The sequence below is a fragment of the Oncorhynchus kisutch genome, linkage group LG29 (genome assembly GCF_002021735.2).
Source record: "Oncorhynchus kisutch isolate 150728-3 linkage group LG29, Okis_V2, whole genome shotgun sequence".
Taxonomy (NCBI): Eukaryota; Metazoa; Chordata; class Actinopteri; order Salmoniformes; family Salmonidae; genus Oncorhynchus; species Oncorhynchus kisutch.
Window position 1 is genome coordinate 13,176,864 of NC_034202.2, and position 144,179 is coordinate 13,321,042.

At 42.1% G+C, this 144,179-nt stretch overlaps 5 protein-coding genes across 13 annotated transcripts; 3 read left to right on the forward strand and 2 right to left on the reverse strand.

Annotated features, from left to right (window-relative positions):
* Positions 1 to 17,815: 17,815 nt before the first annotated feature.
* tor1 (torsin family 1) lies at positions 17,816 to 63,250 on the forward strand. 6 transcript variants are annotated; one of them, XM_031809050.1, is made up of 5 exons: positions 17,816 to 18,168; positions 20,717 to 20,982; positions 21,363 to 21,538; positions 22,242 to 22,369; positions 22,715 to 23,341. In XM_031809050.1, the coding sequence occupies exons 1-5, from the start codon at positions 17,979 to 17,981 to the stop codon at positions 22,957 to 22,959; spliced, it is 1,005 nt and encodes a 334-aa protein (XP_031664910.1). In that variant the 5' UTR covers positions 17,816 to 17,978; the 3' UTR covers positions 22,960 to 23,341. The 6 variants fall into 6 exon arrangements, with proteins under 6 accessions (XP_031664910.1, XP_031664909.1, XP_020321263.1 ...); XM_031809049.1 differs by lacking the exons at positions 20,717 to 20,982; positions 21,363 to 21,538; positions 22,242 to 22,369; positions 22,715 to 23,341 and adding exons at positions 58,828 to 59,093; positions 59,509 to 59,684; positions 60,153 to 60,280; positions 61,551 to 63,250 and having other exon boundaries at positions 17,818 to 18,168; XM_020465674.2 differs by lacking the exons at positions 17,816 to 18,168; positions 20,717 to 20,982; positions 21,363 to 21,538; positions 22,242 to 22,369; positions 22,715 to 23,341 and adding exons at positions 35,342 to 36,297; positions 40,437 to 40,702; positions 42,613 to 42,788; positions 43,459 to 43,586; positions 44,953 to 46,480.
* Positions 63,251 to 69,988: 6,738 nt separating this feature from the next.
* LOC109873777 (NSA2 ribosome biogenesis factor) lies at positions 69,989 to 74,623 on the reverse strand. The gene is made up of 6 exons (XM_020465483.2): positions 74,442 to 74,623; positions 73,721 to 73,908; positions 73,257 to 73,407; positions 71,914 to 72,093; positions 71,413 to 71,605; positions 69,989 to 70,460 (listed from the first exon to the last, which is right to left on the reverse strand). The coding sequence occupies exons 1-6, from the start codon at positions 74,442 to 74,444 to the stop codon at positions 70,393 to 70,395; spliced, it is 783 nt and encodes a 260-aa protein (XP_020321072.1). The 5' UTR covers positions 74,445 to 74,623; the 3' UTR covers positions 69,989 to 70,392.
* A 195-nt stretch (positions 74,624 to 74,818) lies between these two features.
* On the forward strand, positions 74,819 to 82,358 carry gfm2 (GTP dependent ribosome recycling factor mitochondrial 2). Its single transcript, XM_031809051.1, has 20 exons — positions 74,819 to 75,178; positions 75,297 to 75,375; positions 75,474 to 75,519; positions 75,632 to 75,729; positions 75,889 to 76,014; positions 76,147 to 76,235; positions 76,447 to 76,535; positions 76,664 to 76,724; positions 76,847 to 77,032; positions 77,185 to 77,265; positions 77,363 to 77,511; positions 77,835 to 77,975; positions 78,235 to 78,334; positions 78,941 to 79,130; positions 79,288 to 79,364; positions 79,520 to 79,658; positions 79,760 to 79,951; positions 80,077 to 80,192; positions 81,536 to 81,718; positions 81,999 to 82,358. The coding sequence occupies exons 1-20, from the start codon at positions 75,119 to 75,121 to the stop codon at positions 82,125 to 82,127; spliced, it is 2,331 nt and encodes a 776-aa protein (XP_031664911.1). The 5' UTR covers positions 74,819 to 75,118; the 3' UTR covers positions 82,128 to 82,358.
* Positions 82,359 to 84,671: 2,313 nt separating this feature from the next.
* On the reverse strand, positions 84,672 to 94,898 carry hexb (hexosaminidase B (beta polypeptide)). Of its 4 annotated transcripts, none has more exons than XM_020465536.2 (14): positions 94,546 to 94,898; positions 94,134 to 94,279; positions 93,430 to 93,495; positions 92,933 to 92,979; positions 92,532 to 92,642; positions 92,292 to 92,393; positions 91,850 to 91,982; positions 91,471 to 91,651; positions 91,033 to 91,119; positions 90,791 to 90,863; positions 88,702 to 88,876; positions 86,830 to 86,920; positions 86,611 to 86,715; positions 84,672 to 84,980 (listed from the first exon to the last, which is right to left on the reverse strand). In XM_020465536.2, exons 1-14 carry the CDS (start codon positions 94,797 to 94,799, stop codon positions 84,917 to 84,919), a joined length of 1,635 nt encoding a protein of 544 aa, XP_020321125.1. In that variant the 5' UTR covers positions 94,800 to 94,898; the 3' UTR covers positions 84,672 to 84,916. The 4 variants fall into 4 exon arrangements, with proteins under 4 accessions (XP_020321125.1, XP_020321124.1, XP_031664912.1 ...); XM_020465535.2 differs by lacking the exon at positions 88,702 to 88,876 and adding an exon at positions 87,433 to 87,613 and having other exon boundaries at positions 94,546 to 94,855; XM_031809052.1 differs by having other exon boundaries at positions 86,611 to 86,920; positions 94,546 to 94,855.
* Positions 94,899 to 99,858: 4,960 nt separating this feature from the next.
* Positions 99,859 to 117,286, forward strand: enc1 (ectodermal-neural cortex 1). Its single transcript, XM_020466301.2, has 4 exons — positions 99,859 to 100,435; positions 107,147 to 107,374; positions 107,528 to 109,137; positions 112,816 to 117,286. Exons 2-3 carry the CDS (start codon positions 107,153 to 107,155, stop codon positions 109,079 to 109,081), a joined length of 1,776 nt encoding a protein of 591 aa, XP_020321890.1. The 5' UTR covers positions 99,859 to 100,435; positions 107,147 to 107,152; the 3' UTR covers positions 109,082 to 109,137; positions 112,816 to 117,286.
* Positions 117,287 to 144,179: the final 26,893 nt, after the last annotated feature.

The following is a 144,179-nucleotide window of genomic DNA, read 5'->3' on the forward strand; positions in this document are numbered from 1 at the left end:
AGTCTGGGCGTTCAAACACTTCACCAGTTATGTCGGCGGACAAAATGTGATAATTGAAACTTTTCTGAAAAGCCAGCGAATCCGTGAGGGAACTCGACACAACAGCAGGATAGCGGCTTGGCTCATGACACTGCAGGGCCATGAAGTGGTAGTTACCTTCTTTGGGCTCATTGGGACGCTAGCGTCCCACCTCGACAACATCCAGTGAAATTGCAGAGCGCCAAATTCAAATGACAAAAATAGTAATAATAAACATTCATGAAAATACAAGTGTTATACATCGGTTAAAAGATTAACTTCTTGTTAATCCAGCCGGTTTGTCAGATTTCAAAAAGGCTTTATGGTGAAAGCATACCATGCGATTATCTGAGAACAGCACCATGCATACAAAAGCATACAAACAGTTTCCAACCAATCAAAGGCATCACGAAAGTCAGAAATAGCGATAAAATAAATCACTTACCTTTGAAGATCTTTCTCTGTTGGCAATCTGAAGTGTCCCAGCTACACAATATATTGTCATTTTGTTCGATAAAGTCCCTCTTTATATCCCAAAAACTCAGTTTTGTTGGCACATTTTGTTCAGTAATCCACTGGCTCAAAGGCAGTCAAAACATGCAGACGAATACATCCTTATAGTACCGGTAAAGTTTGTCGAAACGTGTCAAATTATGTTTACAATTAATCCTCAGGTTGTCAATTATCTAAATAATCGATACAATTTAAACCGGACAATAGCGTATTCAATAGAAAGGAAAAAGAACGAAGAGCGCGCACACAGTCACGCACGCAAACCAGTACTGTATTTAATTTTAATTTATTTATTTATTTTGCTCCTTTGCACCCCATTATTTTTTATTTCTACTTTGCACATTCTTCCATTGCAAAACTACCATTCCAGTATTTTACTTGCTATATTGTATTTACTTTGCCATCATGGCCTTTTTTGCCTTTACCTCCCTTCTCACCTCACATTGTATATAGACTTGTTTATACTGCATTATTGACTGTATGTTTGTTTTTACTCCATGTGTAACTCTGTGTCGTTTTATCTGTCGAACTGCTTTGCTTTATCTTGGCCAGGTCGCAATTGTAAATGAGAACTTGTTCTCAACTTGCCTACCTGGTTAAATAAAGGTAAAATAAATAAATAAATAAAAAAATTCCATACACCACTTACCAAAAGGTCTTATTCTTTGTCGTTTTTCAGAAAACAAGCCTGAAACCATATCTAAAGACTGTTGACATCTAGTGGAATCCATAGGAACTGCAATCTGGGCCGTAAAACCCTTATAGAGTCAATAGTCTTTCAATGGAAACATTTTAAAAATCCCATTTCCTGGATGGATTTTCCTCTGGTTTTCGTCTGCCATATCAGTTCTGTTATACTCACAGACAATGTTTTAACAGTTTTAGAACCGTTTTGAGAGTGCTTTCCAATCAATGCTTCCAATTATATGCATATCCTAGCTTCTGGGCCTGAGTAACAGGCAGTTTACTTTAGGCACATCAGTCATCCGAAATTCTGAATACTGCCCCCTAGCCCAAAAAGGTTAACTACTCAAACACGAAAAACCTGCCTTTCGGTGGCGCTTTGGCGGTGTGTCAACGCTGTGGTGAGGACGACACTGACTGTGCACCACCCCCATCTGCCATGGCTTCGCAGATTGCCTTCGAACCATCACTACTTTGAGGAGAACGTGTGTCTTAGCATCCTGCAGTATTTGTGATTATACCCTGATGAAGATAGCTTGGCTGTCAAAACATTGGTAATTACATTTTTACATTTTGCATCTGAGCTCCTAGAGTGTGCGGCTCTCCTTTATTATCAAGTTTTCTACTCCGCTAGCCAGCACCTCGCCTAAATAGGTGTGCGTTTCTTTTTCTTCTAGATTGTTCTGTTACCTAGTAAACAGCACCCTACCGACCACAAAAAGCTCTAAAACGATGCCGAATTATAATTATTTTCCTGACACTGGTCATAGATCCATACAAGATTACTTTGAGTATAGCCAAAGGGAGCATGATAAGACCATTGTTTCGCAGTCCCTTTTTGACATGCCAGAAGGTAATTCTGACCTCTTGAAAGAACTGTTACATTTATCTAAGCGCCAGACGAGAACGCATCTACATATAGTCACTCTTAGTGATTATGTGCCTCAAGGCATTATTCCACAGGGACTCAGGTGGCAAAAATAACCATCATAGGGACAGCGCACAGATGATTTCTGGGAGCGCTGGTGTGCCATCCTGAACAAATGCTCTATTGATTTAATGACATTAATTGTTGACCAGTTGAAAAAGGATTTTATTGAAATGGATAACACGATTAAAGACAAACGCACAGCTCTACAAATAGCTGTTAATGATGATGGCATATTCAATGAACTGATGAAAACTAATCAACTGCTCCAGGACAAGTTGTCTACAGAAATAAAGGAACTTAAAATCAAGAAATTCAACCAAGACATAAAAGACAAGGCCGAGGATAAAGTCTACTTCTGGAGAAACCCTGACAAAGGAGGTCCTGCTCCTCCTCTCCATGGCAGACGCAGGAGGGATGCCGCTTACTTTGATCCACCCCCGTCTGACCAACACTCTACAACCAGCACCTCATCGGCTTCCAGTGGCAGTTTTTGATTCAACGAGAGACTGGGCCAATGGAAAGGCGGAGGTGGCCGCAGGCACGCGCATCGACGAGATGCCGCACCCGACGGGTAAGAAAATACGACTATCGGAGCAGAGGGGACCGCTCACACGGTCCCAGAACCCACGGGACTGAGTGTATTTAATTTACCAAGCAAGATATTGATCCCTGCCCATGTCTCCTTGCTTAATAAAGGGTTATCTTTTGTGCATACAACCCAGTGCAATGATTTTGATGTTAAGGTAGACATGTTTAAGTTTTTTAGAAACATCCGTTTAAGGGAATACTTTAGCTCCCCTAATCCTGATATTTCTATTGAACCAGTAGGTTACTCACCTGCACATACTCCGACTCCTTTTAGAAGCAAGAGTTATTTCATACCTCCAGCCAATCGCAATCACTCTATCGAGATATATTGCAGGCTTGTTGAAACAGATGTTGCTCATCTTCTTAAGAACAAACAGGAGTCCAAATCTTTCCATAATTTACCTAAGGATGAATAACAAGCTTTGCTTGATTTACAATCTGATATGTCAGTCATTACTCGCCCTGCTGATAAGTGTGGGTCGGTTGTACTCATGGATAGGACAGCTTTTGTAAATGAGTGTCATAGACAACACCTTTTACAAGAAACTCAGAAGTGACCCCACTTCCCAATTTCAGAATACTATCTTTAATGTCCTAGATGGGTATTTAAGTTCTGGTCAGATAACTGAAAAAGAACAGAACTCTCAGAGACAAATTGGGTACACTCTGATTTACCACTTTAAGATATCCTTGCACAATGTCTATTTGCGCCCCTACTGGATGGAAATTACAAGTGTAATGGTTGTGCTCAATGCAATGACACTTGTAGATCCTTCAAACACCCACAAACAGGGAAATTGATCCCTATCAAAGGTGTTATTACGTGCTCTAATTATGCGTTTTTGAAGGATGGAGTTCCTTTGGCTGATCCTGATACTTTGCACTCTGGTCAAAACCAACCCAGCTGATGTAATCACGAGCGGACCCCTGACGAGAATCGTTCTCTGTGATGATCCAGAACTCCTTATAACCAACTGCAGAGTACACACCCAGGGGGTGTATATCCGCCTAGATGCAGAGAACGTCTACCGCCAACACATTCCACCAGCGGCACATTTGAGTTGGGCCGGGGCTGACTGGACCACCCAGGCAGTTAAGTACGCTCAGCTAGACACTGCTCATATGTTGGCCCAACTCCAAAAGTTCAGTCACCCAGGCATAATTATCAGAGGCCAAGCGAGAAAAACGATTCGTCGGGGCGCTACTCTTGATAGGTGCAGCCGTACGGTCCCTATTTGCTCTAGGTACCACTGCTGTCAATGTAGTCAGTCTAGCCACAGTCAAGAGAAATGTTAGGGAGATTACTGAAGAGATGCCACTAATCCAGCAACAGATGAAAGCACAGGCACTCAGGTTGCAGCATGTGGGAAAGTCTCTCCGGGATACTATTCTGCTGGTAAACACACGCTACTCTCTTGAACAAAACCCTCCTGTCTGTAGGAAAGCTAGTAGAGGTCATGAACCATGACTATTGGTTCGATTGTTATTGGATAATTGTCTCCGTGAAGTTAGCTCTTCTATGGACCTCTTGGCTATGAATAGTATCTCCTCATATCTAGTGCCCCTTTCAGTGGTGCACGACATACTGACCTCAGCTACCACAACCACGATAAGGCCATTACAGTCACATTTGGCCTATAGTCTGGGTTCGGAAATCCCCATACACATTGATGTTGATTGTAATGAAGTGAGATTTTTACTGACGCTGCCGGTTGTTGAACTGGAGAATATCTGTAGATTGAAAACGTTTCTAAATGTAGGATTTTGGCGCGACAGTACCCATGTAAAAATTGCCACACCCCCAGTCATAGCTTATCAGGATCACAATCCAGATTTCTATCTCACCCCTAACCTGTTATTGTGTACTCTAACCAAAGACGTCCACTAGCTCTGTCCTAGCAAACCATTCGTCAGGGATAACACTGAGCACCTTTGTGGTCTCAAGCCTATCACCAGCGAAGAACGCTGTAGAGCCAAACTAACAGCAAGGGATGGGGTCACCACCACACAAGTTGAGGTGGTAGGGAATCGATGGCTGGTAAACACCCCGTTCACGTCCGCCACTATGACTTACAAACGCCATGACTCAACCACCCAACTGAACCTCCCCAACCAGACTGTTTTTGTTAAGGTCCCACAGGGGGCGATTATCCACATAGACGACCTAGCTTTATACCAACTTCCTGACGACAGGATAGACACAGATAATGAAATGCCTGATGCTTTCGCTAATCGTTCCCTTGAATTACCAATAACCATTCAAAACCAAATTCAGTACGAGGGACCGATGAGTGTAGATCTTAGCGTACTGGATGAGGCACTTTTATGGATGAGGCACCCAACTGAATATAAACCAAAATACTGGTCGGTTACCCGCTCTTGGACGGTGCCGGACAGTATCCTGATGGTGACCATGATCCTTGGTCTTTTTGTCATTGGTCTTTTTGTCACAGGCACACACGTGCAATGGAAGGCCTAATGAGGTCTTATACTAAGATCACCAGTGGGACGGAAGCGATCACGATTTTTGGAAAGTTGGCAATAGATCCTGAAACCCCATCAGGGGGTCCATCCACAGCATCCCCAGCCTCCTGTCCCGAATTCACTAGGTCAACACCGTAGGTCCCCAATATAAACTTTGTCAGTCAGGGTGCCATTTTTCCAAGTGCCTTTATTAACCCACCTTCAAGTAGGATCGTCTAAGACATGACGTTAGAGACAATGGCATGATAGAGTCATTTATTATATAGAACATAGTCCAAATTAGATGATAAAGGTGTGGTAGCTATCTTTTGTTTGTTTTTTATTTTTGTTTCATTTTCTTTGACACTTAGGAAGTGATAGAGCCATAAACAAGTTCCCCATACAACCACCAGTTAGTGCCACAACACCGCTCATTTGGGGAAGAAATGTAATGATATATTGCCAGCGTTATTAACGTCTGCCTAAGTTACTGCCTAGATCCACTAGCCAGGACAACTGGACGACGGTGTCACGCCCTGGTCTAAGTATTTTGTGTTTTTCTTCATGTATTGGGTCAGGCCAGGGTGTGGCATGGAGTTTTTGTATTGTGGTGTGTTTTGTCTTGGGGTTTTGGTGTGTATGTATTTGGGATTGTAGCTAGTGGGGTTATCTAGCAAAGTCTATGGCTGTCTGGAGTGGTTCTCAATCAGAGGCAGGAGCTTATCGTTGTCTCTGATTGGGAACCATATTTAGGCAGCCATATTCTTTGAGTTTGTCGTGGGTGATTGTCCTTAGTGTTGTTGTTCCTATTTCTTTATTTATTTACACAAGTATAGGCTGTTTCGGTTTTCGTTACGTTCTTTGTTTTGTAGTGTATTGTATTGATTCGTGTTACGTTTGTTTGATTAAACATGGATCGCAATCTACACGCTGCGTTTTGGTCCGACTCTCCTTCACCACACCTAGAAAACCGTTACAGAATCCCCCACCACCAACGGACCAAGCAGCGTGTTAACAGGCAGGAGCCACAGGAGAGGCAACAGAGGCAGCAGCAGCAGCAGGAGCAGCAGCAGCTGCAGTGGGAGAGGCTGCACCAACTGGAGAAATGGACATGGGAGGAAGAACTGGACGGTAAATGACCCTGGGCTCAGCCTGGAGAATATCGCCGCCCCAAGGAAGAACTGGAGGCGGCGAAAGCTGAGAGGCGCAGATATGAGGAGGCAGCACGGCGTAGCGGATGGAAGCCTGAGAATCAGCCCCAAAAATGTCTTGGGGGGGGGGGGGGGGGGGGGCTCAGGGAGAGTGTGGCAGAGTCAGGAGTCAACTCTCCCTGTTTATCGTGAGGAGCCAAGGAGGAGACCAGAACCAGAGCCGGTGTTGGAGGTGAGCGAAACAGAGACTGTGAAGGAGTTAATGGGGAAATTGGAGGAGAGAGAAATGAGGGAGTTGCTGTGTTGGTGCTTTTTGCATGGAATTCGCCCGACGGAACGTGTTGGGGATTTGATGGCACCTGGGTTAGCGCTCCATACTCGTCCTGAGGTGCGTGTTAGTCGGCTGGTGAAGTTGGTGCCAGCCTCACGCACCAGGCCTCCTGTGCACATCCCTAGCCTTGCACGTCCTGTGCCAACACTGCTCTCAAGATCTCCAGTACGCCTTCACGGTCTAGCCCATCCTGTGCCACCTCCACACTCCAGTCCTCCGGTAGCAGCTCCCCGCACCAGGCTTCCTGTGCGTGTCCTCGATCCAGTACCACCAGTTCCAGCACCACGCACCAGGCCTTCAGTGCGCCTCGCCTGTTCAGCGCAGCCAGCGCTTTTCTCCTCTCCTGCGCTGCTGGAGTCTCCCGCCTGTTTAGCGCAGCCAGAGCCTTTCTCCTCTACAGCGCTGCCGGAGCCTCCCGCCTGTTCAGCGCAGCCAGAGCCTTTCTCCTCTACAGCGCTGCCGGAGCCACCCGCCTGTTCAGCGTAGCCAGAGCCTTCCTTCTCTACAGCGCTGCCGGAGCCACCCGCCTGTTTAGCGCAGCCAGAGCCTTTCTCCTCTCCTGCGCTGCCGGAGTCTCCCGCCTGTTCAGCGCAGCCAGAGCTGCCAGCCTGCATGGAGAAGCCAGAGCTGCCAGCCTGCATGGAGCAGCCAGAGCTGTCAGTCCGCATGGAGCAGCCAGAGCTGTCAGTCCGCATGGAGCAGCCAGAGCTGTCAGTCCGCATGGAGCAGCCAGAGCTGTCAGTCTGCATGGAGCAGCCAGAGCTGTCAGTCTACATGGAGCAGCCAGAGCTGCCAGTCTGCATGAAGCAGCCAGAGATGTCAGTCTGCATGGAGCAGCCAGAGCTGTCAGTCTGCATGGAGCAGCCAGAGCTGTCAGTCTGCATGGAGCAGCCAGAGCTGTCAGTCTGCATGGAGCAGCCAGAGATGTCAGTCTGCATGGAGCAGCCAGAGCTGTCAGTCTACATGGAGCAGCCAGAGCTGCCAGTCTGCATGAAGCAGCCAGAGCTGTCAGTCTGCATGGAGCTGCCAGAGATGCCAGTATGCAAGGAGCTGCCAGTCTGCATGGAGCTGCCAGTCTGCAAGGAGCAGCCAGAGCTGTCAGTCTACATGAAGCAGCCAGAGATGTCAGTCTGCAAGGAGCTGCCAGTCTGCAAGGAGCTGTCAGTCTGCAAGGAGCTGTCAGTCTGCAAGGAGCTGCCAGTCTGCAAGGAGATGTCAGTCTGCAAGGAGCTGTCAGTCTGCAAGGAGCCGCCAGTCTGCCCAGCGCCGCCAGTGCCGCCAGTCTGCCCAGCGCCGCCAGTGCCCCCAGTCTGCCCAGCGTCGCCAGTCTGCCCAGCGCCGCCAGTCTGCCCAGCATCGCCTGTGCCGCCAGTCTGCCCAGCGCCGCCAGTGCCGCCAGTCTGCCCAGCGCCGCCAGTGCCCCCAGTCTGCCCAGCGTCGCCAGTCTGCCCAGCGCCGCCAGTCTGCCCAGCATCGCCAGTCTGCCCAGCACCACCAGTCTGCCCAGCGTCGCCAGTCTGCCCAGCGCCGCCAGTCTGCCCAGCGTCGCCAGTCTGTCAGGATCAGTTAGATCCACCAGTCAGCCAGGATCCACCAGTCTGCCAGGATCCGCCAGAAGTGCCAGTCAGCCAGGATCCGCCAGAAGTGCCAGTCTGCCAGGATCTGCCAGTAGTGCCAGGATCTGCCAGTCGGACAGGATCTGCCAGTCGGCCAGGATCCGCCAGTCAGCCAGGATCTGCCAGTCAGCCAGGATTCGCCAGTCAGCCAGGATTCGCCAGTCAGCCAGGATCCGCCAGTCAGCCAGGATCCACCAGTCTTCCAGGATCCGCCAGAAGTGCCAGTCGGACAGGATCTGCCAGTAGTGCCAGTCGGCCAGGATCTGCCAATCGGCCAGGATCTGCCAGTCGGCCAGGATCCGCCAGTCAGCCAGGATCTGCCAGTCAGCCAGGATTCGCCAGTCAGCCAGGATCTGCCAGATCTGCTAGTCAGCCAGGATCCGCCAGTCAGCCAGGATCTGCCAGAACCACCAGCCAGCCAGGATCTGGTAGATCCATCAACCTGCCTGAGCTTCTTCTCACTCCTGAGCTTTCTCTCACTCCTGAGCTTCTTCTCACCCCTGAGCTTTCTCTCACTCCTGAGCTTCTTCTCACTCCCGAGCTTTCTCTCACTCCCAAGCTTTCTCTCACTCCCGAGCTTTCTCTCACTCCCGAGCTTCCCCTCAGTCCCGAGCTGCCTCAGTCCCGAGCTGTCCTTCAGTCCCGATCTGCTCCTCAGTCCAGTGGGGTTCTGGGTGAGGACTACTAGGCCATGGTCGGCAGCGAGGGTGGTCTATCCAGGGACGCGAGGAGAGGGGACTAAGACATTGACTGAGTGGGTTCCACGTCCCGCGCCGGAGCCGCCACCATGGACAGACGCCCACCCGGACCCTCCCTATTGTTTTGAGGTGCGTTCGGGAGTCCGCACCTTAGGGGGGGGGTTCTGTCACGCCCTGGTCTAAGTATTTTGTGTTTTTCTTCATGTATTGGGTCAGGCCAGGGTGTGGCATGGAGTTTTTGTATTGTGGTGTGTTTTGTCTTGGGGTTTTGGTGTGTATGTATTTGGGATTGTAGCTAGTGGGGTTATCTAGCAAAGTCTATGGCTGTCTGGAGTGGTTCTCAATCAGAGGCAGGTGCTTATCGTTGTCTCTGATTGGGAACCATATTTAGGCAGCCATATTCTTTGAGTTTGTCGTGGGTGATTGTCCTTAGTGTTGTTGTTCCCATTTCTTTATTTATTTACACAAGTATAGGCTGTTTCGGTTTTCGTTACGTTCTTTGTTTTGTAGTGTATTGTATTGATTCGTGTTACGTTTGTTTGATTAAACATGGATCACAATCTACACGCTGCGTTTTGGTCCGACTCTCCTTCACCACACCTAGAAAACCGTTACAGACTGGATGGAACACAGAAACCACAGCCGGTCCTCCCCTGTCAATTCTGGTGGTGGTCTGCAGCTTGCTGCAGAAATCCTACCACGTTAAACCACCAAGGGGGAACTTCTACGATGATCCACAAACGAGGACACAGCAAAATGCAGGATCCTTCTGTAACGGGTGTCGTCGTCGGATGAGGAAGAATCGGACCAAAGCGCAGCTTGGAGAGTGTTCATGACTTTTATTGAACTGAACACTTAAACAAAAATAACAGCATGAATACACAGAACAGTCCTGTCAAGTGAAGAACACTAAACAGTAAACAACTACCCACAAAACATCGGAGGGAAAACGCTACCTAAGTATGGTTCCCAATCAGAGACAACGGAAGTCAGCTGTCCCTGATTGAGAACCATACCCGGTCAAAACAAAGAAATAGAAAAAATAGAAAAAGGAACATAGAATGCCCACCCAAATCACACCCTGACCAAACCAAAATAGAGACATAAAAAGCTCTCTAAGGTCAGGGCGTGACACCTTCCAAGTTGAACCCACCAGAGGGGACTGTCATGACTGGCCTGTGAGGATCAACTCTATATTGATATCTCTCACTCCTGCAGAGGGGAAGAGGTATGGAGGTGGGGAGGGTTTATGACCCCTCACGCCCATTGTAAATTATAAGGCAGCAGACCAACTCCGTTCTAGTATATAATGTGAGATATCGGAATGTCTTTGTCCCTTATGGAGTATCTACCTCAGACCTGTCACATGCAATAAATTGACTTTGGGACATTATATTTCATCAACCAAAATGTGGAAAATGAGGGCAGTTGGCCTATGAAAATTAATGTAAATTTTGTTATGTAATTAAAAGTTAAATGAGGACGTTATGACAAACATTGTAAATTTGTGTCTCGACACAATCCTGTCTCAGAGCTCTACTGACAAGTGACATGCACTGTCAACTGTGGGACTTTGTATAGTGGTGTGGGGGCTGTGCTTTGGCAAAGTGGGTGGGGTTATATCCTTCCTGTTTGGCCCTGTCCGGGGGTGTCCTCGGATGGGGCCACAGTGTCTCCTGACCCCTCCTGTCTCAGCCTCCAGTATTTATGCTGCAGTAGTTTATGTGTCGGGGGGCTGGGGTCAGTTTGTTATATCTGGAGTACTTCTCCTGTCCTATTCGGTGTCCTGTGTGAATCTAAGTGTGCGTTCTCTAATTCTCTCCTTCTCTCTTTCTTTCTCTCTCTCGGAGGACCTGAGCCCTAGGACCATGCCCCAGGACTACCTGACATGATGACTCCTTGCTGTCCCCAGTCCACCTGGCCATGCTGCTGTTCCAGTTTCAACTGACCTGAGCCCTAGGACCATGCCCCAGGACTACCTGACATGATGACTCCTTGCTGTCCCCAGTCCACCTGGCCATGCTGCTGCTCCAGTTACAACTTCCACCTGACTGTGCTGCTGCTCCAGTTTCAACTGTTCTGCCTTATTATTATTCGACCATGCTGGTCATTTATGAACATTTGAACATCTTGGCCATGTTCTGTTATAATCTCCACCCGGCACAGCCAGAAGAGGACTGGCCACCCCACATAGCCTGGTTCCTCTCTAGGTTTCTTCCTAGGTATTGGCCTTTCTAGGGAGTTTTTCCTAGCCACCGTGCTTCTACACCTGCATTGCTTGCTGTTTGGGGTTTTAGGCTGGGTTTCTGTACAGCACTTTGAGATATCAGCTGATGTACGAAGGGCTATATAAATAAATTTGATTTGATTTGATTCGTATAGACAGGTGTGTGTCTTTCCAAATCATGTCCAATCAATTTAATTTACCACAGGTGGACTCCAATCAAGTTGTAGAAACATCTCAAGGATGATCAATGGAAACATGATGCACCTGAGCTCAACTTCGAGTCTCATAGCAAAGGGTCTGAATACTTATGTAAATAAGGTCATTTTATTTTTTATAAATTTACAAACATTTCTTACAACCGGTTTTCGCTTTGTCATTATGGGGTATTGTGTGTAGATTTCTGTGGATTTTTTTATTTAATCAATTTTAGAATAAGGCTGGAACGTAGCAAAATGTAGAAAAAGTCAAGGCGTCTGAGTACTTTCCAAAGGCACTGTATGGTGAATGTAAAGAGTGTAGTATAGGTGATTTGTAGACTTTAAAAAGGTGGCTGTTATGTAGTAGTATAATTCCACTGAGAAGGTAGATTTATATCAAGGTAAGGCAAGCTATTTACTCTCTACAATACAATGATGCCCTCTTCTGGTAGGTCTATGGAAATAAAAGTGTTAGTTTTTTATTCAAATTATTTCTAAAGACTTAAATAGTTCTCTCTTTTTGTGTTTTGTTCATCAAACAAACATGAAGTAAAACAACCATAGTAGGCTATACTAGAAAATAGCCTAATATTATGGATAGGAGTGGTACATTTGTTTGTGATCAAACATTCAAACATATTGGTCCCTTTAAACCTAGATAACTGAGTTTACTGTTTTTACATTTACAAAATCAACATTGTGGAACCTTGTTGAAAAAGAACTTTCACCATCTCTTAGGTTTATATTGCACTAATCTTCAACTCAACCTTAATTTGTACTAGCTGACCAATGTTAACAAATGTTGTCCATAATATATCTATGCAGGGCCGCAATTTTGGTTTTAGAAGTGGGGGGAAATAATAATAATTATATATCATTTTTATTCGAGTCAGATAAACACTCCAAACAGCCTACCCGATGACTCGGAGTCGTCCGCATGGTCCTAAAGCACATGGTTGACTCTTTTGTATCACATTCCAGTGCTAAAACTGTTTCAGAATGTGTGTGGGCAGGGCATGTCTCCAGTGAAATTTTCACCCCTGTATCTATGTAAACAATTTAATGTTTATTTTAGGCTATTAAGAATTAGGCCTACATTTGAGACATTTTCCAACATTGTCCTTTAGACCATTTCGATATTTCAACCCTGCATGCATCTTTAGCTCAGACTACAGAGGTGTAACATGCCGACTAGACGGGGCGCTAGTAAGTCTGCATGCGCCATCGCGCGCATGTGGATTTTGTCCATCGACACCAGACACAATCAGGACACACAGGTTGAAATATCGAAACAAACTCTGAACCAAACTATATTGATTTGTGGACACGTCAAAAAGCATTTCACTTTCATGGCAATTTAACTAGCTAGCTTGCTGTTGCTAGATACTTTTTCCTGGGATATAAACATTGGGTTGTTATTTTACCTGAAATGCACAAGGTCCTCTACTCCGACAACTAATCTATTGATAAAAGGGTAAACCGAGTTAGTTTCTAGTAATCTCTCTTCCTTCAGTCTTTGGACTTTATATGGCGGTTGGCAACCATCTTTAAGGTGCATTACCACCACCAACTGGACTGGAGTGTGGACCTGTGTGGACCTCGCACGTAACGCGAGTTGTGTGGTCAGCATGTAAGCTTGGACGTGAGAGGTTCGACTTCAGACAAGGAATTGAAATAGAATCCATCGTTCTGTATTGTGGTAGGTGGTTTTAGCAACAGCTGTGCTTGACTGTGGTCGACATGGATGACAGTTCTGATGGTATGGGTGGGAATGATGAAAGTCATGGGCAGTCTGTGGTGAAAAGGAAAGGAAAAAGAATGCCCTGCTATAAGCGCTGCTGACATCAGTGGCACTTCTAGTGTTGAGAACGTGAAGAGGGTGAAGGTAGTGAAAAAAAGTAATGTGTCGGAGTGGAAAGTTGTAATCGTGTTTGATGCGACCACGGGGTCTCATCTATACACTATTCAAATAACCAATGCCATTAAGAAAGAGATAGGGGAAGTCACATTAGCCCAGTTCATTGGTAATGGTAGACTACTAATATTTTGTGCTGACCATGTTCAGCAAGGGAAGATTATGAAAATGAAACCTCTCAATGGGAAGAAAATCATAAGTCATGTCCCTGGAGCTTCAGCTAGGCTGAGGGGATCATTTCTGGGGTTTCTGGGGTTCCACTGTCTATGATATAAAATAAAGGGGGGCATAGTGGTTGAAGCCAAAAGGCTTTTCAGTAAGAAAGAGGGGCAGAGAAGTTAAACTCTGTCAGTATTATTAATGTTTGAGAAGGTTGTACCTAAGAAAGCACAGATGGGCTTCCTGGCTTTCACTGTTAGAGAGTTTGTCCAACCTCCATTAAGGTGTCTTAAATGTCAAATCAAACTTTAGGTGTTCACCTTTACAGTGAAAAACTTACTTACAAGCCCTTAACCAACAATGCCGTTTAAAGAAAAATACCTAAAAAAAAGAAAAGTAACAAATAATTAAAGAGCAGTAGTAAAATAACAATAGCGAGGCTATATACAGGGGGAACCGGTACAGAGTCAATGTGTGGGGTCACCGGTTAGTTGAGGTAAATTGAGGTAATATGTACATGTAGGTAGAGTTATTAAAGTGACTATGCATAGATAATAAACAGAGAGTAGCAGCGGAGTAAAAAGGGGGGGAGGCAATGCAAATAGTCTGGGTCGCCATTTGATTAGGTGTTCAGCAGTCTTATGGCTTGGGGGTAGAAGCTGTTAAGAAGCCGTTTGGAGCTAGACTTGGCGCTCTGGTATAGCTTTCCCTGCGGTAGCAGAGAAAACAGTCTATGAGTAGGTTGGCTGGAGTCTTTGACAATTTTTAGGGCCTTCCTCTGATATTGCCTGGTATAGAGGTCCTGGATGGCAGGAAGCTTGGCCCCAGTGATGTACTGGGCCATACGCACTACCCTCTGTAGTGCCTCGATGGTGCTGCTGTAGAGCTTTTTGAGGTTCTGAGGACCCATGCCAAGTCTTTTCAGTCTCCTGAGAGGGAATAGGTTTTGTTGTGCCCTCTTCAAGACTGTCTTGGTGTGTTTGGACCATGATAGTTTGTTAGTGATGTGGACACCAAGGAACTTGAACCTCTCAACCTGCTCCAATACAGCCCCATCGATGAGAATGGGGGCATGCTCTGTCCTCCTTTTCCTGTAGTCCACAATCATCTCCTTTGTCTTGATCATGTTGAGGGAGATGTTGTTGTCCTGGCACCACATGGCCAGGTCTTTAACTTCATTCCTATAGGCTGTCACTGTTGTGTCATTGGCAAACTTAATGATGGTTTTGGAGATTACATAATCTGTGGACCTGTTGGTGCGGTATGCAAATTGAAGTGGGTCTAAAGATTCTGGGATAATGGTGCAGATGTGAGTCATGACCAGCCTTTTAAAGCACTTCATGGCTACAGACGTGAGTGCTACAGGTCTGTTGTCATTTAGGCAGGTTACCTTAGTGTTCTTGGGCACAGGGACTATGGTGGTCTGCCTGTTGGTACTACAGACTCAGACACGGAGAGGTTGAAAATGTCAGTGAAGACACTTGCCAGTTGGTCAGCGCATGCTCGGAGTACACGTCCTGGTAATCCGTCTGGCCCTACAGCCTTGTGAATGTTGACCTGTTTAAAGGTTTTACTCACACCGGCTACGGAGAGTGTGGTCACATAGTCGTCCGGAACAGCTGATGCTCTCATGCATGTTTCAGTGTTATTTTCCTCAAAGCGAGCATATAAGTAATTTAGCTCATCTAGTAGGCTTGTGTCACTGGGCAGCTTTCCGAAGTCTTCCCGTTGTAGTCTGTAGTAGTTTGCAGGCCTTTTCCAAAAACAAGCTCTAAATCATGTTTGATGCACTCTGGATGTTTGTTTTTTTTGGGCTGTACTGTTTATTAAGGATGATATGAACACTGTGGACAATTTTCAGCTAATTTCAACATTGAAATACAGAAATAACCACTTATCCAAAAACAAGCTCTAAATCATGTTTGATGCACTTTGGATGTAAAAAAAAATAAATAAAAGTTTTTTCTTTAATTAAGGATGTGCATTTAAATGAATATCTGTATGTGCCTTAATAGTGGAGGCTGGTGAGATGCCTTTGGATATACAGGGTACAAAATTGTCATTGGCTTATTAGGGTTAAGTTGAAAGGCTGTGAGGTTGGGCATCCCACTGCTACTGTTTTAGATGACTGTTGGGAATTCTAGTGGACAAGGTAGTGGTTTTGGTTGGCAAGCTTGCTCATGAGTGGTTTGAGGGAGTTGGAGGTTGGCCCTTCTGTGGTGATGGGGGTTGTTACTCCCAGATCCTGTTGATCTAACCTTGGTAGAGAAAAGGTTCACAATTACATTGGTAGAAGTTTATACTTGTTTACCGCTTTTCACAGATGGATCCAAGGACCCAGATAGTGGGCATGTTTGAATTCCTTAATTTGATGTGCAGATATGTAGAAGACTAACAGATTAACTTTCAGTATACTCATTTGAACTGCTTCCAATAATAGTTGCCCTTCAGTGGGTGGAGGATGTACAACCTGTTAGAATTATAGTATGCTTAGATTCTGTGTTGAATAGTTTATCATCAGGTAAATCTAATAGGAGTGACCTATAGGAGGTATTAATGTTATTATGGAGAATTGAGAGAATGGGTGTATTAGTGAGATTCTGCTGGGTCCCAGCACATTCGGGTTTGGAAGGGAATAAAATTGAAGACCAATTAGCCAAAAAAGCTTTGAAACCAGATATAATTGACAGTTCCACTGGGTAGAGGTGAGGCCAAATGTAAAATCGGAGCCATTTTGATAGATGTGTGGCAGAAGAGAGAACTCTGAGCCCAAGGGTCGGCCTTTAAATACCCTCCAAAGAGAGACTAGGAAGGAAGAGGTGGTGTTTGCTTGATTGCGCTTAGGACATTGAACTTATTACATCTGCTTGGCAAGCATGTGAATGGTTTGTGTCTATGTATGGTTGATGAAACAGTGGATCATGTGTTATATTGTAAGTATGTTGAAGTGAGGGAAAGCTTGAAGTGTAGGGTCAATTGAGGTTGGACAGGGCTGGGGGGGCGATTTTGGAGATTGGGGAGGGACTATTAGAAGTTAGTAGGGCTCTTTTGTATATTCTCAGAAGTACTGAGTTAGGAAGGGCGATTAAGAAAGTGTGTGGTCAATCACGGTTTACAACCTAAAGCACAGTAAGTGGCGGCATGCACCTTTAATGTTGGTTTGCGGACAGCCGTTATGTCATAGAAGAAGCTCAGACCACAGAGTAGTGATTGGCATTCCGGCTCTTCTCGGTGAGCCTGCGCGTTCTGCTCAGCTCACCAAAAAAAACAGTCTCTTTTGGCTCCCAAACGGCTTAAATGAAATCATACTCTACTCTTAACCACAATGTATTTAAAAATGCATTGGTTTGTTATGAAAAATAATGCTTTTAAACGTTTAATGTATATGAACAAAGTGGATATGATTGTAACAATTAAAAACGAATAGAATATGGCACCATACCAAAGAAATAAATAACGATGTGCAAAACTGCAGCATCCCACTTAAAACATTAAGCTCTCTTCTCCTTTATTGTTATAACCAGCAGCACACATCAATGCTGACCATATTTTGCTTTTGTGAGATTTGCATTCAGAAATGCAAGCTGCCTCACTTTCGCGGGCTGATGCGGGGTCTTCTCTCAGTAATTATGTGTCCCTCTCAGAGGGAACGGATGTGGCCATTAATTTGCACCTTTAATTTTGGTTTGCGGACAGCCACTATGTCATGGAGGTAGAAGAAGCTCAGACCAGAGTTGTGGCTCGCTCATGCGGTGTTTTGGCTATACTATTGGGGGGCATTTCCAATTAACGGTGTTGCAACTTAATAATAAACCATTTAAAAACATTCTCATGTGTAGTACGTAAATACATTGTGGTCCTTCCTTGGCTACTTACAGTTCTCAGGCTCACTCAGAACACCTCTGTCCCTTAACATTTTAGGCTTTTTGAATATAATTAGCAGTTTTACCGTTCAAATTCTGAAATGCAGAATGACATTCATGTGAAAAATCATGGCCGAACGTAGCCGATTGTGAATTTGATCCCATTTGTGGCTGTGGTAACGAGTGACAACCAGCAAAGTCAAAATGGGCTATATCATAAAAATTAATGAACATAAAATGTAGCTTTTTGGTCTTCATTTCAGGTTAGTTGTGTAGTTAGGGTTGTTTAAAATCCGGGTGTAAGAACATAAATTTTATAAATATGCGGGGTTTAGCCATTTATTATGCCGCGTTCATCTGCTATTCGGAACTAAGAAACTCGGAAATGCCCGATTTGTTGGTTCGTTGAACACTGCACATGTATAACTAATACCAGTTAGCAAATCGGAAATATCCACGTTTCATAGTTGCGGATAGGATATACCTGGTGACGACCCTTTTGCTACAGATTTGCTTTTGCTCTCGCATAATGATTACGTATGAGGAAATAGTTCACTTGGACTTTTTACGCCTTTTAGTTCCTAAATTATAAACTAGGTAGCTAAATGTTTATTTGAAGTTAAAATGCAAGCAACATACGCAACCTATTTCGTATATTATGTGTTGATATCGAGTGGTTTTGTGAATGCGTTCGAACCAATCTCAACCACATTTGTGGTCGGTTCGGGAGTAGGCCTAGCAGCAGTGGGCCGGACAATTTACAATTATGTACATGACGGTTGCGATTCAAAATTGATTGCTTTTAATTCAAAAGGTATGTTTACAACTACATATTAAATGGTTGTGTTAACGTGGTTTACATAGGCTATTTGATCATGTAGACATAGTCAGTCCTTTTGCGTTTTAATCTTGAAATTGATTATCGATCTCCACCAGTATACCGTTGGCCTACTTTAGAAAACGAGTGTTGACATTAGGGTCGTTACATATTGTGTGGGTGTGCGAATGGGAACGGGCAGAAAAATTGATCGACGGACAAATGTGTTTGATCTGTGCATGTATCCGCACTGTTAGCGCAAGCCTACTAGTTTGGCACGAGTGAAGTGTGTGTGTATATGTGTGTTTTCCTTTTTAACTAGGCAAGTCAGTTAAGAACATGCTTACTTACAATGATGGCCTACACCGGACAATGCTGAGCCAATTGTGCGCCGCCCTATGGGACTCCCGATCACGGCCGGCTGTGTAACTGCCTGGACAGTTATCTATGCTTCTTAGAACTAGTTCACATCAGGGGCGCAGAAGTGAGGGTGAAATAAACTGGCGGGGGGTCCTCCATTTTTTTGGGGTGGATCTAAAGCTCATACTAGGGCTGTCCTTGACCCCCAACAATCTTGGTCAACCAAGAGTAGCCCCCCCCCTGACATGGGCTCGTTACAAACAAGACGATTAATAAATTGACAAAACGTGTAAATGTAATGAAATAAACCAAACTTGTTTCTCACAAGTGTAACATAGGTTGTGAGTTCTGCAAAACACATGTCCACTCTGACAATAAGAACTAATGGTAAATGACTAATACAAATATATTGAATGCGTTAACAGAAATTACCATAACCAAACATTGCAGATTAGAACATTTGGGAATCAATGGTAAATGTAAGTTACATCACCAGTAGTATGTAATGGGGAATTGATAGACAATTCACACAATGAATACCCACGAAATGGCGGAAGAGATGTGCTTCTGAGCTACAATCCCCATATTCTTGGGCTGTGGCATCCCACGGCCTCTTCAATGGATTAGTCCACTGAGACGGGCACAAATCACGTGTCTCTTGTGCCATGAAATAATAATAATATATTTGTGACTGCTCGACTAAATAAAAAAATTCAATAGACCCCTTTTGTCATACAGTAGACTAAACCAAAAATGCACCTGTCCCAAGTGTTTCACATTCAAACATATGTCCAAACTCAATCCAATATTCTTCCAAAAAATAACATGGTAGAATATTTATTTTGACAATTTTCTGTATGAGTGTGCTATCAGGTAGCCCAATTTCAGATGCCGATTATTAGGGAAATTGTTCTTCTTGCAAAGCATTTAAACTTTTCAATCAAACTATTATATTAACATTAACTATCCACAGTCACATTGTATGTATGTAACCGTGCAATTGTCTGAGTTTAATTCAATAAGAGAAAAGCTGCGAAATAATAAGGGAGGGCCTGAAGTGTAATGTTTGAGAAAGATTTGGGGAATTGGTAAAAAAAAAAAAAGGATGATTGTTATGTGTAATTGTGAGGCACTATACACATTTGACAGACTTCAAATAGGCCTATGCACGTCAAGGGAACTGTAGCCTAGGCTACTGTTCAGATGGGTAGAATGGAAACTGAAATCTGGACACTAAGTATATAACCTCTCACATAGCCTTTATAGTAACTCCTACAGAATTAAGCTTTTCTTGCAGTAAAATGATACACCAAATGTGGGCACAATTTTGACTCGGGAACAGGAGTGGAGATGTATGATTTCTTTCATTCAGCATCTTGAGAGAATGCGCAGTTAGCACCTTCACAGACAGTATCTATCTTTATCAGCATCAGAAAAGCTAAAATTATTTCAACCACAAAATATGCATCCAAGCCGAACTGAAATCTTATCAGAAACATGTTGGGTCGTTTTCACAGCTTTCTATTTCCTTACAACGGTCAAACTGAAATTTGAAACATAGTCGTACACGTTTTATTTTTTTTGTTATTGCATTTTCTCCCCGGTCCCTAAACATATTTGCTCCAAGAAAGAGAACTTTACTGATGTCAACTAAATTAAAGGGTTCGTCCTATCAATTTATGACATTATTATGGTGAGCAAGGGTTTGTTTAGTCTTTCAGGACAACATATAATGACAGAGGAGAAGCTGCATGGATCTAATTATAGGCCTAGAAGTTGACGAACAAATCACCTACCAAAAGGCTGTTTCTGCTTATGATTTCCAACATATCTAAATCAGGCAAAAGAATATCCTGCAACCCCTGACAAAAAAATCATTCCACCATCTCACTGTAGCCTACAGCACATTTTCTGTATTAGCAGGTTAGGGTCGAGTGCGGACCTCAGATTTTCAATTTATCACATATAGTCGGGTGGTTGTGGAAGGGTTATTAGCAATTGAGGCCGGGTACGAGTGAACGAGCAGCTGACCCGTGCACCACTAGCCTACTTAGCAGCTGTGTCCTACATGTGTAACTAATCATGTTATTAAGATAACCACCTATAATTTGTATAGAAATGATGGTGTATTCTTAGCACATCCCATTCATTGACACTTAATAATCAACTCCTGCCCTGTCATCAGGTTTGGAAGTAGCCCTAGATCGGAAGCTGTTTGGTCAACATGTTGCCTCCAGAGTCATCCAGAAAGCTGTAACGGGTTTCATGAACAATAAAAATCCTAAAAAGCCCCTGGTTCTCTCTCTACATGGCTGGACTGGCACAGGGAAGAACTTCGTCAGCCAGTTGATAGCTGAAAACCTCTACAAGGAGGGCATGGCCAGCAGTTTCGTCCATAAATTTGTTTCCACAGCTCACTTCCCTCATCTGAGTCAGATTGAGGACTACAAGGTAAAACAAGTATTTTGTTATATTATATTCCCCAGTAACTGGCAGGGAAATTATTGGAGAATTAGGCTGTAAAAAAAAACACAAACACTCTTATTCATGTTCATTATCATTGATATTCAAATGTTACCCTATGAGGTCCGGAATACTACTGGTTTTCTGTTCTACCTGAGAATTAATTACACCCACCTGGTGTCCCAGGTCTAAATCGATCCCAGGTTGGATGGGAAGAATGAAGAACAAAAAAGCAGTGGAACTGGCTTCCAGGTCAAAGATTTGAATTTGAGGGTTAATTTTTTTCAAATGTATTTTGTGCCTATGCTGTAATCTATCTTCACTGCTGTAGATAAGTCTGTGTTTTTACTGCTGTGACCATCCCTCAGTCTCAGCTGCAGCAGTGGATCAAAGGCAACGTCACCAACTGCCCACGTTCCATGTTCATCTTTGACGGGGTGGACAAGATGTATCCTGGCCTGATCGACTGCTTAAAGCCCTACCTGGGTTACTACGAAAATCTGGACGGGGTCTCGTACCGCCAAGCCATCTTCATCTTCCTCAGGTAGGCCAGACAGACCAGCAGTATGTGATAAGAATGTATGTTTTTGGATACTTAATTTTTTTTTTTTACAGTCAAATGTATTAGACATCCATCATCCTATCTTTCCCACAACTTAAGGACTATTTGTAGTGACCATGGTTTTACTTACCTTAACGTCAGCTTTCAATCAGATACGGCCCCCCCAAAACTAAAGTTCAGTTACTTCAGATTTTCTTTATTTTGAAAATAAAATCACCACACATGAACCTAATGCATTTATAAACTACCCCATGTCCGGACCAGTGAGGAAGAAAAATAACGTTGGACCCAGCTTAAAGTGGCAATATGCTATTTTTATGGGCGACCTGACCAAATTCACATAGAAATGTGAGTTATAGGTCTATCATTCTACTTGAAAGCAAGTCTAAGAAGCAAGTAGATCTGTTATGTGCTCAATTTCTATGCTTCCCATTCTTAAGTTTTGTTTTGTGTCTATTACTTTTGGTTTTGTACACCAGCTTTGAACAGCTGAAACAACAATATTATTAATTGTAGAAAATATATTTTACAGCAGTTTAGATGGAACAATGATTCTCTACACTATATTACCTTATTTTGTTACAAACTGAATTTAGGCAAACTATTAGTTTTAGCAACCAGGAAATGGACATTTCTGCATAGTGCAACTTTAATATCTACTAGTTTGTTTTGCTCATCTCCATAGCAACGCTGGAGGAGAGAAAATCACACAGGTGGCCCTGGACTTCTGGAAAGTAGGGCGAGACAGAGAGGAGATCAAATTGCATGACTTAGAACCAGCTCTCTCCCTGTCCGTGTTCAACAACAAGAAGAGTAAGTCAATTCTTTGCTGTCCTTCTTTAGGGCTGAAGCCTAACTTATGCACTTTGGTAACTCTTTTTCATATTTAACAAATCATCCACATGTTTCTCTAAGGTCAGGATTCTCTCATTTTATGTTACTAAGACTGGGGATGTTATGGAGACTTTTCAGACCTTCAATACAAAGATTACCTGTATCTATATTCTGTCCATCTGCCTTTCTTGCCTCTGCCCATTTTATGACTATCCTTACCCTCTAGGCACTTGTGTACATCTGAGAGGACTGGGTAAGCAATTGGTGGTAGCTTCTTCTTGGCCATCTTATGACTGTGTCCCCCCTCCCTCCCTTTCTGTGTAGGTGGGTTGTGGCACACCAGTCTGATAGACAAGAACCTAGTTGACTTCTTCATCCCTTTCCTGCCTCTGGAGTACAGACATGTGCTGCTGTGTGGCTTGGCAGAGATGTCCGCCAAGGGCCTGGAGCCCAACCAGGATGTGGTCGACCAGATGGCCAGAGACATGGTCTATTTCCCCAAGAGCGAGAATATCTTTTCCATCAAGGGCTGCAAGACCATCAGTGTCAGGCTAGATTACTACACGTAGTGTCTTTTTGAGATTGACTACGGCAGTTGCAGACTGACCAATCTAATCATAATAAGTATTAATTTAGGATGAAAGGTGGTTTGTAGGTCTGATCAGTCGGTCTGCAGTTGCTGACAGCAGAGTATACCATCTCAGAGGGAACAGAAACTGTTTCCATCAACCACCTAGTCTACTGTGTGCAATTTCTTAATGAGAACATCTCTTCCAGTCAGAGTGAGGAAGTCAGTGACTGAACTCAAAGGGAATGATGACCCGCCCATCAGGTCTCCCAACATCAGCTGTGCCTTAGTTGGCATACTGTTCCCGGTTTAAACAATGCACAAAATAATTACAGGAAGGAAGGTTCATAATTTTTCATTAAAATGTTTTTACATGGGAAAAATCTGTTTCGTTTGACTTTTGTTTGAGTACATGAAATATCAATAATTTTTGAAGGTAATGTAAGAACTCCTACGTTTAAGTCAGGACCTCAAAGGACGCATGTTTGTACATTTAAAACATTTTTTTTCAAGCCAAAGCATTTAAAGTTCAGAACAATTACAATACATTTCAAAGCATTCTAGCTTGCTCATTTATGCATTTTTTTGGATGTGTTACATTCACACGAGACCATAACACATCTAGCTGGGATTTTAGTCAATGGACAGCTTGTAGGCTTGTCTGATCGAGTCAAGAAATTGTATTTTCTCTTTCTCATATCTTCTCTTTCCTCACCTACTGCAGGGAGGTCAGCTCCACACTCTTCACCCTTTCTGGTGGTCTTGAAAACAGAGGGCTGTCATGGTGTTGGTCATCACTAACATCAGCAGCACTACGACCAGTCTGACGGTGAAAGCTGTCAAATCAAATGTATTTATATAGCCCTTTGTACATCAGCTGATATCTCAAAGTGCTGTACAGAAACCCAGCCTAAAACCCCAAACAGCAAGCAATGCAGGTGTAGAAGCACGGTGGCTAGGAAAAACTCCCTAGAAAGGCCAAAACCTAGGAAGAAACCTAGAGAGGAACCAGGCTATGTGGGGTGGCCAGTCCTCTTCTGGCTGTGCCGGGTGGAGATTATAACAGAACATGGCCAAGATGTTCAAATGTTCATAAATTACCAGCATGGTCCAATAATAATAAGGCAGAACAGTTGAAACTGGAGCAGCGGCACGGCCAGGTGGACTGGGGACAGCAAGGAGTCATCATGTCAGGTAGTCCTGAGGCATGGTCCTAGGGCTCAGGTCCTCCGAGAGAGAGAAAGAAAGAGAATTAGAGAGAGCACACTTAAATTCACACAGGACACCGAATAGGACAGGAGAAGTACTCCAGATATAACAAACTGACCCTAGCCCCCCGACACATAAACTACTGCAGCATAAATACTGGAGGCTGAGACAGGATTGGCTTCATTAGAAACACATAAAATGAGGGGATTGATCATCAGGAAAACTAACTTTTTTGACTATGTTGAATAAAATTACATGGACAGTGGGGACCATAATCTTGTATTAGCAGTCTCCTACTCTTAGACACTATGAAAATGGGCCAAGATCTAAGTATCTGGAAATCTAAATATTGACAAAGTCAAAAGTTCCATGTTCAATTTACCTGTGACAATGAGGGAGTGGAACTCAGAAGTTATGACAGAAGAGGTCATTCTTATGAACACAAGTGTAGTTCACTTGGTGGAAGTCATCAGTGATTTACAGCTGGCTGAGTAGGTTCTGTTGAAGCTGGTGAACGTGAGAAGGAAGGAGCTTCCTGGGTGATGGTGAAGATGTAGCCCCATAACAGCTCTGTCTCCTAGAGACCCCTCCCATTGGGCCAGTCAGAGAGATATTAGGCTGGAGCAGGAGATCTGAGCAGATCACCTCAACATAGGATGGTATTGAACCAAAATCAAATACGGCAAATAAAGCATCCTTTCTATGGGAAAAAATTGTCAATTGCAGATTCAGAGCCATCACATTTAAACTGTATCATCAGTATCTCTTCTGGAACAGAGTGGTTTAGCATGGAAACAGGAAAGCCACAGCCCAGTTGTCTACATACTACTTCTGCAACACCCATTTCTTGAAAGATGCCGCTCTAGCCTTTAACTCAGAGCGGATGTTGCCTGTAATGCATGGCTTATGGTTGGAATATGCATGTACGGTCACAATACTGAAGTGGTCTGATGAAGCGAATGCTAAGCTACAGGACTGTTTCGCAAGCATAGACTGGAATAAGTTCCAGGACCCATCCAATGTCATTGAGGAGTTTACCACATCAGTCACCGGCTTCAATAATAAGTGCATCGACGACGACCTCCCCATAGTGACAAACCAGAAGCCGTGGATTACAGGCAACATCCCCACTGAGCTAAAGGCTAGAGCTGCCCCTTTTCAAGGAATGGGACACTAACCGGGACGCTTATAATAAATCTTGCTACTCCCTCCAAGAAACTATCAAACAGGCAATACAAAAATTCAGAATTAAGATCGAATCCGCTCGTCGGATTTGGCAGGGCTTGCAAACTAATCTGTGATAAAGGGAAACCCAGCTGCAAGCTGCCCAGTGACACGACTGAGCCTACCAGATGAGCTATATGCCTTTATATTCGCTTTGAGGCAAGCAACACTAAACCATGCTTGAGAGTACCAGCTGTTCTGGATGACTGTATGATCACACTCTCCTTAGCCAATGTAATAATTTTAAACAGGTTAACATTTACAAGGCCACAGGGCCAGACAGATTACCAGGACGTATAATCAGAGCATGCGCTGACCCGCTGGTAAGTGTCTCCACTGATGTTTTCAATCCCTGATCCAGATTGTAATGGTTGGAACTGGTTCAGGGAAGAGAACCGAAACAAAAACCAGAAAATAAAAATGTTTGAGGAACAGAACGAGACTTGAGAACAAAATTGATCTTATTTTAAAAGCATGGGATCCAGTTAATAACGTTACTTTATATTCCAGGCATTTTTTTCCAGACCCACAAAAAATGCAACAAAGTGCCTATGCAAAGCCTTCACTGTCACTCAAACGAATTCCTGTGTCTGCCTGCTTGCCAGCTGAACATCTTTGTCAGTGTGTGTGTGTGTGTGTGTGTGTGTGTGTGTGTGTGTGTGTGTGTGTGTGTGTGTGTGTGTGTGTGTGTGTGTGTGTGTGTGTGTGTGTGTGTGTGTGTGTGTGTGTGTGTGTGTGTGTGTGTGTGTGTGTGTGTGTGTGTGTGTGTTTAGGCTATGGAACATTTTCTTCTGCAACATGACCTTGATGAACTACCTTCCAGTGCATGCATTACAACATTGGCTGAAATGCTACTCACACACAACTACTTAATGTTTCTAAATATTTCTTTATTCAGACGAAGGCTACTGCTATGGGATCCCGCATGGCTACTAACTATATTACATTTGTATGTGGGTTACATGGAGAAACAGTCCATTTTCAATCCTCTCAAAAATGTTTTCTTGCCAAACATTATGTTGATGATATTTTTGTTCTATGGAGGGGTGATGTTCTGAGCATCTGAGATTTACTATGCAATCTGACACACGTCAAATCAGTTTCCTTGATCTTATGATCTTTCTTTTTTTAAATGTACTTTATTTATCCTTTATTTAACCACGAAGCTCTTATTGAGATTTGAAATCTCTTTTTCAACCGTGTCCAGACCAAGATAGGCAGCACCAAGTCATTACACAATTACAGACAGACATGAAAAACTACAAGTAATCTAGTAAAAACCACAAGAGTATAACAAAATCATAAAACAGCATATTAAAACATTGACCGGTCAGGGAATCAGCCTCAAAATCCTTCATTAGTGATTTAAAAACACCAATCGGGACAAGTTATTCCAGTTTAAAAAAAATTTTAGGGTGTTCCAAGCCGGTGGCGCAGAGTACATAAACACCATTTTACCCAATTCAGTTCGGACATTTGGAACAGTTAGCAGGATAAAGTCCTGTGAATGAAGAGAGTACCCACCACATTTATGAACAATAAAATGCCCAAATAAAATGGTAGTAAACCCAAAATGGCTATGTAAATAAAAGTATACCTGTGGGGCGGCAGGTAGCCTAGTGGTTAGCACATTGGATTTATTGACTATAAAAAAATATGTGTTTTTATTTTCATTATGGTGCCGCTCTGCACGCACAAGCTTGTTAGCTAGCTCTGGTCTAGCTCTCAAACTCTAGGAGGCATTTTGTGTAATATAATGGATCTGAGAGTCACGATCAAGGGCTAGCTCTAGTCCAGTGTTAGTTAAGACAACTCTCTGAAGTTTAAAGACATTTAAAGTTCCTTCATAGAAGCCACTCCTCCGTAGGTATAATTATGTGGGCCTAATTCAGATAATGCATATCATAACAACTAGATGCCCAGCACTTCATGCCCAGTGCTCTCCTCATCTGCAAAATTTCAGTCGCATCCTACATTACACTTGTCTGTCCAATGCATATACATAGCTTGCCCACTCCATAGCAAACTGCTCTATCCGTTGGTGATTTATTTAATGTTGAGCTAAATAAAAAGTAGATTTTAGAGGTTTAAAAAGGGAGAGAAAGCAACAATATAAACCATTACTTATTTTATGTTCAAACCAGTAGAGAACTTTATTTTGCTGGTCTCCCGCCTGCCAGGAGCTGCCAGAGTCGCCAGTCTGCCAGGAGCCTCCAGAGCCGCCAGTCTGCCAGGGTTCTGTTCAGAATGAAACGATTTGAAAATAGTTTCAGTTCCAAACCCTTGGTCTGTAATACCTACATGTTTCAAGCAGACCCTTATAGTCCCTGCGCCCAAGAATGCCAAGGTAACCTGTCTAAATAACTATCGCCCTGTAGCTCTCTGATAAAATAATTTATATGTTTAGAGATAATGATTAAATAATTCTACCCTGAAACTTAACCATTAGGGATTATAGTCAATGTAGCATGTATACGGAATAATTTAAGTATTAAACATAAGTCCAACTAGGTTGGACTAGGAGGGAGAGAAATGTGTGTGTATGTGTGTGCCTAAGAGAATACCAAGAACAATTCAACTGTGTTTGAACCGACCTGGCTAGAACTCTGAGAAACTTATGATAGGACAAGGAGTACTTCTCAAGGTTTCCCTAATCTTGGGGGAATGGAACTGTCGGCTGGGTAGTGATACACAGTGGTGAGAACTATGGAGAAGGATACGACTCACCTACTGTTTGTGTGTATGTATTTGCATAGGATATCTACTGTTTGTGTGAAAGTATGTGTGTAAGTAAGGAGCAAGTATAAAATGGATGTCTTTGTATAATGGACTTCAGAACGTTCTTGTGAATAAACATTTTGATTATTGTAAGCTGGGACTCTTGTCTGTTTCATTCAACCAGAATCTTACAAACTCTGGGTTGCAGACTGAGTACATTAATTGAAGTTTATGAACATTGATAACAAAATTATCATAAAACTCTCACAAAAAAAGAGAAATGCCATGGCGGCTGTGGTGCAATTTAGAAGTAGCCCTCCCCCCCAAAAAACAGTGACCAATACATTTTTTTCAAAGTATCCCAATTTGGCAAGTATAGATAACTGTATACTTGAAGTGTGTCTGAAAGTGGGCGTTTCAAAAGAAGTGGGTGGATCAACAGGGTGTAACATCAACAATGGACTCATCGTGCACCCCAAAGAGCCACGCAAAACGGTCTTGAGTGGCAGAAAATCTGCCCAATTAGCTGATTCGCTTTCCATACACCCATTTCTGTTGATCCTCCCACTTCTATTGACACTCCCACTTTCAGAGACACTCCATGTATGCAGTTACCTCACAGAGTTTCTAAACCCAGAGGCACAACATCGCAAATCTTCCAGGAACACTTGTGATACACAGTTCGGTGCGAGACAACCGTTAGACCCGATGACGTATTTCTATGCATGAGCTTAGCTAGCCAACATCACCAAGACTTTGCCTACAAGTGTGATCTGAGATTTCTATTGGAGAAGCAGTTTTAACGTATCTTCATACTGTACTGTCAATGGTTACCCATTGCTCAAATTTGCTAGAAAACTGCAGATATGGCAACCCTGCGTGAAATTGACTTCTGCAGGAATGGGTGGGGGGGGGGGGGGGGGTAACCATTGGAACCTGTCAGGTGATTGGTTGAGCATTTTGAGTGCGAGCCACAAAGATGCTTTACAAAACCGCTAGCTCTTCTTTGTGTGGCTTTCCGGTAGACTAGACCCTGTGTTGCACATTGCTGCCTTTCGCAGGTCGGAGTGTGGATTGCACATTTTGGTCATTCCCCACTTCCTGGGAAATGGGGAATGAGAAAAACTTACATTTCAGCACCATCTAACCCTGCAGCAGAGGAGGCTGGTGGGAGGAGCTATAGAAGGACGGGCTCATTGTAATTGCTGGAATGGCATATCCCCCCAGTAGTTATTGGGGTCAAATTTGTCTCCACTTTTGAGTAAGCTGATCAGTCCTTGATTCCAAATATTGGGGAAGATCCCAGAGCTGAGGATGATGTTAAAGAGTTTCATTATAGCCAATTGTAATTTGTAGTCGGTATATTTTATCATTTCATTTAGGATATCCTCAACCCCACAGGCCTCTTTGGGTTGGAGGGTTTGTATTTTGTCCTGTAGTATATTCAATGTAATTAGAGAATCCAGTGGGTTCTGGTAGACTTTAATAGTTGATTCTAAGATTTGTATTTGATCATGTACATGTTTTTGCTGTTTTTTCGTTGTTATAGAGCCCAAACAATCTCAGTATTGGATAGATTACTCTTCGCGTTGTTGTTGTTTAGAGTTCTCTAATTTCCCCAGAAGTGGTTAGATTCAATGGATAATTCAATTACATTGAGCTGATTTCTGGCTGTAATTTATTTTTCCGTTGTGTATTTCTATATTGTTTTAGTGATTCACCATAGTGAAAGTTTGCTCAGGTTTTCTAGGTCTATGTTATTGGTTGGATTGGGTTCTCAACTTCTTTCTTAGGTTAGCATTTCTTAATATTATTCAGTTCCTTTGGCTTTGATGCCTCATGATTGTTCAAGTAGAGTGAGATTTTGCTGTGATCTGATAGGGGTGTCAATGGACTGACTGTGAACGCTCTAAGAGACTCTGGGTTGAGGTCTGTGATAAAGTAGTCTACAGTACTACTGCCAAGAGATTAGCTATAGGTGTAGCTACCATAGGAGTCCCCTCGAAGCCTACCATTGACATACCATGCGTCCGACAGAGCTGCAGGAGTTGTGACCCGTTTTTGTTGGTTATGTTGTCATAGTTGTGTCTAGGGGGACATATGGGGAGGGAATGCTGTCACCTCCAGGTAGGTATTTGTCCCCCTGTGTGCTGAGGGAGTCAGCTTCTTGTCCAATTCTGGAATTTAGGTCGCCACAGACTAGTACATATCTCTGAGCCTGGAAATGGTTGATCTCCCCGTCTAGGATGGAGAAGTTGTCATCATTAAAGTATGGTGATTCTATTGGGGGGGGGATATAGGTAGCACACATTAAGACATTTTTCTCTCTTGAGATAATTTCTTTATTAACTTCTTGCCAGATGTTAAAAATTCCTGTTTTGACAAATTTAATAGAGTGGGTTAGGTCTGCTCTATACCAAATTAGCATACCCCCTGAGTCTTTTCCCTATTTCACACCTGGTAGTTTAGTGGATGGGACTACCAGCTCTCTGTAACCTAGAGGGTAACCAGTGGGTCCGTCTGTAACAGTTTTCTTCCGTCGAAGGAGAGAAGGACCAAAATGCAGCGTGGTTAGAGTTCATGGTTTTTAATATGAGAAACTCAACATGAACACAATTACAAAACAACAAACGTGGCAAAACCCAAAACAGTCCTATCTGGTGCCGAGAACACAAAGACAGGAAACAACCACCCATAAAGTACCCACAGAATATGGCTGCCTAAATATGCTTCCCAATCAGAGACAACGATAGACAGCTGCCTCTAATTGAGAACCAATCTAGGCAACCATAGACCTACAAACTACATAGAAAGGAAACAGCCCCATAAACATACAAAAAACCCTAGACCAGACAAAACACTTAAGTCCCCCATGTCACACCCTGACCTAACCAAAATAATAAAGAAAACAAAGATAACTAAGGCCAGGGCGTGACACCTCTCTCCTTTATACAATGTTTCTTGTAGGATGACAATGTCTGTATTTCCAATTTAGTTGATGAAGTCTGGGTTCTTGCTCGTTAGGCCAAAGGCAGATGACCTCAGACCTTGTATATTCCAGGATGAGATAGTAAAAGCTCTGTGTTCCATAGTGTCTAGTTTTGTTTTTGTGTGGTTTAGGCCTGGACCATCACAGTAGGTGTGAACAGAGCATGTTGAGCATCTGATACATACCTCTTACGTCCAGGAGGGGGCTTGGGTGGGTGTAATAGTGGGGGTTGGGCCTGTTTCTCTGCTCACGGCACAGGTCCTGCTGTCATGTTGAGGTCCTTGCCGCAGGGGCGGGGGTTATGGAGTGAGCAGAAGGGGCATAGGTCTGATATGGGGGTGGGCTTATATAGGGTGTGGCCAGAGTTTGCTTGGGTGGTCTTAGCTGGTTGGTGTGTGGCTGGTGATGCTGTGGGCTGGGTGTCGGTCCTCTTGGCGTGGGTTCTCTTGGTGCAGGTCCTTCGGGAGGGGATCTATTTACTCCTGAGGTGCTGACCTGTTGCACCTTCTACAACCACTGTTATTATTATTATCTGACCCTGCTGGTCATCTATGAACTTTTTAACATCTTTGCCATATTCTGTTATAATCTCCACAGCCAGAAGAAGACTGGCCACTCCTCAGAGCCTATTTCCTCTCTGGGTTTCTTCCTAGGTTCTGGCTTTTCTAGGGAGTTTTTCCTAGCCACCGTGCTTCTACACCTGCATTGCTTGCTGTTTGGGGTTTTAGGCTGGGTTTCTGTACAGCACTTTGTGACATCGGCTGATGTGAAAAGGGCTTTATAAATGCATTGTATTGACGGATTGATTGTGCCTTTTTAAGTTCTCTCACCTCAGTCCGTAGAGCAGCCAGCTCTCTCAGACAGCTGTCCCATCTGCACCTCCTGCCCTCCAGGTCTTGTTGGGTGGGGGGGGGGGGGGGGGGGGGTTGTTGTGCTGGTCTGTTTTGTGGGCTTGTTCTGTCTGGATTGTGTGGACTAGCTCTCTGAGCTCCACCATGTCTCTCTCCAGCTCTGTGAATGTATCCCGCAATGATGGAGGAGCAGTGCAGTTGTGGGACCTGGGTGTGTTCAGTGCTGGGGGGGGGGGACTATCCTCGTCTACAGGACAGTTTGAAGAGGTGTGATCAGACTCACTCAGGATGGGAGAGTCGTCACAGAGAGAGATGTTTTCCTGCTGTGCTCTCACTTTGATCCCGTAAAAGTCCTGCTGGAACTACATGATTACTGTTCATTACTGTTCCAGACTTGTAAATGTTGACAGAGGTTGTTTCAATTTCCTCAATGCCTATTATTCTGAGTTTCCACCCTGGGCTAATACCATCTCTCTTGACATAGGGGCAGTGTTCTCTTATTGCACTGTGCAATGCCATGGGATGGTCTGTGTGGAAAATGAAGTTGCTTACCTTCCTCTCTTTGTAGCAGTCAGCAAGTAGTGTTTCTAGATTGTCCTTGAGTTTTTTTTAAACTTATTCCTTGCAGGGTTATTTTTAATATTCATGTGGTACTGTATTGTAATGACCTCTGTACAGGGATAAGCCATTGGGGCTTCAAAGGCCTCTGCATTTGTTAAGAGTTTTCACACATCGGACTTCACACTTCAGTGCTAATTGAAGGTTCCGTCAGGTCTGTTCTGTCCGAGCAGCTTGGTAGCTTAGTATACTTATTTACTTAGCTTTATATAACAAAATTACCTAGAGATGATTTTATTTAACATTTTGGCTTCAGAAGTAGCTTCAGACTGAAAATGTTGAATATTCTGTGGTGGATGGTATTTCCAGGTTCTGCTGTGTTTATTCTGCAGGTTTTAGTTTGTTAGAAGTTTTTACTTAAAAGACCTTGGTAGTAATAGTCCATTCAGGTACTTTTGTCCAAAATCACAGTTTTAGGTATGGAATTTAAGTCCTTGTGAAAAAAATATACTTTATCTACATTTATCCAACTCTAATTCTATATTTTTTGCAGAATAACTCAGCTCTCTCCCTCTCGCTCTCTCTCGCTCTCCCCCTCCCTCCCTCTCAACTCAATTTAAGGGGCTTTATTGGCATGGGAAACACATGTTTACATTGCCAAAGCAAGTGAAATAGAAAATTAACAAAAGTTAAATAAAATATACAGTAAACATTGCACTCACAAAAGTTCCAAAAGAATAAAGACATTTAAAATGTCATATTATGTCTATAATACAGTGTTGTAATGATGTGCAAATAGTGAAAGTACAAAAGGGAAAATAAATAAATGACGCGAAGGATATACTGCTTTGTCAAGACCCAAATCCCTGTTATCAGTGTGAAGAAAAATTGTAGAAAAATTTTGAGGAGGGCATGGTGCCCTGTAAGAATTTTCCAGACGAGTAGGTAAACCACCACTATCCTCCGTATTGTTGGCCAACTTGTAATCATTGGAAAATGAACTGGACGATCTATGATTAAGACTATCCTAACAACGGGACATTAAAAACTGTAATTTCTTATGTTTCACCAAGATGTGGCTGAACGACGACACAGATAATATAGAGCTGGCTGGCTTCTCCATGCATCGGCAGGACAGATCAGCTATGTCTGGTAAGACGAGGGGCGGGGTGCATGTAGATTTGTCAATAACTGCTGGTGCGAGTTTAATATTAAAGAAGTCTCGCTGTATTGCCCGCCTGAGGTAGAATACCTCATGATAAGCTGTAGACCACACTATTTACCAAGAGAGTTATCATCTATATTATTTGTAGCCATCTATTTACCACCACAAACCGATGCCATAAGCAAACAAGAAAAGGCCCATCCAGAAGCAGCGCTCCTAGTGGCCAGGGACTTTAATGCAAGCACACTTAAATCCATTTTACCTCATTTGTACAAGCACGCCACATGTGCAACTAGAGGGGAAAAACATCTAGACAAACTTTTTTTATGTTGTGATCATGAGATAAATAATGTCAACATACGAAGGGAATTAATTAATTAATATGTCCTCTTTGGACTTCCATAGCAGTGCCCTCTTGTGGGCACCTTTAAATTCTGAAAACCGAGGCACATAAGGGCAAACCAAATGTTGTATTTATTTTCTATTTCACCTTTACTTAACCAGGTAGGCAAGTTGAGAACAAGTTCTCATTTACAATTGCGACCTGGCCAAGATAAAGCAAAGCAGTTAGACACATAGAACGACACAGAGTTACACATGGATTAAAACAAACATACAGTCAATAATACAGTTTAAACAAGTCTATATACGATGTGAGCAAATGAGGTGAGATAAGGGAGGTAAAGGCAAAAATGGCCATAGTGGCAAAGTAAATAAAATATAGCAAGTAAAACACTGGAATGGTAGATTTGCAGTGGAAGAATGTGCAAAGTAGAAATAAAAATAAAAGAAGTAATGGCTGTCTTTTTTTCTTTTTTTTACATTGAAAAGGCTTATGACACTATGTGGAGAGAAGGCATACTAAATCAAATCAAATTTTATTCGTCACATACACATGGTTAGCAGATGTTAATGCGAGTGTAGCGAAATGCTTGTAAAGATGGGTCCTTGGAAAGATGATTAAGATGGAAAGACTTGGTATTGCTGGGAGATTATATAACTGGGTTACGGCCTTCTTATTTAATCACTCTTTTCGAGTTAATTGGATCCATTTTATTTGATGCCTATGGAGTTGTCAATGAGCGACTGTTGTTCAATGAGCGATTTAAATGGAAAGATCATGTCATAAACAAAGTGTAAGAAGGTGGTGAATCTTATGCGCTCGGTCTCTGGTTATGGGGGTTCTGACAAACAATTGTTGATGGATATTTATAGAGCTCTGATCAGGACGACTAGTGATTACAGGTGTATAGTTTATGGAATAGCGCCGAAGATTTGACTTCAGGAGTTGGACAGAATCCAGTATATAGCTTTAAGGATATGTATTGGTGCATTTAAATCAACACCTGTATGTGCCTTACTAGTGGAAGCAGGTGAGATACCTTTGGATATATGGCGTACAAAATTGTCATTAGCTTATTGGGTTAAGTGAGGTTGAGCATCCCACTGCTACTGTTTTAGATGATTGTTGGGAATATACTAGTAGACAAGGTAGTGGTTTTGGTTGGAAAGCTTGCTCATGAGTGGTTTGAGGGAGTTGGAGGTTGGCCCTTCTGTGGTGATAGGGGATGTTCCTCCATGGTTACTCCCAGATCCTGTTGTTGATCTAACCATGGTAGAGAAAAGGAAAGATTGGTCAGAAGTCAGTGATACAGGGAAACTGGTTGACAATTACGTTGGCAGAAGTTCTTGTGCTTTTTTTTACCGCTTTTCACAGATGGATCCAAGGACCCAGATAGTGGGCAGGCATTTTACATTCCTGAATTTGATGTGCAGATACGTAGAAGACTAACAGATTAACTTTCAGTGTACTCATTTGAACTGTAGCCAATAATAGTTGCCCTCCAGTGGGTGGAGAACGTAGTATGCTTAGATTCTGTCTGTGTTGAATAGTTTATCATCAGGTAAATCTAATAGGATTTGGAGATATTAATATTATTCTGGAGAATTGAGAGAATGGGTGTATTAGTGAGATTCTGCTGGGTCCCAGTACATTTGGGTTTGGAAGGGAATAAAATTGAAGACCAATTAGCCAGTAGAGCTTTGAAACAAGATGTAATTGATATTAATTTTCCACTGGGTAGAGGTGAGGCCAAATGTAAAATCAGAGCCATTTTGACAGATGTGTGGCAGAAGAGATGGAACTCTGAGCCCAAGGGCTGTCATTTATATGCTGAGTTAGAAAGGGGGATTTAGAACTGTTGTAAACCGTGATTGACCACACACTAAAGCACAGTAGGTGGCAGCATGCACCTTTAATGTTGGGTTGCGGACCGCCATTCTGTAATAGAAGAGGAAGAAGCTCAACTCAGATTTGAGGCTCGCGCAGGCTATAATCTATAATACTATTTTGTATCTCATGTTATTTAACAGTCTGCAATCAAGTTTGTTTAGGTAAATATACACCGCTAGCTAGCTAGTAAACACTGTCAAAGATGCGACCGTTTTTTCTGTTGGGGTTTCTGTTGTCGAACATCACTGCGACGGCGGCGATTGAGCCTATCAGTACCAGCATAGCGGTTGGTATGGCTGCGGCTCTCACCGGCTTCCTCGCAACCTACCAAAACGTGTTTTACTATTTTCACGAATGTTGTAGACCAGAGTGGATCTCCTTCAACAGAACAGGTACGTTGAACATTTAGTACCGGCGTGTTAACACTTATTTTGGGGGGCTTTTCCAATTAATGGCGTTGCAACTAGGTTTTTTGAACATACCCTCATTTGTAGTAAGTAAAGGTATTATGGTCCTAACTTGGCTACTTGCATTTCTTTGGCTCACTCAGAACACCTCTGTCCCTTAACATTGTAGGCTTTCTGAATATAATTTGCAGTTTTAACTTTAAAATTCTGAAATGCTTGAATGACATCCCTGTGGCAAACCATGGCCGAACGTAGCCGATGTTGAATGCGATCCCTTTTGTGGCTGTGGTAACGAGTGACAACCAGCAAAGTCAAAATGGGCTATATTGTACAAATTAATGAACATAAAACGTAGCTTTTGTCTTTATTTTAAGTTAGGTTTGTGTTTAATATCCGATTGTAAGAACATAAATTGTATAAATATGCGGGGTTTAGTCATTTATTATGCTGCGTTAATTTGCTAGTCGGAACTAGGAAACTCGGAAATGCCCGATTTGTTGGTTCTTTGAACACTGCTCGTGAAAACGAATAGCAGTAAGTAAATCGGAAATATCCGAATTTCATAGTTGCGACTAGTATTCCTGGTGACGACCATTTTGTTTCTGTTGTGTTGGTGTCGCATAATGATTACGTAGGAGGAAATGGCTGACTTGGACTCAACGTCTTTTCGTTCCTAAATTATAAACTTGGTAGCTAAACGTTTATTTGAAGTTAAAATGAAAGCAACATACAAAGCCTATTTCGTATATTATGTATTGATATCGAGTGTTTTTGTCAATGCGTTCGAACCAATCTCAACCACATTTGTGGTCGGTTTGGGAGTTGCAGCAGTGGGGCGGAAAATGTACAATTATGTATATGAAAGTTGCGATTCAAAATGGATTGCTTTTAATTCAACAGGTATGTGTACAGCTAAATATTAAATGGTTGGTGTGTTGACGCTGTTTACTTAGGCCATTTGATCATGTAGACACAGCCAGTCCTTTTGCGTTTTAATCTTGCAATTGCTTATCGATCTCCACCAGTATACTTTTGGCCTACTTTAGAAAACGAGGGTTGATTTAAGGGTCGTTAAATATTGGGTGGATGAAGTGCTGGTGGCTTGAGAAAACGATACCTTAAATCCATGAATATAGCAGTCTTGTACTGTTTATATTTACAGGCTACATAGAAGTTTGTCATTTTTTTGAGCCTATTTGGCGTTGGTGCATAAACCTAAGCGTTAAGGCCTAATTGTACCCGCGCCAAATTGCCTACATCCTAATCGCCAAATGGGAACGGGCAAAAAAATGGATCGACGTAGCCAATAAGAACTAGTAGGCTAGTTAGTAATCCGGTTATGCAATAGTCATGTAAACACCTTACTCTGCTGTCTTAAGTCGTAAAATCGAAATAAACACCTAGTTTTCTGAGCAATCTTTAGAATTATAAGGACATCTAAACGCCTTAATTGGCGTTCCAAATGTGTTTGATCTGCGCATGTATCCGCACCGTTAGCACAAGCATACCAGTTTGGCACGAGTGAAGTGAGTAATTGTATATATATGTTTTCCTTTATTTAACTAGGCAAGTCAGTTAAGAACGAATTCTTATTTACAATGACGGCCTACACCGGCCAATCCCGGACACCGCTGGGCCAATTGTGCGCCGCCCTATGGGACTCCCGATCGCGGCAGGCTTGTGTAACAACCTGGCCAGTTATCTATATGCCTCTTAGAAGTAGTTCACATCAGGGGCGCAGAAGTGAGGGGAACATAAACCTGGCAGGGGGTCCTCCCTTATTTTTTGGGGGGGTCATCTAAAGGTAATTCTACTATGGCTATACCCTGATCAAGAGTTGTCTTTTTTTCCCCCGACCAATCGATTAATTGACATTTCTCCACCTTTTCCATGATCAACTATATTTTCTGAACTAGTCAGATGCTTTAAGCATGCTATTTGATTAAAAAAACACACAAATGACTCAAAGGGAGCCGGAGATCAATGTGCCAATTTCTTACCATTTCTACCAATTTGCGTGCCAGTTGTGATTTCCATATGCACATTTTTGTGGAACATTTGCATGTATAATAGTCTTTGTCTGAATCATTGTCTGTGGTTAATCTACATTCGATCTAATAAAAATTATACAAATCTAAAAGTTACTTTTATTGCCATTTGCCAACTATGTAATAATAACCTACATAAAGCCAACAACATTTCAGCCTTGCAGGTAGAAAATAAAAATAAATATCATATAAATTACATTGGCTAGGCATGGCCTGTCTGCAACGATCTTGAGACATTGTATCAACTATCAACTGGGTCGCTCCAAAACTCCTGCTAGCAAATTTGAGACATTGTATAAAATATTCTGGGCCCTCAGTTTCCAGTGCCAGTGATCTCGGGACAGACACAGCTGTAGGCTTCTTGTGCAAGGGATAAGAAGTAATCAGGTGTTTTATAACGTTTCCACCGGATCAGAGCATTTACATTTTTTGTTTTGGTTATCGAAAGGGAGAGTTGGAAATATTGTAAAAATTCTTTGAGGGCCTATTGTCATTCACAATTGATATTCAAACTTCTTTGTTTACATGCTGTTTTAGGTGAAGAAAAATTACTTTGAGAAGCTCCGCAGCTCATTAGTGGGGCTGAGTTAAGACAATCAGAGATACTATCAGATATCCCCAAATGGGCACGTTACAAACAAATGGGCGCGTTACAAACAGACGGGCCCGTTACAAACAAAAGACGATTAATAAATTGACAAAATTGATTTCTGATTTTTCTGTATTTATCATGTACCCCAATTTCAGATGTCCATGTAAACAGGATTATTAGGGAAATCCTTCTTGCAAATCATGTAAACTTTTCAATCAAACTATTATATTAATCTAACTATCCACAATAATCACATTATTGTATGTATGTAACCATACAATTGTCTGAGTTTAATTCAATAAGAGAAAAGTTGTTAAATAATAAGGGAGGGTCTGAAAAGTAGTGTTTGCTAAATATTTTAATTGGTAAAATGATGATAAAATAGCAATCTATGTGTTATGATTGTGAGGCACTATACACATTTGACAGTCACAAGACAGGGACTTCAAATAGGCCTATGCACGTCAAGGGAACTGTAGTCTAGGCTACTGTTCAGATGGGTAGAATGGAAACTGAAATCTGGACACTTAAATGTGTAACCTCTCACATAGCCTTAAAAGTAACTCCTGCAGAATTTAAGCATTTATTGCAGTAAAATGATACACCAAATGTAAGCACAATTTTGACTCGGGAACAGGAGTGGAAAAATATGATTTCTTTCATTCAGCATCTTGAGAGAATGCGCAGTTAGCACCTTCACAGACGGTATCTATATTTATCAGCATCAGAAAGCTAAAAGTATTTCAACCACATAAAAGACGCATCCAAGCCAAACTGAAATCTTATCAGAAACATGTTGGGTCGTTTTCACAGCTTTCTATTTCCTTATAACCGGTCAAACTGAAATTTTAAACATAGTCGTACACGTTGAATTTTTTTGTTATTGCATTTTCTTCCCGATCCCTAAACATATTTGCTCCAAGAAAGAAGCAGAGATGACCGAGAACTTTACTGCTGTCAACTAAATTTATGCATTAATTCTGTCGCTTTATGACCTCACTGGTGAGCAAGGGTTTGTTTAGTCTTTCAGGGCAACATATAATGACAGAAGAGAAGAAGCTGCAAGTATCTAATTATAGGCCCAGAAGTTGACTAACAAATCACCTACCAAAATGTTGGAAATCATAAGCAGAAACAGCCTATCTAAATCAGGCAAAAAAATATCCTTCAACCCCTGACAAAAACCGTTCCACCATCTGACTAGCCTATTTTCTATATTAGCAGGTTAGGGTCAAGTGCGGGCCTCAGATTTTCAATTTATCACATATAGGGGTGGTGGTGGAAGGGTAATTTGCAATTGCGTGTAGGTGCGAGTGGACAAGCAGCTGACCCTTGCACCACTAGCCTACTTAGCAGCTGTGTCTTACATGCGTAACTAATCACGTTAAGATAACCACCTATGATTAGTATAGAAATAATGGTGGTGTATTCGTAGCACATCATATTCATTGACACTTAATAATCAACTCCTGCCCTGTCATCAGGTTTGGAAGTGGCCCTAGATCGGAAGCTGTTTGGTCAACATGTTGCCTCCAGAGTCATCCAGAAAGCTGTAACGGGATTCATGAACAATAAAAATCCTAAAAAGCCCCTGGTGCTCTCTCTCCATGGCTGGACTGGCACAGGGAAGAACTTCGTCAGCCAGTTGATAGCTGAAAACCTCTACAAGGAGGGCATGGCCAGCAGTTTCATCCATCAGTTTGTTTCTACAGCTCACTTCCCTCATCTGAGTCAGATTGAGAACTATAAGGTAAAGCAAGTATTTTGTTATATTGAAATGTAATCCCCAGTAACCGTGGCAGGGAAATTCTCAATGGAGAATTAGGCTGTAAAAAAAAAAACACTCTTATGCATATTCTATATCAGTGGTATTCAAATCTTACCCTACGAGGTCTGGAATACTTACTACTGGTTTTCTGTTCTACCTGATAATGAATTGCACCCACCTGGTGTCCCAGGTCTAAATCGGACCCTGGTTAGATGGGAAGAATGAAGGAGGGTTCTTAGATGGGAAGAATGGAGGAGGGTTCTATATGATACAGGATGTACAGTATTCAAAAGTTTGGCTACCTACTCATTCAAGGGTTTACTTTATTTTTTACTATTTTCTACGTGGTAAAATAATAGTGAAGACATAACTATGAAATAACACATGGAATCATTTAGTAACCAAGAAAGTGTTAAGAAAATCCAAATATATTTTAGGTTCTTCAAAGTAGCCACCATTTGCATTTGACAGCTTTTGCACACTTGGCATTCTCTCAACCAGCTTCACCTGAAATTATTTTCCAATAGTCTTGAAGGAGTTCCCACACATCCTGAGCACTTGTTAGCTGTTTTTTTCTTCACTCTGCGGTCCAACTCATCCCAAACCATCTCATTTGGGTTGAGGTCGGATTATTGTGGAGGCCAGGTCATCTAATGCATAATTTCATCACTCTCCTTGGTCAAATAGCCCTCACTGACAGTGTCACCAGAAAAGCACCACCACTCCATGCTTCACGGTGGGATACGCACATGCGGAGATCATCCGTTCACCTACTGTGTCTCACAAAGACACGGCGTTTGGACTCAGCAGAGCAAAGGACAGATTTCCACCGGCCTAATGTCTATTGCTCGTGTTTCTTGGACCAAGCAAGTCTCTTCTTATTATTGGTGTTCTTTAGTAGTGGTTTCTTTGCAGCAAATCGACCATGAAGGCCTGATTCACGCAGTCTCCTCTGAACATTTATTTGGGCTGCAATTTCTGAGGCTGTTAACTATAATGAAATTATCCTCTGCAGCAGAGGTAACTCTGGGTTTTCCTGTCCTGTGGCGGTCTTAATGAGAGCCAGTTTCATCATAGCGCTTGATGGTTTTTGCAACCGCACTTGAATAAACTTTCAAAGTTCTTGATGTTTTCCGGAGTTACTGACCTTCATGTCTTAAAGTAATGATTGACTGTTTCTCTTTTCTTATTTGACCTGTTCTTGCCATAATATGGACTTAGCCCAATTTGGTAAAATACCATCTTCTGTATGCCACCCCTACCATGTCACAACACAACTGATTGGGTCAAACATATTAAGAAGGAAAGACATTTACTTGTAACAAGGCACACCTGTTAATTGAAATGCATTCCAGGTGACTGCTGGGGCGGCAGGGTAGCCTAGTGGTTAGAGCTAGTAACCGAAAGGTTGCAAGTTCAAATCCCCGAGCTGACAAGGTACAAATCTGTTCTGCCCCTGAGAACAAGGCAGTTAACCCACTGTTCCTAGGCCGTCATTGAAAATAAGAATTTGTTCTTAACTGACTTGCCTAGTTAAATAAAGGTAAAATAAAAATAAATTTAAAAAGGCTGGTTGTGAGAATTCCAAGCGTGTGCAAAGCTGTCATCAAGGCTACTTTGAAGAATCTCAAATATATTTAGATATTTAGACACTTTTTGGTTACTGCATGATTCCATATGTGTTCATTCATAGTTTTGATATCTTCACTATTATTCTACAATGTAGGAAATAGTAAAAATAAAGAAGAGCCTTGAATGAGTAGGTGTGAACCAACTTTTGACTGGTACTGCATATCTGCGTTTAAAAAAAGAATATCTTACAGCATATCCACAAAATATATCTTCACTGCTGTAGATAAGTCTGTGTTTAAACTGTTGTGACCATCCCTCAGTCTCAGCTGCAGCAGTGGGTCAAAGGAAACGTCACCAACTGCCCACGTTCCATGTTCATCTTTGACGAGATGGACAAGATGCACCCTGGCCTGATCGACTGTATAAAGCCCTACTTGGATTACTACGAAAATCTGGACGGGGTCTCCTACCGGCAAGCCATCTTCATCTTCCTCAGGTAGGGCAGACAGAATAGCAGTGTGTGATTTAAAAAAAAAATACTTTGATACTTTTGTATTTTTTTAAAACTGGATTTACAGTCCAAATATATTAGACATCCATGATCCTATCTTTCCCACAACTTAACGACTCGTTGTAGCAACCATGTTTTTACTTACCTAAGCTGTGAATCAGATACGGCTCCCAAAACTAAGTCAGTTACTTCAGCTTTTTCTATTTAGCAAATAAAATCACCACACATGAACCTAATGCATTTATAAACTACCCCATGTCCGGACCAGTGAGGAAGAAAAAGATCGTTGGATCCAGCTTAAAGTGGCAATATGCAACTTTTATGGGCGAACTGACCAAATTCACATAGAAATGTGAGTTATAGACCTATAATTCTACTTGAAAGCATGTCTAAGAAGCGGTAGATCTGTTATGTGATTACTTTCTATGCTTCCAATTCACAAGTTTTGTTTTTGTTTCTTACTTTCACTTTTCTTACTTTCACTTTTGTACACCAGTTGTAGAAAATATATTTCACAGTGGTTTAGATGGTACAATGATTGTGACAATATAAGCTAGTATAGTGTAGACCAACTGAAATTAGGCAAACTATTAGTTTTAGCAACCAGGAAATGGTAACTTTAATATCTACTAGTTTGTTTTGCTCATCTCCATAGCAACGCTGGAGGAGAGCACATCACGCAGGTGGCCCTGAACTTCTGGAAAGAAGGTCGAGACCGAGAGGAGATACAATTGCAAGACTTAGAACCAGCTCTCTCCCTGTCCGTGTTCAACAACAAGAAGAGTAAGCCACCTCTTTGATGTCCTTCTTTAGGGCTGAAGCCTAACTTATGCACTTTGGTAACTCTATTCATAGTGTTTTTTTACATTGAAAGCAGAGACACAGAGCTACAAAATTGTATATCATACATGGAATTTGATGAACAATGGGAAAGTAACTCTGCTTTGAAATTTGATAAACTTGTAACCTCACTTTTGAGAAAATGGCCTTGGAATGTTTTGGTACATACTGGAGAGTTCTTTGTCTACAACCATTCAGCATTGTTCACACCCTCTTAAGCTTTAGCTTCACCAATCTCCTTAAGGTTTGATCTGAGTATTCTGTCCTAACAGCGGTCAAACATCCAAGCTAACTGGCTAACAGTTGTGGCAGTGACATTTTATTAAAATGGGCACATGCATAGTGGAGTATTTTGTTTGGACAGCTAGCTAGCTAAACAATGAACTATAATCCCAACTCATGACGTTACTACCCTGAATGAATCTGCAGGCAGCTAACCAACCAGGTTCAATGTTAGCTAGCTAACATTGGGCAATAACTAACCAAGCAAATGGCTCTGAAATACAAAATAATAAGATCATACATGTTAGCTAGCGAGCCAGCCAGCTAGCTAACAGTACACTTTGACTTGAAATGAAAACGACTTTGTCAAAATTAGAAACGTGCAATGTCTGAAAATGTAGCTAGCTGGACTATCTTACCTTTATACATCATGGTTGGACACTTCTCCATGTCACGGATGCCATGGTTGCCCTTAGTTCGAAGATGTAATCTGGAGACCGGTGTTTTCTGCATCTCCTTAGCTATCATAATCTAATTCCACTGATTTCAAAACTCTGTCCTCCAGAGTGGAGAGCAACACAATCGTGGCTAGCGGGAAGGTTGCTGCTTTTTCTGTGGCTAAACCATCTAGACTCGTAATTTAACAATTGTATTCATATTTACAGATGGCATAACATTTTTATTAAGGCACATGAAAGTTCACATGTTCCAGAAGGCATTTCTGCCTAAAAAAAAATATATATATATATATTACTTTCAAATGGCTCTCATGTGAAGTAGTGACCCGCGACATACGCCTAGTTTCCTGAAACAGATCACATGTTTCTCGAAGGTCAGGTCTACTTTTGTTACTACAGCTGGGGTTTGAAGACTGGGGATGTTATTGGAGACTTTTCATACCTTCAATACAAAGATTACCTGTGATGTCTATTCTGTCCATCTGCCTTTCTTGCCTCTGCCCATTTTGACTTTCCTTGCCCCCTAGGCACTTGTGTACGTCTGAGAGGATTGGGTAAGCAATTGGTGGTAGCTTCTTCTTGCCCATCTTATGACTGTGTCCCCCCCCTCCCTCCCTTTCCCTGTGTAGGTGGGTTGTGGCACACCAGTCTGATAGACAAGAACCTAGTTGACTTCTTTGTCCCCTTCCTGCCTCTGGAGTACAGACACGTGCTGCTGTGTGGCATGGCAGAGATGTCCGCCAAGGGCCTGGAGCCTGACCAGGACGTGGTTGACCAGATGGCCAGAGACTTGGTCTATTTCCCCAAGAGTGAGAAGATCTTCTCCGGCAAGGGCTGCAAGACCATCGGTGGCAAGCTAGATTACTACACGTAGTGCGTGTTTGAGATCGACTACGTTGCTGCCGGCGGCTGCGGACTGACTGATCTAATCATAATGAGTAGTAATTAGGATGGTTTGTAGGTCTGATCAGTTTGTCTGCAGTTGTTGACCGCAATGTAGACGATCTCAGAGGGAACAGCTACTTCGTCTGTCTCCCATCTACTCTACTGTGTGCACTTTCTTAATGAGAACATCTCCGCCAGTGAGGTGTGAGGAAGTCAGTGACTGAACTCGGAGGATGATGACCTGCCCATCAGGTCTCCCAACTTCAACACAACCATGTGGAGGACATAATTGGTCTCTTTCTGATGTCATTTCTCCCTGAAGATGGACTACTGAGAGAGAGGAGGGCACATTTTAAAAGGAGAGAGAAAAAACACTGAGTGGAAACGCAATTTTTAACCAATCAAGGTGCTTGATCCTGACATATTCTGTGAATGAATATCTCCAAATAATGATTTCCTTTTTCATGGAATTCTGCTGCACATGAACTATGGCAAGTGAAAATGAGTTGTGTATTAGAAACAAATGTGGTTTAAAGTTACAATCTCTAAATCCATTTTTTCAGCCAAATGGCATCCCTGACACATGGTTTGTTTTCAATCTGAGGGGTGCTGGGGCCGGACAAATGTCACTACTCTCCAAACGACAGATTGATTCAAGTCTGAGATCAACGTGATGATTATATTCTTCAAGAAACAATGGGTACATATTGTTACTCTAAATAAGAATTGGACGGCTGTAACTATTTCCGCTTGCCCCTTTAATTGTCATTGAAAATGTAGCAACTGAAATATTGTGTATTTGTGGTTCACTGGATACCCATTAATTGTTTATTTTATTTCTGTTGTAGTACCCAGTTTACCAATAGCTAAACAGAAAAATCTGCCTTAAAACTTGCAGAAATTTTGCCTACTCATTCACCAGAAGCATTGTGTACATTTCAAAATCTGCTGTAAGTTTATCTTTGTGGGTATACAAGTATTTCGTTCAGTTCACCAATTTTATGACACATTTTTCAAGGTTGATCCAGATTTGTCCTAAATCATTTAATTGAGTAGTCCAACATTCCATCTTGATTAAATGTCTGCAATGAAGTAAATCCAATTGTAATTTGTTTTAATTTAACTTAACCACAATGAAACAATTGTAGATTTGATGTATAACTGTATACCATGCCTTAGTTGGCATACTGTTCCCGGTCTAAACAATGCACAAAATAATTACAGGAAAGAATGTTCACAATTTTTCATTAAAATGTTTTTACATGGGAAAAATCGGTTTCGTTTGAGTAAATGAAATATCAAACCGTTTTGAAGGTAATGTAAGAACTACTACGTTTAAGTCAGGACATCAAAGGAGGCATATTTGTACATTTTACACTCAAAGCATTCTAGCTTGCTCATGTAAGCCTTTTTGGGTGTTATATTCATGCGAGACCATAACTTAGCTGGGATTTTAGTCAATAGACAGGTTGTAGGCTTATCTGATCTTGTCCAGAAGTGAAATATCTTTCATCTCTTCTCACCTCCCCGGATCCTGGCCTGCAGGGAGGTCAGCTCCACACTCTTTACCCCTTCTCTCGTCTCTCCTGGTGGTATTGAACAGATTGAGGGCCTTCACGACGTTGGTCATCACAAACAGCAGTAGCACTACGACCAGTCTGATGGTGAAAGCTGTCAAGGTTGGTGCAATAGAAACACAAAATGGGGGGATTGATCATCAGCAAATATGATCTAGGATCAGTTTAGCTTTTTTGACCATGTTGAATAAGATGACATGGACAGTGGGGATCTAATCTTAGATTAGCAGTCTCCTACTCTTAGACACTAAGAAAACAGCCCCAAATCTAAGCATCTGTGGAAATCTGTCAATATTGACAAAGTCCAAAAGTTAGTTCCATGTTCAGCTTACCTGTGACAATGAGGGAGTGGAACTCAGAAGTTATGACAGAAAAATTGATTTTTATGAACACAGGTGTAGTTCCTTTGGTGGAAGTAATCTAGCAGGGAAGAGGAAGGCAGAAGAGTGATTGACAGCTGGCTGAGTCTAGGGTCTTGTGGAGCCAGTGAAAGTGAGAAGGAAGGAGCCTCCTGGGTACTGTGGTGGAGTGGAGCAGGTGAAGCTGTCGCCCCATAACGCCACTGTCTCCTGGAGACCCCTCCCATTGGGGCAGTCAGAGATATTAGGCTGGAGAAGGAGATCTGAGCAGATCACCTCAACAGGATGGTATTGAACCAAAATCAATTCAAATAAACTCCTTTCTATTGAGAAAATACATTGAGCGATCACATTTAAAAGGTATCATCAGTATCTCTTCTGGAACAGAGTGGTTTAGCATTGAAACAGGAAAGCCACAGCCCAGTTGTCTACATACTACTTCTGCAACACCCATTTCTTGAAAGAAGCCGCTCTAGCCTTTAGCTCAGAGCGGATGTTGCCTGTAATGCATGATTTATGGTTGGGATATGCACTTTGCATTCGGAAAGTATTCAGACCCCTTTTTCAACATTGTTACATTACAGCCTTATTCTAAAATTGATTAAATTAAAGATTGTACTCATCAATCTACACAATACCCCACAATGACAAAGCACAAACAGGTTTTTAGAAATTTGAACAAATCTATTAATATTAAAAACAGATACCTTATTTACCGAAGTATTCAGACCCTTTGCTGTGAGACACGCAATTGAACTCGGGTGCATTCTGTTTCCATTGCTCATCCTTGAGATGTTTCTGTAACTTGATTAGAGTCCACCTGATGTAAATTCAATTGACTGGACATGATTTGGAAAGGTACACATCTGTCTGTATAAGGTCCCACAGTTGACAATGCATGTCAGAGCAAAAACCAAGCCATGAGGTCGAAGGAATTGTCCGTAGAGCTCCAAGACAGGATTGTGTCGGGCACAGATCTGGGGAAGGGTACCAGAAAATGTCTGCAGCATTAAAGGTCCCCAAGAACAGTGGCCATCGTCATTCTTAAATGGAAGACATTTGGAACCACTCTTCCTAGAGCTGGCAGTCTGGTAAAACTGAGCAATTGGGGGAGAAGGGCCTTGGTCAGGGAAGTGACCAAGAACCCAATGAGCTCCTGAGTTCATCTGAGGAGATGGGAGAACCTTCCAGAAGGACAACCATCTCTGCAGCACTCCACCAATCAGGCATTTATGGTAGAGTGGCCAGACGGAAGCCACTCCTCAGTAAAAGGCACAAGAAAGCCTGTTTGGAATTTAACAAAAGGCACCTAAAGGACTCAGACCATGAGAAACAATTTTCTCTGATCTGATGAAACCAAGATTGAATTTTCTTGGACCTGAATACCAAGCGTCACGTCTGGAAGAAACCTGGCACCAATACGGTTAAGCATTGTGGTGGCAGCATCATGCTGTGGGAATGTTTTTCAGCAGCAGGGACTAGGAGACTAGTCAGGATTGAGGGAAAGAGGAACGGAGCAAATTACTGAGAGATCTTGGATGAAAACCTGCTTCAGAACACTCAGGACCTCGGACTGTGGGTCCGAGGGACAACATACAGGACAACGACCATAAGCACACAGCCAAGACAACACAGGAGTGGCTTCGGGACAAGTCTCTGTATGTCATTGAGTGGCCCAGCCAGAACCCAGACTTGAATCTGATCGAACATCTCTGGAGAGACCTGAAAATAGCTGTGCTGCGATGCTCCCCATCCAACCTGACAGAGCTTGAGAGGATCTGCAGAGAAGAATGGGAGAAACTCCCCAAGTACAGGTGTGCCAAGCTTGTAGACTCGAGGCTGCAATTGCCGCCAAAGGTGCTTCAACAAAGTACTGAGTAAAGGGTCTGAGTACTTATGTAAATGACATATTTCAGTTTTAATTTAATATTTGCAAAAATGTCAACACAACTTGTTTTTGTTTTGTCATTATGGTGTATTGTGTGTAGATTGATGAGAAAAAAATAATTCAATACATTTTATATTAAGACTAATCTAACAAAATGTGGAAAAGGTCAAGGGGTCTGAATACTTTCCGAATGGACTGTATGTACGGTCACAATAAAGAAGTGGTCAGATGAGGTGGGTGCTAACCTACAGGACTGTTTTGCTAGCACATACTGGAATATGTTCAGAGTCACCGGCTTCATCAATAAGTGCATCGACGACGTCGTCCCCACAGTGACCAACCAGAAGCCATGGATTACAGGCAACATCTGCACTGAGCTAAAGGTTAGAGCTGCCTCTTTCAAAGAGTGAGACACTTACCGGGACACTTACAACAAATCCAACTACGCCCTCCAACAAACCATCAAATAGGCAAAGTGGTAGACTATCACAGATTACAAAGTTACACGACAGAGTTTACCAGATGAGCGAAATTACTTCTATGCTCGCTTTGAGGCAAGCAACACTAAACCATGCTTGAGAGCAGCAGCTGTTGATCACGCTCTCTGTAGCCGATGTAAAGACCTTTAAACAGATAATGCATGTCATTACAACAAGATGCCCAGTGCTTCATGCCCACTCTCTCCTCACCCGCATCCTACACCACACTTGTCTGTCCAATGCATGTATGTAGCTTACCCGCTCCATCGCAAACTGCTCTATCCATTGTTAATTTAATGTTGAGCTAAATAAAAACAATTTTAAAGTAGATTTAAAAAGGAACAATATAAACCATTACTTATTTTGGGTTCAAACCAGTACAGAACTTTATTTTGCTGGTCAAACAGCGGAACGGAATGAAAAAAAGGGCAGGTACAGGTAACTGCATACTTGGAGTGTATCTGAAAGTGTGCGTTGCAAAAGAACTGGGTGGATCAACAGGGATGGGTGAAACATCAGTGCTTCATTATTAAACAGCCATAGCCGGGTGCACCGCGGTCAGCTTAATGTTTACATAGCAGGTTAAGAGAACTAACCTAGGAGAGAATTAACTTGGCAGGTTAAGAGAACTAACGTAGCAGGAGATTAGGAGAATGAGTTTAATATTAGGAAAGGGGTTATGGGTTAGGTTTAGCTAAAATGCTATGGTTGTCAACAATGGCCTTATCGTGCAGCCCAATCATCCACGCAAAACGATCATGAGTGGAAAAAAATCAGCCCAATTAGCTGATTTTCTTTACATACACCCACTTCTGTTGACACAACCACTTTCAGACACACTCCATGTATGCAGTTAGCTCAGAGTTTCTAAACCCAGAGGCGCAACATGGCAAATATTCCCAGGAATGCTTGCGAAACAGACCAAACAGACTAAGCTAGGGTTTGAGAGGTCATTGAGAGAAGTGAAGAATTCTTCCTTAGTTCATTTTCTCGAAATCTGAAGGCACAACCTAGATTCGAGCCAATGTCTTCAGTAGTTCAACATGTAATTACTCCAACCTTGTGAAAGTGACAAGCTAACATGTTTTACTTTTTGTCAAAAACAACTTTATAACGAAGAGGTGCCTTTGATTTGATGGCCTGCAAATGTGCAGTTCAGTGCAAGACAACCGTTAGACCCGATTATGTGTTTATATACATGAGCTTAGCTAGCCAATGTCTCCATTACATCGCCTACAAGTGTGATCTGGGATTTCTATTGGAGAAGCATTCTTTTTATTAAAAAAAACTTTTTACCCCTTTTTCTCCACCATTTCGTGATATCCAATTGGTATACTGACTCGGGAGAGGCGAAGGTTGAGAGCCATGTGTCCTCCGAAACACGACCCTGCTTGGCAGAGTGATGAATCACACTTCACGATCTGGCGGTCCAACAGATGAATCTGAGGTTAACAGAAATGGTTTGTCGAGATCGGTGTGGAAAAAGTTGACTTGCCTACACAGAGCCTTGACCTCAACCCCATCGAGCACCTTTGGGATGAAATGGAACGCCGACTGTGAGCCAGGCCTTAATCGCTCAACATCAGTGCCGACCTCACTAATGCTCTTGTGGCTGAGGGGAAGCAAGTCCCAGAAGAGTGGAGGCTGTTATAGCAGCAAAGGGGGGGACCAACTCCATTTTAATGCCCATGATTTTGGAATTAAATGTTCGATGAGCAGGTGTCCACATACCTTTGGTCATGTAATGTAGTTTGTGCCTTTAGATTTCGAGAGAATGAACAATTAAGGAAGAATTTTTCACTTCTTTCATTGACTTCTCAAACCCCGGCCTGGTCTGTTTGGTCTCTTTGGCAAGTGTTCCTTAAAATCTCGTGATGTTGCGCCTTTGGGTTTAGAAACTCTGTGGTTTTAGCCTAGTCTTGCTAACACCAGCCTCTCTAGTTTGCTGTGTAGTCACATGGGTCACGAGTCAGCCATGCTAGTTTTAGCCCATCTTGTGGTGCTTTCAAGACAACAGGGAACTCTGGGAAAGGAGAAAATGGCAGTAGAAGATGTGAAGTTTGAATCAGATGGCGTGTCAAGTGGAGATGAGAGTGTGAAGAATTGGAATACATTGGCGAATACAAAAGGAAATAAGAGAAGTAAAGTGGTAGTGGAATGTAGTTAATTCAAACCTAGTTCTGATTATTTTTTGGTCAGAGTAAGGGTTTTGGATAGATGTTAACTGGGAGATCCGATTGAAGTCTCTGTAAAAATTGAGGATTAGGTGGCGATGAAAATAACGACAAATGGGCTTATTTTGTTGTGTATCTGTGGAACGGAAAGAGCGTGCTATGTACCAAAATAATATATCGGAATGGAATGTGTTGTGTGTGGATCTTCGAAGCAGGGCACCTATCAAGGGTGTTATCTTTTGGGGTGTCGCTAGAAGTTAAAGCAAATGATTATTTTGATTATTTTAACAAATGCTCAGATTAAACATATTGTGCTATTTATCACAGACTACTTTCTCCTCTATTGCATCTTCACTGTCAGTTTCCTGGCCTCTCTCGAACTCCACACCAGTGTCATAATCAAAGGTATGATCAAGAGCCTCACATACACTATATAGTTTGGTCATTGTGCTGCCACAGAATGAAAAGGCCTCAAAAAAGAGCTGTGAGAAAAGTTCTATATTTTTTTGAAACAACATTGTGATTGTTTGTGAGAATGCCAACAGGTGTGGTTCCTGTGGGGGAAAGATTCTATAGGGTTCTAAGGTTCCCGTGGGGTTTGCCATGGAAGCCAAGATGGGGAGTGAGGTGTGTGTGTGTGCGCACACTCAAACACACATGCATGTGGGGGTCTGGGAGAGGAAGTGTTCCATCTGATGAATGTGCATGTGCCTGAACTCAATGTTATACACTAATTGTAGTCTCACCCATTCATTTATTTTGACTGGGAACACCACAGTTGTACAAAAGGTAAATATAACACCCAAAATGTAAAGAAAATCATCAAAATGTATTTTGTGTGTTCAGATGCCCTGTGTGGACAAAGTTATGGAACCTTATGACAATCAGATTAAATGAACTACATTTTTCAGAGAGAGAACTTGTAAATCAGTCCAATTCGACCAGAACACAGCAGGAGTGTTAAAATGTACTTAAGTAGTGGTGGAAAAAGCCTTCGTGCAGTGTGATAAATGCTAAATATTTGGTCATATGTCAAGTGTATGACGGGAGGGGTATATATGCCAGCTGAGCCTAAATTCTGCAATTGTGGTGCACCCAAACTTCTGAAGTGTCCTGTTTGGGCGAAGGAGACTGACGTAGTAAGAATAAGGGCTGTCCAGCACGTCTCCTATGCAGAGGCATTGAGAAGAGTGGAATAAAGGAGTGAAGTTGAAGAAATAATGGTAGTAGGAATAGAGACACATAGAGAAACCAGATAATATTCCTTGTCAACAGAGGGATCCTGACATGTTGCATGTCAAGAAGGTGAACTTTGTAGCGTTTATTGCATTGGTCATCAACTGCACTGCGCAAACAGAGGAGAACTCAGAGAAAATAGGCATCATTGTGAGTGCGGCTGAGCGTTATTTGAGACTCAAGGATTTGAGTGCCCTGTCCTTACAGGCACCTGAGCCTGTTTAGGGATCGCACAATGGAACATTCTCACAATGAAATATTTTTTGTTTCAATGCCCCATGCAGTAGGTGGCGTCAATACACCAATAGCTGTAGTTTGCCATAAAACTTTAAAGAAGAAGAAGGGGGGGAAACCAAGTCAAATCATGACGTCATTGAACTTCAGGTCGGGAAATCGGTGCTCCAGAAAGGTGCTTGTTCAAAACAACTGGGAACTAGGGAAAATACGAGGTCAAATCATGACGGCATTGATCTTCAGGTCGCAGCTCAAGAAAGAGTCCCGAATTCCGGAGTTGGAATTCCAAGTTGGAAGACCGTCCTCGACTAACCTGTACCCCCTGTATATAGCCTCGTTATTGTTATTTCATTGTGTTGCTTTTTATTTAGTTTTTTTCTACTTTAATTAATTTAGTAAATGTTTTCTTAACTCTATTTTTTGAACTGAATTGTTGGTTAAGTGCTTGTAAGTAAGCATTTCACGGTTAAGTCTACACCTGTTGTATTCGGCGCATGTGACAAATATAATTTGATTTGATTCAAATAGATTTTTCTCAGCCTGAGTTTTTTTTTTCACGAGTTCCCAGTTATCTTGAACGTAATGAAGTCTCAAGTCTGAGATGTTCGAGTGTTTCGCATGTTACTGTTTAATAAAAAAGAATCATCAAAAAAGGAAGTTGTTTGAACGCGACATTTGCTTTTACTGTCGCATAATGATTACGTAGGAGGAAGCATCGTAGCTGATTTGCACTCCGTCTTTCCACTCCTAAATGATAAGCTATTTAGCTACATTTTCATTTTAAGAGAAAATGAGAGTAACATACATATTGTATGTTTTGATATCGAGTGTACTTGTGAATGCGTTCGAACCAATCTCAACCACAATTGTCGGTGCGGGAGTAACATTAGGCCTAGCAGCAGTGGGGAAGAAAATGTACAATCATTTACATGAAAGTTGCGAGTCAAAATGGGTTACTTTTAATTCAACAGGTATGTGTACAGCTAAACTATTAGATGGTTGAAGTGTTTGTTTACGTGGTTTACTTAGGCTATTTGATAATGTAGACACAGTCAATCCCTTTGCGTTTTAGTCATCCAATTGCATATTGATCTCCACCAATATACCATTGGCCTACTTTAGTGGGTCATGACATATTGTGTGGTTGACGGGCAGCTTAAAAAAAGAGAAAACAATGCCTAAAATCTATAAATGTATAATTCTTGTGAAATGTACAGTACCAGTCAAAGGTTTGGACACCTACTGATTCAAGGGTTTTTCTTTATTTTACTATTTTCTCAATTGTAGAATATAGTGAAGACGTCAAAACTATGAAATAACGCATATGGAATCATGTAGTAACCGAAAAAAGTGTTAAACAAATAAAAATGTATTTTATATTTGAGATTCTTCAAAGTAGCCACCCTTTGCCTTGATGACAGCTTTGCACCCTCTTGGCATTTTCTCAACCAGCTTCTTGAGGTAATCACCTAGAATGCATTTCAATTAACAGATATGACTTGTTAAAAGTTCATTTGTAGAATTTCTTTCCTTGTGTTGTGTTGCGACAAGGTAGTGGTGGTATACAGAAGATGGCCCTATTTGGTAAAAGACCAAGTCCATATTATGGCAAGAACAGCTCAAATAAGCAAAGAGAAACAACAGTCCATTACTTTGACATTAAGTTCAGTCAATCCTTAAAATTTCAGTGCAGTCTAAAAAACCATCACTCACTATGATGAAACTGTCTCTCATAAGGACCGCCACAGGAAAGGGAGACCTAGTGTTACCTCTGCTGCAGAGGATAAGTTCATTAGAGTTACCAGCCTCAGCAATTGCAGGCCAAATAAATGCATCACAGAGTTCAAGTAACAAAGACATCTGAACAACTGTTCAGAGGGGACTGTGAATCTTTGCGGAAAGAATGTTGCTTCCAATGTAATTGTCTGCATCATTTCCAATCCCACATATTTTTGGGGTAAATATATATGTCCATACACGCATGCATATATATACATACACATACCTATATAGACATGCATACTTTTTAAAAGAATATACCTTTATTATTATTCCCCGCAAACCCTACCACCGATCCCCCAATTGAAGTAAACTAATAAACACTTCTGCTTCTACCTTCAATCCATACACCTTATACAAATTCTACAGACACAGTCTACTTTACAATAGTTGTCTCTTGTTTGTTCTTAGTCCTTCCTCTATTTCTGATGTCCATCCAGTTTGATTGCTATTTGTAACTATGCTATTTCAAAAGTTCCGAACCTATATACATTTTACAGATACCGTATGCTTTACATTGTTTATCTTGTTATTAGTCCCACCCTTCAGCTCCATTCAACCCCTCCCATCTGTGTCTCAACATCATCCATTTTGGATTTCTACTTGCCATATATTTTTCAACTGTGCTGTGATGCTTCACAAAATAATTGAACCTTCCTATTCTCATAGCTTCTATAGATTGTAAATTAAAAATATATATTTTTGCTAAAATAATTATTATATAATTGATCGATTGACTATGGCTTTTCAAATCACCCAGTATTGCTATCTGTAGTGTTAGTTCTAGGCAAATGTTGCAATTCTTCAGCCATTCCTGGACCTGTGACCAAAAATGAGCTACATATGGACAATACCAAAATAAATGATCTAATTACTCTGCCTCCTCACAGCAGAATCTGCAGAGCTGGGAAGATTGTATGTATAACATTCTATTAGTTACAAGAATTTTGTATAGCAATTTATATTGAAAAATGTGAAGTTTTGAATCCGGCGTTGTTTTGCGTATCAATTCATAAACCATGTGCCACGGAATGGGTACATCCAAAATCTCTTCCCAACTATTTTGCAATTTATATGGCACAGCTGTCAGTTTTTTGGTCCTTAAATGAAATTGGTATATATTTTTATTTATCACACTTTTCTTTAACCATTTATGTTCTTTAATACAGGGCCGATATACAAGTTCCTTACTTTTTTCCCCTTCTACTGGCCTCTTCCATTTTTGTGTTAATGCTGCACTTAATTGGTTGTAATTTTGGGTAGAGCAGACATTTCCATATGTCTATGTTAGCTGCATGTGTGACATAACTCCACCAGTCCTATTTCTGATATCATTCACAAAAATTATACCTTTTTTAAACATTTCTTTGATAAATACAGTTTTTCTTAATCAATTATTATATTTGAATTTAACCACAATATTTGTTGTACTATTTGTTCCGTCCTTTCAGGTGGATTAAACTGAAATTGCAACCAACTTTCTAATGTTTGTTTAAAAAATAAAGATATTTTGGAGATTATTTCCTTTTCAAACAACCGAAAGTGAGCAGGTGTAATCTGAATAAAGGAAAAGGCCCTTCCTGAATATAGGATGAGACATTCGTACCAATTGACTAGAGAACCAGTTTGGATTTAAGTATAACTTTTGTATGACTGATGCCTTTAGTCTAATGCTTTAATATTTAATAATTTCTGCCCACCGAATTCATATTCGTTATATAAATAGGCCCTTTTAATTTGATCTGGTTTGCCGTTCCAAATCAAATTTGGATGTTATATGCCAGTTGGCAACTACAGTGGTAGCGGTAATGCACCTTAAAGTTGGTTGCCAACTGCCATATAAAGAACAAAGAAGAGGCCTGAAGGAGGAGAGATTACTAGAAACAAATTTCTACCCTTTTATCTGTGGATTAATTGTCGGGGTAGAGGACCTTGTGCATTTCTGGTAAAATAACAACCCAATGTTTATATCCCAGGACAAATGACCTAGCAGCCGCTAGCTAAATTGCCATTTAATGTTTTAATGCTTGGCAAAATCAACATGCGCATGAGCGGTCTGGTCAGCATGTAACTGTACACGCGCCAAATAAGAGCCCCAAAGTGGAGGTGTCATAAAACCCATAAAACCCAGTGGTCAAACAGGGAAATGGTTCCAATCATTTTTCTACCATTTCTTCCCCGTAAGGTATTTTAGAAATCTGAAAATAAGGACTGTGTTTCGTGTAGGCTTACCCTGGCGTGACGTTTTGATAACCATGTAAATCTTTCGGACAAGGTGACTTTTATCAATATATTTGGCTCTATTTACTCATAGATGAAAAAATGCTAATTAGCATCAAAGTACACAGGCAAAAAAATCCCTGCAAGCACTTGCACATTATCTCTAGCTGACACCTTTGCTATCAGGTGTTGTGTCAATTTCAAACCCACACAAGACAGTTAACAGAATTGTCTATTTAAAGAAATGTTGCCAATTTATTCATTACTACATTTAGCTAACATTAGATTGTTAATCCAGGGATTCTTACTTTGGCCTCGATTTGGCAGACTTGGCCATATCATCATGGCATTTGTAGTTCTTTATGATATCCACATTAGCAGCAAATTAGCATTTCATTTGGGAGGGGGGTAATACAGGTGAATATATTGATAAAAGTCACCTTGTCCTAGAGAGATTTACATGGTTATCAAAATGTCACACCAGGGTAAGCCTTCACTGAAACACAGCCCTTATTTTACACCCTTATTCTACTATAGCCTACACGCCAATCGCCAAATGGGAACAGGCAGAAAAATCGATCCACTGAGGTAGGACAAAGTCGAAGTTTAATTCACTTTGAGAAAAACTGTGAAATGGGAAGGGAGGGCCTGATAAGTAATATTTGGGAAATATTTGGTGAAGTGGTAGTGTTGTTATCACCGGCTATGTTATGTGTGATGATTGTGAGGCGCTATACAAATTTGACAGTTACAAGAAAGGGACTTCAAATAGGCCTATGCACGTGAAGGGAACTGTAACCTAGGCTACTGTTCAGATGGGTTGAATGGAAACTGAAATCTGGACACAGTCTAGTCTATAACCACTGACATAGCCTTAATAGTAACTCCTGCCGATTTAAGCATTGCTTGCAGTAAAATTATACACCAAATGTAGGCACAATTTTGACTCGGGAACAGGAGTGGAGAAAAATAATTTATTTCAGCATCTTGAGAGAATGCGAATGCATAGTTAGCACCTCTACAGCCGGTATCTATCTTTATCAGCATTATAAGCTATTTAAACCACATAAAAGATGCATCCAAGCCCAACTGAAGTCGCATCAGGAACATTTTGGGTCATTTTCACAGCTAAACGTCTTTCCTTCGCGAAAGAGGCAGAGATGACAGAGAGAACTTTACTGATGTCAACTAGATTGAAGCATTAATTCTGGTGAGCAAGAGTTTATTCCTCCAGTGCAACATATGACAGAAGAGAAGCTGCATGTATCTAATTGTAGGAGTTTACCAACAAATCGCCTACCAAAATGTCTGAAATTATAAGCAGAAACAAAGCCTAAATCAGTCCAAAAAAAAGATCCTTCCACCATCTCTGACAGTAGCCTACAGCGGATCTTCTATATTAGCAGGTTAGGGTCGAGTGCTGGCCACAGACTTTCACTTTATCACATATAGTCTGACGGTTGCTGATCGGTTATTAGCAATTGCGAGCGGGTGGGGGTGAACAAACAGCTGACCCGCGCACCACTAGCCTACTCAGCAGCTGGGTCCTACATGCTTAACTAATCACATGTTCTGAATATAACCACCTGTTATTTGTATAGAAATAATGGTGGTGTATTCGTAGCACGTCCCATTCATTAACACTTAATAATCAACTTCTTCCCTGTCATCAGGTTTGGAAGTGGCCCTAGATCAGAAGCTGTTTGGTCAACATGTTGCCTCCAGAGTCATCCAGAAAGCTGTAACGGGTTTCATGAACAATAAAAACCCTAAAAAGTCCCTGGTGCTCTCTCTACATGGCTGGACTGGCACAGGGAAGAACTTAGTCAGCCAGTTGATAGCTGAAAACATCTACAAGGAGGGCATGGCCAGCAGTTTCGTCCATCAGTTTGTGTCTACAGCTCACTTCCCTCATCTGAGTCAGATTGAGAACTACAAGGTAAAACAAGTATTTTGTAATATTGAAATACAATATACTACCTTGCAACCGTGGCAGGGAAATTCTCAATGGAGAATTAGGCTGTAAAAAAAATGAAATCACTATTATGCATATTCTATATCGGGGTATTCAAATCTTACCCTACAAGTTCCAGAGTACTGATGGTTTTCTGTTCTACCTGATTATTAATTGCACCCACCTGGTGTCCCAGGTCTAAATCAGTCCCTGGTTAAATGGGAAGAATGGAAAAAAGACATTTGAACTGGCTTCAAGGTCCAGATTTGAATTTGATGGTTCTATATGATACAGAATGTATAGCTGAAAATACATTTTAAATGTATTTTGCGGCTATGCTGTAAACTTTCTTCACTGCTGTAGATAAGTCTGTGTTTAAACTGTTGTGACCATCCCTCAGTCTCAGCTGCAGCAGTGGATCAAAGGCAACGTCACCAACTGCCCACGTTCCATGTTCATCTTTGACGAGATGGACAAAATGCACCCTGGCCTGATCGACTGTATAAAGCCCTACTTGGATTACTACGAATATCTGGACGGGGTCTCCTACCGCCAAGCCATCTTCATCTTCCTCAGGTAGGCAGACCAGCAGTGTGTGATAAGAATTCATGTGTTGTTTTTGGAGACTTTAGAATTGTTTAAACTGGACTTACATTCAAATACAGTATAGTAGTCATCCATCATCCTATCTTTCCCACAACTTAACGACTCGTTGTAGTGACCATATTTTTACTTCGCTGAAAATCAGCTGTGAATCAGATACGGAACCACAAAATTAAAGTTGAGTTACTTCAAATTTTGCTAATAAAATCACCACGCCTATTGGGGAACCCTGACCTAGGCCCGACATTACCCTAATGCATTTATAAACTACCCAATAGGCGGTCCGCGTGGTGAGGCCCTCCCTTCCCACTACCCAATGAAAATTCTGTTCTCGCTAGTAGATTTTTGGCCAACAGGTCCGACCGGGCCAGTGAGAAGAACAAAAAAAACCACTTTGGACCACTTTTAATATCTACTAGTTTGTTTTGCTCATCTCCATAGCAACGCGGGAGGAGAGCACATCACGCAGGTGGCTCTGGAATTCTGGAAAGCAGGTCGAGACCGAGAGAAGATCAAGCTGCAACACTTAGAACCAGCTCTCACCCTGTCCGTGTTCAACAGCAAGCAGAGTAAGCCACCTCTTTGCCGTCCTTTAGGGCTGAAGCCGAACTTATGCATTTTGGTAAACCTTTTCCATATTTAACAAATCATATACTCTATGTTCAAAAGTTTGTAGACACCCCTTCAAATTAGTGGATTTGGACATTTCAGCCACACCCGTTGCTGACCGGTGTATACAATCGAGCACACAGCCATGCATTCTCCATAGACAAACATTGACAGGAAAATGGCCTTAATGAAGAGCTCAGTGACTTTCAACCTGGCACCGTCATAGGATGCCACCTTTTCAACAAGTCAGTTTGTCAAATTTCTGCCCTGCAAGAGATGCCCTGTTCAACTGTAAGTGCTCTTATTGTGAAGTGGAAATGCTTAGGCGCAAGAACGGCTCAGCCGCGAAGTGGTAGGCCACACAGGCTCACAGAACGGGACCGCTGAAGTGCGTAGCCCGTAAAAATAGTTTGTTCTCGGTTGCAACACTCACTACCGAGTTCCAAACTGCCTCTGGAGCAACGTCAGCACAAGAACACTTCGTCGGAAGCTTCATGAAATGGGTTTCCATGGCCGAGCAGCCGCACACAAGCCTAAGATCACCATGCGCAATGCCAAGTGTCGGCTGGAGTGGTGTAAAGCTCACCGCCATTGGACACTGGAGCAGTGGAAACACGTTCTCTGGAGTGATGAATCACGCTTCAACATCTGGCAGTGCGAAGGACGAATCTGGGTTTGGCGGATGCCAGGAGAAAGCTACCTGGCCGAATGCATAGTGGCAACTGTAAAGTTTTGTGGAGGAGGAATAATTGTCTGGGGCTGTTTTTCATGGTTCTGGCTGGGCCCCTTAGTTCCACTAAAGGGAAATCTTAACGTTACAGCATGCAATGACATTCTAGATGATTCTGTGCTTCCAACTTTGTGGGAACAGTTTGGGGAAGGTCCTTTCCTGTTTCAGCATGACAATGTCCCTGTGCACAAAGCGATGTCCATACAGAAATGATTTGTCGAGATTGGTGTGGAAGAACTTGACTGGGCTGCACAGAGCCCTGACCTCAACTCCATCAAACACATTTGGGATGAATTGGAGGTTATTGGATACTTTTCAGTCCTTCAGTACAAAGATGACCTGTGTTGTATCTCTATTCTGTCCATCTGCCTTTCTTGCCCCTGCCTATCTTATGACTATCCTTACCCCCGAGGCACTTGTGTACATCTGAGAGGAATTGGTGGTAGCGTCTTCTTGCCCATCTTATGACTGTGTCCCCCCCTCCCTCCCTTTCTGTGTAGGTGGGTTGTGGCACACCAGTCTGATAGACAAGAACCTAGTTGACTTCTTCATCCCTTTCCTGCCTCTGGAGTACAGACATGTGCTGCTGTGTGGCATGGCAGAGATGTCCGCCAAGGGCCTGAAGCCTGACCAGGACGTGGTTGACCAGATGGCCAGAGAATTGGTCTATTTCCCCAAGAGCGATAAGATCTTCTCCGTCAATGGCTGCAAGACCATCGGTGGCAAGCTAGATTACTACACATAGTGCGTGCTTGAGATCGACTACGTTGCTGCTGGCGGCTGCAGACTGACCAATCTAATCATAATGAGTAGTAATTTAGGATGAATGGTGGTTTGTCGGTCTGATCAGTCTGTCTGCAGTTGCTGACTGTAATGTAGACGATCTCAGAGGGAACAGCTACTGTATCTATCTACCTCCTACTCTACTGTGAGCTCTTTCTTAATGAGAACATCTCCGCCAGTCGGGGTGAGGAAGTCAGTGACTGAACCCAGAAAGGGAATGATGACCTGCCCCTCAGGTCTCCCAATGTCAACACAACCATGTGGAGGACATCAACGGTCTCTCTCTGATGGCACTCCCTGAAGATGAACCAATGGACTACTGAGAAAGAGGAGATTGAATTGAAGGAGATAAAAATAAATCACACAGGGAAGTGTTTAATAAAGTTATCATTTTTATCCAATCAATGTGCTTGATCCTAATTTATATATTCTGTAAATGAGAATCTCCAAAAACTATATATTTTTTTCAGGGAATTCTGCTGCACATGAACTCAGTGGCAATTGAAAACTAGTTGTATATTAGAAACAAATGTGGTTTAAAGCTACAATCTGTAATAATTTGTGAAATCAAATGGCAGCCCTGCCACTTGGTTTGCTGTTAATCTTAGGGATGCCAGGGCCAGAGAAGTATAACCACTCTCTCCAAATGAGAGGGTGCTATGGATGCAAGAGCTCACACAGTCCATGAGATCAACGTGATAGTTAAATTCTTCAAGAATCAATGTGTAAATATTGTTAATTGAAATAACAATTGAACAGCTGTAACTTGCAGATTGCACCTTTTTTTAATTGTCATTAATAATGAAATATTGTGCATTTGTGGTGCACGGGATACCCATAAATTGTGTATTTTATATCTGTCGTCAATACAGACATGGAAATATCCACCTTAAAACGTACATCTATTTTGCCTTTGTTTTTTATCCTTACTCATTCACCAGAAGCATTGTGTACATTTCAACATCTGTTGTCAGTTTAGCTTTGTGGGTATACAAGTATTTAGTGTGCAGTCCACACATCTTTTCATTTTTCACTTATTTCAATATTGATCCAGATTTGTCCTAAATCATTTAATTGAGTAGCCCAACAGCCCTGTGTCTGTAAATGTAATGTATTTAAAATATAAATATAAATGTGTGTATATATATATAGCTTAATTACAATGAAACAATTGTTTTTTTGTACAATTGTGCCTTATACTGTGCCTTACAGTTGGCATGCAGTTACTGTTCTCGATATAAACAATGCACAAGAAAGTATTACAGGAAGGAAGGTTCACTATTTTTCAGTCACATGTTATGTAGTGAAAATGTGTTTTTGTTTTACTTTTGTTTGAGTACATGCAGTGGTGTAAAGTACTTAAGTAAAAATACTTCAGAGTACTACCTAAGAAGTTTTCTTTGGTATCTGTTCTTTACTATTTGAATTTTTGTCATTTTTTACTTCACTACATTCCTAATGAAAATTATGTCTGAGTATTGGAGTCTGCCCCTGGCTATCAGTACATTTCTCAAACAAGAAAATGATGCCATCTGCTTTGCTTAATATAAGGAATTTGAAATGATTTTGACTCTTGATACTTACGTATATTTAGAACCAAATAATTTCAGACTTTTACTCAAGTAGTATTTTACTGGATGACTTTCACTTTTACTTGAGTAACTTTCTATTAAGGTATCTATACTTTTACTCAAGTATAAAAAAGTGGTAAAAATAAATTACCACCGATTACATGACATATCAAAAAGGTTAAAGGAAATGTAAGAACTCCTACTCTCTTCTTCCACCTGGTGGTCTTTAAGAACGGGACCGTAGCACTACTACCAGTCTGATGGTAAAAGATGTCAGAGGATTGGTTGCAATAGAAACACAAAATGAGGGGATTGATCATCAGCAAAACTGATCCTAGGTCAGCACTCATTACCAGCAAAACATCCTATTTCAGAATTAAAGCGTCTCTGATTAGGAGTGCATATTGAATAAGATTACATGGGTCGTGGGGGACCTAATCTTAGATAAGTCTCCTACTCTTAGACTATGAAAATGGGCCCAGATCTAAGCGTCTGTGGAAATCTGGCAATGTTGACAAAGTCAAAAGTTCGTTCCATGTTCAGTTTACCTGTGACAATGAGGGAGTGGAGCTCACTGTCAGAGAAGTTATGACAGAAAACGTCATTCTTATTAACACAGGTGTAGTGCCCTTGGTGGAAGTAATCTGCAGCAGGGAAGAGGAAGGCAGCAGAGTGATTGACAGCTAGCTGGGTCTGGGTTCTGTTGTCGTTGGGGAGCATGAGGAGGAAAGCGACTCCTGGGTAATGAGGAGGAAGGCGACTCCTGGGTAATGTGGAGCAGGTGATGTTGAAGCTGTGGCCCCATAACACCTTTGGCCCCTGGAGCCCCCTCCCACTGGGGCAGTCAGGGCGTTATTAGGCTGTAGCAGTAGATCTGAGCAGATCACCTCAGCATAGGATGCTACTGAACCAAAATCAATTACCTGGCATCCTTTCTACATATGTGGACAATACTCTATTGCCAATTTAGAGGGTGCTGAGGAATATTTTTTGCTCTGCTCAGCCTAGGAGTTATTTTCTCCACTCATACAGAAGTAATAACGGCATAGTTCACATGAGAGAGAGATTTATCGGGGTTCTGCAACACCCTCAGCACCCCGAATTCCAGAGGCTATGTGCCAGCAAATTTTCAAGCTGTTTAAAGGCAGTCAACTTATTGTATGTACACTTCTGACCCACTGAATTATAAGCGAAATAGTCTGTCTGTAAACAATTGTTGGAAAAATGTAAAGTGTAAAGTATAAAACAATTAAAAAACTAGTTTTGTCACATACACATTATAGGTACAGTAAAATGTGTTGTTTTACAGGGTCAGCCATAGAAGTACAGCGTCCCTAGAGCAAATTAGGGTTAAGTGCCTTGCCCAAAGGCACATTGACAGATTTTTCACCTTGTCAGCTCGGGTATTTGAACCAGCAACCTTTAGTTTACTGTCAGAACACTCACCCCTGGCCCAACGCTCCTTTAACTGTTAGCTCCGAGGGTATTGTCTGTAATAATCATATACACATAGAATTTAAATCCATTGTTTGCACTGAAACTGTCTGCCTTAGAAAGAAGCCCACTGTGGGCAGCCCACTCAGTACCATTGACTCATGTAAAAGGTTATAGAATATATACATAAAATCAAACTTTATTTGTCACATGAGCCGAATACAACCGTGAAATGCTTACTTAGGAAAGATTTAAATGCAAATGGGGGAGTTGTTGCCATGTATGTCCAGAGTCATATTGCTGTTAGGCTGAGAGAGGATCTCATGTCAGATGATGTAATATGGATACAGGTTCATCTTCCTCACCTAAAGCCTATTCTCGTATGAAGTTGCTATACACCACCAAGTGCTAAAAGTCAGTATTTGGACTATATGTGTGAAATGTTGGATATTATACAACAGGTGGGTCTAATGCGGCAGGGTAGCCTAGTAACTGGAAGGTTGCAAGTTCAACCCCCCCAAGCTGACAAGGTACAAATCTGTCGTTCTGCCCCTGAACAGGCAGTTAACCCACTGTTCCTAGGCCGTCATTGAAAATAAGAATTTGTTCTTAACTGACTTGCCTAGTAAAATAAAGGTTTAAAAAAAAAGCTCCTGAGTGCTGGTTGGTTAAAAGCGCCTTCCAGCCGGTGTCTATTGCACAAGTTACCTCCACAAGTTACCACCGGCTAAATCTATGACGGTATAATGCCTATTCACTCTGTTCCATCTGACTGTGCAATCCACTGTCAACCCAGCCAGGAAAGTTATAAACTTGATCTCCACTATAAAAAGCGTCTAGACATTCTCACATTTCTTTTAGACTAACATTTAGTTTTCAACAGCAGAGATTTGTATAAACCTCAATCTCCAACTGTCCCATAGTAGTGAACGTGTAGGGGTCGGGACGAGAGACAGGTAGAAAGCGTTTCTTAGCCAGTCGAAATCATGAATCAGCTGGCATAATTTTTTATGGATACAGTGCCTTGCAAAAGTATTCATCCCCCTTGGTGTTTTTCCTATTTGGTTGCATTACAACCTGTAATTTAAATGGATTTTTATTCAAATTTCATGTAATGGACATAAACAAAATAGTCCAAATTGGTGAAGTGAAAAAAATAACTTGTATAAAAAAGAAATCTCAAAAATAAAAAACTGAAAAGTGGTGTGTGAATATGATTTCACCCCCTTTGCTATGAAGCCCCAAAATAAAATGAGGTGCAACCAATTACCTTCAGAAGCCACATAATTAGTTAAATAAAGTCCACCTGTGTGCAATCTAAGTGTCACATGATCTGTCACATGATCTCAGTATATATACACCTGTTCTGAAAGTTCCCAAAGTCTGCAACACCACCAAGCAAGGGGCACCATGAAGACCAAGGAGCTCTCCAAACAGGTCAGGGACAAAGTTGTGGAGAAGTACAGATCAGGGTTGGGTTATAAAAAAATATCAGAAACTTTGAACATCCCACGGAGCACCATTAAATCCATTATTAAAACGTTTAAAGAATATGGCACCACAACAAACCTACCAAGAGAGGGCTGCCCACCAAAACTCACGGACCAGGCAAGGAGGGCATTGATCAGAGAGGCAACAAAGAGACCAAAGATAACCCTGAAGGAGCTGCAAAGCTCCACAGCGGAGATTGGAGTATCTGTCCATAGGACCATTTTAAGCCGTAGAGCTGGGCTTTACGGAAGAGTGGCCTGAAAGAGCCATTGCTTAAAGAAAAAGAAAACAAGTTTGGTGTTCGCCAAAAGGCATGTGGGAGAATCCCCAAACATATGGAAGAAAGTACTCTGGTCATATGAGACTAAAATCGAGCTTTTTGGCCATTAAGGAGAACACGGTGGTGGCAGCATCGTGCTGTGGGGATGTTTTTCCATCGGCAGGGCATGGGAAACGGGTCAGAATTGAAGGTATGATGGATGGCGCGAAATACAGGGAAATTCTTGAGGGAAACCTGTTTCAGTCTTCCAGAGGTTTGAGACTGGGACGGAGGTTCACCTTCCAACAGGACAATGACCCTAAGCATACTGCTAAAGCAACACTCAAGTGGTTTAAGGGGAAACATTTTAATGTCTTGGAATGGCCTAGTCAAAGCCCAGACCTCAATCCAATTGAGAATCTGTGGTATGACTTAACAGCAGAACCCATCCAACTTGAAGGAGCTGGAGTAGTTTTGCCTTGAAGAATGGGCAGATATCCCAGTGGCTAGATGTGCCAAGCTTATAGAGACATACCCCAAGAGACTTGCAGCTGTAATTGCTGCAAAAGGTGGCTCTACAAAGTATTGACTTTGTGGGGGGTGAATAGTTATGCATGTGCAAGTTTTCTGTTTTTTTTTGTCTTATTTCTTGTTTGTTTCACAAGAAAAAATATTTTGCATCTTCAAAGTGGCAGGCATGTTGTGTAAATCAAATGATACAAACCCCCCAAAAATCCATTTTAATTCCAGGTTGTAAAGACACAAAAATAGGAAAAATGCCAAGGGGGATGAATACTTTCATAAGCCACTGTAGGCCACTCAGGAACATTCAATGTCGTCTTGGTAAGCAACTCCAGTGTATATGTGGCCTTGTGTTTTCAGTTATTGATCTGCTGAAAGATGAATTTGTCTCCCAGTGTCTGTTGAAGTCTAAACCATGTTTTCCTCTAGGATTTTGCCTGTGCTTAGCTCTATTCTATTTCCCTAGTCCTTGCCGATGACTAGCATACACATAACGTGATGTAGCCAGCACCATGCTTGAAAATATGAAAAGTGGTACTTGGTGATGTGTTTTATTGGATTTGCCCCAAACATAACACCTTGTATTCAGGACATAAAGTTAATTTCTTTGCCACATTCAGTTTTACTTTAGTGCCTTATTGCAAACAGGATGCATGTTTTGTCATATTTTAATTCTGTACGGGATTTCTTTTCACTGTTATTTAGGTTAGTATTGTGGAGTAACTACAATGTTGTTTCATCATCAGTTTTCTATCACAGCCATTAAACTAATTGTTTTAAACTCACCATAGGCCTCATGGTTAAATCCTTGAGCTGTTTCCTTCCTCTCCAACAACTGAGTTAAGAAAGGCTGCATCTTTGTAGTGACTGGGTGTACACCATCCATGTGTAATTTCACCATGGGATATTCAATGTCTGCTTTTTTATTTTTTACCCAACTACCAATAGGTGTGCTTCTTGGCAAGGCATTGGAAAACCTCCCTGGTCTTTGTGGTTGAATCAGTATTTGAAATTCACTGCTTGACTGAGGGACCTTACAGATAATTTTATTTGTGGGGTACAGCGATGAGGTAGTCATTCTAAAAATCATGTCAAAGACTATTATTGCACACATATACAGAGTCCATGAAACTTGTGACTTGAGCACATTTTTACTCCTGAACTAATTTAGGCTTGCCGTAACAAAGGGTTTGAAAACTTGACTCACGACATTTCAGCTTTTCATTAATTTATTTAAAAAAATCTAAAAACATAATTACACTTTGACGTTATGTGGTTTTGTGTGTAGGCCTGTGACTTCTCAATTTAATCCATTTTAAATTCAGGCTGTAACAAAATGTGGAAAAAGAGTATCTGGGTAAGGGTACAAAACCATTTCTAGTGTGCAGTGTCCAAGAGCACAGTTGTCTCCTTCATTGGGATATTGAAAAAGCATGGAACTACCCACTCTGCTTACAGCTGGCCGTCCGACCCAACTGAGAAACTGGGCAAGAAGGACCTTGGTCAGGGAGGTGGCAAAAAACCCAGTAGTCTCTACAGCACTTCACCAATCTGGGCTTTATGGGAAAGTGGCCAGATGGAAGCCACTCCTGAGAAACATGACAGCAAACCTGAAATTTGCAAAAAAGCATGTGAAAGATGGAGAAAAAAGCAAAAGATTCTGTTGTCTAATGAGACAAAAATTGAACTCTTTGGCCTGAATGCAAATCACTATGGTGGTGACAGCATCATGCTATAGCGGTGCTTTTCAGCCACAGGGACTGATAGACTGGCAAGGATAGAGGGAACAATGAAGAACCAAATACAGGCAAATCCTTGATGAGAACCAGCTTCAGAATGCAAACGACGGACTAGGGCGAAAATGTACGTTCCAACAGGATAATGACCACAAGCATACAGCCAAAGCAACGCTTGAATGGCTTCAGAACAAGAATGTGAACGTATTGAGTGGCCCAGCCAAAACCCAGACTTGAATCCCATTGAAAATCTGTGGAAAGACTTGTAGATTGCTGTTGACCACCGCTCCCCATCTAATTTAACAGAGTTTAAGAAAATATACAAGGAAGAAAATACTCAAATCCTTAAGTGCAAAGCTGATACAGACATACCAAAGACAACAAAGCTGTAATCGCCGCCAAAGGTGCTTCTACAAAGTATTGACAGCATGCCTGTGAATACTTATGTAAATTAGATATTTCTGTATATCATTTTCAATAAATTTGCGAAAATATTTATGGGCTAGTGTGTGTAGATGGGCCTGGGGGGAAAAAATAATTTAGGCTGCAAGAAAATGTGGAATAAGTCAAGGGGTATGAATACTTTCTGAAGGCACCAACACAGCCCTACAAGCAGTAACACAGTTGTATATCAGTTTAACACTGTACAATTTCAGCACAAACACATGCGTATATAAGTGTAAGAGAGCCCTACATGCACTAAAAACAGCTGTATTACATTTAAGTAATTTAGCAGACGCTCTTATGGTAAAGTGCCTTGCTCAACAGCAGATACCTAGTTGGCTAGGGGATTTGAACCAGCAACCTCTTGGTAACTGGCCCAACGCTCTTAACCGCTCTGCTTACCTGCCGCCCTGTATATTAGTGTAGCACAGCCCTACATACAATACAGGTGTATCACTAGAAGACTCCTACCTGTACTCCAGTAGATGAGCACCAGTATCACTGCAGGTATGACATCCGTCTAAAACTGTGGCTCCACTGTGTTGGCCTGCTCTGAGATGTGGAGGGGACTAGTATATCTTGTTACATTATCCCTTTCTCACGTTAATAGCACCATCCTTTTTCAAGTTTACTGCTCTTTCAAGTAATCTGATAGGTTTTGACCCCCCCCCCCCCAAAAAAAACACTGGAAACTACTAGAGCAGTCAAAAACAATTTATATAACAAATTTAGGACAAAAGCACAACCCCTTATATTTAGTCACACATACCTTTGAGCATGTTTTAGTATTTAGTTACAAGACACCTTGTAGCAAAATACTGCATCTGATCTTTTCTGTGTTTTCTTGATTTTCTCCACGGCTGAACACACATGGTTTATTCCCAGATGTTTCAGTGTTCCTGGTCTGGTCTGTTATTCCATGCCAGCCATAGCTCTGGCTGTATGTTACAGGCACAGTCTCTATTGATGGGGTCGTTTCCCAGACACAGATTAAGTCTAGTCCTGGACTATAAAAAAACACTGGAAAATCTCCATTCAATTATTTTTAGTCCAGGACTTGGCTTAATCTGTGTCCAGGGGACCGTCCCATCGAGTTCTTAATTTACACCAGCAGTACAGCATTAATGCAGCCATCGTTCTCTGGGTTATTCGTCACCTGGGCGTATTTACCTGAAGAGAAGAGAAATAAATGACATATTTTAATCACTACACTTCAGAAGTTGAATAAGGTTGTGTCTACACTTGATACTTACATGTGACTTCTGCTATCAGAATACAAAGATCACATTGAAAAGACATGTCTAGACACACAAAAGTCACTTTGTGGTCTGACTGTGTTCAGATCTAGCTGACCACTTCAGAAGGTAGTCAGAGATGCATTGTGTTTGGATTTCTCCTCAGTCTGGATGCAATCAGGCGTCCGAAAAAGCATACAGTGGGCAATGTCATCAGTACTCCTCTCACAAGTCTCCAGAAAACGTGTGTTTTGGGACCGAGAGGCACCCTTTCAATATAACGTTGGAGAAAATATGTTCCTAGCGTGTAAGGAAAGTGTTTGCTGGCCTCATAAATGCTAAGAAAAGCAGCCAAAAATGCTCAACATATGGGAACTCCTTCAAGACAGTTGGAAAATCATTCCTCATGAAGCTGGTTAAGAGTATGCCAAGAGTGTGCAAAGCTGTCATCAAGGCAAAGGGTGTCTACTTTGAAGAATCTCAAATATAATATATTTTGGTTACTACACTTTTTTGGTTACTACATGATTCCATGTGTTCTTTCATTGTTTTCATGTCTTCACTATTATTCTACAATGTAGAAAATAGTAAAAAATACAGAAAAACCCTGGAACGAGTACGTGTGTCCAAACTTTTGACTGGTACTGTGTACACAGATGTAGCCTAGTGGTGTACTAATTTGTATTTAACCTTTATTTAACTACGCAAGTCAGTTAAGAACAAATTCTTATTTACAATGACATCCTACAAAGAAGCATGTTTAATGGAGAATCTCCATAGAAAGTGCTTTTTATTCTAGAACTAGGCTTAATCTGTGGCCGGGAAACTGTCCCATACTGATCCAGATGAATATCAATAGACATTTGAGAGGATAGGAGATATCTCACCCCAGATGACCTTTCCCCCCTGCGTGACCAGGCCCAGCTCGCTGACATTGACCTCTACCACTGTTCCCTTGGTGATGACCCCCAGTGTGGTGTAAAGGGGTGACGAGGGATTCTTCTTCACCCCCAGAATAGGCAGACAGAACGTGGCCTTCAGCTCCGGGTGGGTCACATGGGCCTTCTTGAACCGTAGACCCTGGAGAGAGGGAAGGGCAGATGATGGTGGGACATTTATTTCAGGTAATTTAGGTTGTTTACCTCTTCAAACCCGCAGGAGGAAGTTTGTGAATGACCGATGCTACCCAAAGAGCAAGTAAGTCAATTTAGTTTTTTAACCTAATCTGGTTGATTGCACTGGTTGTAACTAAGTCTCTCTACATAGTCTGCTAAATGACAAAAATGTAGTCAAAGTTACTCTGATGTTCACAGTGATAACGAGGGTGTTTCAATCCAACACTGCTATATACACTGTATGCTAGTGAGTAGTGTTTCTTTCCTCCTTACCATGGGTCTGATGAAGCGTTCATATTTGGGAGGCTTGCGGGTAAAGTTGTCGCCTACGAAGCACACTTTGGTGACCATCCTCTTCCAGGCCTTCTTCTGCCTCTTGCCCGTACGGATGACTTTGAGCACCTCCGTCTCCCCTTGGGCTCGAACCTTGGGAAGGGGCACCTCCCATTTACCCTACAGGAAGAAACACAAGATTAAATCAGAGAATATATCAGGACACCAGTTTTTAACTAAACTGGCTTGGGCTTTACACACTTAGGGACAATTTTATTGAAAGTGCATGTTAATCCAGGACTAGGTTTAATGGGATTGCGGGAAAACAGTCAACAGTATTACATTCACACTTGAAACAATTAATCTGACAATAGCAGACATGCCATCCTTGAATGATTTTTACAAGTACCATTTCAACGCCACGGCGCCAATCCCTGCCCTGCGGACCTCACAACGGCACGCGTGCAACACCCACACTGCTCAAATCATAGGCAAATGCACTTTTTTTTTGCCTAATAATGATGTTGGCAGAAGACTGGCTCAGTAGGAATGGCAGGCTATAGACTGTTATAGGTCCGGGTGGGGTCAGTCAACTCCCTCCTCAGGAAGTTGGAGCAATTGGCTGTATTTTTTTATTTGAACTGTAACTGCCATTTCCTGAAACCTAGAGATCACGAACGGATTAATTAACATAGGTCTACTAATCTTTAACAGTCTAACATAACTCAGTGAAAGACGGTATTAGCGGAACAGCTCTCTCTGCCATGTCTGTTTCCATCCACGCAGCGACGCGCACTGAACTACCGCAACACCGCACATTTCTTTGCACGTCAATGCGCTCGCACCTACTAACGTTGCGGAGATCATAGCATGTGCGGGCAAGAAAGTGTTCTCGCTTAGTTGACTAAATGCTGTAGCTAACTACCTTAATCGCAATGATGCCTTAGCTAAGGAGCTAACTACGAAATAATAGTGCTCGACTAATACACCATTTCCCCCCTCCATTTTCCTCACACATCAACGGTACCAACGGAAAAAATCGGCCATCCAGCCCGAGGGAGGAAAATAGCACTACGACTACGGGGGATGGGCTGGAGCAGAGAACTAGAGATTTTTCCCTCCTAGCCCAAGTTCTCTTGATTGGCCCAGTTTTTCGTACCGGAGTACTTTGATCTCAAATTGTTTGCATGGTATGCAAAATGCATGCCGGTTGGCAATAGATAGGTTAACCTAGGTGTTGTTCCCTTCTATATGAGATCATATGGCCAGGCACTATTACCTGTCTTCAGTGGGACATGGTGGCGAAAACACAAACAAGTAAAAGAAAGGCATTGAATACTCACAGCCTTCTCTTTCCTCTTCTGTTTGATCATGTTGGAGAGGATCTTGGCGCGGGACTGTCCCTCTCTGTCGAGCAGGTAGGCTGGTACTGCTCCCTCAGGAGTCTTGTCATCGTTCTTCTGCTTGGTCTTCCTCTGCTCGTGCATCTTGAGGCTGTGGTAAGACAAGTGGTGTTGGCACCAATAGGTCAACAAACGTTTTGGATTGGTGGCAATGGCATATGCCGTTTCAATCAACATTTTGAAAATAGCAGTTACTGGAGGATGTCTTAATTACTATGTCATAACCAAGGAATTTGTTTAAAAATAGGACATTAAACCTGTTAAATCTATCATGTCCCTGAACCTAAATCCTAAGAGTCAACTCTTCACTCTATAAAGGAGCCCATTGTTTGATCTACTGTAGTGTACTACACTACTGTACTACTGTAGTGTGTACTACTCATCTATGGTTATACTGTACTTACGTCTTTTTCATCTGGATCTTCTCAGAGTGCCTCTGTTTGTGGTAGAGTTTGGCCTTCAGACCAATCATCTTCCTGGCTTTATGTGATCGCTCGTGGGCCTCACGGCTCTCCTTCTTCCTCTTCCTCTCCTGGTGGTCCAGGCGTTGGCCATGGCGCTTGCGATGTAACTCAATGTGCTCGTTCTGGGGCTGAGGTAGGAGGCACATTTTAATAGTTTATTAAGGCTTTCTGAATGTATTAAGTCAACAAACATCAGAATAAAATGAATGATTTCTGTACATTAATTTCCAAGGTGGGCTTAATCTAATTGATCAAACATCCTTAAAATATGTTTGGCATGACAGCGCGAACATATGTGGGACCAGTCAAGTATATAGCTGACAGATTAGTTAGCTGGCTACCTAGGCTAAGGCAATGTCAAAACAATTCAGACCAGCGGGTGTATTCATAATAATTTCGTTCAAATAAATGAACTATAACGTTAATTTATTGGCCAGAGCAGTTTGACCAACATAACGAATTCTAGACACTGCATGTGGTCAGATCGATTGCAATTCAACCAAGACCAATGTCTCCCATCACAATGTCAAAAGACAATTCTTGGTTGAATTGCAGCTAGGAGTCGGATGTCTGCCACATGTTGCTAGCCAACTTCGTATGCTAGAAGATTTCCATATCAAATGATGTATCATAAAGAACGTGAAATATGTGTATAGCTTACCATTTTGTGTATTGAAAGTTACGTATTCAGATACGATACTTATTTGATGGAATTTATTGTCTCAAATTTGGATTTTTTTCGTAGTTTATGCTAGAGGCTTGGTTCGTTGGTGTTGTTTTCCGAAGCCAATATTTTAGAGGAAGTATGTGATGGGAGTGTCCGCTTAAAACAAATTCCGGAATGAAACCATGTACGAGAGTTCCTGAGCAGTCCCGTTACATATTTATTAGTAATTCGTAGTAAGTTGAGCAAATCATTATCAAAACAATTCAGCACGGTTTTACTATTTATTAAAATAGTCTGAACTATTAAACTATAAATGCACATTTATTTTAAAAGTCAAAGCCGGAACTTAAATTCAGATAGGACTGCTGGTTGGGGTGTATTTTGAAGATGCACTTTATAAGGAAAGCGTGAATCGACGTCGATTCATATTATTCAATTTTTTTGTTAATAATTTGAGATAATTAATACATTATACTGATTTGGATTATTGTTCTCGGGAGGCACGGCATTTAGAGAATGTGTTTACCTTATTTGACAGCCAGTTCAATGCCAACAGGGTTTATGGTTGATGAATGACATTCACACAGAGCAGTCGACATTGCCCTGTCCATGTCAAGAATGTCTACAATATTTTCACTGGAATACGTTTGTAAGCCCGAAGCAGGTTGAAGATGCGACTTCGGACTGTCCTGGGAATAGGCATTGGGAAGTTCAGTGTCCTGGTTGGGGGGGTAAGACTTACATTTCAGGGACAAACATGGTTAAAAGGCTGTAGACTGTTGGCTATTTGTCACTACTCGCTACTGTTTTCTATGGATAATGTGTATTGCCCTGTGTTGGGTTGCGTAGGGTAAAGGTCTACTGAAGAATGGACCACAGACGTGCAGGTGGAGACTACAAGGAAGAAGACAGTACAGCTTTTTGCCAGGTATATGACATGTCCCATTCCCATATTAGACTGAACTTTGATGATCTCTCAGTGCTTTTGTAATACAAATTCGTAAGTTCTTATTTTATATCCTATAGATGATGTCAAATCCCCACGAGCTGTCGTCAATCCAGATATATCGAAGTTAGTAGTAAAACTAGCTCCAGCCTATGTTTATTACTACTCTATAGCCTACTTCATGGTCCTTGGTAACCCCTTAATATCAGATGTAATACTCACTATTGTTTGTCCCCAGAATCCGGAACATTGGCATCATGGCACACATAGATGCAGGGAAGACCACCACCACAGAGAGAATGCTGTATTACTCTGGATACACCAGGGCTTTGGGAGGTGTGTAGGAGGGGATTGGGATAGACATGTGTAGGGGGATGAGCAGGTTGAGGCCAGTAATTTAATTTCAATTCCACGTCCTCTGCTAGCTTTTTCCTGCATTGTTTAACAGAGTCCCAAGCTAGCAACTCAATTTCTCTCTCTTTTCTTGTTTCCCAGATGTTGATGACGGGGACACTGTGACAGACTTCATGGTTCAGGAGAGGGAGCGGGGAATCACCATACAGTCTGCTGCAGTCACCTTCGACTGGAAAAAGCACAGGATCAACCTCATAGATACGCCAGGTACAGAGCCAGTCCCATTCAATAAATCGTGCAAAAACACAAACATGAATCCTATAGACAGGCAACCCTGGCACAAAATCAACCCATAGACCCTCCATAGTACAACACTGTGTGTGTGGGTGGGGGTTTCAGGACATGTTGACTTTACTCTGGAGGTGGAGCGAGCCCTGCGTGTGTTGGATGGGGCAGTGGCAGTGTTTGATGCCTCTGCTGGCGTTGAGGTGAGTCAAGCCCTGATACGATGCCATGTTCCCACCCTGTACTGAAATAGGCCTATGCATCTCTGTTTACCTGACTGTATTGTCTGTAAAAAAATAAATAATAATAAAAGACTATAATTGAACTGACCTAGAATCGAGGTGTTGATTGTATTATAAGTGTGTGTGTTAGTGACTCGGTATGGCTGTGTGTTGTGTCTTGTGATATCACCAGGCTCAGACTCTGACAGTGTGGCGGCAGGCTGAGAAACATCATGTACCCTGTATCTGTTTCCTGAACAAGATGGACAAGCCTGGGGCCAGGTAAAACAACCAGCATCACATAGTGACTCCCTTCTGTTGTAACCAGACATATATCTCCATGCTTGCTGTTAGGATTTGGGACTACAGTGTTCATTTTGATTTAAAAATATATATTTTTTCCTATATAGTTTACACTTTTCCATTGAGAGCATAAAGAAGAAACTGAAAGCCAATCCTGTGATCCTCCAGGTAGACAACATTCTCAATAGGCCATCTATGTATTTTACATTGTTCAGCTTCCCTGCTGTGATAATGCCTCCATATCAAATGACATACATTACAGTATAAATGAGAAACAACTGGTTACACAGATTCCAATTGGCAGCGGGAAGAGCTTCACAGGATTGATTGACTTGATTACCAACCAGCAAATGACGTGGCGGGTTAAATCCAGAGCAGAGGATGGCCGTGTCTTTGAGACCAAATCTCTCAGCCAATCAGATGACCCGGAACTTCTTCAGGACGCTATGGAGGCCAGAGCAGCTCTGATAGAACAGGTACAGGAAATGACATCATCATGCCAACTGTCATCGAGTGCTTATTTTTATGCTATTGCTGATAGCTTAGATCGCTATAAAAACATAAGTATAGTAAAAACATGTGTAAATGCTATGTGTCAAAGTTGGCATTTGCATTTTTTCATACACAGGTTGCTGATCTGGATGATGAGTTTGCAGAGCTGTTACTTGGAGTTTACGGTGAAAATTTTGATGCGGTACCTCCTGCCAAAGTAAGCAATATTTATCTCAGGTAAAATATCAGTAGGACTGAGTTCTGCATGTGGTATTGTGTGTGTGTGTGTATCTGGTGTATTGTGTATTCTCCAGCTCCAGGAGGCAGTGCGGAGGGTGACTCTGGCACGTAAAGGAGTCCCCGTGCTCTGTGGGAGCTCTCTGAGGAACAAAGGTGTTCAGCCTCTCCTGGACGCCATCACAGCCTACCTCCCTGCCCCAAACGAGAGGCACCACGACCTAGTGTGAGTACATCCTCTACCCCTAACCAGAACTCTATCACAGCCTATCTCCTCGCCCCCAACAGGAGGCACCATGGTGTGAGTAACATTTATCCTTTACCTTGTAGAGTCAACAAAGTGTGTTATCCATAATAGCCCACTCAGCTCTAACCCCAATAGGACTTTTCTATAAAATTATTTTGTGGGATACCTAACCAAAATATAATTCAATCTGATCCATATCATTGGGCTGAAGCCACTACTCTTCTCTACCACATATATCAGTCAGGGATTTATTCTTGAGTCAGACCCAGTTTGATTCAGCTTGGTCTATTCCCTTCACACAGGCGTTGGTACCAGGATGACCTGTGTGCCCTGGCCTTCAAGGTGGTGCATGACAAGCAGCGAGGTCCTCTGGTGTTTGTGAGGATCTACTCTGGGACCATGAAGCCCCAGTCTGCTGTCCTCAACATCAACAGGAACAACACGTACGTAGGTCCATCACCATCCCACTACTACCCAATACCTGCTTACTGCTACAGCAGCTTGCTGAATGGGATTCAATTAATGCTAATCAATGAATTAACTCTGTATCTCTTAAGGTTTTGTTGCATTGTGTATAACTGAGTAGGAGCCCTCTAAAATGGTGAACCTTACAAATTCTCAGGCTGTTCCAATAAACTCAAGTACTGTTAGTTTTCTAATTACTGTGCTTGCCATTTTGAATTCCACTGGTCTCCACTGTAGAGAGAGGATGAGTCGGCTGCTGCTGCCATTTGCTGACCAGCATGTGGAGATACCTTCTCTGACTGCAGGAAACATTGCACTCTGTGTGGGCCTCAAGCAGGTAGGACTCCTTGAGAGACTACCTGTTTTAGATTTTTTTTTTAACCTTTATTTAACTAGGCAAGTCAGTTAAGAACAAATTCTTATTTACAATGACGGCCTAGTTAACTGCTTTGTTCAGGGGCAGAATGACAGATTTTTACCTTGTCAGCTCGGGGATTCAATCTAGCAACCTTCCGGTTACTAGTTCAACGCTCTAACCATTAGTATACCTGCCGCCCCATAAATTGGAATTGAAAACACATCCATTCTCAGTAAAAGAGCAATATGTTTTTGAAACTGAAACATTGTTTTGAATCTGTTGGGTGACAGTGGCTTGACAATTAAACCAAACACTTTAATTTCCAAGCAATCTTTCATTATGTTTACAAAAAATTCCTCTCTCTCTCTCTCTCTCTCTCTCTCTCTCTCTCTCTCTCTCTCTCTCTCTCTCTCTCTCTCTCTCTCTCTCTCTCTCTCTCTCTCTCTCTCTCTCTCTCTCTCTCTCTCTCTCTCTCTCTCTCTCTCTCTCTCTCTCTCTCTCTCTCTCTCTCTCTCTCTCTCTCTCTCTCTCTCTCTCTCTCTCTCTCTCTCTCTCTCTCTCTCTCTCACTCCCTCTCTCTCTCAGACAGTGACAGGGGACACTATTGTGTCCTCCAAGGCCTCGGCAGTGGCTGCGGTCCGGCGGGCCCAGAAGGAGAAAGAGGGGGAGAGGAAGAGGGGTGGAGAGCAGGCCAGTCTGGTGCTGGCAGGAGTGGAGGTCCCCGAGCCTGTATTCTTCTGCTCCATAGAACCCCCCACTATGTCTAGACAGGCAGGTCAGTGTCCCTGCAGCCATTACTAAGCATGGGATCCCTGCGCAAATCCCCTCATAACGTGCACTGTTCTACAGGCTTGTTTGAGCCACCTGGCCTAAAACTCTTGTAACACTGTTATAACAACCTATGAATGTTATTATCCTCTGTTTTCTATTAGATCTGGAGAATGCCCTGACCTGCCTCCAGAGAGAAGACCCTAGCCTGAAGGTCAGGGTAGATTCAGACTCTGGACAGGTAATACCACCTGTACAGGAGGAACATGTATGATTGATTAATTGCTTGGTTGAAAGTGATTGATTGAATGAATGTTAGCTAGCTAGCATATAATATTAGACTAATAAAATATGCAATATCTGTTTTAATGGTCTTTGTACCGTCTCCTTCGCCAGACCATTCTGTGTGGAATGGGAGAGCTGCACATTGAGATCCTCCATGATCGGATCAGGAGAGAGTACGGCATCGAGACCCACCTGGGACCTCTACAGGTGGCTTACAGGGAGACCATCCTCCAATCAATGGCCACCACAGGTATAGTATGCCAATCAGTACGGAGGTGGAAACCATCTTATCCAATCAGTGTAGATCGTACTGATTCTTCTTATTCTGATTCCTGCTTGTGTGTGTTTCAGACACGCTGGACCGTACAGTTGGGGAGAGGAGACACATGGTGACTGTGAGTGTGGTGGTCTGCCCCATCATGGACTCCTCTTCCTCCTCGCTCACTTCCTGTGAAATCACCTACGATGAGGAAGTGGAGGAGCAGCTGTCCCCTGACGTCAGGGACGCCGTGGAGAACGGCGTAAACAGCTCTTATCTCCAAGGTAACGACATCACAGATTATGGAAGAAGGAACTTAACCAGATTATGGAAGAAGACCCCCATTTTCGATGAGTCAAGTACTGTTGTAGCCCCTATTCTGATACTCATTATGTTCTCACTCTCCCAGGTCCGTTGCTTGGTTACCCGGTCCAGGGCGTGTCCACTATGATCCAGAGTGTGAGCATGGAGCCGGGGACGTCTCTAGCTATGTTGTCTGCCTGCGTGTCCCGCTGTATGCTCAAGGTACATTAACATTAACACCTGCACATGATAGTGTTGTGTACACAATGTGAGATGATCTCTGCCTATGTACTGTAGTCTTGTGATGACTCTGTGAGTGTCGATAGAAGGAGAAAGGCATTGGAAATATGGGTTTCTTTACGCTGCTGCTACTCGCTCTATGCATCGTCTCTTTACCCCTACTTACATGTACATATTAACTCGACTAACCTGTACCATTACACCCTGTATATAGCCTCGTTATTGTTATTTTATTGTTACTCTTTTATTTTTGTATTTGTTATTTATAAAATATTTTCTTAACTCTTATTTTTCTTAATTGCACTGTTGGTTAAGGAATTTTAAGTAAGCATTTCACGGTAAGTTCTACACCTGTTGTATTTGGCGGATGTGACAAATAACATTTCATTTTATAGTAATACTGCGCTAGTAACAGTGACCCTATTACTCATACCATTACTAATACTGCGCTAGTAACAGTGTCCTTATTACTCATACTATTACTAATACTACATTAGTAACAGTGACCCTATTACTCATACTATTACACACATACTATTACTAATACTACACTAGTAACAGTGACCCTTTACTCATACTATTACTAATACTACACTAGTAAGTCTCCCTATTACTCATACTATTACTAATACTACGCTAGTAAGTGTCCTTATTACTCATACTATTACTAATACTACATTAGTAACAGTGACCCTATTACTCATACCATTACACACATACTATTACTAATACTACGCTAGTAACAGTGACCCTATTACTCATACTATTACTAATACTATGCTAGTAACAGTGACCCTATTTCTCATACTAATACAACATTAGTAAGTGTCCCTATTACTCATACTATTACTAATACTATGCTAGTAACAGTGACCCTATTACTCATACTATTACTAATACTACACTAGTAACAGTGACCCTATTACTCATACTATTACTAATACTACGCTAGTAACAGTGACCCTATTACTCATACTATTACTAATACTACGCTAGTAACAGTGACCCTATTACTCATACTATTACTAATACTACGCTAGTAACAGTGACCCTATTACTCATACTATTACTAATAATACGCTAGTAACAGTGATCCTATTACTCATACTATTACTAATACTACGCTAGTAACAGTGACCCTATTACTCATACTATTACTAATACTACGCTAGTAACAGTGACCCTATTACTCATACCATTACTAATTCTAGGCTAGTAACAGTGACCCTATTGCTCATACTCATACTACGCTAGTAACAGTGACCCTATTTCTCATATTATTACTTATACTACGCTAGTAACAGTGTTGTCTCTGTCCCCTGTAGGCTCTGAGGCAGGCGGGGGGCCAGGTGCTGGAGCCTGTGATGTCACTGGAGGTGACGGTGGGAGAGGAGCACCTGAGCTCTGTGCTGGGTGACCTGGCTCAGAGACGAGGGGCCATCCGGGACATCCAGAGTCGCCATGACAGCAAGGTGCTGCTTGCCACCGCACCCCTGGCTGAGATGATGGTAGGTTGGTTCAATGTTGCCGTGGAAACCTCCTGTAGTGCCAGGGCAGACAACACCACCAAGATAGTATAAAAGTGCTTTTTTTAAATTAGTTTCACTATTTCTGTTTTGTACATCTCTCATCGTCTTGTTGCTACCGAATCAAGTCCAAGGCTTGCGAATGACGCATCATGTTCAGCATATTCTAAATGCATCTTAGCTGAATAATATACTGTATCAGAGTCAAAAAGTAACACTGCAGTATCCCTCCTTGGATCTAATCTTTCCTCCTCTGTTTCAGGGCTACTCCACTGCCCTGCGAACTCTGACCTCTGGCAACGCCACCTTCTCCCTCCAGCTGGACATCTATGAGGCCATGAACCCCCAACACCAGAATGCCCTGCTCAACAAGATGGCTGGCCTCGCCTGATGACATCACGCAGAGATGGAAGAGTAATTCTGGGAAATGTAAGCCAGCAGGAATGTCCATTTACAGTGCCTTCAGAAAGTATTCATGTTGTTGTGTTGAAGACTGAATTCAAAATGGATTAAATATATTTATCTCCCCCATCTACATACAATACACCATAATGACAAAGTGAAAACATGTTTTTAGAAATTTCAGCAAATTTATTGAAAATTAAATACAGGAATATCTCATTTACATGTAAGTCAATACTTTGTAGAAGTACCTTTGGCAGCGTTTATAGCTGTGAGTCTCTTAAGAGCTTTCCACAGCTGGATTGTGCAACATTTGCTCATTATTCTTTTCAAAATTATTCAAGCTCTGTCAAATTGGTTGTTCATCATTGCTAGACAACCATTTTCAGGTCTTGCCGTAGATTTAAGTCAAACCCGTAACTTGGACACTCAGGAACATTCACTGTCTTCTTGGTAAGCAACTCCAGTGTAGATTTGGCCTTGTTTTTTTAGGTTATTGTCCTGCTGAAAGGTGAATTCATCTCCCAGTGTCTGCTGGAAAGCAGACGGAACCAAGTTTTCCTCTATGCTTGAAAAAAATGGACAGTGGTACTCAGTATGTGTTGTATTGGATTTGCCTCAAACATAACACTTTGTATTCAGGACAAAAGTCAAAAGCCTTGCCACATTTCTTGCAGTATTTTTGCGAGGGTTTCTTAAAAAATATATACACTGCTCAAAAAAATAAAGGGAACACTTAAAAAACACAATGTAACTCCAAGTCAATCACACTTCTGTGAAATCAAACTGTCCTCTTAGGAAGCAACACTGATTGACAATAAATTCACAGATGAAAGCAGGTTCACACTGAGCACATGTGACAGACGTGAGTCTGGAGACGCCGTGGAGAACGTTCAGTCATGGTGTGGGGTGGCATTTCTTTGGGGGGCCGCACAGCCCTCCATGTGCTCGCCAGAGGTAGCCTGACTGCCATTAGGTACAGAGATTAGATCCTCAGACCCCTCCTAATGCAAGACAATGCTAGACCTCATGTGGCTGGAGTGTGTCAGCAGTTCCTGCAAGAGGAAGGCATTGATGCTATGGACTGGCCCGCCCGTTCCCCAGACCTGAATCCAATAGAGCATATCTGGGACATCATGTCTCGCTCCATCCACCAACACCACGTTGCACCACAGACTGTCCAGGAGTTGGCGGATGCTTTAGTCCAGGTCTGGGAGATCCCTCAGGAGACCATCCGCCACCTCATCAGGAGCATGCCCAGGCGTTGTAGTGAGGTCATACAGGCACGTGGAGGCCACACACACTACTGAGCCTCATTTTGACTTGTTTTAAGGACATTACATCAAAGTTGGATCAGCCTGTAATGTGGTTTTCCACTTTAATTTTGAGTGTGACTCCAAATCCAGACCTCCATGGGTTGATTTCCATTGATAATTTGTGTGTGATTTTGTCAGCACATTCAACTATGTAAAGAAAAAAGTATTTAATAAGAATATTTCATTCATTCAGATCTAGGATGGGTTATTTTAGTGTTCCCTTTATTTTTTTGAGCAGTGTATAATGTGCACCCAGGGGGGGCCCCAGAACCGAGTTTGGGAAACCCTGCTTTAGTGCCTTGTTGCAAATGTTTCCTTCTTTTCACTTTGGTCAATTAGGTTAGTATTGTGGTTTAACTACAATGATGTTGAGCCGTCCTCAGTTTTCTCCCATCAAACTCTTAACTGTTGTCGTCACCATTGGCCTTTATGAAATGAGCGGTTTCCTTCTTCTCCGGCAACCGAGATAGGAAGGACGCCTGTGTCTTTGTGGTGACTGGGTGTATTGATAACTTCACCATGCTCAAAGGGATATTTGTCTGCTTTTGAAAAAAATATATGCCCTACTTTGCAAGGCATTGGAAAACCTCCCTGGTCTTTGTGGTTAAATCTGTTTGAGATTCACTGCTTGACTGAGGAATTACAGATAATTGTATGTGTGGGGTAGAGATGGGGTAGTCAATCAAAAACTTAAACAGGGGCTCCCGGCATCATATGGGTTTGGCAGTCATTGTAAATAAGAATTTGTTCTTAACTGACTTGCCTACTTCAAGGTTAAATAAAAAACACTATTGCACACGGAGTCCATGCAACGTAAGAACATCTTTGCTCCTGAACTTTAGGCTTGCCATAACAAATGGGGTTGAATCAAGACATTTAATTTTAAAAAACATAATTCCACTTTGACAATATGGGCCAGTGACATTTTAAATGCAGGCTATGATAAAACAATGTGGAAAAAGTCTATGGGTATGAATAATTTCTGAAGGCACTGTAAATACTCCTGTGAGGGTGTTTGCTGTGCAAACATGAAAATCGGGTCAAGAACATGCATGTGGGCATGCAGTACTTCTGTTGAACATATTGTAGAAGTGGCGGTATCAGTCATTAAATGTATATCAATTGTATAAAAGATGTGTTCCAATGTGTAATTTCCATGAATCTGTAAACTGCGTCGCACTTCGGGTGTCTATCACTGTAGTGCTTACACACAGACAAACTTTGCAAAAGTTTCTTTTAATTCATAAACATTAATATAAAAAGGTGTTCCTACACACCAATCAATTTGTGACATTGCATGGAATTAGGATTGTTCTGAATTTAAAAAAAAAAAGGCAGAATTTGGCTCATATCAGTGCATCAATAAAGTCATGAAGACAATCAAGTTTGATTTGTGAGATTATTTCTCTCTCATTGCGGTTAACGCTGCTTCTCAGGTTGTAGCCCCACAGTGGCTGTCAGCTCATACCCCTTTGTACTCATGTGCACAGTAACCTGTAAACAGAGGCTCAGCTGGTATACCACGCCTAGTAGAGCAAGAGAAGACAGATAGAAGGGGGGGGGAAGAGAAAAGACAGGAAGAAAGAGGGTGTTACCAAAAGCTTTGAGAATGACAAATGTACATTTTCAAAGTCTGCTGCCTCAGTTTGTGTATATACTCCAGAATGTTATGAAGAGTGATCATATGAATTGCAAAGTCCCTCGTTGCCATGCAAATGAACTGAATCCCCCCAAAAACATTTCCACTGCATTTCAGCCCTGACACAAAAGGACCAGCTGACATGTCAGTGATTCTCTCATTAACACAAGTGTGAGTGTTGAGGAGGACAAGGCTGGAGATCACTAATGCTGATTGAGTTCAAATAACAGACAAAGCTTCAAAAAGGAGGGTGGTGCTTGGAAACATTGTTTTTCCCCTGTCAAACATGGTTACCTGCAAGGAAACACGTGCCATCATTGCTTTGCACAAAAAGGGCTTCATAGGCAAGGATATTTCTGCGATCAAGATTGCACCTAAATCAACCATTTATCGGATCAAGAACTTCAAGGAGAGAGGTTGTTGTGAAGAAGGCTTCAGGGCGCCCAAGAAAGTCCAGCAAGCGCCAGGACCATCTCCTAAAGTTGATTCAGCTGCGGGATCGGGGCACCACCAGTACAGAGCTTGCTCAGGAATGGCAGCAGGCAGGTGTGAGTGCATCTGCACACACAGTGAGGCAGACTTTTGGAGGATGGCCTGGTGTCAAGGGCAGTAAAGAAGCCACTTCTCTCCAGGAAAAACATCAGGGACAGACTGATATTCTGCAAAAGGTTAATTTCTCTGAATCCCCTTTCAGGTTTTTTTGGGCATCCTTCAAAAAGCTTTTCCGGAGAAGACAAGGTGAGAGCTACCATCAGTCCTGTGTCATGCCAACAGTAAAGCATCCTGAGACCATTTATGTGTGGGGTTGCTTCTCAGCCAAGGGAGTGAGCTCACAATTTTGCCTAAGAACACAGCCACGAATAAAGAATGGTACCAACATCCTTCGAGAGCAACTTCTTCCAACCATCCAGGAACAGTTTGGTGATGAACAATGCGTTTTCCAGCATGACGGAGCACCTTGCCATAAGGCAAAAGTGATAACTAAGCGGACAGGACTCGGGGAACAAAATATTAATATTTTGGGTCCATGGCCAGGAAACTCCCCAGACCTTAATCCCATTGAGAACTTGGTCAATCCTCAAGATGCGGGTGGACAAACAAAACCCCACAAATTCTGACAAACTCCAAGCATTGATTATGCAAGAATGGGCTGCCATCAGTCAGGATGTGGCCCAGAAGTTAAATGACAACATGCCGGGGCAGATTGCAGAGGTTTTGAAAAAGAAGGGTCAACACTGCAAATATTGACTCTCTGCATCAACTTCATGTCATTGCCAATAAAAGCCTTTGGACACTTATGAAATGCTTGTAATTATACTTCAGTATTCCATAGTAACATCTGACAAAAATATCTAAAGACAATGAAGCAGCAAACTTTGTGGAAATTAATATTTGTGTCATTCTCAAAACTTTTGGCCACAACTGTATACTTGAGTCAAGAGTTTTTTTTGCCTCAAATCTTATAATAAGCTACATAATTAAATAGAACAGTACGTTTCTCTATGGGGGCAACTTACTGGACCATGCGACAGCGGTGCTGGATCAGACGACTATAAGCATCGTTTGTGTCTTTCACATCCTTGTCACTCCACAACCGCTCCCCCACAGCACTGGCACGGGGCCTGGGGATAGGAGGGAAACATCTAACATTACAGACAGTGCAGTGTAAAATGGATGGAGAGGAAAGGTATCTTCTAAGATTTTTTTTTTTACATTTGGGTTTGTCTGCAGCGTACCAGAGTCTGGGGGTCAGGTTGGTAGCGTCCACGTATTCCCCCCACAGACAGGCCTCTCCGCCGACCACCAGCTTCTTCTGAGCATCTGTGCCTGGGTTCACAAGGTCAAATGTAATTCAGGGGTCAGGAGGCAATCACACAGAAAAGTTTCTGTCTGCCCCATTCTGCATTTAATCTTTAAATGATGTGAATGGAGTTATTCATTCTACTACTTCAGTCAACAGGGTTGCACAGAAACAAAAACGCATGACCATCGGATCACAAGACAGAAGTGGATGGCTTTTGGCACAGAAGGCGTTTTCCCTGTTCAGGCTCAGAGCAGGTGGGTTGGACCTTAGCGGACTCGTATGACACAGGTCTATCAATTTAGAACAGCATGGTTAGGGCAAAGTCTTCCTTTATCACAAACAATAAAAGTCAATGTATTGGTCCTTGCTGCCCTAATGTAAATATACAGGGAGGTTTCTTCTTCGCGACCAGTCGATGTAAAATATAAAACTCCAACCGTAATTTTTTTTTTTTTTTTTTTTATCACACAGCAAAGAGTAGTATTTTTTTCAGAAATAAAGCATCTGCCTAAAGTGTCCAGATAGACACACACACCATTAAAGTCCTGTGGGTCTGCCTTGTAAGCGGCCTGCCAGTCTTGGCCGTAGGAGATGCGGTTCAGGTACCAGGGTGTGGAGAGCAGGGCCTGGTAGCCTGATGCTGTGACCCTTGCCATCTCAGCCTGGTACTGCTGCTGGTTGCCTTTCCACACGTGGATTAGCGTGTCTGCCTTCAGCTACATACAGTAGACACACATCACATACTGTAGATATACATGCAAAGTGTGATTGAGGAGTATCCTTAGTATTTAGGTGTAGTATTAGTACTACAAGTATTTTTTTTGTGGGGGGGGTGAAGAAACTTAAAAAGAAGAAAGAATATGCCACAGGAGAGCCCTCCATGGATAAGCGTGCCTCTGGGTACATTCAAGACGCAAAACAAAGTTGTAGAGAAGTGACAAATTGAAGCTGTCCCCTTGCAAGATGCTTCCAGTGAGGTGGTCTTCAACACATGGGTGTCTCTCTTTTCATGGTGGGGCATCACAAAACAAAATGGAGTAAAGTTCTGAAGTTGGCTGGATTTGTAAGGTTTTACATCAACTTGTTGCTTACAATGTTCAACATGTTACAGTGTTGCTGATCTTGAATGTACCCCAAAATAAGAGCAGCGCTGTGAAGCCATGAATCATGTACGCCAAGTGAACATGCAAGAGTTGTCAGGGCTAGTATCTGGAAAGCCAAACGCGCTGCAGCAAGCAACAATGATCAAATCAAGAAGTTCAATGTCCCAGTACAAACCAAACAAGACAGACATAGGCCTCAACCTAGACCAGAACCTAAATGAATACCAAGCAAAGGCAATGCACAGCCCTAACTGGTTTACCCAACAACAACCTCCAGCTTTACCATGAACCAAAGCTGGATACAAAAAAATGTGTATGTCAGGTTTACCGTGCTGGTCTAAAACACACACACAAAAAAAAAAAAAAAAAACTCTATACACTACAACTTTGGTCCAGAGAGCAGATGTTTCAATATGATACTGCGGTGTAATATTCAAGTGCAGACCTGTTGAATGAAGTCATTCAAATTTGAAAGGACAATTTTTGCATTTTCAACCACGGCAATGTTAGTCCAAAACTCAGAGCTATTCCAGATCTCCTAGAACCCGGTCCTCTTTTTTTTTTTTTTTTTTTTTTTTTAAAACACTATCTGATGAAGATGACATATTTTTTTTATTAGGATCCCCATTAGCTGACGCCATAACGTCAGCAAATCTTACTGGGGTCCAACAAAAGGGAGGTGTCTGATGAAGATAACTGACCATTGAAGCTGAGTGGCTCGACCTTGTAGTACTTCTGCCAGTCCTGTCCGTAGCTAATGTAATCTAGGTACCAGGGGGCGGAGAGGATGGTGGTGAAGCCCGCCTCCGTCACCTTCTGAAGCTCCTCTTCAAACTTGTTCCCCATCCACACATGCACTACTGTGTTTGACTTCAGCTGCAAGTATTACACTGACATGTTACTCAGAAAGCATGTTTATTATTTGCGGCTGTGGTGGTCAGACATTGGTTTGAAATAAATGTATTCTAATACTTTCAGCGCTAGCTTGAGTCTGCCTGGAGTGCCAGATGGGCGGGATTTGCAGTTCTGGGACTTTTCTATTGGTTTATTAAGCCAGGCAAGCTCAAAAACAGGCACAGATAAATACATTTTTTCAGTATTTGAAACACAGGTCTGGTGGTGGTTAGGAGATAGTATTAGCTTTTACTTTGTTACTCTAACAGGGGAAAAAAAATATATAATAATATTATACACACATATATAGAAGCCAAGCCATGAAGCCACATGCACTACTATGTATGTAAATACCAGGTAAGAAGTGAATAAGGTACAGTTAAAGTCAGAAGATTATACACCTTAGCCAAATACATTTAAACTCCGTTTTTCACAATACCTGACATTTAGTCCTAGTACAAATGCCCAGTCTTAGGTCAGTTAGGATCACCACTTTATTTTAAGAATGTGAAATGTCAGAATAGTAGAGAGAATGAATTTTCTTTCAGTGGGTCAGAAGTTTACATTTACTCAATTAGTATTTGGTAGCATTGCCTTTAAATGGTTTAGCTTCCCACAATAAGTTGGCTGAATTTTGGCCCATTCTTCCTGACAGAGTTGATGTAACCGAGCCAGGTTTGTAGGCCTCCTTGCTCGCACACGCCTTTTCAGTTCTGCCCACAAATGTTCTATAGGATTGAGGTCAGGGCTTTGTGATGGCCACTCCAATACTTTGACTTTGTTGTCCTTAAGCCATTTTGCCACAACTTTGGAAGTTTGCTTGGGGTCATTGTCCATTTGGAAGACCCATTTGCAACCAAGCTTTAACTTCCTGACTGATGTCTTGAGATGTTGCTTCAATATATCCACATCATTTTACTTCTTCATGATGCCATCTATTTTATGAAGTGCACCAGTCCCTCCTGCAGCAAAGAACCCCCACAACATGATGCTGCCACCCCCGTGCTTCCCGGTTAGGATGGTGTTCTTCGGCTTGCAAGCCTCCCCCTTTTTCCTCCAAACATAACAATGGTCATTATGGCCAAACAGCATTTTTTTTTTTTTCATCAGACCAGAGGACATTTCTCCAAAAGTATGATATTTGTCCCCATGTAAAGTGGCAAACCGTAGTCTGGCCTTTTTATGGCGGTTTTGGAGCAGTGGCTTCTTCCTTTCTGAGCGGCCTTTCAGGTTATGTCGATATAAGACTCATTTTACTGTGGATATAGATACTTTTGTACCGGTTTCCTCCAGCATCTTCACAAGGTCCTTTGTTGTTGTTCTGGGATTGATTTGCACCAAAGTGCATTCATCTCTATGAGACAGAACGCATCTCCTTCCAATTTTTCCTGAGGTCTTGGCTGATTTCTTTAGATTTTCCCATAATGTCAAGCAAAGAGGCACTGAGTTTGAAGGAAGGCCTTGAAATACATTTGACTCAAATGATGTAAATTAGCCTATCAGAAGCTTCTAAAGCCATCACATCATTTTCCAAGCTGTTTAAAAGGCACAGTCAATTTAGTTTATGTAAAATTCTGACCCACTGGAATTGTGATAGATTTATTTCTCTTATAATTCACTGTCTTTAAACAATTGTTGGAAAAATTACTTGTGTCATGCAAAGTAGATGTCCTAACCGACTTGCCAAAACTATAGTTTGTTAACAAGAAATTTGGTTGAAAAACGAGTTTTAATGACTCCAACCTAAGTGTATGTAACCTTCCGACTTCAACGATAACTGAAGATATTTTGATCATAGAAATATTAGAATTTCACTTCAGAAAATGAGTCTGATTTCTAAATATCAAAGAGGCTGCTTTTCTCTCTGCCTGTGCTAATAAATGCTGCTGCTGTTACCTTAACTCCATTGTCAATCACCTCCTGCCAGATCATGTAGCCCTTGTTGGTAGTGGTGACAATATCCAAGAGCCTATCATGTGACAGAAAATAACCACATGATAATATGAATAATTCATCTTCGGACAATGGAGTGGGACATTTTTTAGAATATACGGAAGTTAGTGTTTTTTTTTTTTATAGGTTGGCCGAATTACTTCATTTGCTTCACTTTAAGGCCATGTCTAACTGAAGCCACACACCTCTGAATGTAGAAAGACTCCAGCTTGCTGTAGTCCGTCCCAAAGCCTTGCTGCGCCATGAACTTCTGGATGTCTGGGTTGGACTTCCTGTGGATCACAGAGGCAGAAAGTAGTGTTTTTATTGATGTGCTTGATGTTGGCGGAGACAGCCCACAGTACCGTTTTCATTTCCATTGACTGTCAAACAAGCCAGAGTCACATGGCTGTTGACAACTGTACCTTTGTAGTGGATAAGGAGTCTGTGGGTCAGTTGGTGCTGAATATTTAGACTTTGATTATGTAACGTTTGAAAGAAATATCTGCTAGGGTCTACTAGCAATGACTTATGTGGTTGTTTCTCCCTGCTCAACATAGTTGTTATATGCACCGATTGCCAGTCACCCTGGATAAAAGTGTCTGCTAAATTACAAATATAAAATGTCCTTATAAGCCTCTCACCAGCAGCTGAAGTCAACCTCGTCTCCTCCTAGATGGATATAGGCGTCAGGGAACACTGTGCTGACCTCCTTGAAGAACATGGCCATGAAGTCATAGGTGGTGTTGAGGATAGGGTTGACCGGTCCAAACGAGCCAGAGGGGCTGGCTCCAGAGTAACAGGGGGTCAGTAGGTCCTTCTGGCCTGGAAAGGGGGCATGAGAGAGGAGCAGATAAAACCAATGCAATATCAGGTAGCTGCATATTTCAATTCGTACAAAAACATTATGCAAATGTGCATGTCTAAAAGGACAAAAGACTACCCTGACCCCCTAGATATAAACCACTTGATACAGCCAGAGGACTTTCATCTGAAATAACCCCTAAGTGACCCCACACTCACCTTTGCCCCATGACTGAGTGTGTCCAGGGGTGTCAAACTCAGAGACGACACGAATGCCCCTGAGGCGAGCAAACTCAATGATCATCTTCACGTCAGAGGGCGTGTACACATGCGTGTACGGGTGGTATGCTCCCTGCAGAAAAAAACGATACATCAAAACAAAAGCTGTCATACACAAAAGGGAATCATTATATACATATGGATATGCATTGAGTAGTTTATACCTTTACAACTTTGAAATGACTGATTTGTTGTAAGCAATACAGTGATAGATCCACCAAGACCACAAGGCTTGTGACACTCCCACCATATACTTTTCAGCATTACATTTTTTTGCCATATGACCTTTGCCCATCTGGTCTTTTCAGGTGTGTGAAAGCTGTAGGTATAGCAGCTTAAATGGGACCAGGCTATTGATAACAACGTCTGCCTACCCACTCACCTGCTGGCTCAGCTGTGGGAAGGTACGGCTCATGTAGGGGAAGGAGGGGTCATCTACTATGTGCCAGTGGAACACATTGAATTTGTTCCACGCCATTGCTTCCTGTGTGTGGGTAAGGGGAGAATGAGGTTGATGATGACATTATGTTATGTAATGTTATGCCATTAATATACAAATTAATTTAACCATAACAACAACCAAGTGAACTGAAATCAGAAATCACATGTATCATCCTCTAACCAGATTGGCTAAGATGACTTTGATGGGCAGGAAGTGACGAGAGCTGTCCAATAAGAGGCCTCGATGTGTAAACCGTGGAAAGTCCTGGATCTCTGTCCTATTGATGCTTTTCTGTGAAAATAAAACAAAGAAATTGAAAATTATCCATTAAAAAAAATAGAAGTACCATTGAAATATTTCTACAATTTAATCAATTTGATTAATACTTCTGAGGCAAAAACCACAATGTGGAATTGAAAATAGCTTGCTAAGTTGCTGGGAACTGAATTGCCAAATGCGTTTGATGCATTAGAATGACTTGGAATAGAGCTACTGTAAACCAGTAAGGTAGGCTACTTCCTCCATCATGTGACTTGTGTTCAGGCGAGGCCTCTATTCATATGGCACTCATGTCAACTTACTGCTCCATATTCATCCTCATACACCAACTGGCTAAAAGTCTCCAGACCTGGTAATAAAAAGTGACACACATAGACAATGATTAATCAACAGAATCACAGAACAACCACAACAGGATTGTAAGCACATGCTTTACAACACACTGTAAACATCTTGGATATGTATATAGTCTCAAATCTAATCAAATCAAAGTTTATTGTAATCTGCACAGGATACAGTGTAGTGTTGTACACAGTACAATGAAATGCTAACTTGCACGCTTTCCTCTCAGTACGCAGGTATGAATTACAACATTTCCTGTAGCTTTCAAGGTCAAGACACAAGATGCTATGCAACGCAACCACAGAAGTTGCACAAGCGTTATGAAAACAAGTGAAACGTTATAACAATATAGGTATGTAAATAGAAGAAGGCCTCACAGGTGTGACCAAACTTCTTTCAAGACTATAAACATAGCAAAAAAAGTATGTGTGTCTAGCATAAAAGCCATGACCCCTACCTCTCAGCGCGCCCCACACCTTAGGTGCTTTCAGCACAGCAACAGGAGAGTCCACCGAGAGTTCGTCTGTGGACAGGCAGCAGAAAGAAGACTGTCAATCCTATGGTTGTTCTTTAAAAAAAATTACAAATCTGATAATGCCCACTGATTTAAATTGCATGCATATGTCACTGTTACCCATCTAGGTAAGTGGAGGTTTCTTCTTTGATGAGTAAGTAAATGCATGTTAGTTTCTCTTTTTTAGTCTGGGGCCTTAAGACACAGCTAAGACCAAACTTGCACTAGTGGTGTGCATTCATGAAACAGTAGCTAAGTGTCTTAACAACAAAGACCCGGTGGTCTTATGCCTACTGACCTATTATCTTCCAAGACATTCTAGGTAATCTTTCTCTGTCTACTGGGGGATAATACCTTCATAAACACTGATGTAGGATGACGAGACCCGGGCCTCAATCCCACTGGGAAGGCCCCTCGACTATACTATTTGTATTTACCCTGCTAGAGTCCCAACCTTGCAAACTTGGGTCTGAATTCAGAGGAAAAGCGCTGATCTCGGAGCAGGTCTCCCTGTACATATAATCATATTCATTATGATCTAAAAGGGAAATCTGATCCTATATCAGCATACTCCGAGATGCTTTGTGAATACGGTACCTGGCTTAGAGCACCAACAAGGAAGACAAACATCATGCCAGGGCACTCACATGACTCGTCAGATGTCACACTTGGGTAGTTGTCACACTCAGAGTCAGCTGATGTGATCCACACCTGTAACTCAGACACAGAGGCAAATGCCTTCTTTTTGTTTTGCCCTTGCATTCTGGAAATGGGGAATATGTATTCGTCATACCTGCAGGACAAGGAAGTAAGAACAAACCAGTTCACGTGACTATGTGAAAAAACGGGGAATTTCTGTGCATATAACACATTCAACATTCATATAGCACACAACGTTTTTCAGAAGTAGGCTTTCACTTAAGTTGTATTTTAATACAATTTAACTAAAACGTGAATGATTTCAAATTTAACAGAGCCAACGCCAAACAAACATTTACATTACAGTAGGCCTGTCTTTGAAAATACGTAGGCGGCTATTCATTCACAATCACATATTACCTTCGATATGCATTTTGAAGAAGGCTGCAGCTCGCACCGGAAGACGATTCTTTCGCGTCAACTATCTGGAAACTAACACCGCTGAGTTTGAATGCTACAGTTGACATTTGGACTTTCTGAGGCAACGGCCAGAGAGATCCATACTGAGAATCGCCCAGGGTAGGCTCCTCGACATCTTTATAACCATAATCTTGCGTTGCCCGGCAGACAACAACAGCAAGTAATAATGTTGTAAACTTCAGCGTCGCGATCATGATGTACAACTACTGTATTGCCAACTACCAGTCAGCTGACAATTGGCGAGACAGTGGGGGTGTTTTGGTAATATAGCCTGGAGAGGGCGGGGCTTAAAATCAATGCGGAAATGTTAACTAACAAATCAGAACATTTCATTTTTAAAAATGTATTATTGAGCAAAAACCGTAAAACAATATATAATGTGATGTATTCGTGAACGCATAGTGTAATTGTTTGTTAAATTCATATATGCATAAAACAATTTATTCAGGTTATTCCTGAGAGTTAAAAATGTCCTCAGTCAGAGACCGAGGCTATTTATTTTAAATACTTACTAACTAATGTCGAGAATATCTGCAGAAACACACCACACCATGATTAGATATGTTAATTTTCATAATTGCTCTCATTCTCACCAGATGGACCGAAGACTTATTGCCACAGAAATACATTAGGGAACAATAAGCAAATGGACAAAATACATAATAGACAGGTTGAAAGGTAATCTTATGACAGTTCTTATGGTCACATATTACCGGCTGCCTAAACAAACGAATGCTCGATGTTCAGCTATAAAGACTTTTGACTCCTTGCTCATTGAACTTTGCAGGCTCAACCCTCAAGCGTGAATTTTGTCCAGCAAGTGGCGTTGTTGTCATTTAAATAAGTGATTCACAAAATCATTGGTGATGATGACGTTTCAAAGTTGTTTCCGTATCATTTAGTTTTTCATTCATCATCGATATCTCTTCATTCAAAGACTTAATCATGGACACTCTTAATAACAGTTGTGGCTGCTTTGCGTGATGTATAAGTGTCTACCTTCTTGCCCTTTGTGCTGTTGTGTGTGCACAATGATTTTTGTGCCATGTTTTGTGCTGCTACCATGTTGTCATGTGTTGCTGCCTTGCTATGTTGTTGTCTTAGGTCTCTCTTTATGTAGTGGTGTGTTGTCTCTCTTGTCATGATGTGTGTTTGGTCCTATACTTATATCTAATATTTTTTTTAAATCCCAGCCCCTGTCCCCCAGGAGGCCTTTTACCTTTTGGTAGGCCATCATTGTAAATAAGAATTTGTTCTTAACTGACTTGCCTAGTTAAATAATACATAAAAATAAATAAAATCTCCACATTTCACCATTTCTAACTTGATTTGGGAGAATTTGATCAGACAAGATCTTTCTACAGTTAAGCTTTTTAAATGTTGTCAATGTTGCATGCCAAGTAATGTACAGTATATACATCTAAATCATATCGTGCTGTGGTGTCTGTACAATTTAACAAATATGAACTAATTTATGCTGTAAGGCCCAGGCATGCAAAATGTATATTCCACTTAAAGTAGCTGTCCAGTGTTTCAAGATTTCTATGAAATATGATCTATAACTATTTACAATATGAGTGAAATGGTTTTCCTTCCCCAAAAATGTAATTATTCTAAAAGAGCCAATGCTAAACAAACATTATTTACAATGAACAATTCTGATATATTTCATATTTTCAATGATATGTACGATATTTAACTGTCTTAAACTTCTATTTTGTGTGTCTACGATATTGAAGTGTATCAACATCGACCTCTTGGAATATAATATGTTTGGAATATTACATTACTCCTGGATGCATACCCAGGTGTTTGTACTTTGATACTGATTATAAGATGTCTTTCATTTTGCTTATAGAAAGAACTCTGATGGCCATTAACATAGTCTAAAATGTATTTGTTAGGACACTGCAGAATATTGCATCACCTCATATTTTAATTTCTGATGCAAGGATATGTCCTTGTTTTCATGCTTGAGAGTTGATTCTACAAACTTCAAAGAGCAAGGTGTCTAAAGCAGTTTTTCTGTGTTTGAATGGTGTTGCCATACCCCAACAACAGTTTAGTTTAGTTTATTAATTCGACCATTTAAAAAAAACAAGCACCGAGGATAACACACAATAAAGTCTGGGACTTATTTTCCGTTGTGGTCCTCTTGAGACAAGATGGCTATACAAAATCGAACACAGTATGGCAGTGAAATAATAAAACAAAAACATAAAAGAACATCTATCTCATCATTCCAGTTACATCAAAGGGGTTATTCATATGGGCACAGAGGACATCAAACATATTTTTAAAGCTGTCCAGAGAGGACGTTGTTTTTATAGGCAGAGGCAACTCATTCCATTCTGAGGCCTCAGTATACAAGAAAAGTACCTTTTCCAGCATTACTCTTGAACCTGTATAAGCAGCAACACCTGCTCTGGTGCTGTGATTGTGTGCATCCCTAACACGAGGAAAGTAATCACTTAGATATCTGGGCGCAGGACCATAAATACTCCTGTAAACCAAACCTAGTCTAATCTGGGACACACTAGCCTCAACAGGCAGCCAGTTTAGTTCCTGAAAGCAGCTCCTGCCTATGTGAGTATGTGGACTCACCTTCAATACTACCCTGATCTTATTCTGGGCTATCTGGAGCTTCCTCTTCATAAGTTTAGATAAGCCCCCAAACCAGGAAGTACTAGCATAGTCAAAATGGCATTGAATGAGGGCAGTAGCTAGCACTTTCATGGAGTCCTTATCAAGCAGCTTTTCTAACCAAAAACTTAGTCCTGGCATTAACCTTCCCTAGCACCTTATTGGCCATGTTCACACCTCCCAAGCTTCCATCAAGGATACATCCCAAGTAGCTAACAGAGGTTTTAGTAGTCAGCACCTCACCCCCTAACTTCACTCTGATTTCAGACAACCTACATAATTTAGGTCTGGATCCAAAAATAATTTCTTCAGTTTTCCCTAAGTGCAGAGATAGCTTATTATCTCCATGCCATTTGCTAATGTTAGTAAGCTCTGTGCTAAGTATACTCTCCAACATAGTTTTACTTTTGTGAGACACCAGAAGTGTAGAGTCATCCGCATAAAGAAAAAGACGGCAAGAACAAGCATCTTTCATATAAATTAATATACAATAAAAACAGCAGAGACCCAAGCACGCTTCCCTGCGGAACACCACAACTCATTGGTTTAGCCTGAAACAGTGAACCATTAACCACTACTACTTGCTCCCTTCCTGATAAATAGGACTTTATCCAGCCTAGAGGGATACTGCTTAACCCCAGTGGCTCCAGTTTGGAGATTGGGAGACAGTGGTTAACTGTATCAAAGGTCTTCTGTAGGTCAAGCAGTACCATACCACAGAGATTCCCCTCATCAATCTCTTTCCTGATGAAGTCAGTCAAGTAAAGTAGACATGAATCAGTGGAGTATGTTTTTCTAAAACCCGACTGAAAATCATACATTAGACCCTGTTTGTTAACATATTCATACATTTGCTCATGTATAATTCTCTCCAGGATCTTTGATGTTACACAGAGGATAAATACAGGCCTATAATTCCCAGGGCCAGATTTGATCCCCTTCTTATACAGAGGTATAACTTTAGCTTGTTTCATGTCCCTGGGAAAGGTGCCTTGTTCAAGAGAGAGATTAACAATATGCTTAATACAAGGGCCAATTTGCTCAGCAGAATCTATTAGAAACATTGCAGGAATATTATCCAGGCCTATGGCTTTGGAGCATTTAAGCTCTGCCAGCATACTGACTATTTTGACTGTTGCTACCTTTCCAAAAGAGAAAGAGTTTGGCTGAACCCCTAACTCTACATAATACTTATGAGCTGATTGGCCAGCTCAGCCAATGAGATGTCTCTACAAAAAAACACGATGTTCATTATTTATGAGGAAATAGCAGCATTATTTTTAGTTTGAGGTGGGATTTTTGAAGAGTTTATTTTCTAATTTATGCTTTGGCCACAAATACAAATATAGGACAAGTCAACAACATTAGTTGGGACTTAACAGATAAGCTTTTAAGAGTGAGATTTTCACGGGACACTTACCCACCCCCCAACCCCAAACCACATTCTGCGGCTATGCACAGGTATGGAGTGCATTCAGTCAAAGAGAGGCCTGTATGAAAAAAAGCGTTATTCTTATCGTCCTCACCGTGTACACCTTTGATATGTGCCTACGGTAATTAAATGTATCCGTATGGAATTATTGCCATTATTTTATATTTGCTGCTATGGGCAAAGGACCAAACCAAAGATCGACATAGCAAAGTGCAGGTGAATATTTGCAATCTCACGCCTGTGCTAATCTTTCATGGACAGATTCAGTGTGTTAATTGAGGAGCTGACCAATTACACAAGACTTCAATTCTGGGTTAACCGAGATTACACCTGTGCTTGAGTGGCTATTAGGAATGTATGATGGCACAAGCCACTAGGCCCTGCATACAAAATGTTGATGATGAAACACATCAATACTCCATGAGGAAGTTATAAAAAATGTATGGAAATGGACTTCCTGGAATTCAAATGAAGCCTCATGTAAATAATATCTGGTGCATTTTATCCAGTAGAATACGATGCAAAAAATATGAGCACATAAAAGCCTACATTACAGAGTGTATAGGCCTGTCCCAAGAATGTACTGTTAAGGAGTGTAGGTGAGCCGACCCTTAAAGCAAGTTGAAACAGTGTAGAGTATGTGTATATTTAGCATTTGTGAAATGATTGGGATGTTATATGAAAGAAGAGGGCTTTATGTTTCTAGAACCATACCATAACTTAGAATCAATTCATGTTTATAATGGAGTATTTGGCTGTTTTGGCTTCCAGGACCTGTTTGTTTCTGAACATAACAAGTAAGGTCCTTGGATGTTAACAGCAACCAAAAGTATTTTTCAGTTACAACACGTTTTGTTTTTTTGAAAATGATTCTTGCTGATATGAAGGTTAAGCTCCAAATGTTTCTAAAAACGTATCTCAAACAAGTCTTATAAAGGTTAAGAAAGAGCTTCGGTTCAGCGTTGGATGTGGAATGAGCCAATGCTTACGATTGGAGCCACGAGAAGCGCTAGTATAGCCCTACTCATGGATCACGATCCAGTTCGTCTGTCAAACTTCCGTTTGTAATAAAGTTCTGCAGATGAGTAAATATTCACACTCTAGGATGTGAGTCGGCAGTTGGGCTCTCTCCCTGGCTTTCACACTAGTTTACTGTTTTATTACCTCCACCTTGCCATCTGATCAACAGAGGGCCGATCTTCAGGTCTTGCGTTCTCAATCCATCGCCTCTACCTCTGTTGCTGCTTGGTTCTCACCACAACAATAGGCTATTTTGCATACCCCTCCCACTCGCTTCTTCGACACGGGGACGGTCCTCCCCCTTTCTCACTATAAACACACCCCATTGACTTTACCTAGGGAAGACCCGACTCACCGAGCGCACGACACGCACTAGCTAGCGACATAGAACTGCTATAGGATCAGACGCAAGTCTGGAGTCAGGCTGATAGCGCAAATCCTTTTCCTTATTTTGTATTTATTGGTCCTTATTTTAACCTGGACAGAACGCTGAATTTAGAACTGGAGATCTAATCACTGAACTAAACATTTGGATGATTCGAGTCCATTGACATTTCTATAGGGATAGAAATAGTGTCCAGGTCCTCCCCAAATATAGCTAATCCTTACGGAGGAACACAAGACGCGCATACTCACAAGCACAAGTGGCTTGCTTGAACCAGCATCGTGGCTACTTTTACAGCAGTGGCATGTTCGAGGGATAAAGCGGACAAAATTGAACTCCCACCTAAGGAGGTATGTACGGCACAAAGCGTACTTGTATTTTCCACATTAGAGAATTGCTAATTGTCATTATTGTTATGATTTATATCCATGCATGGAGAAGCTGAGCATTCTCATTTTCTCATTATCTATTGAGATGTGGCGTCGTGGACTTCAGAATTCACCGAGAAGCTCCATCATTATTGTGCCTTATTTTTGGGAAACGCGTAATTTATGGACATAGCCTAAAGACACGTTGTTTTAATGCATTTTGCAGCAAGATATTTAAAGCAATTCATCATACGTAGGTCTATATGAGATCAGATGCCAAATTATAACAGTTTAGAGGGCAATATTCATAGGGAACTTTATTTTGTTTACCGTTTGCATTATCATGTTATTATTCTAGGCTGCATGTATTCTAGCCTAACTCAAGGAGAGAAGCAAGACAAAGCAAGGATTGTGATCATATAAAATGTGCTATTGTTAGGGCACATAGGTAGGCTATGAGGAGTTTTAGACTATGCAGGCTATGTCGTTTAAATACAATATTTGATTGCTCGTCTTCAAGCCAGCCCATCTAGACAACACACCAAATGAGGCTATTGGCTATTTGTAAACAGAAGAAATCATCCCTTGCAAATGTAACTCTTGCATTTTAGGATACCCTTTATATTGTGTTCTCTTATCATTGATTGCACCCGGTCTGTTCTAAGTGGTCTCTCCGCGTGCCCTATTACAGCTGTAACCGTATTAATCGGGGCACCAGGTGCGATATGGCTCCAATATAGCTGCTGATGTGTCATTTATGTTTCTAATTTGGTTAAATTCGGTAAGGACCTCAATTTTAGTCCCATTGAGCGTTGGGCTTTAACACAATTAACCTCTCGTGCAGAGATGGTGACACCCGGTTGGGGACCGCGCTGATTATATCGGTTACATGACAATTAGGACAGATTATATTTAATATACACTGCAGATGAGCATATGGTGGCAGTTTACCCAGACGGGTATTGTTGACATCTTGCCCGGTGACAGGGTTAATTTTTCATGCAGCGATTGAACAGTTAAAGGATATAGTCTACACTCTTAGAAGTAAAGGTGCCTGGAAGAACCTTTTGTGTTGCCACACTGGCAGAATCTTTGAGGAAACCCTTCTGAAAAGGGTGTTTGAGGAACCCCTGTGTAAAGGTTCAAACTGGGATCTTTTTTTTTGTGAGGGAGGGGTTCAATTTTGAACCTTTTTAATAATATATTGTTGATTGGATATCAGATTGGAGGCGCAGTTTATTGAAGGTGTGGCTTTCAGATAGTTCATTTTGGCCACCCGTTGGCATTAATGTCATTCCGTTCAATCGTGTTAAGTTTGTACACTGCAAATAAAAATGTCCTTGAATATTTATGCATATGACATATTCTTAAATATAATATTAACATTGCTAATATTTGATTGAACCTTTATTTAACTAGGCAAGTCAGTTAAGAACAAATTCTTATTTACAATGACCGCCTACCCCGGCCAAACTCCGGACGACGCTGGGCCAATTGTGACCAATAACGGTCGGATGTGATATAGCCTGGATTCAAATCAGGGACTGTAGTGACACCTCTTGCACTGAGATGCAGTGCCTTAGACCGCTGCGCCACTCGTAATAAAGTGGTAACTGATCCAACTTTGGGATTAGCACAGGCTTTTGAGGAACTCCTACACCTCTTTTAGATTTGTTGAAGCTACAAAACTGTCTAAATTCAACTTGAATGGGGAAGAAGTGAAAACAGTAGCCTAGCATTACAGATTAGTTATACGAAGTAAACAGCCACCTACAAACATGTCTGACGACAAAATATTTGAGAGTGAGGAAGAAAACTACCGGAGGGCCACAGATGTTTATAATCTGTAATATATTTTCTATGGCAAAGGGGCTCAAAGTAATTATATTGTTAGGATACTCATAGTATACCACTATCGACAGGTGGAGGTGGGGGTTACGAATACACAATAGACCAGACTACATGCAACCAAATAGTCCTACCCCAGGTGGTTCCCAGGACCATGTATTTCCCGCAAGGCTATACAGTTGTTAAAAACATGAAATGTTGTCATGCAAATGAACCATGGCTAGCCAACACATATCAGACGTTGGTGATTATTATTATGAAAAAAAATAGTAAACCTGATACTAAGTCAATTGCCCTTTCCTGCAGTCAATGACCAAAGGTGCCCTCTTTGGCCTCATGGCTGGAATTTTATTAATATGTTTTACAATCTCATAATTAATATTTATGTAAAAAAAAAAAATGAAAATCCGCAGTTTCTGTCACAGTTTTTTGGTTTATATTTTATATATTTAAAAAAGTGTATTTTCAACAAAAAATGTTTGTTATTATTTTCATTATTTTCATTTTCATTTTTAAAAATTTTACTTAGAAAATACACTTTTAAAAAAAATATATAAAATATAATTTAAAAAATAGTTTGACATAGAAACTGTGTATTTTCATTTTTTATTATTTTTATTTTACATATTTTCATGTAACTTTTTTTTTACCCCCTTTTCTCCGCAATTTTGTGGTATCCAATTGGTAGGTACAGTCTTGTCTCATCGCTGCAACTCCCGTACGGACTCGGGAGTGGCGAAGATCGAGAACCGTGCGTCCTCCGAAACACAACCCAACCAAGCCGCACTGCTTCTTGACACAATGCCCACTTAACCCGGAAGCCAGCCAAACCAATGTGTTGGAGGAAACACCGTACACCTGGCGACCGTGTCAGCGTGCACTGCACCCGGCCCGCCACAAGAGTCCCTAGTGCGCGATGGGACAAGGACATCCCTGCCGGCCAAACCCTCTCCTAACCCGTACGACCCTGGGCCAATTTTGCCCCGCTCCATGTGTCTCCCAGTCGCGGCCGGCTGCGATCTATGTCAAACAGTTTTGTTATATTTCACATATTACATCTTCTGTGATGTATATAAAGTGTAATATTGGGATGCAAGTACTCACTGTAATACATTTCAACTCTACATCTGACATGATGCAGGTGTTTTTTTTAAAGGCCACAACCATGTGTGTAAGGTGTATGCTTTTGTTTCAAAGTAGATTTGTTTAAGACTACCAATAAACATTCTGTGTGACCCTGATTAAGCCCACTGTAGTAAAAGGTTTTAAAATGTTTTAAAATGCAACAACACCTTTCATTTTTATTCTGTCCATTCTGCAATATGACATGACAAAATTTACTCTTTATTACGATGTAAGGTGACACAATTACTGTGTATTATCTCTTCAACATATGATAACCAGTACAGCGCCTATACTACAACACTATAAGATCAACTCGAACTGCGATGACTAGACTACAAACTTCCGCACGCTCGCTTTGACACTTTCTCTTCTCAAAAGCGCCTCTGTATTTTGGCATGGTGACAGATCCAATCCATGGGAATACAGAAGGTACAGCTCTGTCTTTGAATTTTCTTCTGTGTTTTGTTACCATCGTTTCTGATTGTATATCTCTTTCATAGTCATCATCAATTAAGTGCTTACTAAACACATCGATTTGCAAGATTGGCTGTAGTGGTGTTTTGTTCATATTTCCAGTCTTTTAATCGCTACTGGCCATCTTCTGCACCTGTCTGTATCTATCAACGGAAGACAATGACATTTTGTGCCTTCTTCCATAAAACTCACATCTGTGACGTCAAACTTCAAAGTAGGGCATATGGTGCATTCAGAAAGTATTCAGACCCCTTGACTTTTTCCAAATGTTGTTACGTTACAGCCTTATTCTGAAATGGATTCAATCGTTTTTTCTACACACACAATACCCCAAAATGACAAAGCAAAAACAGGTTTTTAGAAATGTGTGCAAAAAAAATAATCACATTACGTAAGTATTCAGACCCTTTACTCAGTACTTTGTCAAAGCACCTTTGGCAGTGATAACCGCCTCGAGTCCTCTTGGAATTTGACGCTACAAGCTTAGTACACCTGTATCTGGGGAGTTTCTCCCATTCTTCTCTGCAGATCATCTCAAGCTCTATCAGGTTGGATGGGGAGTGTCACTGCTATTTTCAGGTCTCCGGCGATTTTTGAAAGAGTTCAATTCTGGGCTCTGGCTGGGTCTCTCAAGGACATTCAGAGACTTGTCCCGAAGGTAATCCTGCGTTGTCTTGGCTGTGTGCTTAGGGTCGTTGTTGGAAGGTGAACCTTCGCCCCAGTCTGAGGTCCTGAGTGCTCTGGTGCAGGTTTTCATCAAGGACCTCACTGTACTTTGCTCCGTTAATCTTTCCCTCGATCCTGACTAGTCTCCCAGTCCCTGCTGCTTAAAAACATGCCCACAGCATGATGCTGCCACCACCATGCTTCACCGTAAAGATGGTGCCAGGTTTTCTCCAGACGTGACACTTGGCATCCATGCCAAAGAGTTCAATCTTGGTTTCATCAGACCAGAGAATCTTGTTTCTCATGGTCTGAGAGTCCTTTAGATGCCTTTAGGAAATCTCCAAGCAGGCTGTCATGTGCCTTTTACTGAGGAGTGGCTTCTGTCTGGCAACTCTACCATAAAGGCCTGATTGGTGAAGTGTTGCAGAGATGGTTGTCGTTCTGGAAGGTTCTCCCATCTCCACAGAGGAGATAGAGCACTGTCAGAGTCACCTCCCTGACCAAGGCCCTTCTCCCCCGATTGCTCAGTTTGGCTTGGGTGGCCAGCTTTAGGAAGAGTCTTGGTGGTTCCAAACTTCTTCCATTTAAGAATGATGAAGGCCACTGTGTGAGGCCACTCGACACAATCCTCTCTCAGAGCTCTACGGACAATTCCTTCGACCTCATGGCTTGGTTTTTGCTCTGACATACACTGTCAACTGTGGGACCTTATATCGACATGTGTGTGTGCCTTTCCAAATCATGTCCAATCAATTGAATTTACCACAGGTGGACTCTAATCAAGTTGTAGAAACATCTCAAGGATGATCAATCAAAACAGGATGCATCTGAGCTCAATTTTGAGTCTCATACATACATTTTCAGGTCTGAAAACTTATGTAAGTAAGGGATTTTATTTTTATGCATTTGCAAACATTTCTTACCACCTGTGTTCGCTTTGTCATTATGGGGTATTGTGTGCAGGTGAAGAAGCCGGATGTGGAGGTACTGGGCTGGCATGGTTACACGTCGTCTGCGGTTGTGAGGCCAGTACTTCCAAATTCTATAAAACGGCATTGGATGGATCTTATGGTAGAAGATTTCTCTGGGAACAGCTCTGGTAGACATTCCTGCAGTCAGCATGCCAATTGCATGCTCCCTCAACTTGAGACATCTGTGGCATTGTATTGTGTGACAAAACTGCACATTTTAAAGTGGACCTTTCATTGTCCCCATCACAAGGTACACCTGTATAAAGATCATGCTGTTTAATTAGCTTATTGATATGCTACACCTGTCAGGTGGATGTATTATCTTGGCAAAGGAGAAATGGGATATAAACAAATTTAGTGCTCACACATTTTAGAGAAGTAAGCTTTTTTTCCGACTAGATCACCATCATGATCAACACGATGGAGTGTGCAGTGGATGCACACAGTCTAATATATGTGTGTATGGAACATTTCTGGGATTTAAAAAAATGTCAGAACATGAAACATGGGACCAAAACTTTACATGTTGCGTTTACATTTTTGTTCAGTATAGTTTCAATGTATGGAATCACTTGAGACATTTTTGATTTTAGATCAGCTTTAACATGTGATGACAATACAACAGAACAGATGAACAGGACTGACATTTACTCTAACGGGGCACCAAAAAAAGCCACACTCCTACTAATCCATGCTTCCACTCCAGTGTTCCTCCAGGAACCCAGTGCTACATTGAACCAAAAAGGTTCCTCTAAGAACCCCTCAACTAACCGAAGGTGCAAATGTAAACCATTGGCGAGCATCTGTTCCTTAAGGAACTCTAGGGGTGTACATGCCTTGCTGTTTACTTTTGAAAGTTTTCTCCCCCTAGCCAACCCTTACAAGGTATCTAAAAAGTAGTAAGTTGTTGCAATGTTGCTGATGTTGTCAGTATTGATATTCGAACACGCAACATTTGGGTTGCTAGACATTCGCTTTATTCAGATACCCATCCACCCTGACCCACCACCCTCATTTCATTTTTCCCTTAAGTAACCTTCTGTCTTATGTAACGATACCAAATGTATTTGAGTGTTCTGGATTTTTGTTTACTATGTTAAGTCTTGTCTATGAGACCAGCCTGTCCTAGCCCAGTGAGCGACCCTGCTGATATTGATCACATCAGACACCTGTCCCCGGAATCAAAATGTGACTGAGCCTGCATCCCAAATGGCACTCTATTCCCTATATAGTGCATTCTTTTGACAAGGCTCCATATGGCTATATAAGGTATAGGGTGCCAATTGGGAAGCACCCTGAGACTGAGATGGTGACTCAGTACTCTTCCCTAGGACTGTGTAGAGATGAGTTATGCACTCTAACAGGGTTTAGCTTGGACTAGCTTTCATTTATATTCTGGTTTTCTGGTCAAAAATCTACAGTTCAAAGTCCCTATGTCCCCATGCTTTGAATATCGTATCATGCATGTTTCTGTTTCCATATTATTGGGTATATATGGGCTACTGGTTTTCATTTTGTGAATCACTCATGCCAATGGCTGTGTGTTTTACTTTGTTATGATATGTTATGTATTCTAAATCCAATTTCTGTTTTTTCTTCTCTTTCCCAGGATTCAATGAAAATGTCTGTCTGCGTCCACGAGAACCGCAAGTCGCGTGCCAGCACCGGCTCCATGAACATCTACCTGTTCCACAAGTCATCGTATGCCGACAGCGTCCTCATGCACCTGAACACGCTGCGGCAGCAGCGTCTCTTCACCGACGTCCTCCTCCATGCCGGGAGTCGCTCCTTCCCCTGCCACCGTGCTGTGCTGGCTGCCTGCAGCCGCTACTTTGAGGTAAAGACACTTATTACCAAGAGAGGGAACCGTTAGCATTTCCCATAAGAAAACATGCATGATTATCCGCCATGCTAACACTAGCTGGGCTAAAAGGTTTACGAACTAATTAGCTAACACTCTTGGTTTCCGATCCTCTTTGTTCTCTGACAGGCCATGTTCTCTGGCGGGCTGAAGGAGAGCCAGGCCAGCGAGGTGGACTTCAGGGACTCCATCCACCCGGAGGTCCTGGAGCTCTTATTAGACTATGCTTACACATCCCGGGTTGTCATCAATGAGGAGAATGCAGAGTCTCTCCTTGAGGCCGGGGACATGCTGGAGTTCCAGGACATTCGGGACGCCTGCGCCGAGTTCCTGGAGAGGAACCTGCACCCGTCCAACTGCCTGGGCATGCTGCTGCTTTCCGACGCCCACCAGTGTACGAAGCTGTCTGAGCTCTCCTGGGGCATGTGCCTCAGCAACTTCCCCACCATCTGCAAGACAGAGGATTTCCTCCAGCTTCCCAAAGACATGGTGGTGCAGCTCCTGTCCCACGAAGAGCTGGAGACAGAGGATGAGAGGCTGGTCTACGAGGCTGCCCTCAACTGGGTCAACTACGACTTGGAGAGGAGGCACTGCAACCTGCCTGAGCTGCTGCAGACCGTCCGCCTGGCTCTACTCCCTGCCATCTTCCTCATGGAGAATGTGTCCACAGAGGAGCTGATCAATGACCAGTTGAAGAGCAAGGAGCTGGTGGACGAGGCTATCCACTGCAAGCTGAAGATCCTTCAGAACGATGGTGTGGTGAAAAGCCCCTGCGCCCGACCCAGGAAGACCAGCCACGCCCTGTTCCTGCTGGGAGGACAGACCTTTATGTGTGACAAGCTGTACCTGGTGGACCAGAAGGCCAAGGAGATCATCCCCAAGGCAGACATCCCCAGCCCCAGGAAGGAGTTCAGCGCCTGCGCCATCGGCTGTAATGTCTATGTGACTGGCGGGAGGGGCTCAGAGAACGGTGTGTCCAAAGACGTGTGGGTCTACGACACCTTGCAAGAGGAGTGGTCCAAGGCGGCGCCCATGCTCATCGCTCGCTTTGGCCACGGCTCGGCCGAGCTGAAACACTGCCTCTACGTAGTTGGAGGACACACGGCCGGCACTGGCTGCCTCCCCGCCTCGCCCTCAGTGTCCCTGAAACAGGTGGAGCAGTTCGACCCGGGGGCCAATAAATGGACCATGGTGGCGCCGCTGAGGGAGGGTGTGAGCAACGCAGCAGTGGTCAGCGTAAAGCTGAAACTCTTTGCCTTCGGAGGCACCAGCGTCACCCACGACAAACTACCCAAGGTGCAGTGCTATGACCCGCAGGAGAACCGCTGGACGGTGCCCGCCTCCTGCCCACAGCCCTGGCGCTACACCGCCGCTGCTGTCCTTGGAAACCAGATATTTGTGATGGGTGGGGACACAGAGTTCTCAGCGTGTTCGGCCTATAAGTTCAGCAGCGACACGTACCAGTGGACTAAAGTGGGAGACGTGACAGCCAAGAGAATGAGCTGCCAGGCCGTGGCGTCAGGTAACAAACTGTACGTGGTGGGGGGCTACTTTGGCACGCAGCGGTGTAAGACTCTGGACTGTTATGATCCGACGCTGGACGCGTGGAACAGCATAACTACCGTACCCTACTCCCTCATCCCAACAGCCTTCGTCAGCACCTGGAAACATCTCCCTGCCTGAGCTGCAAGGGATCCTGGGATAGCCTGACACCTTCATCCCAACCCCCCTCCCATGAGGTATGGAGATAAGTCTCTCTATCTCTCTCGCTCTCTGTGTTGTTGTCTGTTTGTTACTGTGGGGGAGAGAGATGGAATGTATAATGTATAAGTGATATTCTGGAGAGTCCAAACTGGAGAGTTTCAAAGCCGAGCTGAGTGCATGAGTTTCTTGTTGTCAGTTTTTCTTATAAACACACTCAGTCATATATCTATTAGGGCTGTGTTTTGGAACATTCACAGTAACTTCAATTCTGTAACTTTAATTCCCAGCTGTTTTCATTCAGTAGCCGTCTCTCTTTTACAAGGACAAGGACAAATATCCTGATTGAATCAAGGACAAATTGACTATTGATAGACTAATTATATTGCCACGAGAATTTGGCCATAGCTGAACTGCATGCTTTGAATACTAACCAAGCAGCCGCTGCTATTTGACTTCTTTATTTATTTCCTAGTCTTGTCGCCTGGATTTCAGCCCCGAGCAGACAGTATGTGTGGCTTGCTGACTCTCTGTCTGGCACTACTAAAATAATGTGTAGGCAGAGCCAACACAAATACAGCATGTAATGGATGGACATATTTTCCACATACATATCATGTCAAACATACATACTGTATGTACAGTTACATTTCAGGAGAATCTACTCCATGACAGACACAGATCTCTCCCATGATGCCAGTAGGTGATTGCTCAGTGATTCAGCAGCAAAGCTGGATTTGCTATGTCTGGCTACTGAGGAGATGGAGATGGAGAGAGAGAATGAGATGCCCATTGGGAAAGGAGAGAAGAGGAGGATGGTAGACTAAAGCGTATTGTTTTTGAATAAGCAACATCTTCACACAGCCTCCGTTGTCTGAGTACTGAGTGTGTTTTGAGTGGTTGTGTCTGTCGATACCACGGAAAACCACAGATACAGGGATAAACTAAATGCATCCCACCACATATTTCACCATAGCTGGACATCCCTTTGTGTTTGTGCATGTGCGTGGGGGACCATGTAGAGAGAGGGGTGGGAGGGCTAGAATAGAGGATAGGGGTTCGTATGGGTAGGTTAAGTGAGTTTTGAGGCCGCAGGGTTGGGGTGAGGGAGGAGGGACAAAGGGGTAATTGAAACAGAATAGAATACTTTTATTGTCCCTGTGGGGGAAATTTGTCTGAGGGGAGTGAGCGGAGGGGAGGCCAATTAAACAATCGACATGCAGGCAGGCAGGCAGGCAGGCAGGCAGGCAGGCAGGCAGGCAGGCAGGCAGGCAGGCAGGCAGGCAGGCAGGCTACCACAGCCTGCTGAGGCTAATCCACTCTCAATCGCCTCCTTTTTATGTGTTTATGGTGTGTTGCTGGGTGGGTGGGTGGGAGGGAGAGAAAGAGGGAGGGAGGGATGGATGTAGAGAGAGGGGGGTGAGGGAGGGAGAGAGGGAGGGAGGGAGGCAGACTAGCGACTCAGGGAGGCAGACTGCTGCTCTTCAGTTGCTGTCTGGGGTTACTGAGATGAGAAGACACAGGGTGGTCGTAGGGAGGACACAGGGTGGTCGTAGGGAGGACACAGGGTGGTCGTAGGGAGGAGTGGGGAAGGAGTAAGGCTTTGGCGCCCGTCTTTTAGAGAAAACACGGCTGCACAGCCATACAGATGAGAAAAACACACAGCCCGCACGCACACACATACACATATACCATGCCCTGACAAATAAAAGTGCCTAACCTGGAGGTGAGTGTTCACTGTTGGCCTGAGCAGCCTCAGTCTTCCCCACTTCTCCCCTTTGTCAATTTGTACGCCCATATAGTAACCTCTCTCGGCCTCAGTGACGATAAGCAGGCCAGACGGATGTAGTGCATAGACCATTGGCAACCCTGCTCATTCTGAACACTGGAGACCCTGGTGTCATAGTCCGACTCGCTTTCACACTCATACACAAATGCATAAAGGCAGACATGCACACACGCAAACAGGCAGTCGTGCACACACGTGCATGCACACACACATTTGACAGACCTTATTTCGCAAACCTTTTGTGAAATGGCTGCGTGCTCTCAGCTCATAAGAGATGGGAGCCAAAGAGAGGGTGAGAGAAACAGGAAAGAGTGAGAGAGAGAGAGAGAGAGAGAGAGAGAGAGAGAGAGAGTGAGTGAGAGACCAAGAGAGAGGGACAGAGAAAGAGAGAGATAGATCGCGAGAGAGAGAGAGAGAGGGAGATGGAGATGGAGATGGAGAAGTATGATTGGGCTGCAGCTGTCCAGCATGCTCCAGTCTCCTGTTTGGTAATGCCAGGGAGCGGCTAGGAGCAGCCTCACTGCTCTGTCTGGGATGCTGATATGCCTCTCCTCTCTGCTCTGCTCTCCTTGGATGAAATGCTCCCTGACTTAGAAGGGGCCCTTTTTCTTCAATGACTCATCTCTGAAACCGTCTCTACTCAACACTTTTCACAGGGACTCAACTTTATTTTCCCCTCTCTCTTCCTCCCTTCCGTTTCTTAGGTATATTCCTTCCTGCTGGTTAAAGCCCCAAAGGAATCTGGTTTCAAGCAAATCCATGTTTTTATTCAGAGATCTGCTTTAGTCTCGCAAGAGTGCCAATACTGATAAAATCAAATGTGTTATCATTCTATTTCGTAACTTCCAAGGTTGGTAAAGACTAGCGAACTCCAGTTTATAGAACCCCCCCAAAAATCTCAAATTAGGTTTATTTTATCAGTCAGATTGCTCATTCCACTGATGCGTTGGAGAGAATACACATGTTTGCTTATTGTTATTCCTCCTTCGCTATGCTATGACATCCAGGCAGATCTGCCCATCGCTGGGCTAGAATACCTAGAGCTTCTCCAAGCCTAAATGAGAAACCTCTTCTGGGAGGAAGAGTTGGCTGCTTGCACTGGATGTACGGGGGCTACTGTTATGTGTGTGCCTGGGTGTGCCTGTGTGTGCACGTGTGTGCACGTGTGTGTGCTTGTGTGCGCCTGTGTGTGTGTGTGTATCCTCTAGATACCACAGCCATTTGTAAGACCGGCTTCCCCCCTCGGCCCTCTAGTTAGGGCCACAGGGAAGAAGGCGAGACAGACGGAGGGGGTGGATATCTTTCAAATTGATATGGGGTGTTCCCTAGGCTATAAATCATCGGTGGTGTAATGCTGGAAAAATAAAGATATGCGCTTTTAAAACAAAAAGGTCAGAAATGAGATGCAGAACCAAAGTTGGTCAGATGTGAAATATCTAGCTGGATTTAGAGTTGGGGGAATGCTAAAAAAATAAAACCCTAACTGTTTTGGGGGAGGAAATGGGAGGAAAGTGGATAACGTTCACAGAGGACGTTCACAGAGGAGAGAATTAGCCTTTTAGCTTTAATACTTGATATCGCTGACACACGTCTGTAGAGAAACAGGTGCAAATGCCAGGCCAGGGCAGGCAGTGTCTGTTTTGTTTGAATGAATGAGGGGTTATGGTAAAATAGTGAAAATGAATGAGGGGTTATGGTAAAATAGTGAAGATAGGATCTGGAGCCTTATCTGAGTGATTTTTCCACCCCTGAACTAGTGACTCTTACGGAGTGTGTTCATTTTATTTTGTCTTTTTTGCCGGCATGAAAGGAGAGATACTTCCCATGACCTCTTAAACACTGTTTGCGTTCCTGCTTTTCATTCACACAAGTCCTCTGTCGTGTTCTTTGTCTAATGCTTTTTTTTCTCTCTCTTATTTTTCCTTAGATTTCCCTGTTTTGCATCATCCACTGGATTGGAACTTCCTGTCTGTGCAAAAAAAAAAAAAAAAAAATCCATAAATAGACCTGAACCATGGTGTGAGTGTGAAAAAACACCTTGATCCATCCTGATGATGCTGTGAGTACACAGATGTTTAAAGAACCATCAATGCTCCTGGGAGGTCCTTGTACACAGAATGATGTCACAATGTCAATGATGTCATATCGTTTCTGAGAGGGAGGTTTGGATATTGTTCATGCAAACACGCTCAACAAACTGCTGCTTGTGCAACAACCCCTTATTAATCCCAGTGTACTATTGGCAAATGACGCCGTTGCTTCGCAGCCTTTCATAAAATAACCATCAACATACCAGTCAGTCACACACTCACACAGCCTTCACTTCCTTTCCATTCAATCATGAAAGACTTTGTTGTATTGCTATGTCGTTGCGCTTCTCTCTCTGATAATTCTGTGAAATGAAACTGGGGGAAAAAATTGAAAAAAACACGCCCTCTGCACAGGGACTTTAATATAATGGCATGAAGAATACCTGGCTGGACATAGGATACATATGGAGAGAGGAGAGTGGAGAGTCAGTGATCAACATGTGTGTGACCAGACCAGAGAACAGGACAAAGACAAAACTCTTCAGCTTGTTTATAACCAGCTGATCCACAAACTGATCCAGGATATGCACAATGAAGGAACAACAACATCCCCTCTCTCTCCTCCCCTCCACTCTTTACTCTTCCGTTCTGTTAGTTGCCTCCGTTGTGTATCTGACACATTAGACTCCTTGCGTTCCATCTGGGAGAGATTATATTGCTCTATTGGCCACCAGACCTTCTGCCCTAGCCAAAGAAGAGGAGAGAGAGAGAGAAAAAGAGTGAGAGAACCTCCTCCCTTCCTCTTCCCGTCCCCATCACCTAGTGGGCGTTTGGGGTTTAAAACATTGTAATGGGCGTTGGGAGTTCCTGTTTGGCAGTTTTGTGTGAGACCTGGCTCTAGCTGTCACTACGTGTCCTGGGGACTTTAGGTGCCAGCACCAGCTGAGCCTGAGAGGGGGGTTGGCAGAGGGGGTGACATGAATATTGATGTGAGGAACCCCAAAGGAAGCCCATTTTGGCTGTAGGCTACTACACTCTCCCCATGCAAAATAACACAAATCCAAGAACAGTAAAGGACAATGCAACACAGAACTGAACAAAATCCTCATTCAAGCTCAGTAGTACTACACAAAATACTGTTTAGTCTTGGACACTATTTACGGATTGTTCTGATGTTATTCCAATGAGAAGTATTGTTTTGTTGGAGTACTGATGGATTGATCTTCCGCTTTGCCTAAACGGTGATACTGAATTCTTCAAAACATCTATGGTCATGGTGACTTGATACGTTTGTCATGAAATTCTCTGGTCAAGAGAATCTTGTCAATTTGCTTACCCAAACTGAAACTGAAAATATTAATTTTCTGATCTTGCTGCAATGTATTATGTTTCAGAAGTCTTCATTTATAAGAAAATGACTTTACTTTATTTGTTTATGTAAAATAATGCTTAATCCTATATATTGTTTCTCTGCCTGCATTCATACATTAGTAAGTGAATGAATGTTTATCGTTTAACGGGGTATATCATGCATGGCCCAAGTTAAAGCTGCTCTATTTTTTATCTCATTTGGGCTGCTTTTTTTTGCACAGTTTCTCCCAATGTGGAACCTTATCTTTTTAAAGTGGGGTGGGGGGTTGTATGAACACCTCCAACCATTTGGCCAGTGAGGTGTACAGATCAGAGGTTAAGAGGTCAGGGGTTAGGGGTCAGAGTAGGGATGGACATGGGGAGGATGGACGTCGCTCAGATTACCCAGAGTGCAAGTGGGTAGTGTAATATCTCACATATTAATGTTGACTTGACTTCTATGAGGCATATCTGCTTAATTTGATTACATTTAACTAACAGACTCTGGTCAAACTGGGGCTTAAAGCGCTACACCAAATGGCCTTGTTGTTGTGTCAACAGAGACACTGCTAGAGGAAAAACAACAACAACAATGTTAATGACAAAAACAAGCAGGCTGTGAGAATTTGTATGTGTTCGAAGCTAGCGGCAGAGGCGTGCAGTAACTGTCAGGAACATCAGCACAGTGACACACAAACCACACACGCACACACACACAAACACACACCCTGTGACCCTGACACCGCTAGCCAGGCCCTGTGCAGTTATGTGAGGAATGTGAAGGTGGCAGCTGTCCTTGGAACAGCTGGGGGACTGACTGTGTCACATCTACCCTGGGCTCAACCCCTTCAGGCGTTACTCTAGGTCCCCTCACTAGGTCCCCTCTGAGTCCCTGGGCCCTTTAAGTCCCACACTCAAATATGAAATATTCTGACTTGAGATGGGTGTATGTAAATCAGACTTTCTTGTAAATAATTTATTAATATCAACGGGAGACTTGCATGACAATTTGAGCATGTAGATCTCAAGTCAGAATACTTCCCGTTTAGTGTAGTGTGAAAATGAGAGAGATGAGGAAGCGGATGGGTTCGTTGAATCCTGTAATTGGTGTGTTGGTGTTGATAAGGGCAGGCGGACACCGCAGTGCTTTTCACAATAGTGTCACTGATTTATGGGAAGAAATATGACAGTGGAGAGTTCCTAAGACCAAAAAAGGGAATTCTGTACTTTTTGTCTGTTTTATCTGTCTAGGTGGCCAAAACATTGACATATACAGTTTAGCATCAATGAAATCATTATGTATGTCAACAAAAAAGCTAACAGTTGTATAGATTTTCCCAGGATGTATAATGGTTGTATTCAGTGAATCGCCTCAACCCCTAAGAACTAAATGGGCAACATTCCACATTCCTGTTTGATTGTGTGAGCTACCTACTTCATAGCCCACCTCCCAGGCCTACAAAAGCAGGAATCGTTTGAGGAATTCTATGGAGACTCATTAACACCTTGATGTCCACCCCCTAACCAACCCGTTCACAGAACACTGCCCAACTGGCCTCACAAATCAGACAAGCGGGTTACTTAAGTGATCATGCCCGAGAAGCCGGGGTTTGGAGGATAAATTGGCATGGGTGTTGTTTTGGCATAATCGTGCCCGCAAAACGGGACAATATATCCTCCAAACCCCGGCTTGGAGGGCATTATCACTTTTATACAACAGGTTACCAACATATTCAAATAATGATTGACACATTTTCATTAAACTTTATTTTGATTAATTTATTCATACTATTTAATCCTTCCACAGATATAGTCCTGACACAAATCTATGGTTGCTAGAGACGCGTCCCCATCGTTCGTTCTAAATGTTCCATTGCCATACTGGCTGGCAACGTTCTTACCCCTTGCTTGCTAGCTAGCCAACTACGGGTAATTTACAGTCATGTCAAAAAGTGCAGCCAGAATAACAGCAAAGTAGCTGCATTTACATTTGTTTAAGCTGTTTTCTAGTGACATTTATTTGGATACATCCATAACAATAAGTTAATGAGGCACGATTTCGCCTGGCATAGAAAATGTGCTCCCTCATCAGGACACTGTTGTTCAGAGTACCTAGCCAACAATACAGCTACAGTAACACAATCACTTCAACCTGAAGCTGGAAAGACTGCAAATTAGCTGAGTTTAGTTGAACCTTTTTTCAATAGACATTTTTTTGTACGTATGCCAAAAATTATGCCAGCTGATTCATGATTTTGACTGGCTGAGAAACGCTGCCTGCCTGTCTGTCTCGTCCCGACTCATTCATTACTATGGGACAGCTCGAGATCGAATTTGAATATTGAAACAATGTTGCAAATGTCAGAGAGACAGACAGCAAGTTTTATACAAATCTCCAATGTTGAAATCAAAATGTTAGTCTAAAATAAATGTGAGATAATGTCCAGATACTTTTTATAGTGTAGATCAAGTTTATTAATTGCCTGGCTGGGCTGATGAGACAGTGGATTGCACAGTCAGATGAAACAGGCATTTTAAAGTCATAGATTTAGCCGGTGGTAATTTGTGGAATAGACACTGTCTGGAATGCGGTTTTAACACATCAGCATTCAGGATTAGACCCACCCGTAGTATAATCCCTTTTAGAACAACAAATGACCCTGGCAACGGTCAACAATGACTGCCCCTCAAATTTACACGTAATTGTTGAGTGGCATTTTCCACCTCTCTCATTTCTCTCTTGCCCCCTCTCTCTTCCCCCTTTATCGAGACTCAGCTCGGTCACATGAGAGTGGCTTGCTGAGAGCAGGCTTGCTGTAGGCATTCACCAAAATGATGTAAAATTCAGACAGGATGCATCTTTAAAAGCACTGTTATCAATGTTTAATTTCTTTTTCATGTCCAAGTAAAATTTTATTTTAATTTTTTTACAACATTGTTTTGTACATGTGACAGATTTTTTTCACAATGTGAAATTCATAGCAAAATAAACATAAGAGTTTTTCCTCTTGACTGTAATGACTTGCCTTGCCTGTCTTTATTTGCAATTGAGCTTTTATACACTGAGTATATAAAATATTACAAACACCTGCTCTTTCCATGGCATAGACTGACAAATGTAATCTAGGTGAAAGCTATGATTCCTTATTGATATCACATTTGAAATCCACTTCAATCAGTGTAGATGAAGGGGAGGATACAGGTTAAAGAAAGATTTTAAGCCTTGAGACATTGAGACAATGTGTATGTGGGCCATTCAGAGGGTGAATGGGCAAGGCAACAGATTGAAGTGCCTTTGAATGCGGTATGGTAGTTGTTGGCAGGTGCACCGGTTTGTGTCAACAACTGCAACGCTGCTGGGTTTATCACGCTCAACAGTTTCCCGTGTGTATCAAGACTGGTCCACCACCCAAAGCACATCCAGCCAACTGGACACAACTGTGGGAATCATTGGAGTCAACATGTGCCAGCATCCCTGTGGAACGCTTTCGACACCTTGTAGAGTCCATGCCCCGACAAATTGAAGCTGTTTTGAGGGCAAAATGGGGTGCAACTCAATATTAGTGTTCCTAATGTTTGGTATATTAACTGTGTAACTATTTGGTGCACACACACACACACAATAGCCTCTTTAAGATTGGTTTGAACTAATCTATGATTTTTGCTTAAACCAAAATCCAACACCTTTCCCAGGCTACACACTCAAAGCATATGAAGGTTTTACATATAGGCTATCTATCACTCCTGAGGCAAACTTCCCCCATGAACCTGCTGCAAATATTTTGACATCACTCTTGAGTAGTAGTTGGTATGAGGAAAAATACAACGCACTCATTCCATCAGCAGCACCATAGCGTTGGGTCATGAAGGCCTAGCGAGCTCATTACCCCGTTTCATATAGTTAGGCAGCTTTACAGGGAATGTAGTTCACTTTAATTGTCCTAGTGGTATTAAAGCCCAGTGTATTATCCATCCAAACATCCTTTTGTTCTGTTGGAGGAGAGACTGAAATCATCCTATCTATGCCTCTGGCTTTCCGCTCTGCTCTTCTCTGCTCTCTCTCTCTGAGCTGGGCTCCCTGCAGTGCTGGGGCTGGATTGATGAGGTTAAAGAAGCAGGTCTCGGCACCGCTGCTCCTCTGTAATCGCAGCTGGTCACAGTGACGGAGAGGGAGAGAGAGGGAGAAAGGGGAAGAGGATAGGGAGAGAGGGAAGGAAGAAGGAAACTAAACACAACCCAGACACTTTCCCTTTTTTTGACGAGTCAGCTAGGCAACAGTAACCTTTATCTGATGAAAACACTGGGGGCTGAGAGAGAAGGAGATCATGAAAATGTAACAAAAAAAAAAGCCTTTATATCACTTTCTTATTATCTCTTCCTCTCCGCTTTCTCCCTCCCTCATCTCTCACTTCCTATTCCCTCCACTCAATCTTTCCACATGAGACAGTGCAGAGAATACAGTGCAGAACTGCTTGGCAACTGTCGACTCCATGTGTTTGACGTCTCTCTCTAACACGTTTAGCATCCCATTAGTTTGCATACTGCAGAGCAGAGAGCACACAGCACAGCCCATTTGCTCACTAAGACAGCACACCAAATGCCACTATTTCCTATTTAGTGCACTACATTTGAGCAGAGCAATATGGGTTCAAGGTTCTATTTGAGACTCAGCCTATCACTGTATTTCTCAAGCACTGTGGAGTCCAGCTTCTATGCTCTCCTTTCCTCTCCTCTCTGCTCCACTTAGTATTTCTGTTTACATTCATTGTCTGAAACAACTCCTAATCGGTGATGGCAGGTTGAGAAAAACCAGTTGAACTGGCTCTAGTCCTGGCCCTAAATGTAGACAAACACAACACACACACAGCCTTTCAAAGGAAAGCAACTGAAAGAAGCATAAACATTTATAGGTTGGACATTCAGCTTCAAACAACAGTTTGTGATGCACAGCCATTTTTGCAGTGAATGAGTGAGATTATATGAATTTTCCTCCCTCTTTCCTTTCCTCCTCATGGGACAGGGCACAAGCTGTTGCCAAGCTGTTGCCAAAGACCGACTCAAGATTGTTGCGGCCTTATGTCCCATCCAGGATGACGAGGACTAAGTAAGTACGTTTCTTCTCCCCCAGCGGCAATACTGCATAATAAGGATACACAGACTAGCACATGAGTTGATGTATGGGTATGTGTGTGAGGGACTGGGAGGCCCCTCTAGTGCCCCTCTGTGAGTAATATTCCCTTATTAATCAAGACAGGAAGTTGAATATCATTTCTAGCAGTAAATAGCTCCTATTTCCCTAAACATAACATACCAACGATGACTTGACCTCCAGTGATTACTACAGTAGGAAGTCTGTCCTCACCAAGTTCACTTCAAACCTCTGGTGTGTGTTGCAGATGGATGGATGAATGGATGGATGGAGGGAGGAAGAGAGAGTGAGACAGAGAGGGACTAACAGAGACAGCGAGAGAGAGAGAGAGAGCAAAGAAGTGTATTCAGACTAAGAAAAACTGCATCTAAGTTATAACAGGAACAGAATGATTGCCTACCCAGGTACCCACTTACACACTGGCAGCGTGTACGATGTGCCTTCAGGCGATAAAAACAATGTCCCCGCATGTCACCATCGCCTGGCAACACATATAGCAGCTCTCTGATTCAGCCTTTACAGTTCACACACACACACACACACACACACACACACACACACACACACACACACACACACACACACACACACACACACACACACACACACACACACACACACACACACACACACACACACACACACACACACACACACACACACACACACACACACACACACACACACACACACCTTTCCTCTGTGAAAGTAGAGTTGAAAAGAGAGAGATGTCCTTTGAGTTGTGCCAGCTCTAACTGACTATCCTACCGATCCTCGACTTCGGTGATGTCATCTACAAAATAGCTTCCAATACTCTACTCAGCAAACTGGATGCAGTTTATCACAGTGCCATCCGTTTTGTTACTAAAGCACCTTATACCACCCACCACTGCGACCTGTATGCTAGGTAAAGCTCCGCCTTATCTCAGTTCACTGGTCACGATGGCAACACCCACCCGTAGCACGTGCTCTAGCAGGTGTATCTCACTGATCATACCTAAAGCCAACACCTCATTTGGCCGCCTTTCGTTCCAGTTCTCTGCTGCCTGTGACTGGCGCCTATCATATACCTTCCACCTCCATGTGGAGAATAATTCCTCAATTGGGTTAAGGAAAGGAGAGTATGGGGGTAAGTACAGGGTGGTAAATTGTGGTTGGGCCTGAAACCATGCTTGCACCATTTGAGCATGGTGGAACCTGACATTATCCCACACAATGACATAGGTCATGCCATCAGCTCTACAGACCTGATTTAGCTCATCAAGGAAGGTTACATTCAAACAGCGAATCATGTGGCTGCCTGCAACTCAATATATAGAGTATATAGAGTAGAGAGCTTTAGATGTTGTTCGACCAAACATTAGAACAGGCAAGATGAGTAATCTAAGCAACTTTGACTGTGGTATGATTGTTGATGCCACACATGGTGATTCCAGCTTGTCAGAAACAGCCCCCCTCCTGGGTTTTTATGCACTACAGCCTCTAGAGTTTACAGAGAATGGTGCGATAAACAAAACACATTCAGTGAGCGCCATTTCTGTGGACAAAAACACCTTGTTAATGAAAGAGGTCAGAGGAGAATTCCCAGACTCATTCAAGCTAACAGAAAGGCCACAAATGCTCAAAAAACAGCTGTTTAAACCAGTGATGTGCAGAATGGCATCTCTTAACATACAACACCATGAATAATTCAGGCTGTTGTGAAGGAAAAAGGGGGTCCTACCCAGTACTAGATAAGTGTACCTAATAAAGTGAGTGTACAGTAATGTCAAATCTGAAAACATGGTGGTACATGGGACCATATGTCTGATAAAGAATGATGATGAAATATTACATCCATAGATAATGTAATCCAATTGGTTCATGTTCCACGGTAATTGATGTTAATGGATCTCGTTATCCTGAAACTTTCATGATCTAAACATGTCAGTTTCCATAAAACTATGCATTCAGAGTAATGCAACAGTTACTTATCATTTTGAGCAGTTGTATCAATTGATAGTTAGATCATTGTAATGAAAGGAATAGACAGTCATCTCAGATGTAATGTGTGAATTGCATTTTGAAATGGTAATACTTTTATGTCAAGTTTTGTCATTTTTAACAGGTGATTTAAGTTCAATGAACAAATGATCTTATATTTATGTGTACTGTATCCAAGCAATTGGAAAAAGTGCTTTGTTTCTAGAGTTTTGAAAAATGACATCAACGTTCCGAAATTAGTGCCAAAGTGATTGTAAAAAACTATAATTGGATTTGGTTAAAAGTCGGGTGAAAGAAAATGCCCTTATGTTGATGACTTTCTGCAAATCCAATCAGTTTTTCATGTTGATTCAATGTCATCGCATAGATTTTTCTGGCTGAAATGACATGGATACAACATTGATTCAAACTGTTTTTGCCCAGTGGGGCATGTCTTGGAGGTGCTCAGTAAAATCTGAAGTGCTGTATGTTTTATGGTACTTAGGCCAGGCTATGTTACATCACAAATAAAAGACAGATAGATCTGCACAGAGACCAAGGAGCTTCAGGCAGACAGCAATCTGTGAACGTCAGACTGTAGAAGACTGTGTAGACCTCTGGAGGGGCTGCAAGTGACAAAGTAAAACATTCTCTTCAAATGTTGGGGCCATTTTCATGTCGAATCCAGGGTCCCATTTAATTTCCACTTGTGAGACAAGGTTGCTGATCTGTGAGGGAGTTGGGAAATGGTCAATAGGATACAGTTGAATTATTAATGAGAGGAAACATAGACCTCTCACACAGTATGTGGTTAGATGTACTGGTTTGAAAGGAGAATGTTGCTTTTTTTACAACCAAATAATAAAAAATTAAAAAGGAAATGTCCAGACAATGTCACTTGTTTTTTTTAAGCTTACCCCAACCAGTGATTCACTTCCTCATCCTTGTTTTGCAGTATAGGGGGCTCCTTTTAGAAACGGAAAAGCTGAACTTTATCCGCAATGTTATATTCCATTATGTTGCGACTCGAACGATACATCTCTGTTCATTTTAGCAGTGGGCTACACGTGAAACAGCGGAATTGGGGAATAGAGTTCGTAATGACACAATGCGGTTGCGGATCAAGTTATGAATGACACAATGTGTACAAAATCTAAAGATCTGCATCACTATACTGAGGGTGTTTCCATTTTTAAAAGGACATACGCCTTTTTGGGTGTTGTTGGATCATTTTTTTCTTGTTTTTTTTCCCCACCCAGAGCCCCTGTACTGCACAATGAGGATGAGGAAGTGAATTGTTGGAGTAAGTTTCTCAAAAACAAGTGAAATCGAGAAAAAAAAAGTGTAAGGGCAGAGAAAGTAGCTCAGTAACAGACGCTGGACTGCGGCAGTAAAGGAGACGAGGGGCTCAGGGGTCTACTGTAGGTCTGGACCACACAAGAGCATCTTAACGCAGGTCAGGTTCTGTGTCTTTTTTTTTGCGCGTAGCATAGTACTGGGTAGAGCGAAAATGAAGATTATCTTTGACTGTTGTAAATGAGATTCGGAATCTGATTGCACATAGATTGCACTTCCCTTGCTGAAAGATTGTTGATTGCTCCATCACAAGAGAAAATCTAGAGAGAAGAATATGAGTACAAGTGCTCTGTTCATATCTGAAAGGTCCCAATCTTTCCATAGAGTGGGAGAGAGAGGAGATGGTTCTTTTTACCCTTTGCAGCGTGATTGGAAATTGATATAATGAACCAGTCAGAACGCATTACAATTGATCTTCTCTCGCTTCCACATTCGGTCTCTCTCTCTCTCTCCATATCTTCTTGCTCTCTTCTTCTCTCTCGCTCTCTGCACTCATTCTCTTTTAACTCCCTTCTTCCTCATCTTGTCCTCCTAGCTTTGTCATTTTTTGCTCTATGTGTGCTATTCAGGGAGAGATCTGATTGGGTCGCTTTCCAAATGCAATCAGTGCCTGATTTCCTACTTGAACATCATCTGAAGTGATTTTCCATTAGAATGAGGACAGTAGTTAGGTACGCAGTGTAATTAATAGAACGCTGGGGATCAACAAACAACTACCCACCCTTGCCTGTCCGCTCTGCCTCTATCCTCTCTCCTCTTCCAGATTGGATCTACAAAGACTTTAAAAAAAGCTTTTAAAGAAGCTTAAACCTAAAACTCTTTAGGAAAACAAAACACAAGCTCTTGGGGTTGTTGCTTATGTGAAGAGACCGGTGACTGGGGGTGCATCCCAAATGGCACCCTATTCCCCTTATAGTGCGCTACTTTTGACCAGGGCCCACACAGCACTGTACAGGGAATAGGGTGCCATTTGGGACATAGCATGGGTGAGTGTCAGGAGAAGGACAGGGGAATCAGAGCCTGGTGTCTCAGTCAGATGCTCAGCTCCGCTTGGTTTATTAGTGTCAGAGTTGACACACCTCATCTGTGGGATAAAGCACCAGGATACTCCCTAATCCGTCCCTGTCTCATTCCAAACACCTCTCAGCGGGTTTACAGATGCTGACTGGACGTGACATGGCAAACAATTTGGGTCACGATGTGCTGCTCAATGCTGTCGTTCTGATGTGAGTATTAACAAAAGGGACTATATTTGATTTTGGCGTATGGGGAGGGCATCAAGTCTTGTCTGACTAATAAGACAATATTGCAACAGATTCTGGAGGCTTTTTTGGGGGAAGTAGCCTAGGGTCAGAATGGTCTGACTTTGCCCAATCAAAGTATATGCATGTAGTACATTGCCAAATTCCATAAATAAGATATTTCTGACAATGTCTTTGGATAGTTGTACACGTTTACATTACTCTAGATTAGGTGTGTGCTGTCAACTTCGAAAAAGCCTGTGAATGGCTGTTCATAGCAATGTCATCAGAAGCAATATGTTTTATTAGGGCGTTATATGGAGGAGCCCAAAAAAGCTCTGCTTTGTCCAACAACTACCTACCTCGCCGTGCAGCAAATCTTCCGGGTTCACGCCTAGAGGCTAATGATTTTACAAGGCTTTATCCTTGCGAAGGAATGAAACTCCCTATCCCATACTGATAAGAAAACTGACTGCTGCTCTCTCTCTCTGCGAAGCACTGGGGCTGAGGTCCCATACCTTTGTGTAGCAGCCTAGCAACTCGTTGCCCGCTCGCATTCCTCTGACAGCAGCGGATTTAAAAGCCTTCCTTCCCTCATACTTTGTGCTTGTAAATCCCAAACCCCCCCAATGCATGGCCTCGTTGAATATACGATAAGGATTTTTCTATCAGACTCTTTCATGTAAGATAAAATGTGTTTAGGGTCGTTAGAGCGTAATTACTAACGTCTTAAGTATTGCTTTTAGGGCCACTTAGCTTACCTCAACTCTCAGAGGCTTATCTCGTGGATGGAGATGAAACATCACAGGGACTGCTTCATAAGGTGGACGTAGGTTGTGTCCCAAATGGCACCCCATTTCCTATAAAGTGCACTACTTATGACCAGGTCCCGTAGGGTAGAGGGTGTCATTTGGGATGCAGATGTAATAACAGTGTGGTACAGGTCTAAATCACTGCGGGCGGGCGGTGCAGCAGGCAGCCTCATAACATCTCTCTTTTAATCAGGCTCTCACTCAAAGCAAAGGCATTCGTCTGACCCTGCAATTTCTGCTGTTCTAAGGTTTTTTTTCGCTGGGGTGTGGTTAAGGTTGATGTTGGGATAAAGAGAGGGTGAGAGAGAGGAGGAGGGGTTGCTGAATTAGCTAGGTGGGTTCTTTATTCTTTTCACTTTAAAGTAGCAGAGTTTTAGTGAAGTCTGTTAAACAGTAAACATTATTCCCCAATTAAAGTGAGCTAACAGGGGGTGGAATCAAAACAATATATTACATCAGCCTTCTAATTAAAACTAGGAATGTGCCAATGAATCTGTTGCCTGGCAGTTGAACCGTGCCTATTGGCTCTGGTCAGAAGTAGTGCACTATCTATGGAATAGGGTGCCATTTCGGATATAGCCAGTGATCCTGCCTCCACTATTATTAGCTGCCCTTTTCAAACACACAGAGGTGATTAGAATGAGGAGCCAGCACAGAGGATGTCAATATTCAAATAAAATACATTTTTATTTGTCACATGCACCGAATACAACAGGTTTACCTTACTGTGAAATGCTTACTTATAAGCCCTTAACCAACAATGCAGTTTCAAGAAAAATAAGAGTTTAATAAAATATTTACTAAACAAAATAACAATAACAAGGCTATACACAAGGGGTACCGGTACTGAGTCAATGCGCAGGGTACAGGTTAGTTGAGGTAATTGAGGCAATATGTACATGTAGGTAAGGGTAATGTGTCTATATATAGATAATAAACAGCGAGTAGCAGCTGCGTAAAAATTGGGGGTGGGGGTGGGGGTCCAGGCAACCATTTGATTAGCTGTTCAGCATTCTATTGGCTTGGGGTAGAAGCTGTTTAGAAGCCGTTTGGACCTAGACTTGGCGCTCCGGTACCGCTTGCCGTGCGGTAGCAGAGAGAACAGTCTGTGACTAGGGTGGCTGGATTCTTTGACAATTTTTAGGGCCTTCCTCTGACACCGCCTGGTATAGAAGTCCTGGAAGCTTGGCCCCAGTGATGTCCTGAGCCGTACTCACTACCCTCTGTAGCGCCTTGCGATCGGAGGCCGAGCAGTTGCCATACCAGCCGGTGAATCAACCAGTCAAGATGCTCTTGATGGTGCAGCTGTAGAACCTTTTGAGGATCTGACGACCCATGCCAAATCTTTTCAGTCTCCTGAGGGGGAATAGGCGTTGTCATGCCCTCTTCACGACTGTCTTGGTGTGTTTGGACCATGATAGTTTGTTGGTGATGTGGACACCAAAGAACTTGAAGCTTTCAAGTTGCTCCACTACAGCCCCGTCGATGAGAATTGGGGCGTGCTCGCCCTCCTTTTCATGTAGTCCATGATGATCTTGTTTGTCTGGATCATGTTGAGGGAGGGGTTGCTGTCCTGTTACCACACAGTCAGGTCTGTGACCTCCTCCCTATAGGCTGTCTCATCATTGTCGGTGATCAGGCCTACCATTGTTGTGTCATCAGCAAATTTAATGATGGTTTTGGAGTCGGGCTTGGTCCACTCCTGTACTCCCTGTCATGGGTGAACAGGGAGTACAGGAGTGGACTAAGCACGCACCCCTGAGGGGCCCCCGTGTTGAGGATCAGCGTGGCAAATGTATTGTTGCTTACCCTTACCACCTGGGGGCGGACCGTCAGGAAGTCCAGGATCCAGTTGCAGAGGGAGGTGTTTAGTCCCAGCGTCATTAGCTTAGTGGTGAGTTTTGAGAACAGTTGATGTTGGTCAAATAGCCTGTACACAGCCTGGATGTGTGTTGGGTCATTGTCCTGTTGAAAAACAAATGATAGTCCCACTAAGCCCAAAACAGGTGGGTTGGCATATCGCTGCAGAATGCTGTGGTAGCCATGCTGATTAAGTGTGCCTTGATTTCTAAATAAATCACAGACAGTGTCACCAGCAAAGCACCACCACACCATAACACCTCCTCCTCCATGCTTTACGGTGTGGAATACACATGCAGAGATCATCCGTTAACCCACATCACGTCTCACAAACACACAGCGGTTGGAACCAAAAATCTCCAATGTGGACTCCAGACCAACTGACACATTTCCACTAATCTAATGTCCATTGCTTGTGTTTCTTGGACCAAGCAAGTCTCTTCTTCATATTGGTGTCCTTTAGTAGTGGTTTCTTTGAAGCAATTCGACCATGAAGGCCTGATTCACACAGTATCCTCTGAACAGTTGATGTTGAGATGTATCTGTTACTTGAACTCTGTGAAGCATTTGTTTGGGCTGCAATTTCTGAGGCTGGTAACTCTAATGAACGTATCCTCTGCAGCAGAGTTAACTCTGGGTCTTCCATTCCTGTAGCTGTTCAGAATTGACGGAACTTCATGTCTTAAAGTAATGATGGACTGTTGTTTCTCTTTGCTTATTTGAGCTGTTCTTGCCATAGTATGTACTTGGTCTTTCACCAAATAGGGTTATCTTCTGTATACCTCCCTACTTTGTCACGACACAACTGATTGGCTCAAATGCATTAAGACGCAAAGAAATTCCACAAATTAACTTTAAGAAGGTGCACCTGTTAATTTAAATGCATTCCAGGTGACTACCTCATGAAGCTGGTTGAGACAATGCAAAGAGTGTGCAAAGCTGTCATCAAGGCAAAGGGTGGCTATTTGAAGAATTTGTTTTACACTTTCTTTGGTTTCTACATGATTCCATATGTGTTATGTTATAGTTTTGATGTCTTCACTATTATTCTTCAATGTAGAAAATAGTAAAAATAAAGAAAAATCCTTGAATGAGTAGGTGTTCTAAAACTTTTGACATTGCGTTCGGGAGGGAATCTTTAAAAGTTAGGAGGGGAAAGCAGGTCAGATGCTCCATCGGAACAACTTTAGTGAGGAGGGGAGGACGTGCAGTGTTGTCTCTCCACAGACAAGACAACAGCACACACAAATGATGGGCAATGTTGTAGATGGATCAAAACAATCAATATTCCTTGCTGTTCTCCCTCCACAGCAAACAACTGACCTCACCCTACCAAACCCCTAATGAAAATACCTGTCAGTAAGAAGGTCAGTGCTCCTGCCAGCCTGTCAGGCAAGCTAGTACAAACAACAGCCCAGAGCAAAGACCTCAATCTACAAAGAAAATCAACCACCGATAGAAAACGGTTAAGAAAACAAGTAAAAACATAGCTGCAGGAAAAGCCTTTGTTTACCGATGCTTGAAACAAGACTCGTGATTAATGAATGGGGTCTGACATGATGAGGTAGTTAGCGTAGCCACCGTTACCTAATGTAAATGAAGCAGGGAGGAGGCCCATTTCTGAGGCACTTTTATGTGGTGTTGAGTGGAGCACAGGCGCGCTGTGGTGTGGAGTCAGACGGTGGTTTTGAAGTTTTCAAGCCTTCGCTCTCTTTCATCAATTAAAAGAGCTGCTCCTAATTAAACAGCTCGCTAGCAGATGGAGCGGAGGTAGGGGTCGGACGTGACCGGGACGGGACAGGGTGTGTGTGTGGGGGAAAGGAGGGTGGAGTGTGGCGTGTGTGTGTGGTGGAGTGTGTGTGTGTGTGTGTATGTGCACGCATGCATGCATATGTGTGTCTGTGTATCTGCGCATGTGCATAAGTGTGTGTGTGCAGGGGGAGTTTGGGGAGAGCGGAAGCCCACTGAGTTTGTAATTAGCAGAGTTAAGCAGGACGTCCAACAGCTGGCGAAGAGTTTGACTGTTTTTATGCTCTGTCCCCCAGGCTTGTTAACGGTCTCAAAGAGAGAGACTCACTCTTCCCCGCCAACTAGGACTGACCCCTGACCTGTGGCATGCAGCTTCATTCCCCATACTGTATCTCTGCTACAAGCACGCACACGCACACCCACACACACAGTATCTCAACTACAGGCAGGGGAGATATAGTCTAGCGTCAAACTTCAAACTTGTAGCGTCCATTAATCACAAGGATGCTTCACTTACTGTAACCATGTGGTCCACATCAGGGTATCTGTATGTCCCTGTGCTGTGTATGGGAACTGGATGGGTGAAAGCCTCTGTTCCTCCTCATCTCTCTTCTTATCTGCTTAGAATTCCGCCTTGCTGTGCACACGCCAACTCTACTGATGAGTGTCCTGCTTTTGTTTCTCCATTTGTGAGACCACACACACACACACACACACACACACACACACACACACACACACATGCTCACACCCAAAAACCACATGAATTTCACATGTGAAGATGTGATCCTGTGTGATCGTAATGATTTAATGTGAAATGAATGTCAAATAAATGTGACAACATAGGGATGCATAAGTTCAACATGTGATAACATGAACTACACGTGACAACATGTGAGCGAGCACATGTGAAAACACAATCTCATGTGAAAGAAATGTGACAACGTGGGGATGCAAAATTTCAACATGTGATACCATGACACTACACATCTGACAACAGTTGAGCACATGTGAAAACCCAGGTGTTAAATGTAATTTACAATATTTTACTTTGTCTAGTTCCCAGTTTGTTTCAGGGACGTCTCCAAGGACGTGCCATGGTGTCATGGTTCTCTGGAAGGTTTTGTCTAGTTGAGGTGAAAATATGGTTAATCTATGACAGGTTAGTGTATTTTTACAGCTACATTCAGGTGTTAATGTTGAAGGACAGTATGATGCTGTATGCTGATTACTTGGGACTCAAAAAAAAAACTGAAGTTCTTACTGCAACCTAAAGTTGCAGTGAAAATATAGGAAATATTTTTTTTAAACTTGGTGTTATTTCTATAAAATGACAGTATGCTGCTGTATTCTGATTTAAATTAGTGTAAAAAATAGTTTATTTTTGTACTGTGACTCAAGATTTGAACTCATAACCTCTCGTGATCACACAGATTTGAATTTACAACCTCTGCAATGCCACCAGGTTCATACTTATTCACACTACTTTACATTAGCCAAAAATAAGGATATGTTTAGGGTACAATGTTGTTACCTGGGTACAAAAAGGTCAAAGGTACACTTCCCAGGTACACATATGAACTCATAAGGTACCATTCGGTGCTTTGTAGGTATAACAGGATATTTTTCTACTCAATATTTTGAATATAAGGTATGATCACCACTGCACTTTGATACATTGCAGGTGTGGTCAATATATGTATATTTGTGCCAACTGTCAGTGGAAGTGTTGTAGAAGTTTTTGATGGTTGTGCGGATGTAAGTAGATAACCTTTTTTGACACTGTCTGTTCTGTAAACTGTTCTGTAAACTGTGAAGAATGTGTCAGTAATGAGCTGCACTGTGAAGAGTTTGTTGTGCATTTTCAACTAACTTAATGGCAACTTGTTGCTGTGAATTAGTCATTTTGTTAACTGGGACGAAATTCCCGCTTATGGAAAACCAAAAAGAGCTAGTTGAAAACCATGCCTGCTATCTTCTGATAGGCTGCAGCTGTTACAGTATGCTGCCAATCAGCAAGATATGTGCATGATTTGACATAAAATATAACCCAATCAATCAAATTGTAATCATTCAAGAAATAACACCTGTGAAAATGGGTATCTGATGTGAAAATCAATGCTTTTTCCCCCAAACAACTGCCATTTACACAACTTTCTAATGAAGATACAGAAAAACATATAGCATATTGAGTCTTCCTTGAGTTTTAAGGTTTGAATATCTGAAATCAGAATAGAAATAGCTTTTACTGCAAACTGTTTTAGTGACAAATGTTTTAATAAAAAAAAAAAGATATATTCTATGGAATGTTCTGTGATCAGATGCTTTCTTATCTGGATAGTATATTAAACATAAATCTGCATCAAAACAAAATACAAATAGTAGTTAGTCTTACATATGATAAAGACAAGCAAGTAATATAATATTAATAAAACAATAACTTATTGAAAAGATAGGGTTAGGGGTATATATTATATTGTCTCATTGAAACCTGTAAAAAAAAGTTAAATATACATCGCTATCATAGCCTTAACATTATATACAACGTTCATCTCAGGGATATTGTCATCAAAATCGATGTTGAATTACATAATATGATACGAATAAGGCATATAACAATAAATGGCTTTTACAACAGTTGGCATGGCATCAAGCATATTTCTATCACCTCCCTAAACCAGCCTGATCTTGCAAGCTCACGTTCTGTTTCACTGCAAGTGAAGTGAAACAAGTGTGAGCACAGTCGTCAATCTGGTTTTACAAGGGTATTCTATTCAACATCAATATGGAGCATAATCTTTAATATTTGCATTATGTGTTTGGACATACTGACCCATCTGCTTGTGTGATGCCTTCCTCAGAATCTCAGTCTGTTTGACAGCCAGACTTCTCACACAACCCAGCTTCTATCAGCCAAATGTTAGTGTGGTCTTCCATCAGATTGTAACATATAGCCAACTCCTATGGTAACATGGCATGACAACAATCATACAACAGGATAAACAGATTTGGGACCAGGCTAGCCAAATGTCGATTCTCTGCCAGTCAATGTTCACTTGCCTGTCTTTTGTGTGTTAGTGTGTGTCCTTTTACCTTTGCTTATCATATTGTGCTCACCTGGGCTGTGAGGGTGTGATTGTCCCTCAGCCCTCTCTGCAGCCCTAGCAGCATGTTATCCAGTCTCTCCAGTCCTTGCCTGTCCTTGTCCCCGTGGGGACAGCTTCTACAGTGTCCTTCTAAAAAAGGTCTGAGAGCCGGCAGTCCATTACACTGTCCTACAGAGGGAGAGAATAATTTTAAAAAGATAGACCTAATATACTGTTTATAGAGTGGGGAGAACAAGTATTTGATAACCTGCAAAATCGGCAGTGTTTCCTACTTACAAAACATGTCGATTTTTATCATAGAGAGACGGAATCTAAAACAAAAATCCGGAAAAATCACATTGTGATTTTTAAGTAATTAATTTGATTTTATTGCATGACATAAGTATTTGATACATCAGAAAAGCAGAACTTAATATTTGGTACAGAAACCTTTGTTTGCAATTACAGAGATCATACATTTCCTGTAGTTCTTGACCAGGTTTGCACACACTGCAGCAGGTATTTTGGCCCACTCCTCCATACAGACCTTCTCCAGATCCTTCAGGTTTCGGGGCTGTCACTGGGCAATACGGACTTTCAGCTCCCTCCAAAGATTTTCTATTGGGTACAGGTCTGGAGACTGGCTAGGCCACTCCAGGACCTTGAGATGCTTCTTACGGAGCCACTCCTTAGTTGCCCTGGCTGTGTTTCGTTGTCATGCTGGAAGACCCAGCCACGACCCATCTTCAATGCTCTTACTGAGGGAAGAAGGTTGTTGGCCAAGATCTCGCGATACATGGCCCCATCCATCCTCCCCTCAATACGATGCAGTCGTCCTGTCCCCTTTGCAGAAAAGCATCCCCAAAGAATGATGTTTCCACCTCCATGCTTCACGGTTGGGATGGTGTTCTTGGGGTTGTACTCATCCTTCTTATTGCTCCAAATACGGCGAGTGCAGTTTAGACCAAAAAGCTCTAGTTTTGTCTCATCAGACCACATGCCCTTCTGCCATTCCTCCTCTGGATCATCCAGATGGTCTTTGGCAAACTTTAGACGGGCCTGGACATGCGCTGGCTTGAGCAGGCGGACCTTGCGTGCTCTGCAGGATTTTAATCCATGACGGCGTAATGTGTTTACTAATGGTTTTCTTTGAGACTGTGATCCCAGCTCTCTTCAGGTCATTGACCAGGTGGTGAGATCACGAGGTGAGATCTTGCATGGAGCCCCAGACCGAGGGTGATTGACCGTCATCTTGAACTTCTTCCATTTTCTAATAATTGCACCAACAGTTGTTTCCTTCTCACCAAGCTGCTTGCCTGTTGTCCTGTAGCCCATCCCAGCCTTGTGCAGGTTTACAATTTTATCCCTGATGTCCTTACACAGCTCTTTGGTCTTGGCCATTGTGGAGAGGTTGGAGTTTGTTTGATTGAGTGTGTGGACAGGTGTCTTTTATATAGGTAACGAGTTCAAACAGGTGCAGTTAATACAGGTAATGAGTGGAGAACAGGAGGGCTTCTTAAAGAAAAACTAACAGGTTTGTGAGAGCCGGAATTCTTACCGGTTGGTAGGTGATAAAATACTTATGTCATGCAATAAAATGCAAATGAATTACTTAAAAATCATGCAATGTGATTTTCTGGATTTTTGTTTTAGATTCCGTCTCTCAAAGTTGAAGTGTACCTATGATAAAAATTACAGACATCTACATGCTTTGTAAGTAGGAAAACCTGCAAAATCGGCAGTGTATCAAATACTTGTTCTCCCCACTGTATGTTAGTATGTTAGTCTAAAAGTGCATAATAATAAAATGGCAAATCAGCCAATGCCTTCATGGTCCTCTTCCTCCACATCCTAATCTACTATGAGTCTGACCTCATCAGAGCTGTCAGTGGCCTCCTCCTCTGTATTGACTGCAGTCGGTAAGCCGCTTTGTGTCCATCCATCTCTACCTATACAACATTGATAACGTTATACTATAATTAGTTGCCTTGTTTCATAAATCCATAACACATAATATACTGAACAAAACTAGGAATGCAACATGTAAAGTGTTGGTCCCATGTTTCACGAGGTGAAATAAATCATCCTAGAAATGTTCCATATGCACAAAAAGCTTATTTCTATAAAATGTTGTGAACAAATTTGTTTACATCCCTGTTAATGAGCATTTCTCCTTTGCCAAGATAATCCACCCACCTGACAAGCGTGGCATATCAAGAAGCTGATTAAGCAGCATGATCATTACGCAGGTGCACCTTGTGCCAGGGAAAATAAAAGGCCACTCTAAAATGTGCAGTTTTGTCACACAACACAATGCCATAGATGTCTCAAGTTTTAAGGTAGCGTGCAATTGGAATGCTGACTGCAGGAATGTCCATAAGAGCTGTTTCCAGATAATTTAATCTTAATTTCTCTACCATAAACTGCCCACAACGTCATTCTAGAGAATTTTTGTAAATGCTCTCCTTCGATGGCCACTGGCACACTGGAGAAATGCACTCTTCACGGATGAATCCCGGTTTCAACTGTACCAGGCAGATGGCAGACATGTATGGCGCCATGTTTGCAAGCATTTTGCTGACGTCAATTTTGTGAACAGAGTGCCCCATGGTGGTGGTGGGGTTATGGTATGGTCAGGTATAAGCCACGGACAACGAAAATGCACAGAGATACTGTGATGAGATCCCGAGGCCCATTGTCATGCCATAAAGGAGTTGTTCACTATTTTTACAACATGATGTTAGATGGTTTCTCACCCTGAAAAGTATTGAGGGGAAACCGAGGCTTTCTGAAGGCTTCGGCTCTTTCACCAAATTGTGCCGAAAATGTGTTAATTACTCAGCGCTTCATTATTTGTTCAAAATGCACATTAGTGACATCTACTGGTCAGCAATGAATAGCAGCGTTTGATTATCAGATAGATGTTGTTTTTCTCCACTGTTTTCAAATTACATGGTGCAGCCGTAAGTCGTAGCCTATAATCAATTGAATGTAATCTATGGGCCAGGAGAAACTGTAATACATGGTTCAGTTTTCTTTAACTCTTTGACGTGTAAAAACACACAAGTGTGATCATTCAACAATGGTTCCTGCAGCTTATGCTCAAACCGGTGTGATTAGAACACTTAATTAGAACTTTTAGTTACGATTGACGCAACAGTCAGCGTTTCAGCTGGCCACAGTTTTTTAACAGAAACATAATAATATTGACCTAATAGCAATTGCTATTTACAATTCCTCACATCACGGGTAAGTTTACCAGTGATCAAAATAAAGTCTAAAGTAATCTGACGATGAGTAGAGTTTGTACGCGCCACCATGTTTGTTTTTACGCATCAACCAAAGATAAGAAGAGGTGACAAGATGTGTTGGGTCTGTTCGCAGTATACACGTTGAAGGTGGTGTGTCGTCTACCATCATTCTCTTCCCATCATTCACTTCCGGAAGTTTACTCGAAAGACGATTGAACCGTCCCTTCACCTCATATTGTTAAAAAAATCTTTGGTCTGACAGACGTTTACGCGACACCCAGAATGTATTTTATGATGTTAGCAAACATGGCTCCAAATATAGCTAACAATTAGCTTAGAAATAGCTAATCATAAACAGTACAAACTTCAAAAAGGTGTTTTACACTCATTATATAAGTCTCAAGAATCAGAATGCATTATTTGTCACCATTACTTGAAAACGTGAATAAAACAGTACATAAATAATTCCCACACAAACCACTTTTCTGATAATGATTTATTGATACAAGTGGGACATACTGGCAGTCAATCACATAAACTTTGACACTCACTCGGAGCCATTCAGTGTTGTTCTTTATGTATGTAGCTAGTGGGCTAAGCTGTAGCACTAGCAACATCTTTCAAAAGGAGACAACTCACAAATGCACAAAATCTTTTGTCAATTCTGACAATGAGTATTTTACTGTTAGTCTACACCTGTTGTTTACGAAATAATACAATTTGATTTGATTTGAGAACACAATTTATCCAATACATTATACATCAGGGTCCACCCCTGACATCCAACATTATGAGGGGCTTGGGGTGTCCGGGTCCGTGATAATGACCATGCTGGCTCCTCATCTCTGGAAGGGCCACACTTTGTATGTGGACAATTGTTACAGCAGTCCCACACTCTTTCAGCATCTGCTCTCCAACAGCACAGGGGACTGTGGCACAGTTCAGTTGAACAGGAAGGGGAGGACGGCATTCGGGAGATGCAGAGGGGGGAGGTGGAGCTCAACAGCTGGCAGTAAAGTGGCATGACAAATGAGATGTCTATGTCTTCTCCATTGTACATTCAGCAACCATGTCAGCCACAGGGAAGGTGGACCAACTGACGGGAGAGAGAAAAATCTAACCAGATTGTGTACTTGACTATAACCTCAAAATGAGGGCAGTGGATAAGGCGAACATGATAAACAGCTTTGTGAAATGCGTTCGGAAAACTACCAAGGGATAAAATTATATTTTTCCACCTTCCCACTCCCTCATCACCCTCCCCACTACCTCTCCCCCATAGATAAAGTAATTACCTACCAAAAGTACAGAGAACCTCATGAGAGAGCTGCTGGAGAAGCACTACACCCCTCAGCGTCCATCCACGGGGGGCCGTCCTGCTGCTGACAATCCCCTACGCCTCACTGCAAGGCATTTCCCCTCAAATTTCTGCCCAAGGCGGTCGCACACAGATGCACTGCAGAGTCTGCCTGTCCAGCACCAGTAGATGGAAGCAGGGGAGGTTGACAAAGTACGTCTTTAGCTTGTGACACACCACTGTGTGTTGCATCATGCTTTGATGAGTACCATACGCTCAAGCACTATTGAGCAAATCTGCACTGACTGACATGACAGGTGACCTGCCATGATAAAATGCCTTTAGGGGTGGGGGGTGAGAATACAGTTGTTGTTCAATCAGTACATTAATATTGAAAAATGGGTTGTCACTCCCTGACCATAGTAAGCTGTTTATTCTCTATGTTGGTTGGGGCGTGATAGTGACTAGGGTGGGTCATCTTGGTTTTTGTATGTCTGTTGGTCTGATATGGTTCCCAATCAGAGACAGCTGTTTATCGTTGTCTCTGATTGGGGATCATATTTAGGTAGCCATTTTCCTCATTTGTGTTTGTGGGATCTTGTCTTACATTGAGTTGCCTGAGTGCACACCAGTAGCTTCACGTTTCGTTTATGCTTTATTTTTTTGTTTTGGTGAGTTGTAGTTAATTAAAAATATGTGGAACTCTATTCACGCTGCGCCTTGGTCTACTCTTTTCAACGAGCGTGACAGAAGATCCCACCAAAAATGGACCAAGCAGCGTGTACAGGAGGAATGGACCTGGGAGGAGATCCTGGATGGTAAAGGACCCTGGATGCAGGCCGGGGAGTATCGCCGTCCGAAGGAGGAGATAGAGGCAGCGAAAACGGAACGGCGACGATACGAGGAGAGAGCTCAACGAAGCAAGCACGAGAGGCAGACCCAAATTGTTTTGGGGGTGGCACACGGAGTGGTCGGTGAAGTTGAAGGGTGAGTCAGACTGTCGAGGAGCTGTTGGACAAATTGGAGGAGAGTGAAGAGGGAGAGCTGTTGGTTTGGCGTAGTATGCATGGCATTCGCCCTGAGAAGCGTGTTAGCCGTCCGATGCCACCTGAGTCAGTTCCCTGTACTTGTCCTGAGAAGTGTGTTAAAGTTCCGGAACAATTGATGCAGGCTATACACATCAGGTCTCCAGTGCACCTTCCCAGTCCGGTACGTCCGGTGCCTGCTCCTCGCACTCTGCCTCAAGTGCGCCCTTCCCAGTCCAGTACGTCCTGTAGTACCCCACACTTTCCCTGAGGTGCGTGTCACCAGCCAGTTACTACCAGTGCCGGCACCATGCATGAGACCTCCAGTGCGCCTCCACAGTCCAGTACGTCCTGTGCCTCCTCCCTGCACTCGCCCTGAGGTGTGTGTCACCAGCCCGGTACTACCAGTGCTGGCACCACGCATCAGGCCTCCAGCATCAGGCCTCCAGTGCGCCTCATTTCGTTTGTGCTTTATTTTTTTGTTTTGGTGAGTTGTAGTTTATTAAAAATATGTGGAACTCTATTCACGCTGCGCCTTGGCCTACTCTTTTCAACGAGCGTGACATGGGTTACATATATTTCTTGCAGTTTTTGCTCCTATAGTAAAACTACTTTTTGTTTTTGTTGTTCAACTACTACTACTACTTCAATAAAATAGGCAACCATTACATATAGGCCTATGTCTTTTCTTGCTGTTTTTTACTCCAGTAAACAGTATGTTGCTAGCATACAAAAGCTGACCTCAATCTTTGCTGAGAAATATGTTCAGTTCAGGTATGAGGTAGGCAAATAATGTTATATACTGTTTGAATGTGTGTTTTCTGAAAGTACACAATAAAGAGGAATTATTAGAATAGAATATCAGGATATAGCAATACAACAATATTACGATGAAGTAACATACAGTGCCTTCAGAAAGTATTCACACCTTGACTTTTTCCACATTTTGTTTTGTTACAGCCTGAATTTGAAATTGATTACATTTAGATGTTCTTATCACTGGCATACACACAATACCCCATAATGTCAAAGTGGAATTATGTTTTTAGTTTTGTTTACGAATTAATAAAAAATTGAAAAGCTGAAATGTCCTGAGTCAAGTATTCAACCCCTTTGTTATGGCAAGCATAAATAAGTTCAGGAGTAAACATTTGCTTAACAAGTCAAATAATAAGTTGCATGGACTCACTGTGTCCAATAATAGTATTTAACATGATTTTTGAATGACTACCTCATCTCTGTACCCAACATATACAATTATCTGTAAGGTCCCAGTGAATTTCAAACACTATTCAACCACAAAGACCAGGTTTTTGTGGTTTTTCCAATGCCTCGCAAAAAAAGGGCACCTATTGTTAGATGGGTAAAAAAAGAAATATATAAATATATAGTTAACGAACAAATGGCCTACCAAATGTCTAAAATTATAAGCAGAAACTTATCAAAAGTAGGAGCGACAGTAGCCTAAGCTAGTACAAGTAAGATGCATCAGCTAAATAAATTATGTGGATCGAACTGCGCAGATATAGCCTCCTTTTTTTAAGCGATTTGTTTGACATTCAGATGACAACATCACATAACATCCAAGAAACTGAGCCTATGCAGACCATGAAAAACAAACAGGAGAAGATGTTTACAGTAGAGGTCAACCCGATTAATCATAAATGGCCAATTATCTATTATGCGAGTGCAGCAAGGAGCCATGGTAAGGTGCTAACTAGCATTAAACGTATCTTATAAAAAACAATCAATCTTAACATAATCACTAGTTAACGACACATGATTGATGATAGTACTAGTTTAACTAGCTTGTCCTGCGTTGCATATAATCGATGCGGTGCCTGTTAATTTATCATTGAGTAGCCTATTTCGCCAAATGGGTGATTTAACAAGCGCACCAATGTGCACCTAACCATAAACATCAACGCCTTTCTTAAAATCAATACACAAGTATATATTTTTTATTAAACGTGCATATTTAGTTAATATTGCCTGCTAACATGAATTTCTTTTAACTAGGGAAATTGTCACTTCTCTTGCGTTCTGTGCAACAAAGTCAGGGTATATGCAGCAGTTCGGGCCGTCTGGCTCGTTGCGAACTGTGAAGAATATTTCTTCCTAACAAAAACAACCAACTTCACCAAATGGGGGATGATTTAACAAAAGTGCATTTGCGAAAAAAGCATAATCGTTGCACGAATGTACCTAACCATAAACATCAATGCCTTTCTTAAAATCAATACACAGAAGTATATATTTTTAAACCTGCATATTTAGTTAAATAAAATAAATTCATGTTAGCAGGCAATATTAAAATATTAAGTCAGGGTATATGCAACAGTTTGGGCCGCCTGGCTCGTTGCGAACTAATTTGCCAGAATTTTACGTAATTATGACATAACATTGAAGGTTGTGCAATGTAACGGGAATTATTTAGATTTATGGATGCCACCTGTTAGAATAAATACGTAACGGTTCCGCCAAATTCAAATACAGAAATACTCATTATAAAAACTCTGAAAAGATACAACTATTTTACATAGGTTTAAAGATTAACTTATTGTGAATCCAACCACGGTGTCAGATTTCAAAAATGCTTTACAGCGAAAGCATACCTTACAATTATTAGTTCCCCAAAACCTCAAAAAATTTGTTTTCTTCAGTAATCCACAGGCTCAAACGCAGTCACAACAGGCAGACAAAAAAATCCGAATTGTATCTGTAAAGTTCATAGAAACATGTCAAACGATGTTTATATTCAATCCTCAGGTTGTTTTTTAGTCTAAATGATCTAAAATATTTCAACCGGACAATAACGTCGTCAATATAAAAGGTAAACAAGAAACAAAAACTCTGCGTCACGTTAGGGTCCCCTCGTTCAGGCTGGTCTTACTCCCTCATTTATAAGAATACAAGCCTGAAACTATTTCTAAAGACTGTTGACATCTAGTGGAAGGCATAGGAACTGCAAATGGAGTCCTAAGTCAATGGATACTGTAATGGCATTGAATAGAAAACTACAAAAACAAAAACAAAACTACTTCCTGAAATTATTTTTCTCAGGTTTTCACCTGCTAAATCAGTTCTGTTATACTCACAGACACTATTTTAACAGTTTTGGAAACTTTAGAGTGTTTTCTATCCACATCTACCAGTTATATGCATATCATATCTTCTGGGCCCAAGTAGCAGTTTGACATGGCCCATCAATCAATGTAGCCTATAGCATGTCTGTCAGCAGCAATCCTAATGAAACATTGGTCAGAGAAAAAAAAGTACACTAGGTCTAATTACCACTATGTTTAGCCAACTATACAAAGTCTCTACCGGTAGAATGCAAAGTAAATGATCAGCTAACAATACCAAGGGAAATGCACCCTTCTGCTGCATGATAGGCAGAGCCTACAGAAGATGGGAAATGAACCTAAACCACTCATACTTGTCAGGTATAGTTCACTTTTATTTTATGTCACTCAAATAGTCACATTAAGTTCCCCAAAGCCCACATCCCTGGGTCGCTCTTCTTTTCAGTTCGCTGCAGCTAGTGACTGGAGCGAGCTGCAAAAAAACACTCATACTGGACAGTTTTATCTCTTCACTCAAAGACCCCAATTATGGACACTTGTGGCTGCTTCGCATGATGTATTGGTGTCTACATTTTTGCCCTTTGTACTGATGTCTGTGCCCAATAATGTTTGTACCATGTTTTGTGATACTACCATGTTTTGTGATGCTACCACATTGCGCGGCTCCCATGTTGTGTTGCTACCGTGCTGTGTTGTTGACTTAGGTCTCTCTTTATGTAGTGTTGTAATGTCTCTCTTGTCGTGATGCTTGTTTTGTCCTATTTTTTGTTGTTGTTAATCCAACCCCTGTCTCTGCAGGACTCCTTTTTCCTTTTGGTAGGCTGTCCTTGTAAATAAGACTTTGTTCTTAACTGACTTGCCTAGTTAACTTGCCAATTTACGGTGGCCAATATTGAGAGATATCGTGAGGCTACACTACATATCTGAAATTACATGATCGATTGATGTTTTACTGATAATTAAAAGCATGCTGTTACTTGCTGTATATGTATATATGTATATATGTATATGTATGTATGTCTCACGATAGAGCTAAATGTGCGCAGTTGTTTTGCATGGAATAGTCAGAAATGTGTAGGTTTGACTATGCTCTTTTGACTATGCACGCAGTTGTCAATGGTTTTAGCGGAGCTGTGGGTCTCCTTGCCCCCCAGCCGTCAAATCCAACACTCTACACCTTGTTGTGACGTTTTATTGCAAATGACCTATTACTGTAGAAATGTACCTTATAATGACTGTAAAATGTACCACCGAATTAGCATCAATGGCTAATAGTGTCGTTTCATGTTATCACATGTTGAAAATCACAATTTCACACGTTTTTGAAAAACTTCACGTGACATCATGTTTTTGGAACAATTCACGTGATCACGTTTTCAAATGTGCAGTTCTATGTGTTACTGCTGTTCAGCTAAACTAGAACCACACCTGGATATTTAACTCACAACCTCTGTATTTGAAGTACGCTGATCTTTCTGCTGCACCACAAAGTCTGAAATATTCCCCGAAACATTTATTAAATTAAATACATCTCTGCAGTTAGCAGGAGTGCCAACTGCAATGTTATTTTAGTTAGAATTTATTCGGACTATTGTCTCATCATTGATTTAATTGACTTATTTCAGAAATGTGAACTTTGACATCCAAAGTATAGGAATACAGGTGAAATTGGAAGATTGGAATGCTATGAACCAAGAGGCTGAGTTCAAATCCCAGGTAACGACATGTTGAATAATGATTACTTTGGATGTAAAAAAAAAAGTTGTTCTGTTTATTCGAGATGATATGACCACTGTGGACAGTTTTATATAAATACACATACACATTGTAGTCATGTGTGTCCAATGTGTAAGCTAAAAGCACTGTGTGTGTAATATAATGACACATTTTTGTTTACAGGGCATAAACTGTGAAATCTCTTTGGAAAATTTGAATCCACATGTGAAAGGTTATGCGATCACAAATTAAACTTCATGTGAAATATAATCACATTTTAAGTGTTCCAAAAACACATGGTTTCACATGTGCAAAATGTGGAAATGTCACGTGAAATCATGTGTTTTTTCTATAAAATTCGTAACCACAACCATGTGCTAAACACACTTCCAACCACCCACAAAGGCATGCACTCAACCAAAGTCATTCAGACATAGACCCCCCCACACACTCATAGACACCATCCCAACCACAGCCCACACATGCTCCAAAGACATCTCAAAAAGCCACAAAGCTGCGCATCATTACAGATGAGAGACTTGCATTCGATAAGAAACCTATCTACCACTCAAACACTCTGATGGTTTTACAGACCACATCAAAGTTGCAGTCTGGCCTCTTCTCTTCTGGGGAACTGATGTTCACATGTAGGAAGAGGAGAGCACTCAATGCCTCACAAGTGACACAAATTAGAGATTAGGAGAAGGGTTAGATTTATGGTTAGGGTTATCTCATTGATTCCATTGCGTCAGGCAACTTAAATTGAGCACAGCTAAAGTATTTGAAAGAATACTATTTTAACCCAGCTCACGTGACAAGTGCTGTGTGTTACAGTTCTATAACAAGAGTGTTGTAACAGTTTGGGGGCATATATACAGTGAGGGAAAAAAGTATTTGATCCGCTGCTGATTTTGTACGTTTGGCCTCTGACAAAGAAATTATCCATCTATAATTTTAATGGTAGGTTTATTTGAACAGTGAGAGACAGAATAACATAAAAAAAATCCAGAAAAACACATGTCAAAAATGTTATAAATTGATTTGCATTTTAATGAGGGAAATAAGTATTTGACCCCTCTGCAAAACATGACTTAGTACTTGGTGGCAAAACCCTTGTAGTTGGCCACCAGGTTTGCACAGGGTAGCCTAGTGGTTAGAGCATTGGACTAGTAACCAAAAGGTTGCAAGTTCAAATCCCCGAGCTGACAAGGTACAAAATCTGTCGTTCTGCCCCTGAACAGGCAGTTAACCCACTGTTCCTAGGCCGTCATTGAAAATAAGAATTTGTTCTTAACTGACTTGCCTAGTAAAATAAATAAAAAACATCTGAGGAGGGAATTTGTCCCACTCCTCTATGCAGATCTTCTCCAAGTCATTAAGGTTTCGAGGCTGACGTTTGGTAACTCGAACCTTCAGCTCCCTCCACAGATTTTCTATGGGATTAAGGTCTGGAGACTGGCTAGGTAACGTTACACATTAAGGACCTTAATGTGCTTCTTCTTGAGCCACTCCTTTGTTGCCTTGGATGTGTGTTTTGGGTCATTGTCATGCTGGAATACCCATCCATGACCCATTTTCAAAGCCCTGGCTGAGGGAAGGAGGTTCTCACCCAAGATTTGACGGTACATGGCCCCGTCCATCGTCCCTTTGATGCGGTGAAGTTGTCCTGTCCCCTTAGCAGAAAAACACCCCCAAAGCATAATGTTTCCACCTCCATGTTTGATGGTGGGAATGGTGTTCTTGGGGTCATAGGCAGCATTCCTCCTCCTCCAAACACGGCGAGTTGAGTTGATGCCAAAGAGCTCAATTTTTGTCTCATCTGACCACAACACTTTCACCCAGTTGTCTTCTGAATCATTCAGATGTTCATTGGCAAACTTCAGACGGTATGTATATGTGCTTTCTTGAGCAGGTGGACCTTGCGGGCGCTGCAGGATTTCAGTCCTTCATGGCGTAGTGTGTTACCAATTGTTTTCTTGGTGACTATGGTCCCAGCTGCCTTGAGATCATTGACAAGATCCTCCCGTGTAGTGCTGGGCTGATTCCTCACCGTTCTCATGACACTCCACAAGGTGAGATCTTGCATGGAGCCCCAGGAGCTGGTGTAACTGAGTCAGGTTTGTAGGCCTTCCTGCTCACACACGCTTTTCCAGTTCTGCCCACAAATGTTCTATAGGATTGAGGTCAGGGCTTTGTGATGGCCACTCCATTTCCTTGACTTTGTTGTCCTTAAGCTATTTTGCCAGAACTTTTGAAGTATGCTTGGGGTCATTGTCCATTTGAAAGACCCATTTGCGACCAAGCTTTAACAAGAACACCAT

Bases quoted from the DNA above. Each gene is read 5' to 3' on its own strand.
- tor1 (XM_031809050.1), top strand. From the start codon at position 17,979: ATGCAAGCAACATACGCAACCTATTTCGTATATTATGTGTTGATATCG. The intron at 20,983-21,362 runs GTAAAACAAGTA...ACCATCCCTCAG, and splicing joins GTCAGATTGAGGACTACAAG to TCTCAGCTGCAGCAGTGGAT. The intron at 21,539-22,241 runs GTAGGCCAGACA...TCATCTCCATAG, and splicing joins GCCATCTTCATCTTCCTCAG to CAACGCTGGAGGAGAGAAAA.
- hexb (XM_031809053.1), bottom strand. From the start codon at position 94,799: ATGATCGCGACGCTGAAGTTTACAACATTATTACTTGCTGTTGTTGTC. The intron at 91,983-92,291 runs GTGAGTGGGTAG...TTTTTTCTGCAG, and splicing joins TCCCACAGCTGAGCCAGCAG to GGAGCATACCACCCGTACAC. The intron at 86,921-87,432 runs GTGTGTGTGTCT...TTGTGAACCCAG, and splicing joins AGACCCACAGGACTTTAATG to GCACAGATGCTCAGAAGAAG.
- LOC109873777 (XM_020465483.2), bottom strand. The intron at 72,094-73,256 runs GTGAGTATTCAA...TTCTTCCTGTAG, and splicing joins AGAAGAGGAAAGAGAAGGCT to GGTAAATGGGAGGTGCCCCT. The intron at 71,606-71,913 runs GTAAGGAGGAAA...CCCTCTCTCCAG, and splicing joins AACGCTTCATCAGACCCATG to GGTCTACGGTTCAAGAAGGC.
- enc1 (XM_020466301.2), top strand. From the start codon at position 107,153: ATGAAAATGTCTGTCTGCGTCCACGAGAACCGCAAGTCGCGTGCCAGC. The intron at 107,375-107,527 runs GTAAAGACACTT...GTTCTCTGACAG, and splicing joins CCTGCAGCCGCTACTTTGAG to GCCATGTTCTCTGGCGGGCT.
- gfm2 (XM_031809051.1), top strand. From the start codon at position 75,119: ATGCGACTTCGGACTGTCCTGGGAATAGGCATTGGGAAGTTCAGTGTC. The intron at 76,236-76,446 runs GTGAGTCAAGCC...TGATATCACCAG, and splicing joins ATGCCTCTGCTGGCGTTGAG to GCTCAGACTCTGACAGTGTG. The intron at 77,033-77,184 runs GTACAGGAAATG...TTTCATACACAG, and splicing joins GAGCAGCTCTGATAGAACAG to GTTGCTGATCTGGATGATGA.